This window comes from Pyrgilauda ruficollis, unplaced genomic scaffold (assembly GCF_017590135.1).
Source record: "Pyrgilauda ruficollis isolate IOZ18807 unplaced genomic scaffold, ASM1759013v1 scaffold64, whole genome shotgun sequence".
In the NCBI taxonomy this organism is placed as follows: Eukaryota; Metazoa; Chordata; class Aves; order Passeriformes; family Passeridae; genus Pyrgilauda; species Pyrgilauda ruficollis.
The window spans coordinates 1-126777 of NW_024528155.1; the positions used below are offsets into that span (position 1 = coordinate 1).

Sequence of the window (126777 nt, forward strand, 5' to 3'; positions counted from 1 at the left end):
TTTTGGAACTGGGTGGAGCATCCTTAATCGGGGAACCCTAAATGCAGTCCTGGTCCATGTGCAGTGGTGAGAGCACTGGACATGGAGGGAAGAAGTCACGAGGGCAGATGTTCTCCAGGCAGTGCCAGGAGTGACATGGAAACACAGAGGATTTCAACTGTGTTTCTGGGGGAAGCCTGTGGTGCAAGGAGGGACGACTCCTCTCTCCCTGATAGACTTGAGAGTCGATTATTCTAAGGGGTGGTGATGGATTGAAAGTTGATTGAGAGATGGTGATGGGGTGGAAATCTATGGTGTTATTTCATGCTGTGGAAGAAATTGGGGGGAGGAGGAGAAATGTATTTGGAAGGTTTTCATTCTTAGTGCTGTGTCTATTCCTTTTTAGACATTGTAATTAATAAAGTTTCTTTCCTTTACTCCTAAGTTGGAGCCTGCTTTGCTCTGTTCCTGATCACATCTCACAGAGGCCACTAGGGAAAGTATATTTTCATGGGGGTGCTGACATTGTGCCAACCTCAATCCATGACAGGGTGGCAATTGACAATTATGTCCTCATAGGAAGCAGGTATTCATCTCCACACAGCAATAACAAAAACATGCCAACTGGAAAAAAATCATCCCGAAGTATAAGTAATAAAAGGTTATGAAGCTATTTTCTCGCAACAGCCATTGCTAAAATACTTAATGCATGCTTATTTCACTTTCTGCGACTGCTACTCAAACTTTAAAAATTCACATTTGCACCTAAATACCATAACAGTGTGCTATAAAGCAAATGCATATATTTATTGTGCTGAAGAAAGCCCAAATTGCTTTTTCAGACTCAGCCTTTATATGACCTAACAGAATTATTAACAAATATGTGACACTTATATAAGAACACTATATTTTTCCTCAAAATATGAAGAAAAATATGTCATCATAAGTCATCATTGAATTATCAACGCTATCAAGAGCCCTCACAGCACTCAAATTCACTGCCATTATTTTAGTTATAGGCAAAGGGAGTATTTATATTAAAGGAGTAATGTTACTCCTTTTCCTGCCCCCACCCTTGAAATACATATACAGCAGCACAGCATATATAATAGCAGAACTGAGAAAATACCAATTGTTGTTAATCTAACTTTACAACACAAACTTGTCCTGCAAATATAGAGGACTGTTACCAGTGGTTATTTTTGATGGCCTATGTGACACCTAGCAATGTCCAGAGATTATAAATAACACAGTTTAAGGTCACAATTTCTTCTGAAAATATTACCCAGAAATTCTCTTATAACAATGGAGCTTTCCATATTTATAGTCAAGATTTATGGCAAGAAGTCAATTCATGGCTCTTGTACAAATAAAAGGCTTTTTCCCTAACAGAACACCATCTATCTAGAAAACAATAAAATCTGACCCAGAGAAGTTCACAATTTCAAAATGTTAAATTACTATCAGTGCCACACCACAAAATCAAATTGTTCTCCTACATTACTTCAGTTGTAGGGCCTGCTCATTTTGTTTTTCAAGCTAATAGCAATTTGGAAATTATATTAAACCTGTTCTCCTATTTAAATGTTTGGGTGTGGAGCTTTAACTTCTGAAAGCAAGCAGAATACTTAAGTTAGCTATGAAAGCCTTAAGAAATCATTAATTCATAGTTTATCACCACTAATCTTTTGGTTTTGGCAGACAGAATGTGTTTTAAATTCTCTCCTCAAGAACAAAACAGTATGATGCACAGACCTCATTTGCATCAGATGCTGCATGCATCTCAAACACCAATCATAAGCAGGGTCATTTTAATTTTTTTTTTTTAAACTGGCACTTACACACACAACACCTTCAAAATGTAAAACTGTATTACATTACTTCATTCAAATTCTCCCCCATAAGCTATTGCAAATGCTAATAATTTTCACCACCACCACAGGCAATAGGAAGCCTCAAACACATAACACTTAGAAACATCCTGTTCCTTCAGAACACTCAAGTGACATTCACATTATCCAAAATGAAAACCTATCTACCTTACTCCCACGTCTTGACTGACTGAGCACTTGTTAGCAAGTTGTCAATCGGTTGTCTTGACATTTCTAAAAAAATCAGAACCTGAAGTCAGTTCCCCTGAGGAATCACCAGATGATGCTAAAGAGAACCCATTTTTCCATGCTTTTCTACTGAATTCAGATCTAAATCACATTAATTAAGGAACTTAGAACAAAAATCTAGAGTTCAGAAAATTGAAGAAGTCAATTAAATATACGTGGCCCCAACCAACTGTTGGGTAATATCTGTTAAGGGTAATATCGCTTCCCATGAGGCATCCTGAGTTACAGTGTTACCCACTTCAAGTCATGCCACAGAACGTCATGATTAATGAAAATTAGCTGTAAATGAATGAAATTTAGCTATAATCCTGAAGAACAGCATGGAGGAGATACAGTGCAAAAGTACACCAAATGTACAATTTAGTCTTGCATTGTCACCACCACCAAAAAAAAAAAAAAAAAAAAAAAAAAAAAAAAAAAAATTCCTTTTTTCTTAAACAGTAGCCCTGTGGTCTTTACATCCTCCTTGGTTTCTCTGCCCCTACATTTCTTTCAGTGTCTGTGCTCATTGTTCCCATGCTCCTCACAAGGAGATGTAATTCATCCACAGCTCTTCAGGAAGCTGATATTTTAATACTCTACATGGTAATGAGGAGCTGGACAAATATTTTGCATCACATTTACTATGAAAGAAAACAGAGATACCCATTCTAGAAACCATTTTTGTATGTGACTCATCAGAGAATCTGTTCAAAATTTAAGGATCTGAAGTAGATATTGTGAAACACACTAATAAAATAACCACAACAACAGCAGTACTCTACAGGCATTTTGAAAGAACTCAACATTAAAAAGCACAGTAAGGGCTGACAGTGGGTTAACTCACTCAGCCAATTCCTTGGCATGTACAGACTAGGAATGCTGAGCAGTAAGCAACTACTACAAAAAAAAAATTCAACAGAGAAGACTGCTAATGTGAGCAGAAACTATAAATAAAAATATGGTTAGTAGAACCTTACAAAAATACATGGTTTATATGAAAAGAATTGGCATGGCTTTAGAAAAAGGAAACCTAACTTTTCAGAACCATTTAAGATCTCTCAAAGAGTCAATAAATACAGGGGTGAGAGTGCTGTAGTTGACAAAAATCAGCTTTGGCTTTCCAAAAGAACTCCCAAAAGGTTACTAGGAAACTAAACAGCTATAGGATGAGGAAGGATCCTTATAAATATAAACAGAAATGCACCACCCAAGGTGTAAATCTCCAGCTGGCTTGCTCATACCTGGAATACTATGTGCAAGGGAGAAAGGTGGAAGCCACAGTCAAAATAAATTAAAAGCTAATTCCTCCCCACTGTGGTTTGTAGGCCTGTGGTGTGTCCTTGCTAGCCAGATGTTGCTGATACATGGAATTTACATGGGTTCAAGTGGGATTGGGGAAATTCACATAAAAAAAAAACCCCTACATTTACTGGGGGATATTAGATACAGAACCACATCCAGCTCAAGAAGTTCTTTGAGCTAAAAGTCACTGGAGAAAAAGAGGGCAGCAAAAGGCTAGTGTCACGCATCTGCTTGGTTTTCATCTCTGAGCATCAACTATAGCTTATGACTACTTTTTCTAACAGTGAACACTTACAAATACTATGACTTGCATGATACATATTATTTATTATAACTTACATACAGGAAACTCACCAGGAATAAGCTTCTGAACTCTTGACACTTGAAAGAGACTGCAACTACCATGTTAGCAAAACTACATGCCTTTCTACTCATTTCACCAATGACCACGAACAGATGAACAAGTATAGGTGCTAAGAAGCCTTTTTTCTCTGGAAGTTATGCACAAGCATTTAAGTTCAGGAACTTGCACTCACTTTACTAAAAGTACATACATATATACATAAACATAATATCAGGTTTTGAGGTATTTCTGTAAGACCATAAGTCAGCCTGCTTCAAAAAGACACCTGAATTCACAAGCTGTATTAACCAGTGTTGAATGGATTTCACAATATTTTCTTTTTTTTTACAATAGCTGTAAAGCTATTAGGTAAGGCTAGTTTCTCATTTTCTTTTCACAGAGCACCAAAGACTGCCCAGACGTACTGAGCCTCATGTCCTCGCTGCGTGGCACTGAGGGGACACATTGCTTCCCCTCTGCTTTTCAAAGGGGAGCATACAGAGAAAAGCTGTAGCACCCTCTCTGTGTTGAGCTTCTAGGAATTCCCCACCACATTTACCAATTTCTTGGACAACAGAGTTAATTCATGTCATGTTATTGCTACACAAGAAGTGTGTGCGTGCCTTTAGGAAATGATGGCCTCGGGACAAGAGGAAACAACCAGCACTGAAACTGATGCACACCAAGTTCCACCTGAGCACGAGGAAGAACATCTCTACTGTGTCTGGAACAGATTGTCCAGAGAGGCTATGGAGTCTCCGTTACTGGGGATACCCAAGAACCATCCGGATGCAATCCTTTGCCGCGTGCTTTAGGATGGTCCTGCTTGAGCAGGGAGGCTGGACCTGACGACCCCGCGCGGTCCCTCCCAGCCCAACCCGTGCCGGGACTGTGCGATGCCATAGGCGCTGGAGGGCGCACAGGGCGAGCGAGACCCCGCTCACACCGACCCGCTCTGTTCGGGTGTCCCTGAGGGAGACTCAGTCCCTGCCGAGCCACCGACCCGCCCGGGGCCCCAGCGCCGCCTCACGGCGAGCGGGGCGGGACCCACCGGCCCCGCGGCACCTCCGCGGCCCCACGCCCGCGTCACCTGCAGCGCCCGCACACGGGCCGCCTCTCGCAGCGCTCCACCGGCAGCTCCCACAGCCCCTCGCAGCCCTCGCCCTCCCCGCCCGCGGCCGTGGCCGGGCCCGGATCCGCCCCGCCGCCGCCGCCGCCGCCGCCGCCGCTCCCCTCCATGCTGGCGTGGCGAGACGGCGAGACCGCGAGGCCGCCAACCGCCAGAGGGCGCCATCGAGCAGGAGAGCGCGCGGCCCCAGCTCACGTGAGGAGGCGGCACCGCCCCTTTCCGGGGCACGCCCAATAGGAGGGCGGGAAGCTCCGGCGGAGCCCCGCCCATCGGGGCGGTGCCAATGAGAGCTGCTCGCGCTCCGCAGCGGGGCGCTGTCGGCGCGCGGCTGTCGCGCGGAGCCGCTGGGGCTTCCCGGGCACTGCTGGGAGCGGGCGAGCCCCGGCCCGCCGGGAACGGGGAACGGGGAACGGGGAACGGGCAGCCCCGGCCCGCCCCCACCACTGCCCTCACCGCACGGGTACCAGCACCCGGTGAGCACCGGCCCGCCGGGAACGGGGAACGGGCAGCCCCGGCCCGCCCCCACTACTGCCCTCACCACGCGGGTACCGGCACCCGAGAGACACCGGCAAACAGCCCCGGCCTGGAGCTGACAGCGCCCCGCTCCGCGTAGATAACAGCTCCTGGTGCTACTAGTGACTCTCGGGTGGGAGATTGAATTTTTGATACTGTTTTTTTTTTTTTGAATCACAGACTTCTGGTTGTTAAATAATTATCTGACCGCTTGAATTGATATTTTATTCCAAGTGCTGCAGAGTAAGAGTTCAGGACTTCCCGTGCCCTAGATGCCTCATACCCTGTCCTGGGCTGACACAGCTCCGGGAGAGTTTCTGCAGCACAAGACAAAATGTAAGTTATACTGTGGTCATTAAGGTAGGTATGTTAATAAGCTGAGTCCACTGAGTCCATTGGAGTCCACTATACACTACAATGAAATTCAACTCCAAAGCTGTTGCAGTTTACATTAGAAATCTACTGAAATATAGCAGCCGGTAAACTTCCACACGAGAGATCGTCTCCTGAAATTAGCATCTGCAGATGAGTGGGCCGGTTGTATTATTTCCTGTTTTCTGTTCTGTACCCAAAATAAACTGTATTGTGTTTACGTATTTACAATCATCAGAGCCATTTAATGTAATTCAGGCCTCCTGGTATTAGATTCATGCACAATATTAACATAGTTTTGCTTTTAAGTTGTATATTTTTGTACTATACTTTTGTATTTGTAGCTGAAGGTACATATACGCTAATTTTCTTGTGTAGCCTTTAAAATAAATTTTCCTCACAAGATTAAAAAAATCAGAGATCATTGATTCTGAAGCTGGCTATATACTTATACACTGTAATTTTTTAAAAAATTAAAAAGAACCACCAAAGAAATTTTAAAAACACCAAAGAAACAAACAGAAAGGAAAAAAAAAAATTAGGTAAAAAGAAAAATACCATTATGCAAATTCAAAATTAGAGAGTTATCTATTGCTAGTATTTTAGGCCTGTCCTAATTTAGGACAGGGAGACTAATGTGGGTGGTGGGGAAGGCTGAAACTTTTTTGTTAAGCTGAAAGCCTTATCATGAGGTAAGTTGTTATAACCTATGAACAGCTTATTTAGGCCTATTGTTAGAAGGATCACAGTTGTAGTGGACAGCACAAGGACTATTAATGATTACTTAGTTCCACTTTACTTAGAAGCATCCCCATGCAGGGCTACCAGCAGCAGCCTGGATATGCCTTCACAGCTTTCCACAAGCCTTCAAAGACTTGAGTTTTTTATCTGCTCTGCTAAGTATAATCAGCTTTAAAAGAAAGTAAAACATTGTAAACTGTTCTGGTTGGACCACACAAAAGAAGAAAATAGATCTGCAGATAGATGCCTAAAATAAATGTAACAATAACTTGGCCTGAAGTAATTTTGTTGCCAAGGAAATGGGTAAACCTGGCAGTGAATATGGAGAGGTGCAGAAGCGAGAGGATGCTTTTTTCTGTATGCATACATCTGAAGAACAAAGTGAGTCAGTTGAAACTGAAGGAAAATGGAAACATGAGATCAGGTTAGGATAACCTGACCGTGACTAAAGGCTAGGCTTGAGGACAGAGGGTTCCTGTTAGCAGAACATTGCTGTTCTGGACTACCAGCAACAGTAGAAGAGATTAAAAGCCAGCTGAACCCTAGATTTATTTTTTTTTTAACAGAGCAAGAATTTGCTATATCTGTGTTGTTTCAAAGCATCTTTTCTCACTAAAGGCCAAAAAACTACAAATTTGACACTAAATACTAATTTTTAAAAATTGGAAGCATTCCTTTTTGACCAAAACATCTTGCTTGAATAAAGAGGGATTTAAGAGGAAAACTGACTGAATATTGAAGTCCAAGACAAAAAAAAAAAAAAAAATTGTATTTTATGACAGATCTTGATAATCTTTTGCAGGCTAGTAGGGTATTTATTTTCACACTATTTCTTTAATGCATTAGTAGCTTGAGTGTTTGATGTGCAGACTTGAGTGCAAATTAACATGTCCACCATCATATTAGAAACCTGAGGAATTCACGGCATCTCTTTGAACCAATGTTTACAATTTGTAAATTCACAGACCTAAATTATGGAGTGACTGAGAGCTTCTTTCTTGCATTTAGTACATTTGATGTTCTGCACTGTTCCCTTTTTGGGATAATAAATGGTCACATGTTTAGTGACTCACTGTAGTGTGGAAAGTCCATTAAATTTTGTGGAAAGTACCATTCTTCTGCATGTCCAATCTTTTCTGCATCTTTTATAAACCATTTCTCTTTTATTTTAGGATTTAGCATTTATTTTATTTTAGGGTTAGCCCTTACTGAGTAAGAACAAGCTACGTTTCCTGCTGCTACAAGTCACCAAAAATCCCTTCTTTGCCAAGAAGTTCAAATTTAATATACATTTATTTTAAGAGATGTGAAAAAGCTGTCAGGATTGCAGTTCTCAAAGAAGCATATGCAAATGGCAGGTGTAGTTTCCAGGGAGCTTTAGCCGGTTTAATTCCAAGTCCCATGTTTCTACTGGCTTGTTTGACTCAGAGTTTCAAATACCAGCATAAGTAATTTGAAATCCTGCTGGATGCATTATATTTTTTCTTTGGTTTTCTTTGTAAAAGCTGTGTCCTTGTACAGAGTGTTCCTTCATGGCAGCTGACAACTGTTGAATTCAGGTAGCTGTGGTTCATGTTTCCTGTCCATCCCCATCCTTGTGCCTGCATTCAGGTGATTGATCCAGCGTTCCAGCTGGAGGGGCTGCCTGAGCTGTCTTACTGCGCAGTCACTGGTGTCAGCAAGAGGCACAGTCTGCGTAAGTGCACTGGGAGCTGGGAAGCCATGCTGAGTTAAACTGCTGCCTAAGAGCACCACAGATGAGCCTGGAGAACTGACTGGCACTGGGAAATGTGAGCCAAGGGGAACAAGTTTGAGACAGGTGAACTGGCAGATGCTTATACAAAGGCTGCCATGAAGAAGAAGGCTTTTGCTTGCTGTGTGATTCTGCCTCATGGCCTCACAACAGAAGACAGACAAACGTCTTGGTGTTTGTGCAGCAGAATGGTATCAACAAAGCACCTTCTGAGCTTGCAACATGTGCAAACAGAAGCCCATGTGCAATATGGAAGACTATACTAGATAAGGGGGTTCCAGCTTAATGTTGGTAAACACCACTCAGGGTGGAAATGGAGCTCAGTGCAGGAGAAGGGTGGGGGGGTCTGAACTCAAAACCAGAAACTCTTGAGTTTTGAGGAAGAGCTTGCTTTTTGTTTGACCTAAGCATGTACTGACCTGATTTGTCAGCCCACTTGTTTCCCAACACAGGCCTTTTTGAAGGAAAAAGTATGTTTTTAGGGAGACAAGATAGCTGCCCAGAATAATCCTCTCCAACTTCCCACCAAGGACTGTTGCTGGAGGTACTGTATTTTTCCACATGCACAGAGATACTGCGAGACTTAAGGGCCAAAATTGCCTGTGCCTGTCTCTATTCCAGAAGATTCTGTTCTGTAACAGATTTGCAACACAAAGGATGAGAGTAAAGCACCCGTCTTACTTGTTTGCCTGGGCAGCTAAGGATTACATTCCAGGGAACAAAAAATAGAAAATAAAACAAAACAAACAAAACAGAACACACACCAAAAAAAGGGAAAAAAACCCCACACAGAACAAAAGAAGAAAACAAAAAAAAAAACCAAAAAAAAAAAAAAAAAAAAACAATTACAAAGATTTAAACATCCAGTATTAAAAAACTGATTGCATGGTCAGACCTGTGTAACATTTATGTCATTTATGTACGGTGCATATTGTTATCTCCCAGTCTTTTAACCTGTGGGCTTCAGACATTACTCATTATGTTTAAAGGCTTTGGATTTGTCTGTCATTTATGATCACTGCTTTGTAAATACTAACAGCAAGTGACTTGATAAATGGAGAATTCATTTCAGCTATTTTTGTTACTGCTGGGGGCTTGGAAATGTCCTTTACATAAACTAGAGAAACAGCAGCAGCAATAGAAATATCCAGTCTATCGCTTATTTTTCCTTTGTATTTTTTTCTGTTGACCCAAGAACTAAAATTTGTGCAATCATGTCCAAAATGCTTTGCAGCAGTGATTATGCCTTTATTCTGCTTGATGAAAAGCCTTCTGCAGAGCTTGTTCTTTAGCACCTCTCTTCTACATATTTGCCAAAAAAAAAGAGTACTTTCCATAGCCTCCTTTACTTCCCAGAATCAAAGGATTTGGGGGTTAATAATGTTTATCCATTGAAACTTTCCCCACACCTTGCAGATACCCTATAAGAACATGCAGTTAGGAACTATTTTTGTGTGAGGAAATAGCTCAAAATAACATTCCATCCCAGCTGTCTCATGCCATCTCCTGTGCATACACTTTTATTTTTGGCATAACTACACAGATGAGTTACAGTGAAATAATAAGGGTGTGACTTTACAAGGTAACTACTGCATTTCAAAACCACTGGTTTACGTGTTTTCACATACTGTTAATACCAGGAAGTGTTCTTTCTCATTCTCCCTTGAGGATAATTACTAGCCATTTTGAAAAAAAAAAAATAGTGAAGACAATACTATGAGTAGAACCTTATTTCTTTACTTGATCTTAAAACAGTGAAAACTTTTAGTGAATCTGCATTGAAATTAATTTGAGTGAAGTTATATAAAGGTACTTACATAGTAATATTTTTCTTCCAGGAATATGGGAAGTACTGGGGTAGGACAAATATCAGTACAGACTGGAGCTTTGCTTTTGAAGTCTCACCCAGGTTAGCCTAAGTGGCTTACGTTAGCCTCTCTTTGAAGAGAGAAACCCTAAGGAGGCCAAAGGTTGGTCTGCAGCTGCACACTTGTGCAGTTACCATTCATCACTTGCAAACACATTTTACAGTGTTTACCTCACACAGATAAACTAGCAGAGCCCTAAGCTTCTGGCATAGATACAATTAGGTCAGCAGACATTATAGAAAGGCAGCTTTTGAACATTTTAGTTGCATTTGTTATGATAAAATGTTGCTAATTATACAGGAAGATGGCCACTTCCAAAGGAATTTAATAAAAGCTGTAGTACTTGTATGGCTGTTTGCAGTCTACCTGTGCTGTGAGCTCAGCATTCTACATTTGGTGGGCAGATGCCAATCACTCTGCAAGTATTTGTTCCTGATCAAGTAGTCACTTTTAGTGGTGGATTAACAATTCCTTCTCCTAATGAGGATTGTAAACAAACATGGACATATTGGATTCTCGTAAAACAATGTTCACTTGTTCCAGCTCAGAAACTGGTGAGTGCTGGCAGGGTAGCAGGTGTTAGACGATGCTGCTGCAGGCTGCCTCCAGCCAATTTCCATCAAGCTTAAATGAGCATGTTGCTCAAGCCTGCAAACATTAAAAATGGCAGTACATTTTTAATGCAAAAAATAATTTGCAGGTGCACATAAATTATCAGAGCTGGTGAAGGTCATGATCTTGCCCACTTTCCCACATTCCCCATCTTGCCTGGTGCTAATGTGAGTCCACATGTGCCCATCAGCTACCCTGCATGTTTCTTTCTCTATTTCCTCTCAGATAGACCAGCTGGGTTTACCCTGTGACCAGACAGACATTCATGCTGGCATAAGCATGCTCATGGGAAGAATGAGGAGAAAAACATCCTGCTTTCCTTTTTGATCTCTAGCATCAATGAAAAAGTGAAAGGCCAGTAAAAATGTAAATACTGGGGGGAAAAAAGCTGTTTTTCTGGGCATGTACTGGTGCCTGCAGAGGTTGGCCTTGGTCACCAGTTGCTGCTTTGCTGTGGGCCAGCCCTGTGATGAGTACAGTCATGATATACTGGAAGGGCATATGGCAATATATGCAAGCATTGCCAGCTAAAAATAACTCTTCATGGCAGCTTCACTTGTGGTTTTTTTTCTGTCACCCTTCCTTTTGTGAGCTGCCACTCTTCCTTTCATGTTGCTGTACTGCTGCAGTATTCATCTCGCCTGTGCCACGATGTGCTGTGAAACAACCTGCCAGGCTGCTGCTTGGACCATGCTCCCTGCCAGCACAACACTCACAAGGCTTCGCTGATCTGGAAAATCTCTGTGTACTCAATTCTTTGTTTCACTGTTATGGGTAGGTTGCAAAAGATGCGAAGAGATCGTGGTCTGGAAAAATACACTGAATTATAGTTTGGTTGCCTAATTCAATTCATGAGTCTGATTGCTTTTATGCTTGTAAAAACTAACTGCCTTCTCAGTTCCTTTTGGCTTTGTCTGTTGCAAGTAGATCTCTCATGTTGCATAAGAAAGTCACATGGGATTTCATAAAGTTATTCTATAAGGTCACATGTAACTGTCATCTCCTTTTTGAAACAGCTTAGACTGAACATCCGAGGTAAGTGAAATACATTATGTGACAGATCACTCACATTCATTTGCTTCTTTCACAGAAGCAAACATTTGTAAGGTGTAAACACATTTTCAATCAGTCATTTCATCACTGATTTGAAAGTTTGGTCACTTCTAATGGCTTCATTCCTGACACATAGCTAATAACAGGTAATTCCAATCACTAAACCTGTAGTTGCAGCTCTGTGATCGCAACTCTGATGACTTGGAGCACATTACAGTAAGAGGTTACTGAGACCTTCATGCTAATTTCAAAATTCTTAACTAAAGTCAGATTCAAAAATCAAAGCCTGTGCACTGTATAGAGACAAGTGTAGCTGGTTGTATAATCTTGGTGTGCTGTGTGTGTGGTGTGCTGTGTGCCATTTTGTAACTGTAAAATGCAGTCGAAAATACAAAGAGCAGATGTAAAACAAAACAGGTAAACTTCAGTGATGGAGATTAAAATAGGTAGAAGAGAGATGGTCTTTGAAGTCGTAAAATACTATAGGCAAGGGTCAATATGTCCTCCAGAGCTTTATAGCTTTAGAGCTAAACCATAAAGCTTCTGTTTTCAGGACTGTGCAGTGGAGACTCCGGTACGTTACATGTTTCTTGGATGCTGACAAGCATGTCAGCAGAGAATTCACTTTTATCAGAGAATCAGTGTACTGCTCATGTAGATGTGTCTTGCTACAGGGAGAGAGAAAAGAATGCACTTTTCAGAATACTGACAGAAATTTTTGAGTTTTTATTGAAGTCCTCTAGAAGTCAATGTTCCAATCAGCTGTACCTTTACAGGGCATTTTGAGATGTCAAAACCAACCTCTTTTTCCACTCAATTTAAAAACTTTGCATTCAGCAAGTCATTTCGAAGCCATAAGAAAATTATGACCTGAGTGTGAAGTTTCTTACATTTCTGATTGGAAAGCTGGTCAAATGCCATAATTACAGTAATTTTTAGTGTTTCCTGCTCCATTGTCAGTAATAGTATGGCCTTCCCTAGGTGGTCAAAGGAGACAGGTTCCACTTCTCTGGAAACTGTTGCCTGTTCTTTAACTCCCACAGTAAGTGTAGCTGAATTACTTCTGCACTTAATGAATAGTCAAGTAAAAAGCTTTAAAGGTGTATGAAAAGTCTAAACTGTACCTGCCTTGCAATGTAACATTCAGTTTGTGCTCTTTTTCATCTATCAGAAGGGCATATGCAACCAACAGAGATTATTTATTGGTGCAAAGAATGCACCTCTGAAAAGCAGAAGTACCTCTCTCTTTAAATCCAAGATGTTTTGGTCATTTGGAAAATATGACAATGCAAAGGGGAAATGTCAGGGCAACTTTACTCATGTCCATGAGTTTAGCAATATCTTGCCATTTCTTAGGTTGGGCAGTTTCACAGACTGGATGCATAATTGATTCTATAGGATTTGTTTTTTCTGATTCTGCAAATATGGTCTTCCAGACAAGACTACAGGAAATACAGTAAAAGCCTCAGGTGGCAGCAATAGCACAGGAGATTCAGTCTTCTTGTAAAGAACAAGAAAGTAACAAAATTATTCCATGTAATGTGTGCATTTCAAGTTTCCTCTCTATACTGTGTAAGAAAATTATTGAAAGATGTGAAAGCAAACAGTAAGTCAGAAAAGCTCTCTTTTAAAGCAGCATTCATGCAGCACTATTGTCCTGGATTTATACATCAAACTCTAGACTAGTATTAAATAGTGTATCTGAATATCTGCCGTGCTACTCTAGGACTAGGTTGTAGTTAGATACATGTCACAGTAAAATGTGAGGGGGGCAGTTATGGAAACAAAAATTCATCAATTATGGAAACAAAAGTTCATCCTGTGTAGTAAAAGAGAAGACAGTAGTATATGACATGGAAAGAAAGCTGCATTAATGTTACACATATTTCCAGCAGAAAGAGATTTGAACAAAACTGTGCCTTAGACAGCAAAGTGTACAGCACAGGAGATAATGTTTACCTCTGTGCTAGCAAGGGTGCAGTAAGGGGATTGATTCAGGGTGCTTCCTGGTCCTGGACAGGACCTTTCTTTGATGCTTCCAACTCAAAGGGCAGATCAGTTCTCTTGTTTTGCATCTAACAGTGCAGATGTCCCAAATCTGGTGCTATTAGGTACTGTTTCTTGTCTGTGTCTTACATTCCATGACATACTGCATCTATCTCAGCCATACTGATTTTTATTCTAATGGTTAAGCCTGAATTGTTAAATGGATGCAAATAAACAACTAGGATAATTTTTAGACTAAATGTTAGCAATGGTGCATAATACCATTACTAACATTTACAGTTACTTCTGCATCTTGGGTTCTAGGACTCTGTTTTTGCTTTGGTTCTGATTGTTGTGCTTACTCTTGCATATATTTGCTAATCCTTCATAATGCCAGCAATATCCTTCATGGTATCAGACATTTAAAGAAGTTAAAATTGAAGTTCATGGATTTGTAACCCCTACAAAGAAATGTTTTACATCATAGAAAATACTGTCAGGCAAAACATACTCTTTCTTCCAGCAGCTATGAAATCAGAGGAAATAAAAATAAACTGCTTTATTAATTCTGGGAATCTTATTATTTTGCTGATCAGACTGTTTCCTTCTTAATACCCTGATTTTAATGCTTTGCCACACCCTGATCAAATTCTTTTCCTTAAATTGGACTGATTTTTTTACCCCAAGAAATTTTACATTCTAGCAAAAATTTTGACCAGTGCTAAATAACCCAAATGTGTAGTGCCATGAGTGGCCTTGCACAGTAAATTGTTGTGTGAGTGTCGATATATTTGTGTTACTTCACCATCTGCTTGATAGATAATGTAGTAGGCAAGATCAATTCCTAATATAATTATGTCAGTAGAAACCTTGATGTAATGTTGATATAATGGCCCTGCAATGTAATTCCTAGGGCAAGGACATGGCATCTATTATCTTTCATCTATTATCTTTGCATCTGTCGTTAACATCACTTCAGCCAGTCTACAAAACCCTCTCGCTTTGCAACAAGTCACAACAGGGATTTTCCTAAAAGAATGATGATTTGTCCCTGACACTGTCCTGCTAAGGACAGCAAGCTGTGCAGGGGCTAAATAGCTTGATGGGTTGTGCTTATGCACCTAAATAGGCTGTCCCTATGTGGACATCAAATGTAGTAGTGATTTTACTGTAGATTATTTTAGTCATGAGGCTGCATTGGAGGGATGGGGAAGAGAAAAGGAAAGTGTATTATACAGTACTGTAGATGCCAGCCCAGCAAAATCATTAAAAATATCATAAGGACAAAGGAGACAGGGAATGCATCACTATTATAAGGTAGTTCACTACTTAAGAAACACCCTGGGCATGTGTTTGAATTTTATAGCATTGTCTGGTAAGACAGAGCATGGTCAGTCATGGTGTTGGACAGACACTTCAGGAATGAGCCTATTCTCTGGAGAATCAGAGCCAGCTTTGATATCAGTGGGAGCAGTGAATCCCAAAGGATCTGCTAGCATAATTTTCTTTCCAAGACCAAGACCTGATAGTTAGGTCATGGGTTGGACTTGATTGTTACTACAGGGTGACACTTGATGATCTCAAAGTTCTTTTCCAACCTGATGATTCTTTGACTTCCGTGATAAAAAGTAAATGAAATTTGTGGTGGTTGGACTAGATGATCTCTGAAGGTCCATTACAGCCCTAATTATTCTGTGATTCTGTGAATTAGAAGGCTGGAAACTTAAAATGCTGCAAAATTGTGGGGAAAATGACACAAGGTTTTTAACAAGCTGGATCCAAGGACAAAGGAGACTCAGAGAAGCTATCAATTTTCTTGAATATTGCTGAAGTTTTTAACAAACAGGATGAGAAGGCAATATTGATGTATGATCTGAAGCACAGAGGAATTTAAAGTTCCATGCTGCAACACTGAAGCCCACAGACTATATAAGAACACCTGTGAGATAATATGAAAAGATGGCTCAATGGACTTCCTACTGAGAATGGTAAAAAAAAAATCAGCATTCACTTCAGTGAAGAGTGGGAAATAGGCTGGAAGGAATTTATCTCATGCAGGTTCAGGCCAGCTAAGGTGACATCCTCATGAAAAGAAAAAACAAAACTACAAAAGCAGCAGAAATATGTCTATTCAATGCTAAAAGAAAAGCCACTTAACAGCCAAACAACAGAAATACTGCAATTAATGTGGGGTTTGGCTGCACTGTATTACACAAAGGTGCACATTTCAGAATTTTCTGTAGCTTGAGCTGCATCTGGCACTGATTTTTCTGTTGTTTATCTGTGTGATCATGTACAGCAGAGGTCTTTATTATGGTGCTGCCACCTAAAATTATGAAGCAGAAAAAAAGTAGCAGTGTGTGTCAATTTTGTATGTCCTTCTCAGTTGTAAAATTATGAAAACAGCCTCTATGTGAAAGTGTGTGCTGATATGAGCAAAGGTGATGAATTCATAGGTAGCTTGTAAAGGTTTATCCTCAGATTACCTTGATTTGCACACAGCTTGTTTACTACATCGCAATAGAAATTTTGTTGTGTGATGCATGCACTGCAAAGCCGAAAAGTGCATGAATGAGCAGTGATATTACTGGGGAAATGTATTTACACAACTTTCAGGTGCTCAGCATGTGCATTACGCTGCTTTATGTAGAGGTAGGAAATTGTTAAAACTTTTAATGGCGAGCAGCTAACTGTAAAATTATCTGGTTTGTATCAGTCTACAGACCCCCAGATTTGTCCTGTGCCCATAGCACATTTGTAAAGAGATTGCAAGAAGCAACAATGGGAGCTGCACATGAGCCTGAACAGACATGACAGGCAGGTTATGCGGCTGCCTGCTGCTGCACCTATCAAAAATGCTCTGGAAGGTAGGTTTGTAAAAACTTAGATCTTAATAAGGGCACCTGTAAATAAATTTAGTGTCCAAAGCATTTTAGGCCAAGGGCTCACATATTTCATATTGGTAATAAAAGAGAAGTGACACAGGGACACCCTTCCATCTCTGCTCAGTTAATTTAGTCCTCTCTCTTGGGAGAGGCTCTTAGGGGGCCTTTGGCCAAATATTTGCAATAAACAAGCAATGAAATAATATCTTAGAGGGCACTAGTGAGCTTCTCAAAACACTCCATTGGCAAGTGCCCAGATATATTGAGGGGTAAAGTGTTCCACCAATATTGATGTACTTCTGAATCCATCAATTTCACACACCAAATCAGACATCACTTTTCCAATTTACATAAAAGATTATTATGTTTTTACTTTTCATATATATATATGTTACTTCATATATATATTTTGCTTTTCATATATATAATATCTATAAAAGGGTTTGGAAAATTTCCAGATCCATCTCCCAATTCTTGTAATCAGTGAATAAAACATACACTTTGCCAAAATTAGACAACTTGTCTTAGGAAGAAGGAAGCTATTTGTAGATATTTTTCTTATTAGACTTCTCCAAATGTGATAAAACTGACAGCTGATACATTTAGTTAATGATTTGCATTGGACTTTACTTTTCATTCTCCTTCCTGTTGTCGGACCAGTATATAAAATTGTGCAGCAAATCTACTATTTTTTCCTTCTTTTATGAAACTTTAAATTTCTTCAAATTCAAGTATTTTATTTAGTATAATATTATGCAATGTGGCCTTGTAACAATTACCATTACCCAAATTTAAAATGCTTTTATGGTCCTTGTGAAATAGAACTTCTTAAAAAAGAATGCTGTGATAGCATTGAAATTAGAGGCCTATAAATTAAAAGTCAGAACCAAAACAAGTTTAGAATTAACATGGAAGTCACAGATAATGAAACATGAACAATTCATTTGTTGGGGTTTTTTTCCCCCCAATAAATACTTATATCCTTTGTTAAAAAGTTATTGGGGGTTGTAATGCTTTTGGTTTGAGCCCTGCTTTTCCTTACAGTTTTGTAAGTTATTGAAGATGACAGTTTTAAAACTGCACAAGCAGTACAGAAACAAACACATAATACTCACTGGAACTTTCCTGAGACCAGTTATTTTTATTTAGATGTACACCAATCATTCAATGGAAAATTACATTTGTCACAGTAAATTTTATCTATGGTAAAATCCAAATTGTTGATTTTAACAGTTTTCATATTTTATTTTGTATCTTCTGTTGCTTATTATATAGCACATTAAAATAATTAAATATTGATTTTTCAAGTAGTCACTTGGTGTTAATGCAAAAACTGTAAGGTTGCATCTTAAGAAAGAATCCATTTTATGTTAGATATTATTTCTTATGTAATATGAAAGCACTGTGAATTCTTAGAATGATCAAAATCTTGTAACCCAAAGGTCCATGTGTTATTGTTTGAATTATCTAGCAATGACATAATTAAACATTCGTATCTCTTCATATTTCAAGTAAACATTGCTGATTGCTATGCCTGTTGAAAATGTGCCAAATAGCATGCATTGGTGATGATTCACAGTCTCTTTCTCTTACATAAAAAACCACAAAGATGGATGTACACATTTGCACACATAGATTTGCAATGAGGTAAACAGGACTGGTCAATGTTCACGTGGACCTCAAGAGCAGGAAACTATTTCCTAGATTTAACTGCCACTTTTAGGCTTTCTAGTGCTGGTTGTTTATTTATTTACCTGTTTAATTATTTTCCTCTGGACTAGTATATTTAAACTCAGGGTCTAATTATAGATTATATAAGATTGCTCTCAATTTTATTTCTCTCTCTTCCTGGGGCAAGACTGGAGCTTTCTATGCTTATTAGAAAGAAGAGTAAGCTGCAAATGCAAACCAGAATACATACAATGTCTCTATTTTACCATGTGACTGTATTTGCTACCTCTTTTCTCTGCGCAGTCCCCCAGAAAAAATAGAGATGAAATACTTGATACTAAGTACAAGCAACTATTCCTTGTAGACATTAGATTAATTAGAGCATTATTGTTCATTTAGCAGCATTACACAATGCTCAGAGAGTCACAGTGGTCTTTGCAATGGAAATTCTGCAGTTAACATATAGAAGAAAACACTGGAATTGCAGAAGATAAATGTATTTCTCCCAAAATGTCTTTAAGGACAGTGTCTTTACAACACAGCTGACAGTCTACTCCAAGACGATACAATTTTTTACATGTGAGCTACCTGTATTTACAGAAGAAAGCTTTGCACAGCTGTTTTTCATTTGCCCTACTGGTATTTTAATACTTGTGTGGTTCAAGCAGATTTTGTGGTTTTAAATCACTGCTGAAAACTTGTCAGAATAAACTGCTTACAAAGCCATATACCGATTTCCAGAAGAAAGACTGAAACAGGCCAGTCTGGAGTCTCTATTTGCAAAATTATTTAGTGAATCAAAGCAGCTTCTTGATCGCTATTGTTGTGGCATTTCTGTCATATTTCCTCTTACGTTTGGTTCCTCTCAGGTGTATGCTTCTGGTACAACTGGATCCCTTCTGTTCACACATGCAGGAAAAAAATCCTATTACTTGTTCCATGGGGTTAGAAAAACACTGTAGAAAAAAAAAGCACCTTCTAGGTTTTATATATGTCCTGCCTCACAGTATTCCCCATTGCTTAATCAAGTCTTCCAGGGCTATTGCAATACAAGAAATAAACAATAATAACCAAGGCATTCTAGTACTTTGGGGTGCTGAGCATCCTTAACTTCCACTAGAAACTCGATGAATGTGACAGGATAAAGGCCTAAAGCTTTAAAAAGCTCCTGGTCAGACAGAGATTAAAACAGGCAGGCAGTAGCAAAGTGGTAAATATTGACTCAGCAGTAAATAAAATCAGTACATTGAGGTGGAGTGTACAATATGTGGTGGAAGAAGAGTCACGAGAAAGCAATATCGCTCTTGGGCAGATTAAACAGTGTACACCACAAACCCACATGCTGTTTCAGGAAAGTCATAGTGTTCATAAAACACAGTGACACTTTACACTCTTAACAATCTTTAAACAAGGAAATTGCATTTGTTTTTTTTTTTTTTTTTTTTTTTTAATCTGGTAAAAAATTATTTTCTTTAGTTGCAAAACAGATGAAGTCTGGTCCTAATGAACTGCCACTCTTTAATATGTTTTAAAATGTGCATGTGTAAATTTTATTTTCTGTCCACAACTATGTTAAAAAATCTTATGACTTTTTGTTTATAAAAACCAAAAATGTTTATAAATGTTTATAAAATGGAAGATGCTTCAAGACCATTCCTATAAAAACACAAACACTCTATTACCCTGTAAAGAAAAGTAGATGGCATAAAAGTGTTCAAGTGATGAGAAAGATAGCAATTTTAATAGCTTTTGTCAAGCCTTGTTAGGTGTGTGGTTTGTTCCACTCAAAATCAGTCACTGGAACACCATTTTCTACTCAGCCTATAACAGTCAACAGAGAATCTATCATCAGGCTGAAACATTCTGTTTGTCTCAGCACCATTGTTAAATTTTATGTTTCTACAGCATTATGAATATGCCATTTAATGTTGGAATGAATGTGCATTAACACACAGATGAACACTCCTTCATTTGATTTCTCTTCCCTGCCTGTGGAATAAAAACAGTATAAAGAAGGTAATATTAATCTTGTGAATGCAAGTATGCCTGACAGTTCAGAAACCCTGCATTTGTACATATGACTGTGAACTATATTCATGAAAAGTAGCAATCAGAAAAAGAAACAACTTTTGACTTGCATACCATGAAAACTGCTGGCAAAGAACAAAATACAGGGCTACCTTACAAAATGTCTGTGAGATAAGGAGTGTATGCATTTAAGGATAAAATTGCTAGTTCCACTGCAACTGGAAAGAACAATGGGCTTTTGTGGTTTTCTTTCCCAATACTTAAATGGCCATCTGCTTAAGTCTATGTACAGGTATAAGGAAAAACGAGTCTTCTGTCAAAAGCTCAATCATCCTCATAAGAGGTTAAAACCTAGCCATTAACAACCTTAAAGAGGTAACAAGTTGAAATAATAGCATAAAATCACTTTTTTTTTCCCCCAGGCTAGCCCTTAAGTGTCTCAAGCCATTTTAAAGGCCTAAATATGAATGTCTGTATGCAATAGACTTATGGGGAGATATGCTGATAGTGAATTTGGAAACATACGTATCCAAGCTCTTGATATAAACATGAAAGGAAAAGTAAAGTGATTGCATTATACTTCAGGTAAGATTCTTAGGGACACATATAAAGGGTGTCACCCTTTTAAGCTTGATATGGAAACCATATGCCATCTGAAATACCCCAGAGAGTTCAAAATTTATAAAAGAATATTCTTTATTGGAATAGACTGGCAGTATGACAATTAATTATGTGAATATGGAGTCTACATTTTTATTTACATATAATTTGACATTTCAGAGTAAACAAAAAAAATAGTATTTGTTATTATGCTTAACATGAAAATCAGAGTTTATAAAAAAGAAACAGACTTACTGAACAATTCAGAATTTACATAAAAAGGACAAATAGTTTCCGGTAGATAATACTGCATAATGACTATTTCAACAGCTGTTCATATGAATTTCAAGTAACAGGCTATACATCAGCAGCCTAATCAGTGTTCAGTGCCAGCAAGTGAGCTGTCAGCAGAACTTCTCCAAGGCCAGATGGAGCTTTCCAGATTTACACAAAGAACTGACCCAACCAGACTCATCTTTGCAGTGGTGGAGAAAGCCAGGCTCAATCATTTCCAGGATACTGACTACTGCACCACGGCACAAAAAGTACCCTGTTCACGTAAGACAGATAACGTGAAAACTGACTGATGCATCTGGAAATCATCACTATTTAGCATTTGCAGTAGGGCAGGACTTCTACATGCCAAACAAGATCACTCTCAACCATGCATTGTGTAATCCACCAGTGGATATTTTGCACAGCACCTCCATGCCAGAGCAGCCCTCCTGGCCTTCCCAGCTCTGCTGTGGTGCAGATCTGTATCCTGAGAGCAGCCTGCTGGAAAGTGATGGGTGGACCTGTCAGGGCTCCCCACTACTCTCACTCAAGAGATAAAGTCCAGCTCAACATCCTCAGCTGTCAGGGATCACAGAATATTTTATAAATTCATGGGGAAGGAGAGGATAGTTAATGTACTATCCACCAGTCCTTTCCTGACTTTTTTCAAAAGTAGTTTTAATCTCAGTTATGTGAAATGAATGTAAAACTCTGTATATGAATGGAAATTTTAAAAGTCTGTTAATTGTTAACTGTTAATTTGCAAGCCTGAGGGATCTAGTAATTGTTGATTTTTACTTTAGAATCAACTAGTTATGATACTCTCTGCTGAAACCAAAGAATCACCAAAAGCCAAAGAAAACCTGAATTTAATAAATGAAAATATCTTTACTCATATCTTGTAAAAAAGGATACCAGTCACTATATATCTCCCTCACCAAGTAAAAGGTCATATCAGATCACTGAAGTGAAAGGCAATGTACTGCACTGTACAGGAGATGTGACAGCAACATTAGCTGTTACAAAACATTTTTCACCAAATGAAAATTATATTAAAAAAAAAAAAACAAACAACCAAATATCACTCTAAGCATCAAATATCACTCTAAGGCTACAAATAATGAAACTTGGGGTACTGAAGACATGAATAAAGCAAGCTATTTGGAGAGAAAAGTTTCATAAAGTGGTCTTCTGTTTAGAATCTCACTACTAAATGCCAATACGTATGTATTTATGCATTTCACATTTTCCAAGATTCTATGGTATGTTTTTACTGTTTTACACTTTTAGAAGTCACAAAAGCTCAAGAGGAGAATCAAGTAGTTCTTCAAGTGATTGCCAGTGTGAACACAAAGGGAGAACACCTTATCCTGAGGAGATCAGTAAGGGCTCTTCAGTCTTAACCTCACTAAGGTCCACTTTTGCCTTGTGTATTCACAAACCAAAGGAACCCTGCAGAAAGACCAACGGCAGCAAAGACAAGGTCAAACAGTGTATGAGGTGGCACAGCTATTCCTGGCTGCAGTCATTGGTTTTTTCACATGAAAGGTAAAATATAAACGTAAAATGTATCTTACCTTTCTGTAGCTAATTATTAAGAAATACAGGAAGAATACAACATTTTCTAGTACCACAGACAAACTCTAAACTTGCCACTTAAAATGCCAGCTTCTTTCAAGCTGCCTGTATATCATTGACATAAGTGGCCTCACCACTGTTAATGAGTGACTCATGGATGTTTCTTGTACAGAAAGAACACAAAGTATGTCATTGTAATTCTGCAAGTGAAATAATTTACATATATATATCAATTTTGTACTTCATTACACTGAAGAATATCGTTAATATGGATTTGCTGTGCAGATGTGCAATTTTTAATTTAGAAGAGACTCGTGGGAGTATGATTTAAAATTCTCATTTAGACTTTCCTTGGATACTGTCAGGAAAATATATGCAGGATTTACTAATGAGAAGTGTGTATGCATATACTTTATGGAGCATTTAAGGGCCTCATTGTTATTGAAAAAGTAATACTTTTCTCAATAATCAAAAAGCAGTAAATTGTTCACTTCCAAGCCCTTTTGTACATGCACAAATGCTGCAGTTCTGTCAGGTTTTCAGAACAGCCATGGCCACTGTGTGTTAAAATACTGGGAAACTAGACCTTCCTGATCTTCTAATACAGATACCATTTCATACTGTTCCCTTTAAAGAAACAAAGTCAAGGACTGAGTGAGCATACTCATTAGCAATTGTGAATGACAGGAGTCATCAGATTGTGAGAAGAACTTCAGTTCCTGAAAGATTCAAATGAAGAAGATTTACTGAGGTAAGGGGGGGAACAATGAAAAGGAGTTTATAACGGTACTTTATAATACTGTAAGTTAAACTCAATGCCTATTCTTTTTTTTTTTTTAGTTCTTCTGAGTGAAAGGAAAACCCAAGATCTTTTTAATAGAAGAAAACATGTTTATTTAGAAGGTGTGGAAATATGCAAAATGAACAAAAAATATGTGAAAAAAAATGTTGTAACTGTTAGCTTTCTGAGCTTTTTTTTTACCTTCGAGAAACCATTGAGTTTTAAAATTCTGAGATAAACCAACTTATGTGCTTTTGTCAACAAGACAATGTACAAATACACTTTTAATTGTATTAAACAATTTAAAGCTATTCTTTTTAAATGCCAGTGTTCTACAATGCATTCACTTTGACATTATAATAAAATATACAGTAGATAATTTGTCTGCAGCTGAATTCACAGATGTTGCAGAAGTGAGGAGGGGCATCAATCAAACTGCAGGACACATGGCTGGTGGCTGTCCTTGCCATTCCCCAGGCTAAGAAGTGGAAGAAGCACAGCAGCCGTGTCAGGGATCAGCAGCGAGGTGAGGTGTGAAAGTCCTGCACTACTGCACGTTGCCAACAGCAAATGTCAGAGGAGGAAGGTAGTGCCCTATTCCTGTGGGGATGGGAGCCCTGATGTGGATTTATATATCTGACAGGTCATTACATAGGCTCTCACTCTATCCACAGTGGAGAGAACACAAGTTAATGTCCTTCTATAAAGTAAGCCAAACATACTAATCTGAGTAGTGACAATGGTCAAATTCACTTAGAAAGGAAATGAGAAGTTCTGTATTTTCTTAGCATATCAGTGTGTTAGGATGTTGCAGTTATGTCTTACTATGTTGTAAATAGATGTAGATTAAAAAGCAGTTATCAACTGCAGAGTAAAACTCTTCCTTTCATCATTTTCGTTGGCCTGAGTTTCCCCTCCTTCCTGATTTCTTCACCTTCCCCAGAAAAGGGTCTGGGATTGCTGTCTACTGTTAGCCTGCTCTTTCTTATATTATACTGCAAATCCTATGAACTTTACACCTGTGAATTCAATAATACTTGAAGAACCAATATAGATCTGCAGTACCTCTGACCTCTTCTGTCCAGTGTATTCCAGATCAGTCCTTGTGGAAAGAAGTCCCAGCTGGCTGCAAGCAAAGTCAGAGCAGTTCACAGTGTGAGGTCAGAAGTAGCTGGTTGTGCTGAAAATTGCAGATGAGAGTCTCCTACTGTTTTCAGTGATAATTCTCTTACCTAGAACCCAATGAACAGAATTTTTGTTACCTTAAAAATTCACTAAGGTTGATTTTTGAGATTTTGCAGCTGGCAGAAGAATTAAGATCATTTATCTGTGATCAGCAATCCTTGCAATAGTAAGATCCTACTCATTGACAGGATACTTTTATAAGCTTTTTGATCTTTTGTGAAAGAAAAATGATTAGGGTTACAGGAGTTTATAGCTTTCCTTGGAGGAACATCTGCATACACAGATTGCCAAACCTGATAATTTTTTCTCATATCAGAAGACTTTAAAAATAAGATGTCTTTTTTAATATGCATGAATTATCATCAGCAAATTGTGTTCCATTTTTTCTTGGACGAGCTGGTGGGCAGAAAGAGGATCTAATATTTGATACAGGGATAATGTAAGAATGAAAATTGATGTGGGACCTGTAATTTACAAGAGAAAACACTTGTAATGCTGAAGTTCCCTATGAGAATTTGATGGAAGACTAAAAACTAGTTACAGTGGAAAGAAATACTACAAAGTTCTTTAAGTGCAGCAGAGAGAATGGCCACGCCGCCTCACAGCTGGGAGACACCTCAGCTTGGCGTAGCTTTGGTGCCGAGGAGCTGCTGAAATGGCGAGGTGTCCTGGTGGGACGGGCGCGCAGGGCCGGAGGGCACACTGCCCGCTCTCTGGGGCCCGAGCGGCCCGCACCCACCGCGCTCCTGGGCTGCCAGCCGGCTCCCATGTCCCCTCATTTCATCCGGGCGGTGACAAGCCCCGCTGCATACAGCCACTCTGAGGTGCAAGCAAAAACGTTTTGTTTCCCTGACCTCGGGGACCCAAGACTCCTGTTACCACGTGCTTCCTCTTGTCATTGCCCGGTGGGAGGGCTGCGGCTGAGCCCCTGCCCTTGTGGAAGGGGCTGGCAGAGGATGCGCTCGGGGTCAGCGCTGTCGGCCCGGGCAGGCGGGAGGCGCAGCAGCTCGGCAGGTTTCGAGTCCGCTCCGTCACCACCGCCTAGCTCCGGCGCGGCGGCGGCGTTTTCCAGCGCTGTTTTGACAGCACAGTCGGGTTATTTTAACAGGAAAGTCGAGTTCCCCACGGGGCGGACGGAGTCCTCATCCCGCCCCAGGGACGGCGGCCGGGCCGAGCATGCGCAGCGCCCGCTCCGCCCCCGGGAAGCGCCGCCTCCGCCGCCGCCGGGCGCGGGGGGACGAGCGGCGGTGGCCGAGCGGCCGCGCCCTCCATCATGAACCTGCACCAGGTGCTGACGGGTGCCGTGAACCCCGGGGACAGCTGCTTCTCCGTGGGCAGCCTGCACGACCAGCCCTTCACGGTGAGCGTCTCCCGCCGCGGCCGCGGCGCCTCCGCAGGGCCCGGCGCCGAAAGCGGCTGCGTCAGGCGCGGCGGCCCCGGGCGGCCCGGGCCCGGGCGGGCGCGGAGCCGGCGGGGCGGCGGGCACATGCCGGCAGAGGCGGTCCGGGGCCGCGGAGATGTGGTGGCGGTGATAAAAGATTACATAAACGGCAGCCGGGACGTGCGGCTCGCTCTGGAAGGGAGTTCCAGCGCTGCCTTGCAGTCAGGAAGGTGGCTGAAATCCTCTCCTGCGCATAGCTGAGGAAGACCTGGAATACCCAGCCCTAGTGTTGCTGAGGTTTTCAAAGCCTGTTTGAAGCCCCTGTCTCTTAGAGTGGAGAGAAAACACTTCAGTACGTTGTAAAGGCCAAAGTCTTTATTAGCGTGCGTTTTCCTTCTTTTTGTTTTGTAAACACACTTCTGTTGTGTTCTTCTTCCCATCCTCCCTCCGCCTAGGGCTGAAGAGGAATGAAATCAGATGCAGCAAAGTTTCTCAGGGCACCACGCTGGGGTATTTTTAACCTTACCTTTTATGGCTGCCCCCAGCTTCAGCCTGGTGTGCTCTCCAGTTTGATAAGGGTATGATAGGCGGAAATGCAGGAATGAATTCTTGTTGTTTGCTGTCCTGTCTGATGTACGCAGTTAAATTCATCTAGCTACTTGCGGCTTCACCTGTGGCAGTGGAGCAGAGGTGCTTCCCCAGGGTTAGGCTGGCTCTCTGGAGTCTCTGCAGCGTTGTCCGGCCATGTCCTTGCTTCCTAAAAATAAGTTCATGTTGGGAGATATCTTAAACTACAGCGGTTGAGACTTCAGATACCAAATTGTGCCAGACTCTCTAATTTTACATATCCAGAAATGTCAAAAACCCACCTGTGGTGGGAAGCCGTTTAATAAGAGACAAGGTGGTCTGCTTTACAGAGGAATGCTAGTAAGCTTTCAAAATATGTTGCTATAAGTTTGCCATTTTGATGTCATTCTTTTTTGAGGGAAACAATTTGAGTCATTCGTGTCACTAGACTCACTTTCTACCTGTTATAGCCAAACTTACGTAAAGTTTTGGAGGTCCCCAGTGAATAGTGACTAGGAATCTCTTCTTGAGGAGAATGGAATGATTGGGAAGTGTAATTTTTGATATTCATTACTGTGGTCTCTCTTTTGTTTTCATAGACGTATATTGTAACAATGTTTCCTGGACATAAATGTAAAAACAATATTTCCTATAGCTGCATTCATCTTCCTTTCATTATCCTTTTCCATGAAAGGTTATTAATGGATTTTTTCCCTCATATTTAAAATGGCTAACAGAAATATCCTTGACTGCTTCAGGGCTGTTTTTGTTGTTGTTACTGATTCTGTAATGCTGTGTTAAGTTAACGAGATTGCTTAGAAGGATTAAGAAGTTAAAGGTGCTGAAGCTAATTTCTGCTTTTTTTGAAAGGGATGATGGACTCAAGCTTTAGAAAATCCAATGGGAAAAAATTGAACATAGTTTTCACCTGTCTGAAATTATGATATAAGCATTAATTAGTATAAATACGATTGAATTGTATTTTAGAAAGGGAAAAAAAAAAACCACCAAACATGTCAGACTTCTATGCTTCCAGTTATTGTGGCTGAGAATATAGGAGTTGATATTTCAAGGTTATGTACTGTACAGGAGGGACAAGTTGTCCTTGTCCAACAGGAGAACTTGGTCTGTAATTTTTTTTTCAGATACAGTATGCTTCAGGATATTTTCTCATAGACAGCACTGAATATTCAAAGTGAAGTATTTTAAAATATTAAAGTTCTAAGCTAAAAATATCAAGATTCTTCTCTTAAAAGCTGAAAATTTTGAAGGAAAATTAGTATAAAACTTCCTATATCCACCAAATCATATGCACCTTTTTGAGTGTGTGCTGTTATGTTTTAAGGAGGTATTTCACGTATCTAATGGGAGGCAGGTTTGTTGTTCTGACTTTTTTTTTAAATTTTAGGATGTGAAGTGTAGAGTGGAGCATGAGCTTCCTTGGGGAGAACACTGATAAAGTTTTTAGCTCATCTTTTATTTATGTGTTGAAAAAGGGTCATAAGTATCAAGATACCATAAGAAGCATGCCTGTTGTTTCTCTGCTGAGGGCAGGTGATAGTTATGTGTGGCACACTAAATCAGTGAGAACCTGGCCCTCAGCTGTCAGAAGTTACCTGTTTATTCTTTATGTCCTTCTCCGGATACTGAATTATTTTATTTTCCATGTACTTGTCCACTTTACTTTCTTTTGTTCATGTCAGGTCTGAAATATTTTACTTGAGTAAAAGTTTAAAAGCTCCTGGAGTTTATCACATAGGATTCCTCTGAACTGGTTATTACTGAAGCTCTATTTAAGTTATATAAGTTAAGTGGGTAATCAGCAGTGATGCAATGTTTTTGCTTATTCTGATTCTGTTTTTTTTTTTTTTTAGTCATTAAAAAGCAGGAAAAGTAGCAAAAATATTTTGGAGGGGGGAAGTCTCTGTGAGCAATAGCAACTTTACAAGTGTAAGCTCCAAGACTGACAATGAAAATCACAAAAGAGTTATTGTTTGTAGGCGTAAAAATATGTGAAAGAAAGATTAATTACACAGATTATTTCAATGGAACCAAAATATTTCCTTGACAGATTTCATCTGTGTGTGATTAAACTAATTTTGGACTTGAGACTTGCTATGTACAATTGATAGATCCAGGAGCTAAATATCTGAAGTTGAAAGGCACTTGGAAAATTGGGGTAGGGGCGAGGTTCCATAGCTTGGTCAAGACCACACTGAGTTTTCTAAAGGCACTTGGTTGCAATAGAAAAAGGCTTCCCATTCTGCAAAGTTTTTTTGGTAAATAAAAGGAATTTTTGTGACTCAGTGGTATTGTTACTTACCTGTCTAGAAAATACTTAATATTTGCACTTAGAACTCCCTGGATATATGTATTCCAGAAAATTGAGATATTGTAAGAGTCAGTCAAGAAATTACACTGTTTACACCTCACCTGCTTCTTGGTTGGTGTTTACTAAAGGGAAGGGATTTAGTAGGGAACCTTTTAAAGAGTTCCTTTTTTTTTTTTAAATAATACTTGAGTTAAGCTGTTCTAGACTTCAGAAATGAATTGTGTCTTAACTGAATTAATTTAAAAAAATTCTTTACACATTAATGAAAAGTGCAGTTTCATGATTTGAAGTGCAGTGAAGCACGATTCAAAGGGCATGGCCAATCAATTGGGTATTTATATACACTATAATACAGTTGGAGTATAGTAGTTCAAGTACTTTTGATAAATAAAAACGGTGCATTTTTTTTTCTGAAACGTGATGAAATATAATAGCTTAAAATTTAATTTAGCATCCTAATAAAAGAATTTAATTATTTTAAATAAATGTTTAAGTTAATTACTTAGACTAGTGTAAGTTTTGATGCAAAAGTGGGGATAGGGGGAGACCATAGTAAAATAGAATAAAATAATTCAGCAAGATACTATGTGGCTCCTGGTGACTCTTTTGATTTTGACCATTCTATGCACAGGACAGAAAAATACAGCAAATGAAGCAGTATCATCTGCTTCATAGATTTGTCTTTAGTTTTTATCTTGACTTTTACTGAGTTTTGTGTTGTCCTTCTAGTGTGTGTTCATCCCATATATGCTTGAATGTGTTTATATATATGTATCTTTATAAATATGCATGTGTCTGCTGCATGGTCTGCTGCATTTAGCCACGGATAATAGCTGCCCTTCATGTAAGAGAGGTAGGTTAAATAAAGTTTCTACAAGTTGTCCAAGGTAATGTGTCAGCCCTTACGTAGCTGTAGCAGAAACTACAGCAAAAACTTTGTATGTCAGTATATAGAATAAATATGTCAAGAAGGTTGATTGTAAGGGCAATAAATGTTTTGAAGCTGCTGTACTACATGACAGGTTGAGCCCCCAGTTATTTACTTTCCTTCTGTTGAGAGAAATTTCCCAATAGCAATCTCAGATTATGAGTTCTGTATGTCAGACTTTCGCTTTAAAAAGTAATCAGAATAGTTCATCTAATTGTCTATACCATTTCCCGTGCTTTTAAAGTACTGTTCTAGTGAAAATTTCTGTTAGTCTTCTTCAAAGAAGTATTAATTTAGAACTAAGAGCCAACATTGGATTAAAAGAATGGGCAGAATTTTTGTGAAAACCCACTTCTGCAATACAAAATCACATTTATTTTCACAGGTCTGGAACATCTTTCACTTCCTAATTTCAGGCTTGCTTGCTATGTCAGCAGCAAGATCCACGGTCCTGCAGCTTAAACTAGTTCTATCTTGTTTATTTCTGTAACAGAGGAACAAAGCATTGTTTAATAAACATTCCAAGTACGTGATAATATCACGTTATCTGCTTGTTTTATTGTGCAAAGACAGCTTTCTTGTAAATGTTCTAGGGCATTCTTAAGGTGAAAGGCTTTTATGGCCTGCCAGCGTCGGACACAGAGGCTCTACTTGCTTCAAAAACTTGTCTTAGGGTTTTAATATTATTATTTTTTAAAAATTAATATATATTTAGGAATTCTTTCTCCATTCAACAGTCTGACAGCATTTTGTGCCTTTCCTCTCCCTTCCCCTCCCCTTCCCACAAGGGAATATAGGTAAGTGAATAGATATATGTATATGAAAATATGCATGTGTGTATATGTATACATACAATAAATTCTTATTTTAGAACCACTTGCACTTTGCTTAAGAGAAGACTGGAATTACCTTTTTTCTTGTTTACCATTGCTTACAAAGATGCACTCTTACTAACTCCCATTAAACTGAAGATGAGTGGCATGTGAACTATCATGGGCAAGTCTCACAATAAAAGTTAGAACAAGTGACTGGTAGGCAGAATTCATTCTTGTTGAATCTGAGACCCTCTTAGGGTATGGAAGATATTTCTTACTTCTGAGTACAGTCTTCTATTGTACTATACTAAAATACCTCTGCAGTGAATAAAAAAATCTTAAGTGTAAAATTAGTCTGGCAGTTAATTTTATGCGCACTGCTGCTTAGGAAACTGATTTTCAGCTGAAGTCTGAAAATGAGTGTGTAAGAGGATCTGACATGTCTGCACAGAATCAGTCTAATGGATGAGTTGCAGGGGGGACAACGAAGAACCAAAGGAAGGACACCTTAGGAGGAGTACACAAGCTTCCCTCCTAAGGTGTCTGTTCAGTGTGAGGAATAGTGAGAGCAGTAGAAAACGGAGACAGTTGCCAGAAAACTTAGTCACCTTCTTCTTCAGACACTTTCTCCATTGCAATATAAAACTTCCCTACCCTCTGCATCCCTTGCCTTTTGTCTTTGAAACTGTGGTTCTCCTGCAGGCAAACATTAACTAAACGTCAAAAATAACCTACAAGTCATCATCCTTCTGCTTGGCTCTATATTTGGAAGCTCTTTGAAAAGGCCTTTTTTTCCCCTTTTTATCTCTTTGGGAACAGATCAGTTCTACAGGCTTAGGAGATAGTCAGTGGCTTTGCAGCTTATTGGGCATTGGGAAGCCAGTGTGATAAGGTATGATCTAATCTGTCTGAACAGACTGATGTCTGAAGTGGTTCCTTTTTTTTCCCCAAGTGTCAGTCTTTTCAAGTAGTGTGGAGAAATACCAGAACATAAGGAAACACCAAGTCTAGGGTGCTTTAATACTTTAAGCTACTGTTGTCCATCATATCCTGGGTTAGCAGGAGCTAGCCTGGGTTCTGACTTTTGAGCAGCACAACATTAGAAGGATATAAAGCTGTGAGAGAGCATCCAAAGGGGACAGTGAAGGGTCTGGAAGGAAAGCCATATCAGCAGTGACAGCCTGGCTAAGGGGAGACTGAGGGGAGACCTCGTGACAACCTACGTCTTCCTCATGAGGAAGGTGTACAGGCAGGACTGATACCTTCTCTCTGGCGACCAGTGACAGGACTCCAGGGAATGGCCTGAAGTTGTGTCAGGGCTAGTATAAGCTGGGTATTAGGAAAAGGTTGCGCTTTCCAGAGGCAACTGGAACAGGCTCCTCAGGGAAGTGGTCACACAGCATCGGCCTGAGAAAATTTAAGAAGTGTTTTGACATTGCACTTGGGCATGTGGTTTGATTCTTGTGTAGGGCCAGGAATTGGATGCTGATGATCTTTGTGGGTCCATTCCAGCTCAGGATATTCTATAACAACTATTTTAAATCTTATTTCCTGATGCGTTGATGAATAATGTGTTTCCTCAAGTCTCCAATGTTTGATAGTTACTAACAGGGTTCTTTCAGTGCAAAATGTCAACTCTACTGAGGTCTTAAAACTGATGATTATGATCTCATTGAAATAGTTATTTTATGGATAATGGTATGTGTTACTCACTATAATGGAAGTATGGCGTTTTATATGAGGTTTAACAAGGCCAAGTGCAAAGTGCTGCACCTAGATTGGGACAACCCCTGTTATCAGTCCAGGCTGGGAATGCAGGGCTCGAGAGAAGCCCTGTGAGAGGGACGTGGGGATGCTGGTGGGTGAGAGGCTGGACATGACCTGGCCATGGGCACTCACAGCTCAGAAAGCCAAACGTGTCCTGGGCTGCATCCAAATCAAGGCAAAGGATGGGATTCTGTCCATCTGCTCTGCTGAGACCCCACCTGGAGGCCTGCATGCCAGCACAGGAAAGGCATGGAGCAAGTCTGCAGGAGGGCCATTAATATAATTAGAAAGATGGAGCACCTCTCCATGAGGAAGGGCTGAGAGAAATTCACTCTGGAAAAGAGGAGTAAGGATTACCTTATTGTGGTCTTCCTGTTCCTGAAGGGAGCCTACAAGACAGATTGAGAGAGAGTATTTACAAGAACATGCAGTGACAGCTCAACGGGGAACGGCTCCAGACTGAGAGTAGGTTTAGATTAGATGTCAGAAAGAAATTCCTTACTGTGAGGTTAATGAGGCACTAGAATAGTTGTCCAGAGAAGCTGTGGGTGCCTCATCCCTGGAAGTGTTCAAGGCTGGGTTGAATGGGGTTCTGAGCGACCTGGCCTAGTGAAATATGTTCCTGCCCATTGCAGTGGAGTTTGAACCAGATGATCTTTAAGGTCCCTTCCAATCCAACCCATTCTTTGTATTCTGTCCTATGATTGTGGTGGTGGCACAAGGTGTTTTCAGGCTTGTCTCTGAAGCTAGAAACAGAGAGAACCAGATGGGAGAAGTATACTATGTCTTTGAAGTGCTGATGAAGCAGGGGGCGGGGCACATGCACACAGCAGGTGGGCTTCATACAGCCTTTGACACTTCAGTCTTAAATATATTTATAATAAAGATGTGTCTAGATTTCTATGTTATGTCTTTACATGGAAACACTTCTTTTAGTTTGTTTTTGTTTTCCTTAAAACTGCCTCTACAGAATGCTAAATTCTAAGAAATGGCTTTAGGAAAAATCATATATATGATACTTCTGAATAAGCTTTTTCTGGTGAACTGTGGACTTAACCAGGGAGGTACTAGGTGAGATAATTTTTAACTGAAGAAAAAAGCATTCTGTGGTGAACAGGTCTGAAGTTCATGCCATCACAACATCAAAAAAATTACTTTAGCATTTGAACAAAAATTACTACTCAGTCTCCTCTTTTGAATGACTTTTTGCTTAGATTGCTTTGGAACCTGTAGTTCAGTATGCTAATTAGTAATAAATGCTGCTCTTTTGACAAGAGGAATTACTCTGCCTGAATGTCTTGAAGCTGAAGGGGGAACTGGACAGGAAGGGGCTCAAAAACCTGTTAGAAATAAGTGATCATAAATAAGTATATGGTTATATTTAGTCTGCAGAATTACGGACAGCATTTTCAATTATGAGGTGGTGCCTGGTGTTCTGCTGGTTGCAGTGTGATAACTGAATATTGGCTGGGAGTGGTGAGCACAGTCTTCTCGCTATGACTCTTCTTTGAAGTGTCACTTAATCCTTTGTGGGGAAAAAAAAATCTTTGGATCAAAATCTAAATATTTTTCATTATTTTAAGGTGTGTAATGGTATGACAGTCTCTAGGCCAGTCTTGGTAAAAGTACTCTTGCATGTAAAACACTTGAAAACATGATCATCAGATTTCAAATTTATATATCTATCTTTCAGTTATTCTGCTTTTGTTTTCAAGTCCACAGTTTTTATTTACTATATTAGAAATTAGTAGAGGAGTTGGTTGTAAGGCATGGTCATTTCTGTCAGTGTATAGAAGTCTTCCATCTTCAGTTTCTGTGATGCTATTCTGCTCTTGAAACTTTTAGTCAATTAAAATGGTATATTTTTGATTCTTTAATCATTCTCTTGCTAACAGAACACTAGTTTATGCTCTTAATTTTGTTGCTATAATTCTGACTAACTTTTTAATGAGTGTGCATTCCTTATTCTAAGAATTTCATCCTTGAATGAAAGGATACTTTGTTATGCTAATTGTATGATTTTCCTGACTGTAGTTTCCAGAATTTTCTCCAGTGTTTAATCTTTTCCTGTATCTGTACTAATAAAACTTCCAAGAAGATAAGAAGAAATTTTGACTCAAGCATTGCAAGACTCAGTGAACTGGCTCTGTGAATGTGTTAGCTATATCAGCATACTCAGTGGAAATATAAACTTGAGAGAATAGAATTGCAAATAACAGAAGACTCAACAAGTCTCAGAGGACAGGTTTACTTCTGTATAACTAAGCTTCAAGTTGTTACCCTTCTGATTTTTGCCAGTACAAAGTCCTTACTAAGTGTTTTACTAAAATTTTAGTTCCTCAATTCTATTCCATCTTTACAGAAATTTCAAAAATTAAAAGAAAAGCTCAAGTCCCTGTCTCCAATTTAAGAAATATATTACCTTTTCTTACTTTGCAAGAACTTTGGTTTTTGTACTTTTACTTTTCTTTTAGATGTTTTTGTATCTCCACTTTTTTTTTTTTGTTTTTCTGTCACAAACCACTGTTTGCTTATTATGCTAGTCTTATGATGCACTTGTAAGCCTGGAGAAAGAGCAGTGTGCCACTTCTGTTGCTCGGTTTTAAGTTGCAGACATCTGTATTTTCTCTGCAAAGACCTCTTCTGACTGTATAGTGTTTTACATGGATAGGATACATGGACTGTACTGTTTCATACTTCACTGATATGCTGTAAGTAGATAAAGCTTTACATTATTTTGGAGTGTTTTTTTTTGTTTTCTTTGGGTGTTTTTAATTTTATTATTTTTTTAATATACTGTAGGCATATGCATCAGGATGTGATATTGTGGTACTGGGGACTGACTTCGAAAGATTACAGATAATCCCTGGAGCAAAACATGGAAACGTTCAAGTGGGATGTGTGGACTGTTCAATGCAACAGGGGAAGGTATGTAGAGCAGTGTTTCTAGTAATGTGCCAGCAATGTCATGTTAAGCACCTTCTTAGGAATGTGTATACTTGCAAGTTAAGGCAAATATACTACAATGAATAGTAAAATGACTGATTGCTTTCTGTCTTTACCTGTAAGCAGCACAGTAAATGTAAATAGTAACCAATCATATGATAGATGGTTGTAGAAGATAGGTAGGACTGCGCAGAAGGCTGTGGATTCTGGGCTACATTCAGGGCAAGAATTTGACTAAGAGATTACTAAATTGGAGGCAAAAGTAATGTATTCACTATGGATTTGCACTAGTGGGCATGTCATTGGCATACTTTGACGTGTTAGTGTCTGGCAGGAGATGAGTGCTTCCACAAAAATCACTTTCAGATCATCCAGAAAAATTACATATGTTTCAAGCAATTCATAAAGCCTCTCTTGGATGGGGTTTGCTTTCTTGAATTCTTAGCTTTTGTTTTTTTGTAAGTAGGTCTGCATCAGAATGTTGTGTTTTAGGCCACAGTGGGGTTTAATTCCTTTTAAGAGAGCTTTTTTTTTAAATTTTCCTGTCAGAGTGAAAAATAAATAACCACGTAACTGTTCACTGGGATGTCACATTCCATACCATCCCATTGGGATGTCACAGGGATTAAACTGTTGACCATTTCAATGGGAACTCTGGATAACTATGTGTTCATGTAAGAGGGGTTTTCTGCCTCTTTGAGGCAGAAAAAAAGAAAGGTTGCTTCTTTAAGCTTGTCCATGTGAGTAGATAATGTCAGCTTTCTGCTCATTACTACAAGCCTTATGAACTGATGAGAGCTTTGTTTATACACCATGTCCATCTTGAGACAAGATGGGTTGTATTCCATGTCCATCTTATGTCCATCTTGAGCAAGACCTCTGATGGAAACCAGTTTGTGTGTTTATGTGGGAGCACTGTGCTGATGAAACCCCAGCCACACCCTGTTCCTGCTTTTTAGCATTTGAGTGATAAACTCTTGCAGTGCTAATGAAGGAACACAAATGAAAATGAGAAATGTTCTCTGTATCTCTAGCACCTCATAGCCACAGTCTATCTCAGTTTCTCCACTGGCTGCTGTTAACTAGAAGGGTTTTTTTTTTCAGTTCACTGAGCATTATTTATCTAAATTTGTAAGGTCATATGGATTGCATTATACCAATTTTGTATGCATTTAAGTGAAAAATTGTCCTTGAATTGTAAATGAACACACCTGAATCTATCACACTGTAAGGCTTACTGAGCTTCAGAGTTTTTTCATTTCTTAAGTAGACCTGTGAGGTCATTTTGAGTCTGCAGGTTGGTATTGTTTGCTGTGAGGAAACTGGATGTGTTTCTAAAATGCTGAAGTACTAAGCAGTGGATGGCTAAGAATTTGCTTATTGACCAGACTGATCAATGCATTTTCAGGTCATTCTTAAAAGGGTGGAATTTCTCCTTAGACATTCTTCATCAGTACTGACACACAAATTCCACTTTGGTTTGTCAAAATGTACAGTTCTAATGCTCTCAGTGTGTCTTTATAGGAGAAGTACTCCAGCTCTCTGACCATTTTTCTGTCCCTTCTTTGGACCCAAGATGTCCATGGCTGCCTGGTGCTGGGGACACTGGATGTGGTACTCCAGGTGATGTCTCACTAGGGTCGGGAAATCATCCCCCTCACCCTACTGGCCATCCTTTTTTTGGAGCAGTCCAGGACATGGTTGGCTTTCTGGGATACAGACACATGCTGCCAGCTCACATACAGTTTTTTTGTCCACCAGTACCCCCAAATCTATGTCCACAGGTTTGCTCTCAGTATGTTCATTTCCCTAGTTTGTTCTGATGGTATTGATTCAGACTGACCCAGGTGCAGGACCTCGCCCTTGGACTTTTTGAAGTAGATGTTCACATGGGCGTACCTCTCTGCCTGCCAAGGTCCCTCTGGCTGGCATCCCTTCCCTCCAGCCTGTTGCCTGCCCCACATGGTGTTGTCAGGGAACTTGCTGGAGGTGCTCTCAATCCCACCATTACTCTTTTTGACAGAGTGCAGCTCAGTGAAGATGCGGGGTGAGTGGCTGTAGAAACTAGTAGGAAGTTTTGGGAGTGGCAGTTGCTCTGGACACTACAAATTGAGCATTTTGGAATGCTAATCTTATCTTTTAAACACGCTGAACAATAAAATAGGGAAAAAATGTCTACATTTGAAGAAAAGGAACAAAGGAAAAATCCAATCAATATGAGTTTATGTAAATTCTTGCTGTTGGGTATGGAATGGAATTATTAGAGAATACAACAGTAAGTGAGGTATTAAAAGAGAATTAGAGAGGGCAGATATTAGTCTGCAAAATGCCTGAAGAAACGTTTTCCTTGTAAATGTGACAAAATTATTCTTGGCATTTTTGGGTCAGGCTGATGTTACTAGGATGGAAATTTATTTAACTATCTGTTCTTCTAATGTAGAGGGTTTCTCTTAAAGCTATGGATCTGTGGATTTTAGGATCTTTATGAATCTCTATGTTGGTATAGATCTCAGGTATGACAGTTGAGTTTCCTTTCAAACTTTAGTGATTGATACTGGAATCAAAATATATTTTATAAAGTGAATCTAACTTTCTTATTGTTAAAGGAAAACTATGATTACTTTAAGTCAGAATTTTACAGAAATAGAAGATTGATTATTGCAGCCTATCATATCTGTAGATGTTCTCCTTTTAACTACCATCAGTTCAGAATGCGGGATGTCTGTTGTTCATGACCTATGCAGACTCCTTAATTTTTGTAAATCTGTAATTCAAAATACTTTTTGGCCACATTGTCATTTGACAGTTCTCTCACACTCTGTGTCTGAGGTCTTAACATACATTTGACTTGTTTTTGTTCTTCTCAGCAAGTCTTCTAGGCTTGCTTTTATAGAGATACCTTGAGATCAAATACTATTAATTTTGTCCTAATGCAAGTTTGAGGTGGGTGATAATCCATGAAGAATAAGACTTTCAAACACTGACTTAAAACTGGCCATATTTCAACTTTTTTTCGACTGTTTTATGTTAGCCTTTGGTAGTAGTTTTATTTGCAGTTTTCTGCATTGGGTATTTTCTTTGCATAGTTTGGATCTTTTGAAATAACTTTTTAAAAGATAGCCTGTTCTAATGCTCGGGAAGTTCACAAAAGTGCTCTAATTGTGTACTGGTTCCATGTCTGAGAATATGAAATCTGGAGATTGAGTGTTTACATAGTTTAATATGGGAAGAATATTGCTAATAATCTCATTTTAAAAAATTGTCCAGCTATAGTCTCAGTAGTTTACCATGATTAATGAGTAAATGGAGAATTGTATTTTTATTATTGACAACACTAGCTTAGTGATTTTTGGTAAATGTAATTTTCTCTTTTCAAAAGGAAGTACGAATGTGACCTTCACATTTATCTACAAGCAGGGCTAAAAGTAAAATCAACCATTTTCGTCTTGTTTTTGTTTGTTTAACCTGTTTCTGTGTGTTTATAGACATATAAATGTGTATTAATTTAGATTGCAGCTTCTTATGGAAAGGTGATTTGTATCTTTGAGCCAGTTAGCATCTTGAAGCAGAACAGCAGTCATCATAATGTAAGTATTTCATCAGTCCTTAATTTGAGTAGTTACAAAGCTTGACAGATTTTACTTTAAAGTTGGCTTTAAAGCTGAATCTTTTTTGATGTCTTCTTTTAAAGCTAGAATAAAATTGAAATATAAAGGTGGTCCTTGGGAAGTGAAAAGAATGGGATAAGGACAGAGGCCTGTAATTTGAAATAGTTTTAAGGAAGATTAGCTTTACTATAATGCTTCACATTACTTGCTTATGTAACCCTGCAGTTCATAACCAAAATACACCAGAACCCAGAAGGATATGCACAGCCCCATTCTGCTGTGAGTGTAGCCATTAAAACAGGAATTCCTTTTTGAACCATCCTCTGTAGCCTTTATGTTTTGATTTGTTTTACAGTTCTTACTTTAACTTTTGCTTATGAAATTACATGCCCTTGGCCAAATTGTAATAGTTTCAGAAATCTGTGACTTTTTTAGAATATCTGACTAAATATACTTGAGTGTTATAGTAGTGAATAAGAAAAATTACTCTTTTGGGGCTTACTTTTGGTGACAGTGATTTAGTGATTAACATCCAGAATCTTAATTTCTGAATAATAAATATGATTTAGGGCAGGTTACTTAACCATGCTTCTTACATGGGGAGGCATATGGCTATAATTAGAAGCATTAGATTCTAATTAAAGTCAGTTTGTTGGTATAAGAACTTCGGCAGCAATTGCTCAAGGAGCTTCTTTCTCCCTCTCAGGGGTTTTGTCACCGTTTGTATTAACAAACTGTTTATATGATCATCAAGTGGTTTCTCCTCTTTGTACTAACCAACTCAGTCATAAGATTCTGGGGTGTGCATGTAAACTTGTGGTACATTATGTATTAATTAAATAGCTGGAAATGAACACTTGTGTAATAATTTACGTCACTGGAAAGCAGTGGAAAAAATTACAGTAAGGTGTGAGTTCTCTCTTCTCCTGTGAACACTTCGGATATAACGCTCCTGGTTTTGGTCCATCCACCCCATTTTCCAGTCCATCCTGAATGATTTTCTATACTGGTAAAGAGTACACTTAGTTTGAAACTTGAGTTGGAGTAGTAACTGTCAGCAATAGAGGATGCACTCACCACCCACAATTTGGTTTCAAATGTTTTTAGTTGAAGAAATATTCTGATACTTCATTCTTTCAGTTGACTTTTATGCAATGGTTTCCAGCATATTGTTTGATGTTATTGTAAGATTGTCTCTGTCTTCCATTTACTGAAATGTTCAGGGTCTAAAGAAACCCCAGAAAAACTGCTTTGCAAATACTCTGTGTAGGTCCTTATCTGCAACTGCTTCTTATTGTCTTTTGACAAACTTCTGAAAGACTGAGTTGTCATATTTTAACTTCACATCTAGTCATATTTTAACTTCACATCTATTCTGTGTGATATTTTTGGGGTAGAGCATGACTACTTCTAAGAAAGTCTGTGAATTAAGAAAGAAACCTGTTGGCTCCTAATATTATTTCCAAAAATGGTTTCAGTTTCTTCTATAAATCAAAACATAAAACCTTTTTGGTCTATTACAGAAACAGACAAGATAAATATTTCGTAAACTTAATCCTCAACTTGTTTTAGAGAGTGAAGTAGTGATGCAAAAGAGAAAAATACTTGACTCTCCTGTTGTATTTAAAAAAAAAAAGAGTGGAGGGGAAGTACCACGTGTTATCTTGACCTTTCTGAACTCCTAATTCAGCAATGGTACAGATATCAAACACCAGGTGCCTTTAACTTGTGTAATTTTTGATATCTTTTAAATCTTACTTCCTCCTAAAAAAATCTCAAATTCCAGTAATAATTTTATATACTAATTTTTTTCAAGCTAAACTTTTAAAATAAGAAGTTAAAAACCTCATAAATATGGCCATATTAATGAAAAGCTATTTTGTTTTAACATCAGAATGAATCAATTTTCATTAGATAAGCAGTAACTTATGTTAAACATCTTCATAAAATCTGGACAATGCAGTGAAGATGTACTGTTTACTGAGGAGAATGAAGGGTTTTCATGCTAATGTTTGTAAATACTTAAAATTTCAGGTGTTACATTACCAGTGGCAGAAGAATGCTCAAATCTCACTGGAAGCCATAGTGCATAATCTAACATGGGATCCCACAGGTACGAACAGATTAAGAGAAACACTTTTCTATTTGATACTGCACCTTATTTTTTACTTTATATTTTGTCATTGCTTGTGGACAAGGAAAAGGTTTTTTTCTCTGTCCTAGCATGATAGAGAATACTGAAGTGGAGTGAAAGGTACCTTTTGTCACTTATTACAGGAGAGCTAACATACTAAATGCATCTGTATGGTCTGGCTCAATTATTCTTATCTGAGCAGATAAGAAAACCTGTCTTAAATGGTAAATATTTATTGAGAAAGAGTAATGTCTGCAGTAGACCTGGGCATTTCTTTTAAAGACTAACTAAAATTTGATTATTTTCATAGTTTGAACTGTAGATGCTCAAATCTACAAAAAAAAATCTAGGAAAGGTGAATATGCCAGATTCTTTTCTGCAGTTTCAGCTTCGCAGAACTTCTTTTTTTTTCTCTCTCTCTCTATAAGAGTCTATGTTTGATACTTGTTTGTTGTTACATTTCCATAAATATTTGTTCCAGGTACTCGCCTTCTGACTGGTTCCAATTGTCTTCAACTTTGGTCCAATGTTCCTTTGGAAAACCCTGCTGACAATGACAGTACTGAAAGAGCCCATGTTGGACTTGGAGAGTGGAGATGTATCTGGCAATGCAAGTAAGGAACCCATTTAAAGACAAGTAATTCAGTTTTCTTTACTGATTCATATTTTTGAGATTAAATACTTAGTGTAGTTATGTGAAATGCTATTGCATACTGTTACTTGATAAATATTATTGATGTGAGGTAAACTTTAGTAGTATTTCCCTTGACTATGTGACATTCTTTCCTCTTGTAAGATCAGTTGCAATTGGTTTTGGAGCAATTCTTCAGTTACAGAGAACACTAGTAAAATCCTAAGGGAAGGCTAATATTGAAGCTCTCCAATAGACACTCTTCCTTGTAGAAGAAATAAGGTGAAAGCTGTGTAATTGCTGGCAGGACTGATTCAAAAAACCTTCCTTCTATGTTGTACTCCATTGTTGTTTCCTTCTTACTTCTTTACACATCCACTTTCACTTGTACTTTTTCTAGGTTTATTCTGGGAATTTGGAACAGTCAAGGTTGATACATTCTCTTTACTGTGTCTATGAATTCTCTTCTTGTATTCATGTTGATTTTGGTATTTGCATTTGTATATTGTGCATTCAGAAGAATTTTAGTTTAGTGCTTAAGTTTATAAGACAATTTAACTCGTTCTGCCATAGGTACACTTTTACTAGTACTGTGGGGTGGGTATCGTTCATGTAGAAGCAATGTACCATATAGCCGTCTCCTAAAGAAGTTTCCCGAAGTGGCTGACTGTGCAGAACCACTGAGGTTACTCTTGTGAAACATCTAGAATTCTAGTAGGTAGTTCTATAGGTAGTTTTCTGGATGTACCAGGAAAGCATCCATTTTATGATCCTTCAGTTATTCCTTTTTCTCTGTACTTGAGCATTTATCATTGATGTGTTTAAAAACCCAAGATAATCCAAATGACCACTGAAAAACTTTTCTTCGCATGTGGTGAACTTTCTAGATACGAGGAGTTGAAGACTTGCTCTGTTTTTTGAAACATCTTTGGGTGCTCATCTCTCAGCATAATAAGAGAAGTCAGACTGTAGACAGACTGCCATTGAGTGTAGCTTTAGAGTCTGGGGTTCTGGTAACAGTAGTCAAAATCATATAGAGAGTGCTTTTCTTCTGTCCCTTCTATTAACAGGTTTTGCATTTGTATCATGTATAAAGACTAACAGAAGTCTTCTCATCTCTCCACCTATTTTTCTCTTTTAAACTCTCTTTGTTGGAGATAGAGCGGAGTGTTGCCTTCTTTCAATGAGTAGGTCCTGGAACGGGTCAACAGAACTTGCTTTTTTTGTGTACCTTTTATACCTGTATGTCTCCTGGCATTTGCACTGCAATTAGATTTATAATAGGTTTTTCTTGTCAAGAAGTCTGCAAGAACGTTATTTTGCCCCTGCAAATATCCTATTTTAATGCATTAAGGAAGTATTCCCAAATGTTTTCATATTTGCCCCAGCAGGAGAATTTTGCTTAAACCTGGGTGGACTTCTTTGATACAGGGCTTTTGTAATTGCCTTGCTCTTGTTACTGGACCTAAACGCACCCTGCTTTTATTGACCTTAACTTAATCCCTTTTGAAAGTTGGGCCTCAACAACTTGTTACATGTGTATTAAATTCAAGATGAAGATGTACACTGTATCTGTGCTGTGCAATTAAATATTTCTGTGTTCTTGTTGCTATTAATGGGCTTTGTTACTTAGTCAATAACTGAGTGCTTCAAACCCTGTAAAAGAAGTTCATTTATTAGGACATCCAGTTCAAGTAAAATGCTCCAAAAGTTAACCACATAATTAGGTTTGGGATATTTTGATGTGGCATCTTATAGCAGTGTCACTGTTGGCATAAAAGCTACATTCAGAAACTTTTTAGCTATGTTATTCCTTTTACACTGTTCTTGAGTTGTAATTGTAGGAAATGCGAGCAGCGAAGCTGTCTTTCAGAGAAGTTGGAAGATAATATGGTGCAACAGAGACCATTTTGAGATCCATATCATCGTGAATTGGAAGTAGTGCAGTTTAATCTGTTAGCAACTCCTTTTCTGCTATGATATTTTTGAATATTGCATATTCAGCTACAAGATTTTGGTTTTCTGGATCACTACAGCCTTGTGTTGTACATGAGTGTACATCTTAGTCTTTTGCACTTTGTTAAAACTTTCACACAATAGAATACACACTTGTATTTAAGAATGAAAAGATTTTTACGCATTCAAGGAAGAAAAAAGTTTAGAATTCCATAAAAGCTGTTAAAGTTCTTTTCTCTTTTTAATTGTCTTTGTTCTATAGAACTGCTTCTCAAGTTTGTTTAATGAAATTCTCACCAGATGGGGAGTTTTTTGCTACTGCTGGGAAGGTAAGCATTTTTTTTTCCTTACAGCTTTGTACTAATTCAGATAAGCATTAAAGCAAACCAACAAAAACACATTATAAAAAAAAAAAAAAAGGTTACTTAATGAAAAAAAAAGCTTTTTCTTAATTTTTTGTAGTCTGTCTGTGTCTTTGGTAGAAGGGTAGTTCAAGGCAGGGAGGTGACACGCAAAATATTCAGTGCTTACTGTTCTAAAATACTCATTTTTAATTTGTGCCAAATTATAAGACATAAGAAAAAGAAGAGTTTTGAGGAATGGGGGAAATCTGTGGAAGAGATCATTGCTAGCTCTCCTAGTAGTGAGGAAGTATAATCAAAATACGAAAAAAAATCTAAAAAATCAAAAATAGCTCTTTCATATGTTTTTGTGTAAACATATCTGTGTGCCTTTTCGTGTCCATAGAAGAGGTTCACATTCTCCTCCGTAGGTGTGTGCATATGGTTCATGACAGTGTTTGTGGCCAATTTCACTAGTTTGTTCCGTGTGCTCAACATTGAGCAGTTTGTCAGCAAAAGCAGAACCCCTTGGCAAAATAAGCAAAAAAATTAAAGCAAAATGTCAGTCTTTTGTTTCCTAAGCAAACTAATCTTTTATTTATACTCCAAAACTTGTTGTTCAGGTTTTGTAGGAGAATAATGTCCTTAAAAGTCAAAGCAGAAAAAAAAAAAGTTAAGATCGTGTAGTGGATCCAGTGAACAAATGAGACAAACCCATATGAGAATTTATATTACTTGCTAAGGAATATGAGTGGGAGAAGTAGTTGTTTTTTGCATGAAGTTTCTGGTACCAACTAAAGAACCTAAAGGCTGAAGAGTTACTAGATACAAAACAGCATGCTAGTATGTAAGGTTAATATCAGTTGCTGATATTAGTGAAAACCTGGTTTAAGTGTCTCAGAATCCTGAGCAGTAGTAACCTGACAGAACATGTTTTAGACTGAAGAATAAAAGACAGTTTTGCAATTCACACTAGTCTGTCTTGGATGCATGAGTGAAAAATTAGTGTGTACACATAATAAGTGGTTAGAACAGTGTTTGATTTAGTAATAATGTGGAACTTGGCTGTTTGGGTCAAAGTATCCCTTAATACATGCTTAAAAAACAAAGAGTTGATGGTGATTCAGCCTGCAAATAAATCTTGCTTTTGAAAGGCAGTTGTCATGCACATTTTTTGATTCAGTTATGTGCATCGGGAGCAGATGAGTAATGCACATCTTTATTAGTTGTATGTGGCTTTTTTCCTTTAAAGCTTGCCATTTCAAGTGAGCATGTTTGATCATGCTTAAAAGACTAACTTTTAAGACATTTGCTGTCTTTAAAGAAAAGATAAAGGTGTAACAAATCTGTAAAATTGCCTAGATTTCCTTTTCTAGTGAAACTATACTCCAATTAACAAGCTTTCAGCATACAAAGTAAAATACTGGCTCTCTTCATGCTAGGTTATTATCTGTATAAAAACAAACCAATAAATTCTCATGCGCTATTCTTTTTGTGCTTATTTGAATGTTGTATTTCTTGCTATATGTTCTGTGATGCCTTAAGCTGTCATACAAAGGAGAGCCATTCCAGCCATTTTTCAGAAAAATAAAATTCTTTGGGTGTATGTTTTATGTAAAAAGGCAGTGTTTTGTCATTGTCAACAATATATATATATATATATGTATTCCACCTTGTTTTGGTGGGGAGGAGTTAATGTTTATTTTACAAGTCAAATGTAAATGGTTTAATGATTTCCAATGTTACAATTTGATGGAGTGGTGGAAAAATTAATTAATCTGCAAATAGCTTATATAAGGTTAATATTATTGCAGAGTTTTTGACTCCAATATCTTATGTCCTGATATTTTAGATTATAAATTCCTTCTAAGCTAATTACTGAATTAGTAATTAGTAAGAAAATTAGTAAGTAGGAAAATTAATAACATATTTTTTACCATAAATGCTTAAGTTAGTTACCTGCCTGGAGAACTTTTAAAGCACATCTTTGTTTCTATGTCTTACTCCTTTACTTAACTTTTCGTGAGGGACAATGCTGGTCAGCAGCACCAACCTATCCTCCCCCCCAGCAGGGTCATGTTATGCATACGCAGGTTATTTCGGTATTTTAGTGTCATTCACATTTAATAGTTGATCAACAGCTTGTGAATCTATTATCAGATTAATTTGTCTAGTCCTTGAAGACATCAGTTCATGTGTGTATTTGAAAAAAAGCAGGCTGACCAGTATTGAGTTTGGTTTTTGAGATATCATCTATGACCTTTGTTTGTTTTCCTAACATTTAAATTTATGCAGCGGGTTTGGGTAGTTTTCTGACAAGGCAGAATTAGTTGTATTAACATTTGAATACCATCTCAGGCTAGTGCAAGTTGTGATTTTGTGATAAAAAATTGGAAGCTAATCAGAAGGGCTTATATGAAGTCCAAGTTAGTAATGGCAGGAGTTAGGTGGAAGCTCTGCTCCTGTGTTTTCTTTAAGATCACATTTCGAAGTTCCATTTATGGAGCTGTTCCTCTCTGATAAGAAAAGCATTTTACTTTAAAGAAAAATGAAACCTCAAGAGATGTACCCAAAAGTACTTGAAGTGCATCATATTCTTACACAAGGTAATTTTATTTACTGTCCTTTTTTGTCTTCCCACAGGATGACTGTCTTGTGAAAGTATGGTACAACGCAGAGAGCTGGCGGTCAGCCGTATCACCACCTGGTGCCAGTTCAGAAAACCAAGCAAAAGACCTTGATTTTTCATTTGTTTATTTGGCTCATCCTCGATCAGTAAACGCATTTTCATGGAGAAAGACCAGTAAATTCATGCCACGGTCAGTAGTTCTAATAACTAGTTCATAAATTGACAAAAAATCCCCTAAACAGTACAGTCTGCCTCTCTCTACAATCAACAGTCACACAATTATATGTGTCTGTTTACTTCAATTGTATGTGTGTAAAACCTTTTGTAATGTTTTTGCTCTTGGGAGGATGGCAAGTATCCTCTTACCTGGGAAGGAATTGAAAAGATAGAAGTCTCAGAGACTGACTTAGACATTGAACTAAATACAGAATCAGCTCTTGAAAAGTCATGTCTCTTTGCATTTTTTTTGATTGCACTAAGTGACCATTCATGCATTTAATCCCAGCTTGTTCTGTCCTGATGGAATCAGAGCAAAAGTTCTGTGACTTGAAGTCCTCTTTCACAAGCACTCAAATATTTTCATGTCTTTTTATTTCTTTCTCTGCCTACTAAAAGCTAAATCTCTGTCAGAAATAGTATCTGGAAATTTAATTCAAATAATCCTTTGGAACTGATACCTTTAGTTTGAGGTGTTAGGGTTGTGTTCTGCTGATTCCAAAATGACCTGTACCTGGTTTTCTCCAGTTCTTTCAATCCTAAACTGAAGTAGTGGTAACAGTTTTGTGGCCTGCAACCATCTTTTTGCCATGTTATTCCAAACAGTAAAGAAATTTGCATTCCTTTGTGTTCAGCAAGTTTATGTTGTTTGTTATACCAGCCTTTTAAAACTCTTCATAAATCTATAGTTCTTACTGTGTGTTTCACTTTTGAAAATCCACCTGATCCATGATTCCTAAGGGAGTTTGCTGCTGGACAGTGTGGTCGTAGCTTTCGAGCCTCATGTAGAGCTAAATAGTGAACTTACATGACCTGAAAACCTGATGATCTGCTTATTTTGATGCTGTGTAATATTTAGCAGCTTCTTCACTCCTTAAATTTTCTTTCATTAGTGGTGCTGTCTGCAATGTACTCCTGACTTGCTGTAAGGATAATGTTTGTCGTCTCTGGGCAGAGACTTTGTTACCCAATGACAGTCTGTTGTATGGTGGATACAGCAATTGGAGTGAAGCAGCAAACTTCACAAATAACATCAAGAGAAACACTTCAAGTAAAGAAAAAGTGCAGAGTGCATTGGAGGTAAGAATTGAAATTGAACAGTGAGAATAAACACACATAAAAACTTGTGATTTTAGACAAGTTTGTAATTTGTAACTCAGACATATATCACAAGCTGAAATCCTTTATACCAGAGATATACATAAAATGCTATGAAAGAGTGAATTTCCTTGAAATCTTCCTTGGGCAGGCTAAGCTGATAGCTCTTTTGCTGAGCTTCTCACATTGAAGACACACTGTTCCAAAGTCACAACTGCCTATTTTTGTCTGGTGACTGAAGAAGAGTGCTTTGCAGTATTTAGTTCAAAGGGCTAGGAGCAGTATGGAGCACATATTATATATAGGTTATGTGAAACCCAGGGGTGATGCTGCCTTACGTATGGTAGGGGCTCAGTTGTAACCTCTGAAGTTGTGGGATATTCTCTCTGACTTCTGCAACTGGAAAACCAGTAATATGGAGGGAATAAGAATAGTCTTTCTGCTGTAGTCCTCAGAGCAGACTTCTCATAAGCATTAAGGCAATGTGATTCTTACCAGCTAGTGTTTTCTAACCAGTGTGAATCAGGAAGAAAGTGTAGCATTAATGGACTGCTTCAAAGGTATGTAGAGCGTATGTGAGCATTGTGCTTTTATCTTTCTGGAGTGGTGTATTTAGCATGCTCATAGTGCATTCTGTACCTGAAAAATAGTGCAGCATACATGAAAAATATGGCAGGCTGAAACACACACCTGAAAAAATGAAGTAGTCAAAGAGAGGAGGAAAAAGGAAGCTGGAGAAATTTCCATGTTCTTGTGGGAAATAAGAGGCAACATTAAAAATCAGGAACAAGAATTATGTGATAATTGAGAGAAGACTGTTTGACATGAGCATGCTGTGTAAAGATGGAAAGCACAGCAAGTGAAAAGGAATGCCAAGAGTGTAACACCAACTTTAATACAAATTGTGAAACTCTGTGTACCTTTGGGTGCTTACATAGATGTCTACAGCACAAAAGGATTGAACTGTGTAAGTCAGTCTTAAAAACTGAATATTATTCTTTCCCGTGGAAACAAGTATTTGTATAAAAAAGGAAGACCTTAAAACTCATTGGGGCCTTTTGTGGGGTGTTGAAGTGCTGATCTAATTAGATCCAAAGTATGGATCCTGTTTTTCATGAAATGAGACTACTCAGTCTTACTGCTTTTTTCAGAATCTTGAATAAGCATGATGTGTGTTTATGAAACACGAGTATTTTCCGTGTAAGTATAAAAAGTGTGTGAACATCATCTGTGCACTGAAGTCTGAAGTAGTTACTACATGAAGGTATTTTGTGGGCCTTCATAAATAAATCCAAAGGCACTGGTTTTTCTCTACTGCAGACTCAACACAAGTTTGCAAGAAACTCCACTGATTCTTTAAATTCGCTTTTAAGCTTTAAAATACCATTCATGAGTGCCTAGAAAACCTCTTACAGATTAAATCTGCTTTTTCTTTTTGAAAGGATTTTAAATGATGCCTTATTCTTTGTGCAGTTAAACCTGAGGCACTTCCGACGAGGAAGGAGGAGGTCGGGTGCTGTTGTAGCACATACTGGATATGCTCTGCATCAACAAGATCCTCACGAAGCTCACAGGAACATTCCTCCTCATGCAAATGCCCTTTGCCACTACCATATTGCTGCCAGTATCAATCCAGCCACAGGTAAGAAATGTAATCCTTGCTATGAAGTGAACTCCAGTTGCTGTTAGATTTGTGTTCTCTCTGGAAACTTAGCAGATGTATTTGTTAAGTATTTATATGATCATACAAAATTGCTGGTATGTGGGTTTCATTTTTGCATGAAAGAACTTTCTACAGTAATGAAATTATTTGATTAAATTTCCACTGCAGTAATCCTGTCTTATGTTTTTCATCTTTTAAGTGAGATTGATAGTGTCTAAAATGGAGAAAGCTAAGTATTTGTAAATGGAGTTAAAATTTACTGTGAATTGTGTATGGTACTGGGAACACAGTGATAAAATAAAAAATGTCTGAGTTTCTTAAACTAAGCACCTGACACTTAAATGTTGAAATAACCACACATTCATGTACTTCTGTCTCTGAACCAAACAAAACATGCCTTCACCCTGTATTCCATAAACTTTGATATTGCCTTGCATTGGAACATGTTGATAGAGGTTTAGGAAACTCCCTTATAGCTGCTGGTACTTCTGTCTTTATTGTCTTTGTGTATGCTGAAAATGAAGCGTATGTCTGCTCATTGAAAAACTGACTAGAAATGCAATATGGAATGGCCTTTCATTAAGGTTCTGATGTGGTTTTCTGTGTCTAGACTTAATGAACAAACATAATATGTAATACTTTTCTTAAACTAGTTAAGCTCTGTTTTATTGTATTGTTTTTCTGTTCCTACTTAACCTTGTTTGAAAGGCCAATTTTCAGCTAAGGGCATTTATGATTAGTTCATGTTTCTAGCTATACAGTCTGGTATGATTGGAAGGAACAAGTGATTTCCATTAACACTGCTGTGCTAAACAAAGCTCTAAATGCTTTTTCCTTGATTATTCTTCAGCATTTTGAGTGGTAGTTCATTGGTTCATATTTTAACAGACAGGACTAGAATCACATCCAGTCTATCAGAAGGAAACTTCTTACAGTTTTGTGCTGTACCATCAGTGCTATCATATTTCTACAGGAAAAGTCTCCAGTCATTGCTTGTTATTACCCAATGTCACCCAGGAAAGTTGCTTGAAAGCTTCTTGGAGATTTGTTTATCTCCTCTTATCTTTTTTCCTCTTCAGATTGCACAGTGAGCTACCTAATCTTTTCATGTAGGAAGCACATAGTCTTTGACCATTTTTTTAAACTTACTTTTAAAGCATTTCTTATTTTTATAGAGAATAGCTAATGTTATCATTAACCATGGTTAGCCGTCAACCAAGCCCCAGGCAGTCGCTTGCTCACTCCCTGCAGGACTGGGGAGAGAATCAGAAGGATAGAAACCTCCTGGGGAAAACAAAAGCTGCACACATGACTAAAGAGACACAAGCAATGACTTCAGTGCTTCCTGTGGGCCGCGGGGATCTTCAGCCATCTCCAGGACTGCTGGGCCCTATCACACCTAATGGTCACTTGGGATAACAAACACCATCCCTTCAAACTTTCCCCTTCTTCCTTCCTCCTGCCACTTTAAGCACTGACCATGATGTCATGTGGTCTGGAGTATCCCTTTGGTCCATTTCAGTCACCTGTCCTGGCTGTGTGTTCTCCCAGTGTCCAGTGCAGCCCCAAGTTCTGGCCAGTGCAGCAGTACAAAAACCAGAAAAGGCCTTGGCTCTGTCCTGCCCAGCAACAACAAATACATGTCTATATTATCAACCCTGTGTTCAGCACAAATCCAAAACACAGCCCAGTACCAGATGCTATGAAGAAAGTTAAGTCTACCCCAGCCAAAACCAGCACAACTATGCACACTTTAACTTTGCTTTTGATAGACTTTGCAGTATAAATACGCCAAGCAGCAAACTTACAGAATGAGCATAAAAACAATTTTGAAAAAGATGACAAAAATTAGGTACTTAAAACTTGCCTTTGGCTTTTCTAATCTTAAATTATTTTTATGTTATCTGTATCAATCAATGTCTGTTTTAATATCATTTGGATCACTTGGTCTTGCAACTCAGTAGATTGGAAGTTAACAGGTTGTTCTTTATTGTAGAACCTCTGAAGTAACTTTAACATTTCAAATATTTTTAAATATTTGAAGAAATATGTGTTCTCCCTCACAGTCAAGTCTTTAAGTACCTCAGTCTAACCACATTCTTTAAATAGACCTTTTTGTTTACCCTTTTGAAATGAAATTTAATCCAAAAATCTAATTGTATTTCCTTTCATTTGATTTAAAGCAAATTAGTTTGTGATGTCTTGCTTTAAAATTTGTCGTAACTACAGCATTTTAAAATATCTGATAAAAACTAAAGCCAAAACAGCTTTATCATTCATTCACTTCACATTTTGAAGAATAATGCTTTCATATATACTTATATATAAGAATATATATAATAATAAATACAACATGTATGCAACAAAAATCCTTGCAACCTACTTTCATGCTATAATTTTTCTTTTTTAGTGTCCAGCCGGGATGGAATTCTGTGAAAGGAATAAGCAGTGGTTGCTAGGACAAAACTGTCTCTAGGCAATTGCAGAAAAAGTTACTGAATTCAAAGACTTAGAAGTTTTCTGGAAAGAGAGATTGTGATTGATGAAGCAGATAGAAATTCACTAAGAATAATGTTCAGAGCTGAACATCATTTAGAAGCTGGTAGTTTTAGATGGATATTGGAAAAAAGTGATTTCTTTAGTGACTTTGTTAAATACTCAAAAAACATGTAGATTTATAATCTAATCTGAAAAGTAATCTTTCTAGTTTGCCTTATTCATGTTTAGTGTAGCTTCGTCTTTCAAAGGGTGTCAGTAGAATTTTTTCCTTCAGGTTCTGTCACTTTCCAGATGTATAATGATACTTTTGAGGCTGGCATTGACCTGTGTAAGAAGGTAGACTGTATTTCTTAAATGAACTGTGCTACTTCTGCCCCCTTCTGCTGCTGCATCCCCTACCCACAACAAAGCTGCTAGTTGTCATGGTGCTGCTTTCTTTTACCTGTGGGCTGTCAATTACAATTTTCTTTGGCTAGATTGGACAATTAGTTATTCAAACCTATTGCTGATTTTGATAAAACAACAAATTTTGGGTGAAAAGTATTTTGTCTCCCAGGATGTGGAATTTAAGTAATTCTGCATAAATAGGGAGCAGAAGGAGATGAGACTATACATGGAGACTTCCAGGTGGGAATTACATGCATTTTGAGATTTTAACATGTTGCTGTATCATGCATTTGAGGACATTGCAGTAAATCACCTATTTGCTTTTTAGCTTTGATTAATTTAGATTATGTTACTATGCAGCAGTCTGATCCTTGCTTCTGTCACATACTTCATGATTACTACTTTATTTTTCACAGCAACATGGAACACCAAATGCCATCAAACAGCCATATGAATTAACAGAATGTATCAGAACCAGAACTCCTGGGGTGTTGTGATGGTGTTACAGAGGGCATTGTCTGATCTCTGTACTAATTTTGCTAGCCTGTCATCTTTGTGCTAGCAAAATTTGTACGCCCGTCATCTTTGGTTACAGTGTACATCTAATGCTGCATCCATTGTGGACTAAATGTTGGAAAATTATGCTTATATTATTTGGTCCATACTGAGCCGTAGTAGCAAAAACAAGTAAATTAATTGAGATGCACAGTATTACATCAACATTGCAGGACCCTACTGTTATCCTAATGTAACCATACCAAAGAACCTCTGTGTGGAAGAAGTCTCAAAGCAGATGGTGTTGGTGCAGGGAATGACAAGTGGCAGTATACTTGGATTTATTTTTTTCGTTGTGGAATTTCTGCTTAAAAACCATTTCTCTAAAATTATTTCTTGACCTAACTTACTTCTCAAAAACATCAATCAGTGTCTTTTTCTGGTAGATATTCCTCTACTGCCTTCTATCACATCTCTAAGTCTTGGTGAAAATGAAGAAAAAAGTGGACCTTTTATTGTACACTGGCTAAACAACAAAGAACTTCATTTTACCTTATCTATGGAAGTGTTTTTGCAACAGCTTAAAAGGAGTTTTGAACATCATTCTCCTGAGACTAATACTGAGGATTCTAATCAAATGGATGGCAGATCAGAAGAAGGTAAAAGTCATACAGACATATGTCATATAGAGAAATGGCTTTAAGTTTATAAAGTAATTTGTAATGTTCCCCCGGGGGAAAGTGAGAGATTGGCAACTTGATGTGCAAGGATACAGACAGATTACAGTGGCATTTCAATGCATTTTTTTCTCTTACACTGAAAGTATCTAAGTAACTTTAAAAAATGTATCTGGAAGTTCTGATTTCTCTTTTCATAGTTCTAGAAATTTTGAGTTATATATGCTGAAAACTGTATTATTTAATTAGCCTTGACTGGAGGCCTTCACATGAAAATGTTACTTCAATATTAAGGAAGCAGGAGCAACTTTAGAATTAATTTTTTAAATTTAGATATTCACGTACAGCTGATTTAAATAGCTTTATTCTATAACATAGTACAGTCAATTAATTTGCATATATTCATCCTGGATATTATTATCTTTTGTTCTGTTTATGCATGCAAAACGTTGTATAAAATAGGGAGAAAGAAAAATGCTCCAAATTAGGGTGCAGCATAACCTATTTTGATTTGTTAGACAATGAGCTCTGTTAGAGGATTTATGGTTGTAATCTTCATCCTTTTAAATTAGTTCTCATATGGGTAGCTTATAAAAGGCCTGAAATTAGCTCCAGTGCCTGAATAGCACTGCTTGCTGTACTTCTGGTTTTGAATAATATATATATATATATATATATATACATATATATACCTATGTATATGTGTGTGTGTGTATTCTAGAAGCTGATGAAAATGGAGATGAACAAAAAGGAAACCAAGAGAAGAAGGAACTGGGTGATGAGAAAGCTGCTCCATATTCAACCCTTGTTCCTTTATCTTCTGCTATTTTTGATCATGAAATTGAAGTTCTCCTTTCTGAATGGAGTAAAAATGCTGACATGCTCTTCAGTATACATCCTATGGATGGCTCCCTGCTGGTGTGGCATGTGGACTGGCTGGATGAATACCAGCCTGGCATGTTTCGCCAGGTGCAGGTACTTTATTCCTCCTGCATTTTGTATTGGTGTTCAGTGAGAAGTATGATGGGAACTCTAATATTTAGTCTTTTTTTCTTAAAATTGCAGGTGTCATTTGTCTCAAGAATTCCTGTTGCATTTCCAACAGGTGACGCAAACTCTCTTTGCAGAAGTATAGTGATGTATGCTTGTACCAAAAATGTTGACTTAGCTATTCAACAAGGCAAACAAAAGCCTCCTGGCCTTACACGATCTTCATCTATGCTTATCTCTTCTGGACACAGTAAATCAACCAACAGCTTAAAACTAAGTATCTTCACACCTAATGTTATGATGATTTCCAAACATGCAGATGGGTCACTGAACCAGTGGCTAGTGAGTTTTGCTGAAGAATCTGCTTTTTCAACTGTACTCAGTATTTCACACAAATCCCGATACTGTGGTCACCGTTTTCATCTTAACGACTTGGCTTGCCACTCAGTGTTACCACTGCTGCTTACAACCTCACATCACAATGCTCCAATTTCACCAGATGTTGAGAAAGCCGTACAGGAAAATGAGTCTTTTAAGTCTCAGGAGTCACCAGTAAGGCCTCAGAGTAGAGGCAATGCAAATGTGACATCCCAGGATCCCAACGCTGTTTACAGTGAACTTATTCTATGGAGAGTAGATCCTGTTGGGCCTTTGTCCTTTTCTGGTGGAGTTTCTGAACTTGCTCGGATCAATTCTCTTCATGTTTCAGCTTTTTCTAATGTTGCATGGCTGCCCACACTTATACCCAGCTATTGTCTTGGTGAGTTTCATTTTCTGATTTGTGAAGTATTCTAGAATAAAATTAATATAACCTAATAATGCACTTTAATAGATAATGCAGATATACTTGAATGTACTCAAAAAAATTTTAAGCATGGGTCCTTTATTTCGCAAATTTTCAAGCTGTTGATACTTGGGAATTCTTTGTTCCTGTGTAAAAAGTTTCTATGTTCTGCTGCTTTATTTTATGTATTTGATATTTTAGGAGCTTATGCAGTAAAGTTCTTAGATACTAGTGCATACTTCAGCATGCTGAAAATTTAAAAGCTGAGGGAGATTTAGCTCTAGTTTGCAAATGGAATTCTTATTTCCTTTCATGTACTTTGATTTGGCTGCTAAGCACAGCTTTAAACCTTGTAATTGTTGCTTGTGAATAGAAGTTAAGAGGACTTTTTTTATGCTGTATAGTTTTTTGTCATAACTTCGAAAATGCCTATTGTCAAAAAATTAATAATGAAGCCATATGGTGTTTGAATATTTGAGCACTTTCTTTCTGCTTTTCAGGTGCATACTGTAATTCTCCAAGTGCCTGCTTTGTGGCTAGTGATGGACAGCATTTAAGATTATACCAAGCTGTAATAGATGCCAAGAAACTTCTCAGTGAGCTCTCCAACCCAGAAATTTCTGTAAGTGAAAAGCCATCTCAAGTTTTTTGCATGGTACAACTTCATTCAGTTGCACTAGGCTCAGACCTCGTGACTGACTAAGCTGGTTATTGAGGATTTCACAGATTATTCTGTTTGTAAAAACAGATTAGGTAAAGCTTTTTAGCTGTACTGTATTTCATTTAATCTCAAACTCTGCATATTGAGGCAGGCCAAGGTTTGATTGGGAAATATCTGTGAAGTGCTTACACCACAAGGAATAGTAACTGTGTGGGTGCATTGCCATCCTGAGAAAAAGCTGAGACAACTGTACAGCTTTTGGGGAAAGAACAGTAAATTGCTAGATGTGGGGCTTTCCAGATATTCTTGTCACCTTTCAGCCATCAAAACTAAACAAAGCAGGGATGTTACCTGTGTTCTTTACTGAATCACAACTAGTATATATTTTGTGCTTTAGTTAACATTTGCGTAGTGATGTTGCACCTGTCTAGCAGGTTTTGCCACAGAAATGCATAGGAGTTAACAAGACCACCCTCCTGATTATTTTCAAACAGAAATATGTTGGTGAAGTTTTTAACATCATAAGTCAACAATCTACAGCTCGCCCAGGATGTATCATTGAACTGGATGCCATCACAGAGCTTGTAAGATCTTCTGCTATACTCATTTTGTGTCATAATTAGCTTTCTAAAAAGCCTTAATAATAGAGGCAATACCTGCAGCTCTCCATTAGGTAAATTTGGGGTAAATTAGACTGTTTTTGACATATTCTTGTACTTTTTTTCAACAGTACCTGTAAATGGAAAGAATGTGAGTAATGAAAGTGCATTTTCATGAGGAGTCTTCTGTTGATCTGTTTAATTTACCTGTTATATATAAAACCTGTGTTGGAGAGAAATCTTGAAAAGTATATACCAGGATGTTCACTTCTTGTGTATTTTTACTACCTTAGCATGGCCGGAAAACACAGTTATTCCATGTTTTTCAAGAAGAATTTATTTTAAATAACCAGGAGAAGGAAATGCCTTCAAAGAAGAACAGTTTGTCAGACTCTGGTAAAGAATTTTTTTTTTTCATAGACCATTGAAAACAGTGTTTTATTTTTCATTCCATAGAAAATATAAAAAACTTGTTTAATGGCTTGTATCATTTTAATGTCAAATACCTTAATTTGAGATCTTCAGAAGAATGAAACGAATGAAACTCCTGGATGTTTCACTTCCTTTGAGTTGTGTGCAACCAAATTTTAGATCAAGTAAATCACAATTTTAGATCAAGTTTAAATCACAAGATACCCTTTGTGTCCTGTGTTTAGCAGTCCCTTAACATGAATGGGGAAAGGGTATTAAATATGCCTGTACTTAGAGGGTATGACATAGACAAAACTTACTGTATCCTGTCATGGTGGATCCTGTTCTTTTACATCAGCAAAATATTGCTCCAGGCCGTGCATGGTACAACAATTGGCAAGCCAAACAGTTCCTCCTCACTATAATACTGTGAGTGGTGTGTGGCTTTCTAGATCCTTGGACAGATCTGAACTGCTCTGGAAAAAATTATTTGTTTTCCTTGGTGGAGTGCCTCGGTTATTTGTATATATAGGCATCCCGTTGTTCTGTTCCAATGAAATGTTGTGCGGGGAAAAAGGGGTCAGAGTAAAGTTTGTGATACCAGGTTATCTGCAGTACTAGATGGGAGTCCTGAATGAAAGGAAGCAGAATTGTGGAAAAGTGTCAAAGGAACCTAGGGAAATATTAAATGAACTGGATATACGTAGTGATTATTTGGGCTTGGAACTGGCTGTTTTTGCCTGAGGAAGAGATTTGGAGTAGTGGAGATAATCCTAGCCCTCATTGGAGTTAAAAAAAATGTAATTGAGATGTTGAAAATAAGAAATAAAATAGAGATCATAAAAAGTGGTACTCTACAGCATAATTGTACGTTTCCATCCTGAGTATGATACACAGAAATAATTTTAGAACAAGTAGGGAAATATTTGATCTTAGGCAACTGTATACATCTGTATGTGTTCTGAAAATCTGCAATAGATTGCTGCATGCCGTCCATGTATGGAATGGGGCTAAATGGAACCTTTGAAAAACTGTTAAATTAGAACTGTATCATTTGCATGCATTCTAATTTGAAGTTATTTTCTAGTACTTTCTTATTTCCTGTTTAATAATGCATGAAGGTAGTTACCTCATATTTTAAAAAGAACAAAATCACTTATGTTTTTCTATGTTAAAAGCACAGGGCAAATACAGCTTATTCTTGGTAATGTTTTATGTATACACACACACGTAAAGGGTCAGCAGAAAAGAGTCCCTAAATTAACTATTCCTTCTTGGTCCTAATGGGTTGACTTTTATATGAAGGGAAGCAAATACCTGGGTGAACTCTCCAGAAATGGGCACCTATTGATAGTACAACTTATATCTTCTTTTTGTGTAAAACTAGGGCAAGTAAATTCTAAGGAAGAAGCATTGTATCTCTTTCTTTCTTCTAGGCTATACTGTACTGATAATACATTCTGGGATTTAACTTTAAACATAGCGAAGTCAGGCAAATGTGTTGTCATCTCAGAAAGAAAACACTGGCAGTTCTCACATGAGTGTACCTGTAATTGTAGTGTTTGTTGGTTGTGGTACTGAGAAGGCTAATGTAAGAGTTAGATACAGTTAGACCATTGCATTTCAGTATTAGTTCATGTTGGCTTAATCTGATTATTTGCTAGCCAGCAAAATTTAGTTTTGCTTTCAGGTGAATAGTCCCTAAGATCTTCCTGTTCTCAATTTCACCAGGAAACCAGCAGAATGGATTCTCTGAAAAATTCTACTTAATAGTGATAGAATATACACAAAACCATTCATTACTGCATATGTGGCATTTACATTTGAAGGCAGTTCCTGTCTCAATAGGTAAGCCTTCTTTCTTGCAGTTTTCTTTTTTAAAAAGCCTCTGTCTAGTGAGTATCTGCTGTTTGGTGCAATCTAAAATGTTTCATCTTTTTGAAAAGATTCTACATTTGATTACACGATTTATCACAACCATTCTTTCTTGATTACCTCATCTTCTGATTGCTGAAACTCTTCAGTTCAGCCTGAGTCTTGAATTCAGTATTTTTTGTGCATTCTAAGGCCAGATATGCTTAACTGGCTTTAATACTGTCTAACAGTTAAGATGTTTTGCTTTTTGGAAGTTTTAGTTCGCAATTTTGGAGTTGATGCATACATTTTAAATAGGACCGTAGTCTGAAGCACCTAAGCATCAGTGATGCCATTACAATCCTAAATAATTTTGATGTTCTGTAATCTGCTGGTTCTCTTTCAAATTACCAAACTATCTCTAAAAGTCTTAGGTTTTAAAGAAGGGTAAGATACACTTCGGTAGTTTTTTGTTGACATTCAAAGATTTTAAGAAACATAAATCTGATACTATTTCCCAGAGGAATCAGTTATAATCCATGTTTCTGTCATTTAAACTAAATTAGCATTTCTTATTGTTGCTTTCTAATAAGAGAAAAGGTGTTACTGCAATTAGTTTATAAGTTAATGAGAATAAAAAAGATCTGAATTTTCTGATGTACTTATGTGATGAAGAAATTACTGAGAAAGCTCTGCAGCAAATCTGTTGGAAATTTTCGTGTTCCATTTTCAGCAGTTTTATACTTCAGGTCTTGAGTTTTATTAAAAAAGGGAAGCATTCATATCACATTCTCTGAGAGCCTATGTTTTAAGGAATAAAATACAGCTGTTATTAAAACTTTTCTCAAAAATAACTTTCACCAGTTTGTAAGGTAAGACATGAAGGTCTTAATTTAATTTTCCCTAGCTGCAGGTATTCTATGCTTACTGAAACCTTATTTTTAGTGGATAACGACGTACATATTTCTTTTCAGTTTTTTAGTCTATTTAGTCTATTTAGTCATGCTTTGATTGTTTTATAATCTCTCAAAAGCTCTAGAATCTCCGAAGTATTTAATGTGAGATGTCCTGGTGTTTCTCTTTAAATCTGAATATAAGAACACATTTCATTAGAATGAATGTAAAATTTTAAGTCAGGTTTTTCTGTCTGTTCTGGAACTATTAAAGTGAATAAAATAACTTCTTACATTAAAATAAATCATTGATCTTTTAAAGTTAACAATGCATACCCTTTTTTAGATGAAAAGATAGGTTCAAATCCATCTGAAGAAACAACACAAGCGGAAGAATCATATTCTTCACCGGATCCAGAGAAGATCCAATCGCCTTTCACTCAAAAGTATCAGGCCTGTAGAGCAAACCTTCAGAGCACCAGCTGGCTTACTCTGTCTTCCAAAATGGTGTATAGTCAAGAGTTGAGTATGCCAGAAGGAGTAGAAATAATAAGTGTAAAGCCATCAGCAGGTTTGTCGTCTTTTTAAAAAATACTTTAATAGGGAATCACTGCCTTTCTGACTTTGGTTTTAAAATAGAAACAAAGTAATAGCGAGTTTTGGATTTGTTAGAATTGAGTATGTGTAGGTGAATCCAAAAGGTTTGCTAAAATATACTTCCTGTCACTTAATATCTCAATCCTGGAACTAACACTAAAATAAAGCTCTTACTTAGTAGAATAATTGAAACACAAATTCTGTTATGCAGTCATTTATAACATTTTTTGTATGATCTGTACTTAAATGTTAAGGTTTTCCTCAGCAGTCTTTCTAAAATACAGTTTTAGATTTTTCAGTGAAGAAATATTTGTTTGACAGAATATATATTAATATTCATGTTTAAATAATATTATTTGACTCCTCTTTAGGGCACAATGCAATCAAAGGGTAAAACAGTTGCATGGTATTTTTGATGTATTGTCTTTGTGAGGCCCTGTGCATGGCCTCTTTGTGAGGAAGCAGTGATACTTTTTTTAACTTGGAGTAATAGAATGGTGGCTGAATGAAAATGTTGCTAATTTTGCTTTTTAGTATGTTCTCCAGTAAGAGTGTATTTTTTTTCATTTTAGGACATCTCAGTTCTTCTTCCATATATCCTGTTTGTCGTGCACCTTATCTGCTGGCTACTTCTTGCTCTGATGGAAAAGTTCGATTCTGGAGATGCAGGGTTGTCACTGAATCATCAGCTTCTTCCATGCCACAATATAGCACAGACAGTGACATTAAATATGTATGGGAAGAATGGCCATTACTGATTGAGGATGGACTTCCTAGTAGTAGTGCTATTAATGTTCCAGGGAGGCCAACTGATGTCAGCTGTGCACACACAAACAGATTAGCAGTAGCGTACAAGCAGGCAGCATCTAGAAATGGCCATCTTTCTCAAGATTTTGTGATGCACGTTAGTATTTTTGAGTGTGAATCTACAGGGGGTTCTTCTTGGATTTTAGAACAGACACTTAATTTAGATGAGCTAGGCACCATGTTGGACTCTGGTGTTAATGTTGATAGCGATTTAGTGGCAGATAACCAACAAGATACTTCTCTGTCTCATGGTGGGAGTACTACACCCAACACTAAGCACTTGGTACACTTGGATTGGATGTCTAGGGAAGATGGTTCACATATTCTGACAGTGGGAATTGGATCAAAACTTTATATGTTTGGTCAGATGTCTGGGAAGAGGCAAGAACAAAATGGTAATGAGATTGTAGCAATCTCCCACAGTGGCAGTCCTAAGGCTGCAACCCTTTCTGGGTTTGTTTTACTCCGTTGTGTTGACTTGGTTTCCTCTGTGGAGGGGTCACCTCCTTTTCCTGTATCCTTGTCTTGGGTGCGTGATGGCATTCTGGTAGTTGGAATGGATTGTGAAATGCATGTTTATTCCCAGTGGCAATCTCCTTCTAAGCAGGAGCTAGTTAGTACAGATTCCTACAGTGGAAGTATGCCGTGCCTAACTAGCTTAATGAAACAAAGTCAGTCAGCTGCCTCAGGTCTGCACCCACCAAAGAGAACTTTGACCAGATCTATGACCAGCCTTGCACAGAAACTTAGTGGGAAAAGATCTGCCTCTGATCTGTCTATGGAAATAGAAGATTCTGGTCTGTTTGAAGCAGCTCATACATTATCTCCAACTTTACCTCAGTACCATCCATATCAACTGTTGGAACTCATGGATCTTGGTAAAGTGCGCAGAGCAAAAGCCATTCTGTCCCACTTGGTGAAGTGCATTGCTGGAGAAGTTGTTGCTGTAAATGAGTCTGAGCCTAATCATGACAGGAGGCTCAGATCTCTGACTATCAGTGCTAGTGGAAGTACTGCAAGAGATCCCAAAATGTTCAGCAAAACAGAGACTACAGACTATATAGAAATAGACTCTGTTCCACCATTGCCTCTGTATGCTCTGCTTGCTGCGGATGATGATTCATCTTATTCCTGTTCAGAGAAGTCCAATAATCAGAATAGTCAGAATAAAAAGGATATGCCCAGTGACAGTTATGAACATCTCTTCCAAAATACTGTTTTAAGTACAGATGACCTTGTCACATTTGAAGCAGATGAAGACAGTTCAAAAGTCATTGATCTTTCTCAATACAGCCCAACTTACTTTGGACCAGAACATGCTCAAGTTCTTTCTCGTCACTTGCTTCATTCAAGCTTGCCAGGTCTGACTAGGATGGAGCAAATGTCATTGATGGCCTTGGCAGATACAATTGCTACTACCAGTACTGACATTGGAGAAAGCAGGGACAGAAGTCAGGGTAAGCTGTCTCTTCCAAGTTAAATGTACTACTGAGCTTCACAGCCTTTTCAGGGATTTTTTTCCTATTTCGGAATATTTCTGTAGCTTGTGAGATGATGATGATGCACCTTCATTTCATAGTATAATCGTTTTGAGACCTATTGCTTTGACAAAATTAAAATTTTCTTTTGCCACCTGGTAATGCCACTGTGAATCCAGGAGTGCACATACTATAATTATTTTTAATTCACTTTTGAAGAGAAGGAATGATAAATACTTGTTGTACTGTGTAGAGAAATTGAGAAAGAATTTGGTTTGGTTTTTTTAATATATAACACTTTTTCTGTCTCTTGCATTAAACAGAACAAATAACTTCAGAAGTTTTTATATTTGAAATTATCTTCTTTCTGTTTTTTTGAAGGGAAGAATTATGGACTAAGCTATCATTTACGAATTCAAAGTATTAGTAGTCACAAAATTATATTCCTTCTATTAAGACCCACAATACTTACTTGGATTAATTGCTGTAAAATGTGTGTAAAAATATTTATTTCCAGGTGGAGAAACTCTTGATGAGTGTGGTTTAAAATTTTTATTGGCTGTCCGGCGTCACACCTTTCTGACAACTGCGCTTCCTCCTGTGCATCGAGCCCAGCTGCTTCACCAAGGTAACTGATGTGTTTTCTTAGATGAGTTGAGTTTTAGTCATGTAGCTGCACCTGTGAATGGTGTGCTGTTGATGTGCCTCTGCAGAACAAGTAATTTAATTCATTGGGGTTTTTCAAGAAAATATTGTCCAGCATGAATGAGTGCTAGAGCAGAAAATGTCTTGTTTTGGTTGTGGTAAAGGTCTCGGAACTGATTTTTTTCAAACAAGTTTTTAGTTGGTGGAGGAGAATTTCTGTTTCCCCACATTAAATACCCCAAATTCTCCAAACGAAATTCTACTACCATTTTGTTCCAATAACCTTCTACAGGAATAATGTAGTAGACAATTGTACCTGTTTATGTAGGCGTTTGGTACATATTTGGAAAAAAAAAATTACTACTCAGACTTTAAATATTTCTATATACTTACTGTAATTATACAATCAACTATATAATATAGAGAATTTTTTTTGTATAATTGAACTAGCTCCATCCTGATACTGCATATGACAGAATAAGATGGATTTGATTAGTCATAATCAGATGTAAAGGACTGGCTATGATTACTCCTATCATGACAGTTGTGATAGAATTTTCAATCACATGGCTTGTCACCCCTCAGCTGAATCAGAGGCTGGAATTTCCCAGGACTGCCACAGCAGAGTATTGCAGAGTTAACTTCCTGGTGGAGTAATTTTAGCTGAGATACTTCTGCTAGTCGTGAGCTCAGTAATTGGTGAGAGTGGGAAGTGCCTCCGGGGCACATGCAGAAATGCCTTTCTACAAAGAAGCACCTGACCCTCACTAGAGTTGCAATTATCCCTAGCCAGCTATGTTGTTGTTTAGTAATTGCTTTCTTCCTCGTGAGATTTTTTATTTCAAGTTTTCTTTTGTATCTCTGTCTCCAAAGGTGTTTTTGTTCTGATTATCTGAAACTTGTGCATTTTCTAATCCAAGTCAAAATAGTGAACCTATCTTTCAAAATTTTGAAAAATTTAATCAGTACGCTGCACTTTGTATCATGGCTAATCTTAGTGCCACTTACTATCCATGTGTTTTAGCTTCATAGAGAAACTCTGTTTGTTGCAAAGTTACCTAAGGAGTTTGCAGATGAAAAATTGTTTCCAGTTGTATCACTTTTCTGTAATATTTGAAATGCAGTCCTTACAAATATTTTTAAATTTCTGTTGTGTCACCAGCAATGCACTTAAAAATTCAAAACAAGCAGTTTGACCTTTTTCCCTTCTTCCTTTCCCGTCCCTTTATCTTCAGATTCTGGATTATTTTATTAATGAATATTTTCTGAATTTTCTTTTTTTCTTTTTTTTTTTCTTTCTTTTTTTTTTTTTCTTGAATGTTCATTGTACAGGCTTATCTACTAGTCACTTTGCCTGGGCATTCCATTCCGTAGCAGAGGAAGAGCTCCTGAGTATGCTCCCTGCAGTGCAGAAGGGAGATCCGACATGGTCTGAGCTCAGAGCTATGGGTGTAGGATGGTGGGTTCGAAACATCCACAGCCTGCGGAAGTGCATAGAAAAGGTAAACGTAGCATTCTAAAAAAACCCAACAGGATCTTTCCAAACAGCTGTTCTCCAGTGTTTAAATCTTCTATTTATGTAGTTTTAAGTTTTTAGATAATAAGGTTTTTCTGAGTGTTTCATGCTGTGTTTTTTTGTATCTGTACTTCTCTGTATGAATATGAACTTCTGTATTTAACTAATTTTTTTTAGTACTTTGGACTTCAAATTTTATTGTGAAGTACATTTTTTGCTCTTAGATACTTCATCTTAAAGGTACTGTTGTACAGTGCTTATTGTAGATGCTCAAGGTACAGATGGAATGTATAGTTGTTTTTTATAGCAAAATTGAGAAACAATTTGTGGGAAAAGGTTCTTCTTAGAAACCTGTCGGATGTGGGAACAACTTAGATATTATATGTACATCTGTCTTGCAAATTGATTATATACATGATAAAACAAACATATTATTTTGTGTCGGCTTGGTGATTTTTTTCTTTGCTTGAGGGTTTTGTTGAGTTTTTTATATTACATATTTTAATAATCACAGATGTGGCTATAAGACTAACCTTATTGTCACTTGTTTTAAGCTCTTAGAGAAGCTAAGTGTGTTGAGCTAGAAAATTATATGCACAAGATACTTAGACTACGAAGCACAAAGTGGTAAAATGCATGTCTCTACTTTTACTTTTAAATCTACAATAATAATAATAATCACTTTATGGAACTTAACTGCTTTGCATTAAAAAAATTCCAGGTATTCTGGGCCTGAGTTTAAAATTATCTTGCATGGAACTTGCTGTCCCTTAGCGTTTTTCCTTTCCACCTTCCAGAAGCAATCAATGGTACCAGCCTGTTTTTCAAGACTCCATCTGTCCTATTATTAACAGAGCACCTAGTAAATTAATTTTACTACGATTTTAGAAACTGATTTCTGATATAGGGATTCCCATTTGATCTGCAAAAAGGCTTCTAGAACTGGAAGTGCAGCATGGGTTAAGTGATATCAAACAGGTTGTTGTATCTTCACGTTCTTACATTGGACTCATAATGACAAGGAGGGGTCCTGTATTAAAGAGACTTCAGAGCACTCTGGGGTATGAGATGCCAGAAGCACCAAGAATCTCATTTAAGATTAATTTAAATTGTGGGGTTTTTTTACTTTCGAATTGTCTTCTCAGGTTGCTAAAGCAGCTTTCCAGAGAAACAATGATCCACTTGATGCTGCCATTTTTTACCTTGCAATGAAGAAGAAGGCTGTTATCTGGGGACTATACAGGTATTCAAGCTCTTACATGGAATTTCACACTGTCTGGTATAATTATGGGGGGAAAAGTTGAATGTGATGGTAATCCAAAGGAAGCACAAATATTATCAGTGAAAGCTGAGGTTTGATTTCTAAACTAGTCATTACATTGAATGAGTAGTTTCTAAACTTCTTGTATTTACTGAAGCAATTCAGTTGCTGTTTCTGAAGGTAAGTGCTGCAAGTTTTAGTCTCAAATCTCCTGTAATTTAAATTACTACTTAGTTGTGGCTTACTTCTGAGGAATAGCAGTGTAGTGTGTGAAATGTCATGATTATCTTTCACGTAAGTGTTTGTTGTTAAAAATGTTACCTTCAGATCAGGGGACTGACTCATGTCTTCCTAACTGATGTTTCATAATACAGCATTTGGTGTTGCAAACCTTCTGAAAACTAATTTTCATTGTCACTTAAGAGCACACCTTAAGAAAAAAAGAGGTTTTCTGTATCAGGTTATTGAAAATACTATTAGGTTTTGTATTTATTGAAGTTTCTGATATTTTTAAATAAGTAGCCTTCTCAACTCCCAGTGTGGTGAGGGACTCTGCATTTCCTAATGTGAAGATCTGTTTAAAATTATACTGACATCTGCGGAAATTAAGAACTATAGTGCAACTAATAAAGGTAAAATGTTTTTATCCATTATGTTTGATATGCAGGTCTCAAAAAGATACTAAAATGACACAGTTTTTTGGAAACAACTTTACTGAGGACAGATGGCGTAAAGCAGCCTTAAAGAATGCTTTTTCTTTGCTTGGGAAACAGCGATTTGAACATTCTGCAGCATTTTTCTTGTTGGCAGGACACTTAAAAGATGCAGTGGAGGTAATAAAATTTTTAATGTTTAAGAATGTTACATTGTTCCAAATGTACAAATACTTTGAATGCAGTTTATATTTTGCATTAGTATGATCCCTGAAGCTTCTTACGCTTTCAGTTTTTGCTCTTCTTTCCCACCCCAAATTAATGATAAATACAAAACCTTCATCTTTACATTCCGATTCCTTTTTAGCTGTCATATTACTGATACTGAAAAGTGACATGGGTAATTTCTCTGCTCTAATACTCAGGACCCTACCTACAATTAGCTTCATTTCAGATTTTCTACCCAGTCCTATAGGAAGACAGCATAGTTTTTCATTAGGAAGTTCCAGATGTGGTGTTTTGGCAGAGATGTGGATTAGCTTCTAGAATTCCTTTACAAAAAACAAAGCAAATGCGAATTATTTCCTGGGTCTGTTTGAATTGCAAAATTGTGAGGAAGTTAATCTCTGTGGTAATGAAGGATTTTGTTCTGTAAAGCTTTGTAGCTAAAACAACCAGTATCCAGAGGTAACAGGTGGCATGTGCACATTGGTAATGATCTGTTGAAGCTGGTTGATTTCAAAGATCTGTTGTCATGCCGTACTTAAACTGAAGAAATGCAAATTCAGTCTTGCATGTGATACTTAGCTACACTTCTGCTTAATTCCTGCTCACTTTTTATAGAGTTGGTAGACCTACTTACTTTAATCTGAGCAAATTTATGTCACTTCCTGCCCTGTAATCATTTTAAACTGAGGAGAAATTACAGAGTTTGATCATTTGAATATACTTATTTTTAATTAGGTCTGCCTTGAAAAACTGCATGACATCCAGTTGGCTCTTGTAATATCAAGACTTTATGAATCTGAGTTTGAAGTGTCTAGTACTTACAAATCTGTGCTACAGAAGAGAGTTTTGGGAAGTGTGTCTACTGGAAAAGAGAGCTCAGGAAACATACACTGTGACCCTTTCCTGCGAAGTATGGCATACTGGATTTTGGAAGATTATAGCAAGGCTCTTGACACTTTGATTAAACATTCTGTTGAAGATGAAGGAGGTAAGAATATAGATATTTGGCCTGTTGAGTTGATTTTAAATATTTGTTCGTTTAAGCCACAGTTTCTTGAAGTGTCATCTGAACAACACCGGCTACCACACAGTTTCTCACCATTGTTAGTAAATAGCTTGCTGTAGCAATGTATGTGGACTTTAATAACAAACATGGTGACTGTATTGTTGTTACCCTGTATTCCATGAATGCATACTTTGTCCTTTAAGCGTGTGACTGTCAAGATAGTGGAATGACTCTACAGTCATGCAGCTGTTTTTCCAGAAGCACTCTAAAGATGAAGACAAAAATTTACTTCTTAAATTAATTTGACTCCATCACAGCCTAAGACAAAATTTCTGATTGCCCACTTTACATAAAAGAGTCTGGAAGACGTGGTCTTTTGTAGCTTTTAGGCCTTGGTAACAGCTACTTGACTACAATAATAGACTACCAATAGAAAGATTTTGATACTTGAAATGGTACGAGGAGGCCTATGTGCTGCCTGAAACAGCATGTGAGTCTCCTAGAGCAATTCATTTCTATGTTCACTTGCTGGCTTTATAAGCCTTCTAAGAATTAATAGTATTATTTCCTAAAGGTAGTGTTTTCATTGAAGTTAAACGCTTCAAGTCCTAGGTAGTTAGCTGTTTTCAGTCCTGGTTACTGAGAGAAATTGGAAGGGAATAAAAAGAGGCTAAAATACTAGAATTAGGTAACTAATTCATGAAACTGGTTCTAGTAGAAGTTAAATGCTTCAGGATGATTTTGATCAAATGAGGAATATAGTGTTTGGTTTTTCTATCTTGACAATGGGATCTTGATCCCATCTTTCTGTGTAAAATAATTTTAAAGTGTTGGTAATTCTTCTGTGATCAGTTAATGGCTTGTTTGTGGTGTCTTGCCTTATTTTCTTACCTAGAATGTGCATTTTTATGTAGTTCTCTCTGTTAACTGTCACCAGTTGTGCTATAACTTCTGATAGAGGAGAGAGAAGGGGTTTATTTCAGCTGTTCTGAGACCTTTGAAAGCTGTCTGAATCATGCTATGCTGATTCTCATATCTCTTCAGGATTTTTTTTCTTGTGGACATGAAATGAATAGATGTTGTGTAATTCATTTATTTGTATGTAATACTGCTACCATTATGTATAAGCTTTATAGGTTTCCTAGTTTTATTGTAAGTTGCATTTCTTTTGAGATGAAGACAAAAAATACTGTTCCAATTTTTTAAAATAGACCTTAAGTAAAAGTAAGATATTGTCTTATTGTAATTTAGACGTGGAACATGGAGACTTCAGAAATCTAAAATTAACAGAAAAGTGGTCTTGTTTGACTTCAGTAAAACTGGCTTGACTACAAGAAAAAGAAATGGTAGCTGTTTTAATTTTAAAATACATGCCTGCTGCCCCACTCTGCTTGGTTTTAGTATGTTTGGCAATGTCCTTCCCACTGAGGTATTCATATGGTGAATGTATAAAGGAGGATGCAGTGAAGAAAACAGTAGAATGGATGTATGAAGTAGACAATAGGATTGATACTAAGACTTAAAAGCCTTCTGATGAACTTAGGACTTTGCAGATTGGTTATTTCATAGAGTGGTACATTTTCCTCATGCTGCCATATCTTTTCAGATGAAGGGGATGGCTCATCAAGTTGCAACCCTGCAGTGTTTAACTTCTATAACTACCTAAGAACACATCCCCTCTTGCTGAGACGTCATTTTGGCTCTTCTGATACATCTTCAACACACATCTGCCTAACAGTAGAAAATGGATTCGCTGACAAAATCAACCTAGGTGAAAGACGGCTATTTTTCACCACTGCATATGCTCATCTGAAAGCTGGTTGTCCTATGTTGGCCTTAGAAGTGTTATCAAAGATGCCCAAAGTTGTCAAGAGGTCAAAGTTATTCCATAAATCCCCTAGTTTAGTGGATAGTAGTAAAGATTTCTCACCATTATCTCCAGTTAAAGAGTTTGAAACAAAAGATCAAGCTTCCAGTATTGATTGGTCACAGCCAGTATTCAATGGTCTAGGTTCTTCTTCAGATTGTTCATCAGGAAAACATTCAAGTTCCACTCTGTCCTTTGACTGGAGCCAGCCAAGTGCTCTATTCCAAGATGAGCAATTGCAACTAGAGTCAGACAGTGATGAAAATGAGGAAAGTGAAGATTCTTCCCTGGTAATGAAACAGCTAAAACCTCTGAAGAAAACTGAAAAATTACATGAAACATGTTCTAGCTACACAGAATCTTTTAGTGTAGTTGATGACAAAGATATTCTAAGTCCATCAGAAGATATAATTTCAGCACAGCTGAAGTTTAGGGCATGCCTGAAGATCCTTACTGTGGAGCTTCGTACACTGTCCACTGGCTATGAAGTTGATGGTGGAAAGTTGCGGTATCAGCTTTACCAGTGGCTTGAGAGAGAAGTGGTAGCTCTTCAGAAGACCTGTGATTATGGTGTTGAAGCAGAAGAGATCCAGTCAGGAGTTAGAGGGATGCCAGAGGAAGCTACATTACATGAAAACACTGAAGATTTAGCTGACCAGGAAAAAACTATGCTCCAGAAAGAAGACTTTCAGAAAAGACGCCAATGGCTTCTGAAATACCAGTCTCTCCTCAGAATGTTCCTTAGTTACTGTATACTTCATGGCTCACACGGTGGAGGCTTGGCATCTGTCAGAATGGAATTAATTTTGCTCTTGCAGGAATCTCAGCAGGTATGTGGGGGGACTTAGGTTTTGTTTTCTCTGCTTCAGGTTTGTAGATTTATTTGAAAGTGTTTTGCAATGTTTTTGAAATTTTCCTTGTGTAGCATACACATTTTTTTAAATAAATCTAAATCTGTTTTTGACAGGGTTTTTTTGTACATTGCTTATTTTTTGTTGTTTTATAGAATCCTTTTCACTCTTTCAAAGGTTATTATGATCCCTTAAAGAATGTGTACTATTGCTTTACATATGTGTTTCTTACTTGATTTTAGGAGCAGCCAATACAGATACCTTACAGCCCTCCACCAGAGCAAAACTCCATACCTCTCCTATTTGCTTGCACAGCTAGTGCCAAAACAGTGGTGGCTAATCCATTGCTACATCTTGGCAATTTAACTCATGATATATTACATGCTATAATAAACCTTGATTCACCACCTCATCCAGATACTCAGAACAGCAAGGTATGTATTTTTTTACAGTTGTTTTGTTGTTGTTATCATCTAGTTTGCTGAAGTCACAAATTTTTCTTTCAGACAGCATGACAACTTTGTGCTGTGCCTATCTGTGACAAAGTAAAGCCATGAAACACAATCATTTTCTGTAGTACATACCTTGAGCTTAAAGAAATGTCCAGAGATCATCAGTCGTTGAGGTGTTGAGCATCTGGTTCAACAAGCTGTTGTAGATTGGCCTCTCTCAGAACTGGATATTTGTCCAAGAGGACGTTTTAATGGAAAACATGTTATACTAAAGCATCAGCATAATATTTGTCTTTATGACAGTATGTTCATTACTTCTTTTATGTTAATGGCAGATTCTGCATTTTATTCTTAGATATAAGTAAAATTAAATGTTTAAGTACAAAAACTGAGTGTCAGCAAACTTCAATAAACTCATACTGTTTTTTGTAAAACCGTATGTGTTTGTACAGTAGTTTTTAAAAATTATTTCTGTAAGATTTCTCCTGTATTTAACCTGTGACTGGAAATAAAACTTAGTCTTTCCTGAAGTTTTGTATTGTTAGGTCCCAGATCATATCTGCTTTTACTAAGGATTTCTAGAGAACACTGAAAAGATTGCTTAGTCCTAGTTAGCTTTGTTTTAGAGGGAACAAACAAATAAATACAATAAACTGGTTTTGGTTTAATGGAACTTTTTTCATTAACAGCTTCTCTAAATTTTTAACCTTAGTGTGTTTTGTGATACATTAAGAAAAAAGTGTCAGCTGTGTTAAAAGTACTGATCAGTATGATACTGTGTAAATTGAGTGTGTATCCAAGAGCTGCACTAGAATTTGTCAAAAACTAAGCTGCATTATAGTTTTCCTTGTGAAATCAATTCTTTGTATTCTGAGCCAGCAAACTGCCACTGTTTTAGTGTGTAGTTACGTAGGACTGTTGAATACAGGCTTAATATGCTGCTGTTTAATAATTGAAAACATTTCAGATGGAGCTGATCTGTGATTATGTGTTGGTGGGGTGAGTGAGTTTTCAGTCATCCTTTTTATAGGGTGTGAACTGATTTGTCTGATATGAATTCTGAAGCAAAAGGTGGCATTGTAAATGTATAAGGACTTAGACCTTTCATGACCAATGCTTTTTACACATCTGATACTAACCACAGCTCAGTTTGGGTGTAATGCATTCTGTAAAACTTTGTCTTTCAGATATATGTAATGTATACCTTAGCAGCATCGCTGTCTGCTTGCATCTACCAATGTCTCTGTGATGGCCACAGCTACAGGTAAAGTCTGTGAAAAGTGATTTTTAGACAACTGTCTCCTTGCAGTCATGGTAATGGATAGGGCACCAGAAGGCAGTGATCGCACTTGCCTACATCTAGAAAGTGCTATCACTTGAATAGTTGTAAATGTAACTTTTAAAAATAAATGTTATTTCCTGCTTCTCTGTTTCACAGCTCATTTCAAGCAAATCAGTTCACTGGGACAGTATACCAGACGGTCCTGTTAACTCAACGCCATTCTTTAAGAACAGCAAGCTTAGAAGAAACAGTGACTCCCAACACGTCACCTGCTCAGTGGCCAGGTATCTAGACTTGTTTCTTTCCTCTTAAGGAAAACTGAGTTATCTGGATCCACTGTAAGAGCATGTGGCTGTGACTTTCTAGTAGTGTTTCTAACAGCTGTGTTGAGTTCTTTGATTGAAATGTTGTGATTTTTTTTCTAAACATCTAAATTACTACTTCTGATTATTTACTAAGTCAAATTGGTTTATATTGCTTTCTTTAACTAAAAAATGTTAGTGCTGGATCTAGTAAAGAGAGAGCAGCAAAATAGGAGGTAGGAGGAAGTCATGTCCTGTGCTCTATTTATGCTCCCTGGAGCACCAGGATTCTACTTCTTGAGTCCTAAGGACTGGGAATGCTGTCTTTGTGCTCCAACTAAGAATTATTTTACCTCATGGACAACTTCTGAACTACCTTGAAAGTATTAAAAATGAGACATTTGTAATAAATCATGGCTTTCTGTAGCTGTAAAATTAATGCCAGATTTCAGGTAATACTTAGACTGTGCTGACATCTATGCTGGTTAAACTATACTAGGGAACTACATTAGAGGGAGTGTTACCAATGTAATACATCTAGGTATAGGCTTCAGTTTACAGCACTAACTTTAATGTAAGCATAGCCAGGAAATGTGTATTACTTCTTCTGAGAATTGTTTCTTAAATCAGACAATTTCTTTTTAAAAATCTTCATGGAGAACCTGAAGCAGCCTTTGTATTTCATGCCATGCCATTTTTTCTTTTCTGCTGAGCATAGCTTGTCATCTGTTTTCTTGTTGTTTAGTTAATCGCAGGGTTAAATTTCTGATGAGTTGTGCAAGGAATTGTTAGCAATTGCTCTTATGAATAACATCACCTTGAACTGACTTGTTCTACTTTTTAGTAGATTTACATGCTATGTGTGCAAATTGGAGAGAATGACAAAAAGCAGAATTGTTTGCCATGGCTATGTGCATTTTTACTTGTGTGCACAAAGTGTCACATTGGAGCCATATCTGAAACTACACCCTTTTGTGGGAGCATAAAAACATTACAAGATGTTTAATACTTGGGTGAAAGAACACTTGCCAGACAATGTGTATTGCAAGTTGATGCCCATAATTTTTGATTGGTTTTACCACTGTAAAGTAAGAAGATAGAATTTCAGCTTTCAGGATTGTAATGTGGTTATAATAATTGAAAAGGTGTTATACATTTCCTTAACCCTTAGTCCAAAACAGGAAGCTAAAAAATGAACAAATTGTTAAAAATTAAGGGCTTGCCTCTTTCTCCTGAAGTTTTCAACTTAGGTTTCAATGTGTAGAACTTGGAATTTTTCTACACTAAACATTACTAAGTAACTTGGGTTGCCAGACAAAATACCCATGATAATGTGGAGTATGTTCGCACACACATATGTGTTCTTTCTTAAAGAATATGTTTATTTTACATAAACAGGAATGACGGCTCTAATACGTCTCTTGAATTCTGCTGGCGAGGAAGCCCAGCCAGGTCTCACAGTTCTACTTTGTGAAATTCTAACTGCGGTCTATCTGAGCCTGTTTATCCATGGCCTTGCAACACATTCTAGCAATGAGTTGTATAGAATTATGGCTCATCCACTTAACAACAAAATGTGGTCTGCTATCTTTGGAGGAGGAGCTCATACGCCCAGCAGAGGACAGCAGCAGTTAAAGACAAAAACTGGTCAGTTCTCTTGTTTTATGTACGTTTCTGGGAGTTTTAAGAAAATTATGTGACTAATAAAAGCTTAATTTCTTTAAGTAGCTTGTGTTCAATAAGAATTTATTATGGTTTTGGATTTGCCTAGAAAAACAATGATCTGAAATTATTTGCATAGATACTGTGTAGACGAGAAGAGTGAAGCAGAAGTGAATGTTACTGAAATAAGGTTTCCAAGTAGCACAGCTGCTCTAGCATGAGGGAGTTAAGTTGATCTTAGAGAGTTTCCAGTACTATTACAGCCTAGTTTGTGTATATTTTAAAGCTTTCCAGTTCTCTTCTAACTGGAATATATTCCTCTTTTACAAATACAGTATGTTTTCTCTTTTTGACAGGTAGGCACTTCCCAATGCCTAGCCCACATCAGGTAGTAGTGTTCTCCATGGAATGCGTGGGGTTTTCCAAATCCCTTAGCTCCTTCAGTACTCATAGTCCTACCAAGCCTTCAGGCAAGACACTAGATTTAGTACTAGGCCTCTACATGCAGTTTGCTCTGTGTGGTTTGGTTTTTTTTTGCATATGCAATAGAAAGACAGAAAAACTTCTGTTTGCAAGCCATGATATCAAACTTTAAAGTAAAATTTAGTAATTAAAGAAGCGCATAAATTGGGCCTTCTAAATAAAAGAAAATTGTCAGCATTGTAGTATTATTATGGCTCTTCTTCTGAAATAAATGTTAAATACAAAATTACTTCGACCATGGTTTGAAAATATCAGAAGTGTTTCATATCTTTTTTGGAGAGCTGCTTGTTTCGCTTTTTGAATATAAGCATTATTGTGCATGTGGATTTCTAAGTGTTCATTCCAGACATTACAAGTGAAAGGTGTCTTGTTGATCTTCTAAGAACCCATTAGAAAAGTAAACAATCTTCAAGTTTTAAATTCAGGTAGTGATAAACTATCCTCAGGTCCAGAACAAATTCCTGTAATGCTTTTATTTTTCATATGGTTATGTGATTTTTGATTTCATTTGACTTCTGTAAAACCAACAGCAAAAATGCTACAATTAACTAAGTTTTTGAGAGAAGGTTTTATAAAGACAAATTTACTTAAACTCTGATGACTTTCTAAATCACATCTGAATATATATGTAGAGAGACAAAATATAACTTTATTTTTTTAAAAATATTATTAATATTATATGTATGCTACATATTGAAATGTCTTACCTTCCATTTATGGAAACCTGTAAATGTGGTCTGTTTAAATATCTTCATCAGACTTTTAGAAAAATGTTTTCAGAGTAGAGGTCTTTACCCAAAAGTGAGCTCTTATTCCGATTAGATTTCTCTGTGGTACTGAGTAAACATACTCTCTATCACTTTAGTATGGTAAACTTGTTTGCTGTCACAGAATTGTCAGAAGCCTTTACTGGCTTTTGTTGGCAGTTCTGCTAACTAGGTGTTGTTGACTGTATGCTAAGCTGTGTTAATACTACTGCTACCACTGGTTTAAAAAGCAAACTATTTTTACAAAGAAGCGTATTCTCAAATACATACTAAATGTAGCCTATCGGCTGCATATTTTTCTGAAGGAGGAATGCTGGCTGCCTGATTGCAGGTTTAATAAAACTGTTGCTGGAAGAATCCCAAAGCTCTACCTAAAAATTGAAGGGAAGAAGGAACATTTTTTAACACTAGTTTTTAGGGATAATCATTGAGACAAGGGCCTAGAGTGTTGTGGGATCTCTATATTTGGAGTTACTCAAAAAGTTGAACAAGCTAGGCTATCAATTAAGTCAGCCCTGTTCTGAGCAACAGGTTGGACTGAGTGTCTTTCAAATTATGTAATTCTAGGATTCATTGGTTATTACTTGTTTTTAATGTGTGTTTATGTAGAGCAAATTTGGGAGAAAGGTATTTCTCCAAAGTCCTTTCTCGGTCTTATTGAAAAAAATGGTGGGGGAAGAAAGGGAAAAAAACAGACCTCCAATGAAGCAGAGGGATTAGGATTAAAATAAGCTATATTTTTGTGCCTTTACTCTTTCTGACACCCAGAAGCAAATACTGAGAAGTGACTGGAATGCTTGTTCCAGTCAGCTATGCCATATTCTTCTGTAATATTATTGAGATTTTTTTATATATCTTACCATTTTGTTATGCTTAACGAGACTATTTTCCCTTACATTTACTTTTAGATTTTTGTGAAATGCTTCGACTCTCAAATGGAGGTCAAAAGCTAAAAATTCTGAACACTGATAATTCTAATACAAGACTTTGCATGTCTTCTCTTCTTTGCTTCCCCTCCAATCCTTTAGTACATATTTGAATATGGGTGTTGATCTCCAAGTTTGAAACTTCTTTTAAGAGATCATAACTTCATGTACAGCATTGGTTAGTAAAGTTATGTTATTTCCCTTTCTGCTCTTTGCTTTAGTTGACTTGAGCATGTAGTAGCTTTGATATAAAATTTCACTTAAGTAAATATGATCTTTCTCTTAGGCTCAAATGGTAAAAACAGAAATCGAAACCCCATATCTGGTAGTCTTATAAATCCCTAACCTCTATTAGGAATTATTTTTTATGAAAAACTTGTTTTAGTGCCTCTGTCACATAGCAATCAGAACAAAGGAGTTTGAAAGCTTTTCAGTTTACTATACTTTTCAGCCATGTTTCTTGTTTTTGCAGTTGCAGCAAATGATTTTGGCAAACAGAACTAGCACATGATGTTTTGTTTTCCAAGAGGCAGTTATCATCTGAAAAAGAACCTTGTTGTTGATTATAGTAGAATCTTTTCAGAATCACATTTACCATATTTCGCTTGAAAAGTACCTAAGCAAACTGTTTTATAATTTAAGTCTCTATAGAGGTGGTAAGTTCTTTATCATCCAAAAGGTTCTTGAGGAAAAATTTGACCTTTGTTTTAACAATTAGAAATCCATAATTTCATTTCATATATTCAGTTACTCCATGCTGCAAGAGCAAATGACGGGAAGTTGAAAGCAGTCTGCTTTTTAGTTCTTCCTGGGAAGGTGGAAAGTAATAGATCTTTTCATTATCCTTGCATGTCTTAGGACCCAACAGAAATTAAAGGATTTTCCTTGTCTGAAATAGTCCAATATTCTTGGGAAATAACATACATTTTACTTTTGTCTTATAAGTAAAATGGGATCAAAGATAAATGTTTCAAATAAAAAAACAAAACACGTGTTTTGTTTTTAATTAGAAATATATGAGAAATTTGAAAGTGTGTGTAATCGGTAATTTGAAATCCCAAATGACAGTCAGAACTTTAATGACATTTTTAATGTAGTTAATTTCTTTTACAATGTATAAAAAGAAATCTGCATTAGTAGTGTTTGTCAAACTTAGGTGGATGTTCTTTCATATACCTTACATACTGAATTTTTTCCAATGGCTAACCTTGCAGTATTCTTAAAAATACAAAGAGTGATCCAACAGAAAGGAATAACATACATTTTTAATAAAAAAGTAAAAACTTAATAAAAAAGTTTTTTAAAATAAAGCTTGCCTTTTGAATTCTGCTTAGAAAAACAACCTGCAGGCCTATACTTGCTCATTTCTGTGTCATGCAACCCTTGCTCCTTATTTCATGCCTAGTGAATTTCTTTTAAGTAGTTGCTAAAAATTAGCTAAAAATTCATGGTGATGCATGTGCATGCGCCTTAACTGATAAGTTTTGAATAATGAGATGAAAATGCATTGTACTGCAGTTATTGTGGTTTTGACTTTTAGTACAGGTAAGTGGATTTCAAATACTATCCCTGACAAGAGAAGAAAATTATACAGTATAGAAGTGCGACACATAGTGTTATGATATTCCTGTTTCAAGATGAAAGATGGGATGTTTTCATCTTTTATTAGATTGTATATATAAATTGTGTTGTGGTTTAATCCCAGCCATCAGCCAAGCTCCAGGCAGCCACTCGCCTACTCATTCCCCCACTGGCAGGACCAGGTACGAAATGGGAAGGGTAAAAAAGAAAACTTGTGCATTCAGATCAAGACAATTCAATAGCATAAGCTGTGCACACAGCCAAAGAGAAACAAGGAATGAATTCACTGCTTCCCATAAGCTGGCAGGTGTTCAGCCAGCTCCAGGAGAGCAGTGGTCTATCATGTGCAGTGGTGACTTTGGGAGGAACAAACACCATGCCTCTAAATGTGCTCCCCCTTCTTCCTCCTTTCCTCCACTTTATGTACTGACCTTGGTGTCAGATGGTCTGAAATATCCTTCTGGTCAGCTGGGTCACCTGTCCTGGCTGTGTGTCCTCCCAGCCTCTTAGGCACCCCCAGCTCCCTTGCCAGGGTGGGAGTGCAAAAGCAGAAAAGGTGTTAGCTCTGTGGAAGCTCTGTTCAGCAATAAAAAAACATCTCTGTGTTATCAACCCTGTTTTCAGCACAAATCCAAGACACAACCTCACAATAGCCATTTGTGAAGAAAACTAACTCTATCCCAGCCTCAGCCAGCACAGTAGTTCAGCTGCTTGTGATGATAATGTTTGTCTTCATATGTAGTCAAAAATCTTTCTGAATCCCGGAATAACATTATTCCTGGTCCACAAATGACCAGAAGTAATGAATAAATTCCATTAACTAGTGTGAGTACAGAGAATTTTTCCATTAGAAGAAAACAAATAAAAAATTGTGAGGTATGGAAATCCTGGAAGGCTTTTTTTTTAAAACCATGTATTTAAATCTTAATAGCCCAGAGTTACAATTGTACCGTTGGCTCAGTTTGTGTTATGAGCAAGTAAATCTTACATATGGAAATAAGTGTTTGTAAATTACCACTATTTTTCTTTTGTTCAGAGTGTTAGACCTTCTGTTTTCAAGTGACTGGAATACCCATAAGAGTTTTGAAGGACATAGTCTTTCAGGCACCTATCAAGACTCAGAAAGTCTCCTGTGGATAAAACACTAAAAAAAATAAGGGTATAGGAAATACTTCGTGGTAGTTTACTCCAGGAACAGATAGGTGTGCTGGCTCTTCTTTTGCCATCCTCAGCATAATTAACAGGAGAAGGTAATTTTGGAAGCTTCAGTGGTTCTTAGTTTGTGATGTTCATGTTAGTTCATTCTTGCAACTGGTCTGGCTCAACATGTTGGTGCTTGAGCTCAGTGATAGAGATATCTGTCCCTCAGGTGAGCTCTTTAAGCCTATAGTATTGCTTTCTTGGCTCATGCTTACTACTGCTGTTAAGGCAGCCCATACTGCCCTCTGCTTAAGAAAACGGACTCAGCTAAATTTCCAAGTTTTGTGGGCTCCAAAATGATGTTCAAAAAATCAACTTCCTTTTTATCTTCATCTTTAAGCTTTCTTTGTTTTACCTAAGTCTTGAACCCACTCCTGGGTTTCACTGTAGAAACTGATCTGCGTACACTCCATGTATCTATTTGAAGACAGAATAAAAAAATCTTTAAAAAACCCCAACCATACAACAACAACAACAAAAAAAAAAAAAAAAAAAAAAAAAAAAAAAAAAAAAAAAAAAAAAAAAAAACCATAAGCTCTATCTTCTACAATCAAGTAGGAAATTTATTCAAGTCCCATTTGTTATGAAAGGTGGTCAACAAATCTCCAAATATAATTTCTCCCTTGTTGCTTTCACTTCTGATGTGTTCTGGAGAGTCAGAACACTGACAATTGGTGACAAGTGACAATTGGTATCATTCCTCCTCTACTAATAGAAAGGCTGTATTGGAGTATGATTCCTAACAAGATCCAGAGGTATTTCAGGGTATAAGGGGATACAAATATGTTAAGATATTCCTGAAATCTTGAATGAGCTATTTCCTTCAGTACGGTAATAATCAAGAATGGAAGTAAAACCTTCCATTGACACTTCTTAGTTTGAAAAAAGTCAGTTTTGGGGCAAGAAAGGGGACCTCTCTGCTCCTAGGATTTAGGGTATTACTGCAATTCCCTGTTGAATAAGTTGTATATGAGATTGTATTAGTTAAAATGTTATCTTTTATATTTGCTGAGGAAATGTATTGTCAGGGCATGTGGATTTAGCAGAATTGTACTACTTAGGAAAAAAATACAGATCTCCACTAGAGGGACACATGGAGTTACAAGTTGGAGCAGGAATGGCAAGCTTACGTATTTGCAATGTATATTCTGAAAAACAAGTCTCCTGGCCTGTCTTAAAAGCTAACATAATCAGTATTCAGTAGTTTTTATTCAAGTAATTTAGTTTTGCAAGAATGTTGGCTTGAGTAATAATATTTGTCAGCTTTGTAAGAAGAGATCTTCTCATGCAGTTATGGGTGTATTATTTGTGCAGGGAGTTTTTACATTCTGGAGTTCTAGTTATATGTTAGTTTTATGTATTTGAGAATGAACATTCTCTGTGTTTAGTTGTTACATAAATGCTAAGGTAAATTTCTGAAAACTTGTCATGATGAAAATTTTTACTTTTCATTACAAGTCTGTTTATTAAAAACAATAGGGAGGTAGAGCAGAAGCTTTAAAGCAACATACTCTTATTTTTTTCTCACATAGATGATGGAGAGAAACAGCAAAAACATTACAGGCGTTCATCAAAAACTTCTCCAAAAGAGAGTTCTCAGTTGCCTGCATTGCCATTGGTAGACCAACAATCATCATCTTACAAAGAAAGATTTATCCCTCCTGAACTTAGCATCTGGGATTATTTCATTGCAAAGGTAATTTTTTTGCTGTTTTGACAGTTAATTGTCTTCTATCACTTCTGGATTGGTAGTTTTTCTCTTCTTAGTCATTATTCTAGTACTGATGTGATAGAATCTACTTGTTTTTATTGCTCACTTGTTTTGTTGATAAAATCTACTTGTTTTTATTTAGCTTTTTCTAAACTGGAGCCTATACGTATTTTTGAAACTGCTTTCTTGAAAACTGTTGTTATTTGTTTAATTTATTTTCAGATAATGGTATGAAAAAATCATGTTGATTTTTATAATTACAGCATACAAATATGTAGATAATTACTGGTCAGGTATTTAGGGGAACAAGGAAATGTGAGAAGCATTTATCAGCTATTTCAACTGGGTGAAATGCATGTGGATACCCACTGGAAATCATATTATGTTGCTTTGTTAAGTCCATTGTGGCAGATCTTTCTTTCTAGAAAGTTACATACTTCTGTGGAGTTGTACACACGTTTCTATATCAAGAGTTATCTACTTAAGCAAAATAAACTAGTAAGTTTATTTTGCTTATGTAGATAAGCATATAGTGAGTGTATAGTGGGCACAGTAAGTGTATTTTATGAGCAAGGACAAAAAAGAAAATGCAAATACTGAATAGCACAGTGAGGCAATGATAATGGGCTCATCATAAATATGATCAGGGAGAAGATAGGATTTCTCTGGGCTCTTGGAAGAACTGAAGAGAATACACCCTAGTGGTTTTGCCTTCTCTCTGGCAGGCTCCTGTGTCCCACATCTGGTTTGTATATCTGGCATGAAAATAAAATAAGAATTCAAAAACAGTTAGTGTTTTCATTTTTAGCATGAGAATTTTTCAGTAATGTAAAAAATAGTTTAGGTGTTAACTTATGTATGTAGTGCTTATGGACCATTACGCTTTTCATGAGGTACAAATTCCAAATGTTACTAAACTGAGTAAGATGATATGTCTGCTTTTTATAAAAAAGCTTTAAGCATTGTAATTATTCAATTTTAAAAGGTAATTTAGAATGAGATGTTGACTAGAAGTTATTTACAGAATTTTGTCGAAATTTTTAGCCATTTCTTCCATCACAAAGTAGAGTGGAATATGATTCAGAAGAGAGTCAGGAGAGTGATGAAGATGATGAAGACAATGATGGAGATATGTTTGCATCAAATTCACATAACCAAGAGCATTCTAATTCAAATTCTTACAGGTAAATAACTCTTTAGAATGCAAGATATGTTGCCATGTCTAGACTTGCATTTCTGCTTTTTTATTTTTGAGATAATATACCAGTTAATTGATATTTTCATGTATTACCTAGACTTAGTAGTTAATTTTTCACAAAAATTATTTATTTCATTTTTTGAGAATGTGGTGTAGGGATTTTTTAATTCACAGTACCTATAATATTCTAAAGTATGGTTGTAGTTTTCAGTAGTTTATAATGAAGATTTGAAGCTCTAAATCTAAAACCTAGAATTGAATAAGTGAGAAAATTATTTTCCTGTTAGTAAATTACTTACTAGTGCTTTCTTGTTAGTTGGTCACTGATGAGATTGGCAATGGTTCAGCTGGTACTTCACAATTTGAAGATTTTCTACCCTTTGGCTGGACATGATCTTTCAGGTAATAAGCAGCAGAGTTGTCTCTTCATACCTAATCAGCACATTAAAATCAGCAATGTGTTGAATAATATGCATATGTTGTAGCTTTTAGTTCAAAAGTTCTTAGTTTTCTAGTGATATGGGAATGATATTCTGATACTGTTTATCATACAGCAGGTATATTTATGAAATGACAAATGGTGGGTGGCCAAGATGAATGGGTGAGAAAGAATGCTCAGGTCTCCGCATACTTATGTTTTCTTTGCTTCTTAGTCATGTAAGAATGTTTGCAATATTTATTTCCTGGTGGAAACACTATATTTTTTTTGTAATTGAAGTAACATCATTCCTGCTTCTTGTTTCATAGACTCGTAGAGTGGTTTGGTTTTGGAAAGGATCTTTAAAGGTCATCTAGGTCCAACCCTGCCCACCGATTGCAGACGAGGACATCTTTTACTAGATGGTGTTGCTCAAAGCCTCATCTGACCTGAGCGCCCACTTCTGGGGCATCCGCAGCCTCTCTGGGAACCAGTTCCAGTGTCTCACTGCCCTCATCATAATAATGTCTTTCTTTTGTCTGATCAAAGTCTATTTGCTTGGTGTAAAAACATTACTCCTTCCCCTATCACTGCAGGCCTTGGTAAAGAGTCTCTTTGTTTCTTTCCTGTAAGTCTACTTTAAATATTGAAAGGGTGCTGTATTATGTCCCTGGAGCTTCTCCAATCCAGGCTGAAGAACTGCAGCGATCTCAGCCTCACTCTCTTCACAGGAGAGGTGTTTCAGCCCTCTGATCTGTTTTAGTCACCCTTCTTTGGATGCCTTCTACAGGTCCCTGTCATTTCTGTAGAGGGGTCCTTGTACATGGATATGGCATCCCAGGTAGAGTATCACAAGAACAAATTAGAGGGGCCAAATTCCCTCCCTCACCCTACTGGCTGTTCTTTTGATGCAGCCCATTATGCAGTGGGCTTTCTGGTCTGTGAGCCAAGTCATGCCAAATTTCTCATCCACTGGTATCCCTAAGTTCTCCACAGGGCTGCTCCCAGTCTGTTCATCACTCAGTTTTCCTACTGGTGCAGGTGCACTTATCCTTGCTGAAGCTTGTGAGGGTCACATAGCCCCACTCCTCAGGCCTGCCAAGGTCCCTGCAGGTGGCATCCCTTCCCTCCAAGAACTCAGCTGCACTGCTCACCCTGGTGTTCTCTGCCAGGTGCCTGCAGGTGCCTCTCACTACCCCTGCCTGGGTCATTATCGGAGAGATGGAACATTACCAATCTCAGCATTCATCTCTTGTTACTGATCTCCATTTGGATGTTGAACCATAGAATCATCTTTGGGGGATGTCATTCAGCCAGTTCCTTAGATGTCAAGCAGTCCATCCTTTTTGCTCCAGTGGAGTGGCAGAGATGCTGTGTGGGACATTGTCAGAAGCCTTTACAGAAGTTAAAAGTAGATGACATCAGTTGCTCGTTCCCTGCCCTCCAGCACAGTCAGTTCACAATAAAACGCCACTAATAGATTTGTTTGGCACAATTTGCCCTTTAGGAAGGTACATCAGCTTTCTCTTATCACCTGCCTATCATCTGTATACCTTGATATCTTCCAGGAGGATCAGTTTCATAATGGTTCACTCCATGATATCCTCTCCAATATTGGAGAAATCTGTTCCTTTTTTTAGCAATAATAACCCTAAGCAGTTCATCTTTTTATACTTGCAAATATCGACTTGAGGTTTGAACAAAGCTTACTTGTGGAGGTATTCAAAATAAACTTCAGCCTTCACCTGCTGGAATTATCTTTATCAAAGTTAAGGAAAGGGGAGGGGTTTTATTATTATTTACTTGTCTTTCTAGAGCTTCCAGTTAGCTCCCCGATATGCCATGCAGTTTTGAAAACTTTACAGCGCTGGGAACAAGTTCTTCTCCGACGTCTTGAGCTGTATGGGGGTCCTCCTCAACATTATATTTCAGTTCATGCTTCTGAAGATGCCCTCTCTGCTGGTCCTGCGTTGCTTCGCCACAAAAGTTTACTCGAGCCTACAAACACTCCTTTCAAGTGAGTCTAATTTCTGTTAACACTGACTGTAATATCTTTGATATAAATCAAGTATTAGGTTGTTAGTGCACGTGATAGATTGCAACTTCAATAACTATGTGAAATGAAGGGTACATGTCAGATTTCATGCATTTCTGATTTGAAGCAAGAGCAGGAAAAATGTACCACAGTTTCTAATTTTTTAAAATTCTTTTACTTAATCTTAACATGGATTTTGAGTGTCCCTGGAAAAAGTATGCTTGACAAGAAAATAAAGAATAAAACATCCACCTTGAGATATATGGACTAGTGACAGTGAATTAAATAATTGCCTCACCTTTAGAGTAATTTTATTATATTATTTATACTATATACTTTATATTATATGATATTATACTTTTAGTGTAATTTCATTATATTATTAATTTTATTCTATTTATTATAGAGTAATAAAATTACTTCATAGTCCTATCAGTATTGTTACCTAAATTCAGAGGATAAATACTTATTATTTATAATATTTGCATAGGTATGACTTAACGTAATTGCATGTTCAGACAAAAAAGTGTGCTCAGACTCTCAAAGTGTAATTTTTATATAGATTTCTGCCTTTTTAATGTTGCTGTCACTTGTGGATTTCAGAATACACAAAGTCTGGCTTTTTATTGTAAAATATTTAATCATGGTCACACTTTCAGTAACTCATGTTGATTAAAAGGGAACAGTTTTACATGTATCTGCTCTCTGATATTATTTTTAAACTATGATTTAAAGCAATTCAGAGTTTGATGGATTTTGGCTTGTCATAAGCAGCTACATATAGCAGCTAAATTGGTATGTATAATTTTTGCTTGAGTGTGCCATTTCTAGGGATAAGCATAAACACTTGAATTTTGATCTGTTTCTACAATCCTTCCAATTTTGTTACTAAAAAAATCATGGATGTTTCATAGAAGTTACACAGCTGATGATGTGTTCCTAGCAGGAAGTGTTAGTCATTCATTGTCCATGTGAAAGATCACTCTTTAGGACTTAACAGAAATTATTCATATTGTAAATAATGAGCTGGACTAATAAATAATCTGTATGCTTCTCTTACCATTGTGTAATCTCTTAAAGAGATTTTCTCACTTGTCCCAAGATAGAAGGAGAAGATACTACATACTCTGTTTCTTCTTCCTTTTGCACCTCCTCTCATGTGTGGGTTTTTCAGGAAGAGGGTATTAAAGTGCTTTGAGATTGGTGTTAGTATACTTCTATAGCTCTTTAGTTTTGCTTCAGCATTTCTTCTGACTATAGTTTGATTAGAACATAAAATACTGCACTGTTTTATAAGTATGAGCATGATGTATTTATTGAACTTTGTTCTGTAGATCTAGCAGTCATGTTGCACTGTCTGTGAAGAGGCTCTGGCAGTACTTGGTCAAACAGGAGGAAGTCCAGGAAACTTTTATCAGAAATATTTTTACCAAGAAGCGATGCCTAAATGAGGTTGGTATGGTATATAAAATGCAGAAAATATTGCAGGTCAATCTGTCAACTTTTATTTAAGTTACTTGGTTGGCTTGTTTACTTCTGGTGCATGAAGGGTTAATATACTTGTCAACGACTTCAAATCTACAGTATTTCATACAAAAAGATACTTGTCCATTGTTTCATAAAATACAAAAATAATCAGACTTTGACTGTAAAATGACAAGTAACACAATGTTGCTACAGTCAGTCTCTTCTTTAAGACCAATATAAAAGTTGCCTCAAAAGAAGGACAAAACGGACAGTTTCAAAGATGAAAACCAGTAATCTAATGAGCCAAAGTATTGAAGTTTTAGTTTGTCCCTGCCGTAGTCATCCTGACTTTTATCCACTGCTTATGATCTGCCATGTTATGATTCAATTTTAATAAGTCCTCATGCAGCAATTACTATTTCTGTCCCTGATTATTTGTCACATTGTCCAGATGCAGTTAAATGTTTTTAAATTTTGGTTCTGTAATGAGCTTTTGGATTTTTTCCTCTCACTTTACTTCTTTTTCTTACTTACCACTGCTCCTAATTTTGAAAGAATTGCTGGTGTTACAGAAAAACTGTAGCATAGCAGAAATGGAGGAGAAAGAAGCAGATGTGAACAAACTAAATATGCAGGAGAAAGAATATTCATGACTAGTAAAGCCATGACAGCAGAGTTCTGCATGACCTAAGCTTTGTCCTGTCACAACTAGGATATTAGCTTATTTGGATAATGTTGGCCAATTGTGCTCACCACAGAGTGCAGTTAAAAGGAAAATTTTTCCTTTTTGCCATGAAAAGTGCACCACTTCTGATCGTATCTTATGTTAACACAGCAATGTTATGCTGTATGGAAAGGTACTTTGGAAAATTTTAGATGTGCTTTATATGTTTCAAAGTAGGCTCACAGCCTTATGCAGCGTAATTGGCTTTATTTTCTATCTTGCTGCTGATAAAATGTCAGTGTAGATTGCTTATTTTTCAAGAAGTTTAGCTTTTGGGATGGACAAGATGCTGTTACAGAACACAGTAAGTAAATCAGTGTATTCTGTACTGAAAACAGAGCTTAGAGTTTATTAATAATTCTTACTATATAAAATATGCACCATGTGTGTGCAGACATGCTGTTGTGTTTCAGTTGTCCTGTGTTGGGGTAAACAACAAGGAATTGAGGATTTCCTTGATACCATGCATGTTATATCTTATCTTTTGCTTTGTTTTGTGGTGTTTCTTTCCTTGGTGAAGTCATTAGAGGAGCACAATGAAACCATGAAAAACTCTGTGGTGGAGGAGCCTGTCATCAATAAGGTACACAGTAATAATCCTCAAATTTATTAGACCTAACACAATTATGAATTTTTTTTTTTGGTTGAAATGGTGCTGAGGTCACTTTAAAAAACTCTTTGCTCACATAGCAAACAAACTTAAAAATTGTAAAAAATGCAAGGGATTGAGTTAAACTGTTTCAGAGTTTATCTGAAACTTCATTATCTTAGCTACATCAACCAGGTACAAACAATATCTATTATCAACTCCCGTAGCTTGGCCAAGTGAAGAGCTGAAGTTGACACTTGCCCAAGTGACAAAAATTCAGTAGTAGTATGATAGACAGTACATACAGAACCTTTGATCAGTATGAGCTACAATAGTTGCTTTTAAGTGAAGGTGTTGAGCTGCACTTTGAGCAGTTTGTTGGCATGATACCAGTTTGCTACTGAAAGCTTTCACTGAGCCTTATTTAAAAGACAGTGACAAATCAACCCATATACAGTATTTTTGCAACTGTCTTGAAAGATTGGTGTGACATACTAAAAAGCTAGAGTGTCTATGCCTAGATACTCAAATAAATACTGTATTCCTTTCTTTTACAAAACTAGTGTGAAGACAGAAATGTGAATACTCTGTGGCTTGGGCTACCTTATTAATATTAATTATATGGTAATGCAGTATTAGCAAGTAGGTAATTGGAACTGGCTGGAGAAAAAATAATTTCATGCAGGTTTGTTCATCATGAAACACAAATCATGGTTTTCTGTCTGTTTGCCACTGCAGTTTTGTCCAGTGTTATATACATAAAATCAATGAAGTATCAATTTTGTTTTGACTTCAAGAAGTAGAATATCTTTTTTAGTCTGTAACAACTGTTTTTTTAGACTTTTAAAAGACCTTTTTCAGTTCTTTGACAGAAAAATTGTACTGTTTTTCAAGTAAGATATTATTGTTTAAATCTTATAAAGCACAGAAAATTAAGAATTTGAAGATGAGAGGCTTGAAATTTGGGTTTTTTTAAAATTAAAAATTACATTTGTAACTCAGGTTTGAATTCTTAGATCACCATTATTTTGGCCGTATTATTGTTTTTACTGTAAAACTATTTTGTAACAGTCTGTAACCTATCAATTTAATTCTTTCAGTGCTGAGTTCTTTAATTTTGAAAAGGACTGCTACAGTGCTGGTAAAGTTTAGAGTTTTGTTGTGTGCTGGCATGTACCTGATTTCACTTTTAAAATACAAAATTATAGACAATATTCAAATCCAGCATTAGATCACATGGGAAAAAAAAAGTGATAGCAAAAGGTTTGTGGTTCTGACATGTACAGGATTCCAGATTTATATAATTGCGATAATTGTGATTAGTTGCACTGATGAAGTTCAAATTCATTTTCCTGTTCAGGAGCTTGCCTGCACCTTCTTTTGAACTATTTCATCAATTTCAGTGGCGAAAGGTGTTTGCTAAGAGCAATCATAGACTTAGCAAACTTTTTTTAAGAGCAGAACATCAAAATTCAAAATTTTAATCAGCATGTGTGCTGCATGTAGCCTTGCTGGTTTTCAGCACCCCTGCAAAACATGAAAATGAACGCAGTACTGTGCCTTGTGTGACAAATTACATTTTCTCTGTGCTGTGGTAATCTTAACATGGCAATGGGAAGCTGTATTAGTACACAAAACAGGCTTAGCATAATTGTTACAGGCTATGTTTATTGAATTTTCTTTGAGTTAAAATTAAGGGGAAAAAAATTTTACATGTAACATTGTTGGGTCTCTGTACTTTCAGTAAAAAGTGGTATTGCACAGAAGTTTGCCTTTAACTGTGCTTTGTTTTTTAAATACAGATAGAAACAGATTTGGGATACCCTGGTGGCAAGGCAAGAATAATCCATAAGGAGTCGGACATCATTACTGCTTTTGCTGTCAATAAGGTGAGTGTAAAGGAGGTAGAGTAACCTAATTGCTGTGTTTTCCGCATGATAGGCAGGCACATTGTGACTGGGTGAAATAGGCGTTGCCAGCCATCCTGCTGTTTTTGCAGCTACGACTTTTACCAGCCCCTTCTCTAAAGCACTTCAAAATTACCTTTTCCTGAACAGTTCTATTACAAATTTTCTTGTTTTTTTCTGTTGTGCAGAGAAACGATCAAAGGGAGAGGTGGCTTCTAATTTTTATTTTGGGCTTGTGTGTAGGAGTATTTGTCCTCTCCTGTCAAACAGGAAGTTATATTTTCTCTGTACAGCCATGTAATGCTTCAGAACTGGAGGAGGGGAGCCTGGTTGCAAACCTTATAATATAGTTACCTGTTGCTTATTGTCTGAGAAAAGCAAGGAGATACTTGAGCTGCTTCGGAGGTACAAGATGCAAATAGTGTGTGATACTATCCCAGATGCAAATAAGTTTTGAAAGGGAAATGTCAAGTATAAATGTACATAAATTTGTAGATGTAAATGTTTGGGGTTTGTAAATTAAGTGTATATTTTTGTGAGCAGCCGTGCCATAATCAGAAAAAAATGTTATTTTTTTCAGGCAAATCGGAACTGCATTGCAATAGCATCAAGTCATGATATTCAAGAATTGGATGTTTCTGCCATTTTAGCTACGCAGATCTACACCTGGGTTGATGATGATATGGAAATAGAAAATAAAGGGTATATGTTCTTAGTTTTCAGTATCACACTTGACTTTGCTTAAATCAGAGTAACAAAACATGGTATTTACTGTTGCTGTTCAGAATCTTAATTTGAAATGTTTTCTTCATTTCTAGGGCTGATGATTTCCTAGTTATACATGCTCGTGATGATCTGGTAAATGTTCAGGGAAGCACTCCTTATACTCACAGTAATCCTGGCACACCTATCAATATGCCTTGGCTTGGTAGTACACAAACTGGCAGGGGTGCATCTGTGGTAAGTCTCTTGTCAAAGATTAGCTTTATGTATTCTATCTACTTCTCTCCTTTTATCTGTTCAGTCTTGCTTGTTCTATTTTGCAGTAGAACCTAAATATATAACCTAAATATATATAACCTGTATATAACTAAATATAACCTTTCTGTGCAACCAAGGCAAGCTGGATTTTTTTGATAACAATTCACTTAATAGGTTAAAATACTACACAGAATTTAAGGGACAACTAAACAAGCAAAGCTTTCAGTCAAGTCATGTGTGCTTTCTGTAAAAGCATCATCTAAAAGCAAAGAATCAGGATTTGGGTAAGAAGTTAGACTATAATTTCTTCTTCAATGACTTGAAGCTGAATGGTGTATTTAAAAAGCATATATTTAGCAGGTTTCAGAATATAAATTCATAAGGATTGGGTAGAAATGTTTATAGAATTTTTTTTTGTGGTAGCTTTTATTTTAAGCATAGTCTTCAGCTTCATTTTGAGCTTCAGAAAGAGATCTTGTGTCTGGAATGAAGCTTGGCTGTGAGCAAAAGGCTGTGAGGTTAAATTTAATTCAGATCAGATGATAGTTGTAGCCTGCCCATTGACATTCTTATCTTAGTTCCTGTGGAGCATAGATGCAGATCTGTTGATTAGCTGGCTGAGAGATGCTTATCTGGAGACACGTAAGGGAGCTGAAATGGTCATACAAGACACCAGTATCTCAGAGCTTCTGCACATGGAGTGCAGAAAGCGGAGTTTTCATAAATAACCAAATGTGTTATTACCAAATACCAAGTCTTGAGACTTGGCTCTGTCATGTAACAATTCAAAGCAAGTTTATAACTGGTGGCAAAATCAAGTAACCATATGTTAATTACTATTGTTATTGACTTGCAAATAGCTGATGAATAGGAGGAGTAAATAAGGAATAAGCATTATAAGATTGCTAATGTTTTCCACATATAGGAATGGGTATTGTGCCAGTACCTACACCTCTGCCTTCACTTTAGGAACTACTGATCCTAGGTGGCAGTGTTACAGCTCTGCTATTACAGTCAGGTCTCCTGTGCAAGTATTCTTTGAATGCCTTTGCCACCTTCTCTTCTCACTTTCATTTTTTAAATATATATATATATATATATATATATATGTGTACATACAGAATTTTTCTGTTTCTGTATTTCTCAAGCTTAAGTAATTGTGTAATATATTAATGCAAATGGTATTTACATGGCCTTTTATTTTGCATGCTGTAAAGCTTTCTTCCTAAATATATTTGTCTATGCTTGTGTTGAATGTTTTTGCTGTTAAACTTTGAACCTAAATTTTGTCTGGCATATTTGACTGTGGCTGACAACCCACCACAGAACAGAGCACCACCTACCCAATAGGGAGGGAAGACAGAGGTACCTAATGAAGGACAAAGTAGATGAAGGAAAAAATAGGGAATCTCGGGAGGAAATAATGTTGCTGTGGAAGAACTGAAACCTGGAAGAAAAGCATCTTCACTAAGACCTTTCTTTTGCTACTATTTCCTACTTTGTTCCTTCAGATACTGCTGATTCTTGATGTCATCCTTGCTTTTCCATGATGTGCAGCCCATTTAGTAGTTGTAGCCCACTGTTTGGTACCATTACTGGCTTTTCAATCTCATTGTTTTTGCTTCACTTTCATCAACAAGGGACACTCAGGCAGTTTAGACAGCAAAGTGTTGCAATTATAAGTGCACATACCATTCTGTAAATGTTTGAAGAATTTTAAAATGTATATATAATTTTACCAAACCATTTGGCTATTTCTTTGATATTTAAAGTACTTAGAGAAGAAGAAAAGGAAATACATATTTCAAGATCATATGTTTTGTGTTTAGAAAGTGTTTTGGAATGAACTGAGGGACACTTCAACAGTGGTAAAACTTTGAGAATTGAAAGATCTAAATCTGCTTCCAAAATGTAATTAAGAGGATTGTGGTTATTCCACAGACCCAAACCCAGGGAAATTTTTACAAGAAAGTAAATTATTTCCCTTTTTGAGTATTTTTCCTCATTTTTGTTTGCAAACTGATAATTTAGAGCATATTTCTTTTAAACTCTATTGATCGTATTTAGGAATATAAAGCACATGAAAATTTGTAATTCCTGCCTCCCTCCAGTTGACACCCTGATATGATTGCAGGCCAGGGGAGAATGGCATAATTGAAATACCTCATCACTATCTACTGCCCCTTGACAAAGCAGTGTTAAAATACTGTACAAAATTACAGCAGTTGAAAGTCACAGTTGGATTCGGTGATGTTAAAGGTCTTTTCTGACCTAAGTGTTTCTCTGAAAGTGGTTCAGTGCCAGCTTGCTGTTGGTGGATGGTAAGCAATAAGCTGCTGTGTTGAAGATGAGTGCCCTGGCAGCAAAATTTCATATGTGTTCTCATTTGAAATTAACACCTGCCATAAATATATATTTTCCCTTCTCAAATGTTGAGGTAAATAATAGGTGTATGATCAAACCAAATCCAACAATTCTCTGAGAAAGAGGGTCCTCAAAAAAGTCAGATACTTTTGAGAGCTACTGGAGAGTAAAAGACTGAAAACTTAACTTTAACATACATTAATAGAAAGAAAAGAAGGGAAGAGACAACACAGGCACAGATGTATTTCCTTGATAGAAAAATCCTTACTCTTTTTTTCCTTTTGTGTGTTGAACATGTAATATAAATAGATGGGGGTTAAATGTAATTGTCTGATGTCTCCAATCCTCTTTGCACATTGAGTTCTTCCCAGTGGGAATTAATAAAATAAGAGAAAACAAAAATCTGGATGATATGTCTATCTCAAAGCAAATTTTGGAATTTAGGAACAAACATGCTACTGAAAATTTATTGGATTTGTATTTGCAAAATTATAAATACATTTGAAGAATTTTTTATTTATTTACTTAGTTTATACCAGTTACACAGTATATTGCTTATGCTGGATGGTCATAAAGAGCCACTTTTCAATCAATGGCAATAAGTTAACTAGACTTGAAAATAGATATATTCCTTCCTACTTTCTGTTTCTGTTAAAGTTTGTTTACCTCTTTCTTTACATGCTTCTGCCTTTCTCTTGCTTATCTTACAATATTCAGGAATATTCCAATAAATTTAATGGAATCAGAAAGGAATTGGCAAGAAAAGAGGTAAGACTGCAGTCTAAGGAGTGTTTATATTTGGATCCATACATTTCTGAAGCAAAAGTTTAATATTTATCTAGATGTATAAAGCTGCAAAAGTGCTAACATCTACACTAGTCTTGGAAGACACAAACTTCTATCTGAATCTCTAAACCCAGTACTTGTTTTTGTAGGAATTTTGGCAAGAAACAACTCTCTGCAATCACTAATTATTCTCTAGTTTGATAACTTTTGGTTCAGTAATACTGTTTAATTTTTTTCTATTTTTTGTATGTTGAACAGATGCTCAAGAAAGCTATTAATAATGTCAGAAGAATGGCTTCTCATCCAACACTGCCATATTGTGAGTTCAGATTCTTATAAAAACCAGAAAGGTTATAGAAAGATTATATATTTATTACTCATCTGTTTCTTAGTGTGTTGCTATTTTATACTAGAACAACAATCTGTTATATGTTTTGAAAGTTCTTTATAAGCCATACTTACTGAACCTATTTTTCATTTTAAAAAACATTATGAGGGGATGTAGAATAACCTTTAGAAACAGCAAAAAGTACTGTATTCTCTCTTATTTTTGACTAAAATGAAAGATAGTAGGAAAAAATGTGTTATTATCTCCAAGTAAATAGCTTCATATTTCATGAGCATCTAAATACAAATCTTCATCTAACACGACTTTGAATTGCAGTAGTACGTTCTGCTCCTACACCAAGACAGATACTATGGCTTAATTTTAGCACTGGTTATTTTGAGATAGCATGAATTTTCCTGAAATTATAAAAGCTGCAACACTTGTGAAAGGTCATGTAAATACTTTCTGTTGCAGATCTGACGGGTGCTCAAGATGGAAGTGTAAGAATGTTTGAATGGGGTCATGCACAGCAGATCACGTGTTTTCGATCTGGTGGCAACTCAAGGGTAACTCGAATGCGATTCAATTACCAAGGAAATAAGGTAACTGAGAAAATGCTTCTGTATGCTTTCTCTTCTCTTCTCCCCTCCCCCAATATAATTGCAAATTAGCAGAAACATCACATGCTTCTAGTTTAATGTATTTTCTCAAAATTGTGGATGTTTTCTCTGCAATACTTACTTATATATTTACTATTACTGCATATTTTCTTTCAGTTTGGAATTGTTGATGCTGATGGATATATAAGTTTATATCAGACAAATTGGAAATGTTGTCCACTTACTGGAACTTCACCTAAGCCATATTTGGTAAGCAGAATAATAAACTAGTTTCCATAAATTTGCATTGTGTTCCCTAACTTCTTTCTCCCTTCAGAATAGCTAGAAGGGGGCAAGGATTGTGATGTTAACTTAATCTTGATTAATACTGGTTATGTATTGCTGCCATCCTGTGGTCTGCATGACAGCTTCTTACGCTCTAATAATACTTCTTAAGTGGAGAGTTGAAAATGTAACATGAGATCTGAAATAACTTTAATGTTCATTAAGACTTGTCAATAATTGTCACTTGTCAATTAATGAACAGTTACATAGGTCTGCAGAGTATATTTCCATGAAAAATTAAGAGTCTTACAAGGCATACCAATACCTTTGTATCCTATGTTCTTTAAATTTCTTATGAAACACCTTTTCTTCTCAAGGAAGTTTAATATTGCCTGCTTGCACAAAATAGATTCCTTTTAAATTAATAATTTCTAACTGCAATTTTTCAGACATGGCAATGTCATAACAAAACAGCCAATGACTTTGTTTTCATCAGTTCATCATCTTTGATAGCTACAGCAGGATTTTCTTCTGACAACAGGTAAGATCTATTGTGATAATTCATAAAAGTGAAGTGGTGCCATATTTTCTCTCCTTTTCTTCACTTTGGTTTTTTTTATGATTCTTCTTAAGGAGTTTAAGATACTTCTGCTTGATTTCTTTCTTGGTAGGAGAGGGACAGAAGCAATGTTTGCAGATAAATTAATGTGCCTGTTAAGGGAGGTTTCATGGGGAAGCACAAATATCCTGCTCATGTTCCCTGTGAGGAGGAGAAGTAGAAAGGGAGGTCCTGAGTGATTTGGCCAGGAATCCAGTGAGGGCTGTGTGGGAATGGTTTAAAGCTGTGCCAGGGGAGGTCTGGCATGAGACTGAACATCAAGAAACATTTTATTACCAAGAGGTTCAGACACTGGAGCAGCCTTCCTTGAGGTCAGTCCCTGAAGCCTGTCAGAGTCTGAGGCATTTGGACAGTGCCCTTAATGACATGCTTTAACTTCTGGTCAGCTCTGAAGGTGTCAGATGGGTGATTACATGATCCTTCTATGCCCCTTCCAGCTGAACTATTCTATTCTGTTCTACGCACATGAACCTGTCTTAAATTATTTTTATAGCTCTAGGGAATTTGCATAGCTCTTAATTTCTCATTTTTCTTCATAAGTAAGTATTGATCAAAAAACATGAAAACCCGGTAACATTCCTTTGAATTAGGCTACAAAAGATTGTTAACATAAATGCTTTATGGAAATAGCCAGTTGTAGAATAATTGTGTAGAAGGCATCTTCTTGCAGTGTATGATAAACTTTGGAAGTAATTTGGGTTCTGCTCAGACATCATCATTGAGAATCTATTTACAGTGCTTTATGGCTGAAACAGCCTTTTTAAGGTACAGATGACTTTTCAAGAGTTAAAAATACCTTAGAACATCTGTTGCTGAATTAAACTTTTTTTTTTCCTACAGAAATATTTGTCTTTGGGACACTCTGGTTTCTCCTACAAACAGCTTGGTGCATGGTAAGTAAAATACAACAGACAAAATGTTTGACCATAGTATAAAAAGTGTGTTTGTGAGTCTATCTTTATGGAAGAGTTATTGTGGGAAGTAATTTTAACATTGGCAGTAAAACATCTTTCACTGTTCTGTGTGAGTACACCAGTGGGAGTATAAAACCAGATTCTTGAGAAATTGCTTGGTGTTCTATGTGCACAATTGGTTTCACGGACATGAGCACCTTCCTTTGCATGCCTTCTGTCCTTGTACCACAAATGTACACCATACATTTCTGTTCTTTTTTAAAAGGCTCTGGGCAGCTTCTGCTTCAGAACAGTTAGTCCTCTAAAGTAGGATTTTGGGGGTGCAAAAAGTATTTAGCTCTGTTTCATTAGTTTTATTATTAATGCTTTGTTGCAAGTAATACAAGGAATGCATTTCAATATCTGAAATATGGAATTGAGATCAGAGAGTTGTGAACACCTTGTACATAAAGTATGGTGAATGCCTAAGTGTATGTGAGAGACATATGGAATTTCTAAATGTAAATTCATAGGCCCTTTGAACTGTAAGTACAGCATACCAAGCTGTATGCGTTCTGATAATTGTAATTTTCATTCTGTTTTCCCACTCGTATAGGGGAGCAAACATTTCCAAATAAATGTAAGAAGTAGTAAATTAGCAGTAAAATGACCAGTGAAAACTTGCAAGATATTTGTGCACATAGTTTAGGAAGAATTTCTGATGGCCATATATGACTTAAAAAACCAAATATTACTTAAAACAACAAATCTGTTACTTTAATAGTAGATTATTAAAATAATCTGTTTCTGATCAAGGATTAATAGTTTGTGATTACACAGGGATGGAAAAGAAGGATATAATTTTCTGTTAATACATATTTTAATTGCTTAATTTGAGAATACTGTAGCTTCAGAATGTCTGATGGAAACCTTGGTTTACATGTATATTGGTACTGCAGGAAGTGGGCTGGTTGTGGTCAACTGGATTACAGCATCAAAGTCACTGTTGCTACTGTCTTGAACTATTAGAGGTTGATGGAAAATGCAAGTTAGTACAGTGTTTTATTTTAATTACTTTCCTTTGGTTTTCAGCTTTTATCTGCCATGATAGTGGAGCAACTGTGCTAGCATATGCTCCAAAACACCAGCTGTTGATATCTGGAGGCAGAAAAGGCTTTACCTGTGTAATTGATCTTCGCCTAAAACAGCAGCAACAGTTACTCCAGAGTCATGATTCTCCAGTCAAGGCAATTGCTGTTGATCCTACAGAAGAGTATTTTGTCACAGGATCTGCTGAAGGCAATATAAAGGTATTAATGAGGGGGAGGGAGCAGAGGTATTGTGTACATTGAGAAAAAATCTTGTACAGGTGTGGAACAATCAGATATCCTATGTACTGCATTTGTTCTCAACTCTGACTTTCACATTTATGAATTTAATTATGAAATGTCAGTCTTTACCTCTTCTTAATGCAGTCATTACAGATTGCTACATATTCTACTTTTACAGTTAGTATCAGAAAATAAATGCACAATTCACTGTTGATGATTTTAAGACCATGGTGATTTTCATTATAAGAGACTGATGTTTTGATGCTTTTCCAGGTATGGAGCCTGTCTGCATTTAATCTTCTTCACACTTTCATCAATGAGCATGCTCGACAGTCTCTCTTCAGAAACATTGGGACAGGAGTCATGCAAATTGAAACAGGACCAGCAAATCACATATTCTCCTGTGGTGCTGATGGAACAGTAAAGATGAGAATCTTGCCTGATAGATTTAGCTCTTTAAAGGATGTGTTAAAAAATGATGTGAAGTTTATGATCTAATGTTTTTCTCAGAATAGTGAATAACATTCCCCTTCTGCCATCCTTGAAAATATTTTTCCTGGAACTAACCCACAAAGCAGATGCACAATGATAGCTTGTGATACAAAGATGTTTTGGGTTTTTTCCTTTCTCTCCTTCTGCCCCCAACCCCCTATTTATTAATTACCTGGAGCTTTTAGTCCCTGATCCACTAATGCCTTAAAGATTAAAAGGTCCTTCAGATTTTGATCATTGCCTAAAATAAAAGCTAAATATGACTCCAAATTACATAGTTATAAAGATGTTGCTGAAGTGGTTTACACTTCCTTTTGAGGTAATTACACTCTCACCTGGAGTGTACCATCTGGGCATGACCTCTGCTTATATTCAACACCTTGCCACCTTGTAAAAGCATGTCGGTCCTGATGGAAACCTTAGGTAATGTTTTCTCACTGTGGCAACCATAACTGTCTCTCTTCTCAATTTGTTTAGTCAGCCAACAATAAAAATGTATACCTATGTGCAGAAGAGAAACAAAGTCTCCAGGAATGAATAGTCCTGGTCATGCAGACGTTCATATAACAAGCCACTTTTTCTCTCCATTCCTGAAATCCAGGCTGTTTACCTCTCTAACTTGCCTGATCTCCTTCCTCTCATCTAGAGTATAAGAAACTGAAGGATGTTCTGTAACTTGTCTTCTGTTCTATAGCTTGAATCACTGCCATCAGGATGGCAGACTGACCTTTTAAAAATAAATATATTTTTAACCCTGAACACTCCCTTTAAAAAAATAAAATGTAAATATGAATGGATATCTTCCTAGTGATATAGTCAAGATTATGTGTGAAGCCTTAGACTTGATGGAAAAGATACAGGAAGATACTGCTTTGGGATATGGCACTAGAATTTCTTCAAAGACTATTTATTTAGAAGTCTGTAGAGGAAATAAAAGAAAAACTCAACCTAATTTATTTTTACTTTTTTTTTCCAGTAAGACTTTTATTTAGCCCAAAGATAGTCCATTCTTAGCACTTACATTCTTGTTCGTCTGTTTTTCATAAGTATTTTAAAAAAAGAAAAAGTAGTTCAACAGCAAAGTACTTCTACACTGTTGGTATTTCTTTCTTGATGTTTATGTTTACATCTGGTGTCAGATGAAAGAAAACAAACTGAGAAGGATAGATGTAGAGGGTTTTTTCTTTTGCCAAAATATTAAACTGCATAACTTAAATGTTTGACCAAATTATTAATGCACAAGGCCTTTACTTTTTTTTTTTTTTTATTATTATTCAGCTAAACTATTTCTGTATGTATTTTAGTTTACTTTTCCTTACTTGAGAGTTTGACAAAGGTTTAATTTGTAAATTAGATGTGAGGCTGGATTACTTGAATGCCAATGGTGTACTTTTTGCTAAAAGATATTTTGTGAAATATAGCACCAAGATAGTAACTGTAACATAAACCTGTCAAATTAGGAACTATGGGGATAAATAAAGCATAGCAGAAATGAAGGGCTTGCATAATGAGCTATGTAACATTCTCAGGATGCTTTTATCTTAAGAATATAAAGTTGTTTAAAAAGATTTTGTAAAATGTATTAAGGTCATTTTAAATGTATGTTTCGCAAGTTGCAGTGCAAACACTATGAAGGTTTTTATGCACATAACCTGAATTTTCAAATTGTGCAATAAAAAGAATGTGAATGTTTTGCCATGAAGAAACATGTGACAGCATTTCAAACTGGTACAGCTGTTCAGTGAATCAGTTGTAATTGTTCTTCCTTAACACTTAGAGATTGAAATTGAACGTGATTTCAAAACAGTTTAAGTACAGTGATGGACCAGAAAAGTGACTAAAAGTGACACCACCTTACAAACTAGACTTGCCCAGTGAGTATGAGTTGTCTGCTCAGTGGCTGAGTTTCTCATATTCTTTATTCTTGTGGAAGAAGGAAAACAGTGGGATAAACAGTAGCACACTGCTTTAGAATCAGCTGAAACCGTGACTTTGTAGCTGCTTTATATACATGCGTCAGTTTTATACACCCACTGAACTAACAAAGTTACATGTGCAAAAATCATGGCAGTATTATATAATTATGTCCTTGATGTTTTGTCCTTAAATATTTATATCTCATTAGCTTTAATACTTCAAGCTCAAATCTGTTGTACTGGCAATCACAAAAAGCTGTCTTACCATCTGCAAACTGAGCAGATTTTAAATGCAATTTGCCAAGACATACAATGTTGTAATTTTTCTGAGTAAAGCTGCACTTTGAAAAATCCTGGCAAACTTACGCTTATACCAGAAAAGTACTGACCTTGACCAGGCATTTTCAATAATGTTTATAGTTACCATAAGCTATTCTTGAAACTAAATTATGTAAAATCACAATGTATTTGCCACACCTTTATAATCTTTCCAATAAATCCTGCAGAAACTCAACCTTTTAGAGTTCCATGTTGCTGCTATTTCATTTACAAATCAGTTGTTCACTTGCATATTATTCACTGATGTTTAACTATTGTAAGACAAATTATCAGTAGCTTTCTTGTAATGATGGATTAAAAATGAGTTAAATTCTGTTGTATGTGAGACTTTTAAAGGGACACTCTCAACTTTGAATCTAGTCATTGGAGAAGAACTGAACTCAGAACCCTCTGGCTGTTGCCCTTAACTTCCACTGACTTTTATCTTCCAGCATTTAATGCTTTTTCCCTATTGCTATGCAAGTTACTCAAACTTAAGGGTACTAGTGCCTACAGTAGCCATGTGCACAAGTTGAACATAAAATTTGCTTTTGCCAGTGCTTAATAATACTTTTTGGTCCAGACAAAATAATTTAGCTTGTCGTTGATAATGTCCCTTTTAAATATCATAGAGTGAGAGCTGTGACTTGTGTTTGTCTTATGTAGCAGTACATAATACTGTCAGAGTGTGTCATTCTTGTGTTGCTAACTGATTCTGTTACTTTAGACACATGATCCAACTTCTTCATGATTACTTCAGCAACTTGTGAAAGTTAAAACTCTGGCCATCTAGGTACTTAAACTGGCTTGTTGTGTGACTTTACACCAGAAAATTCTCAGCTGACAGCTGACGTTGCAGGATGTTATGGAGAAAGGTGGAAGAGATGCAGATTTTGTACTGCTCCAAGGTGGTGCATGGTGAGGTCATACATGTTCTACTGCATTTTAGGAACCTCAGAACCAGTTGCAGGAAATAAACTATGGAGATATCCTACACTAGGTACCCCCTTCCTGTTAAGAGCACCCAGTGTTAGATTAGATGCAATAGTTATGAAAAAAGCAACAGTGATTAAGGGGAAATAAGCTTGGAGATTATATATTCTCCAAGGTAATTATTTTCAAATGTTTATTTTTACTAAAAATAGCAAAACCATCGCTAATGGCAGGTTCAGCACACTGATCAAACTACTTTCTATAAAATAAAGATATTGATTTACCAAGTTTTGTAGTGTTTCTTATTCCTTCCATTTCTAGCTCTAAAATATGCATGATTTTAAGTTTGGGGTTTTTTTTAATGTCTTATGGTCTCATGCTTTATCTTTCCTTGTTCTAACTTTTTGGTGTTTGGGAGGGAGACAAGTTGCTGGGGGTTTGTTTTTGTGCGTCATTTTGTTTTTTCTGTATAAGTAACAGAACTGGGCAAAACAAAATTATTTTATAGTGTAATGAGGCTGATGTAGTAATGGCACTTTCTGTTGTCTGCCACAACTTAACTTTTGAATCCCCTTTTCTATTTCATTTAAGCCTGAAAACCTGTGAAGGTCATGGGGAGTTTCATCCACCTCTATGTTGCCACCTCTAGCAGAGGTACAAGTATGAATGCACCTGTTACGCTCTGATTAATGAGAGATGCCCAAATTAAGGAACAAATGAGATGAAATGCCAGTTCAACAATACTGGCTTTATTTGTAGCTTTTAGTGTGCAGGAGAAAGAGTGCCAGCAGAAGATAGTCACCACTTAGAGATACAGTGGTGTCCTCTTGGTCCTTTTTCATCCTGGGCTTCTCAGTGGTGGGGTGGGGGGACCTAATTCCTTCTTCTTTTGGCAAGTTCTATGCAGGAACAGGTGCTGGGTACACAAGATGAAACTGACTGTGAAAATTTTTCACTATGCATTTTAGCAAAGGAATCCATGCTTATTAGCTGCAAGTTATATAGTTCTCTAGTTAGTGTCTATCTTCTATTGGTTAATGACTCCATTGCTTCCTATGCTAATTAGTTCTTTCTCTTCTTTTGAGTCAGTGGATTTCTTGGATCGGAGGGCTGTCAGCTGGTGGTTGCAATCTCCCCACCGGAGTTACCTTTTACCCGGTCAGGGTTATTGTAGCACCGTTGCTGAATTGGATTTATTGGTGTCTTCCTTATCTTGGGAGCTTTGCCTGATGTCCTTGTGGTCTGTGAATTTGGCATTTTTTGTATCACTCTTTACAGTCTGTCCCAGCAGAGAGGTACGGACCGAGTGCTGCTAACCAGATCTTGCCCCTGCCAAGCCTGGAATTAGCACCTTCCTGGCACAAATTCCTCTCCTCTCTGGCTGTAATAGTGTTCAAGACGTGTTCTTTAACTCCTAGCAGCCCCTACGCGAGTCCCACAGTGGGCACTGTAGAGTAGAGCATGCATCTCATCAGGCTCGCGGCAAACTGCTGCCAAATTTTTTACCGCCTCTGCACGCAGCTCGGTAGATGCAAACGATTGTATTGAGGGTTTGGTAGCTGCCGCTGGTGCGAGAGGCGGCGCGGGGCTCCAGCGGCCCCGCCCCGGCCCGGGGCAGGGAGCGCGGGCAGGGAGGCGGGAGCGGCCCCGCCCCGGTCCCGGCGGGAGCCCCGAGTCGCCGCCGCCGCCGCCGCGCCCNNNNCCTGCGCGCCCGCCGCAGCCGCGGCCGAGAGCGGCGCGGGGCGGGCTGGGGCCCGGCGACGACCCCGGCAAAACGCTGGGCTCAGCCCGGGGGGCGGAACGCGGCGCTGGCTCTGGGGCCGGGTCGCTGCCGCCTCGTGTCCCGGCGGGTCCCGGCGCCGCGCTCCGGGTGGGAGCTGCCCGGAACCACGCGGGGAGGGTTGCCTCGCCGGCGATGTGCTTGGGTGAAGGCTGCTCTGCTCTGCCCTGCTCTGCTCTGCTCTTTCTCTGCTAGGAAACTCCTCCTAGGCTAGCTTTTCGCTGTTCTCTGTAATTTCGCTGCTTTCACCCGGAGTGAGCCGTGCCCCGCGTGTGCCGGGCGCGCATGACTGACCTGTAGCTTGGGGCAGAGGCAAGCGTGGTGATGGAGCTGAAGTCTGCACGGTGGTGGTAAAAGAAACTTTTCTGAGACGTGCCAGTTAGGCTTTGAAATACTACTAGCAAAAATCCTGCCTTTCCGGCTGTAGAATTGTATCTTATTTACATACTGCTAATTAAATAAAAGAGATCACAGTTCAGTGTGGATTTAACCTTTTTGGAGACCTGAATGGTCAGACCTTCCACAGCTCTGTTGATCTCTAGAGGTACATGTTTGCAGTCTTACCTGACCACGGGTAAGGCGAAACACGGTCCAGGTGATGCTTCCCCCTCTCGGCACGTGTCTTGTATCATTTACCTTCCTCTGCAAGCTTTTTGCGTAACTGCTGAGTGAAACCACTCACGTTACAAACAGCCTGGTAAAAACTTCTCCCAGCAGTCGTTTTCACGCTCACTGGCTGGGTTGGCTGCTGCCAACTCTGTTTGTCTTTTGTAAGCTCTAAATAGGAAATTTGCATTGAAAGGACATCGACAGTGGAGCGAAAAAAAAAAAAAAAAAAAAAGTCTGGTGCGGTGGAAAGAGGTCCGAGCCCTGTATTTGGCAGACAAAACTTTGTGGACTTGGAACATACTAGCAGGAACAAGGAACTGAAATGTTCTAGTACGCTTGCATTTAGTACTTGAACTAAAACTTTCTAGTACATTTAGTGTCTCTGCTTCACCTGAAAGCAAATTTCACCTGGAACACTATTGAAGTAGAAGTCATGGTGCAGATCTTTGCAGGAGCACAAAATGCCGCAGCTTGAAATGGAAGTCGCTCGCTGTTTGCCCTGACAACAGGAAGCTGCTCATTTCCGTTAAATAGTAACTTGCCCCATCTGACTAAACCTAGATTTCAGTGTACTTCATGGCTCAACTTATCTGCGTTTTCTTTAAATAGTTGCTGCTAGGTAAAGAATAATACTTGCTGCTTGAAAAAGCTGAGTGGATAATCAAATCTCAACTTTGGTCAATTTTGTATTTTGGTACAACAAGGCAAGTCCTCCAAGTGATGGACAGTAAAATGCCCGGTTAGCATTAACACAGATGATGCATCCTTACAGTTTAGTTTTATACAAAACTAATACTGACATACTGAAATAGCAATTTATGGTATGTAAACAGTGGCTGGTTTGAGATAAATTACATCTTAGGATGAATTTTCTTCCAAGTTGCAGATGTTTGTTCTTGAGTTTACCTCATAACAGAGGTTTTGGGCTAGAATTCACCTTTATGTCCTTTGTTAATCCTTTTACATGAACAGTATAAAAATGAGAAGGAAAAAAGTCACCAAATGGTATTTGTCATAATCTTACCATTGTATATATCCTTTAAACTTACCTACTTAATGTAAAAGGTTGGTAGTACCTTTTCATAGTATTTTTCTGTATTTCTTACATTCTAGCAGCTTTTACAATGTTCTAGGTAAATTTGGTTACACCTTCTTACATCCTTAAGATAAATCATAAGGCAAGTAGATGGTACTGTGCTTCTTTTCTTTTTGTCTTTCTTTTCCTACTGCCTTTGTAGGTAGGTTTCTTGTAATTACATGGGGTTTTTTCCTCTTATGCCTCCAATGTCATCAGATCACAAGACCCAGAGTAAATGTTGGGTGTGTTCAAGTGAAAGTTAAGATGACATTTTTCTGTTAAGCATGTGAACAAGAGGTTTCGCACAGCAGTTTTACATTCTCTTTCTCAAGTAATGTTTTGCTCAAACCAGAATTTCCTTTTTTAACCTAGAGATTGACCTCACCCCCAGTGAGAAGCGAGCTCTGTGCTCTGAGGCTGAGGTGTGTAATTTGCAGAGCAGTGGCAGCACTTGGCTGTTTCCTAGCATCTCTGACAAGTCTCAAAGAAGGGGAAGAGTGCAGAATACAGAATTTTTGTTAGAAGCTGTTAATGCTGTTTCAGGTGCTGTTGTCTGGACTGGTTGTTGACACAGTCACTTCCAGCCAAAACATCACTTCTTTCTTCATTTCACTGTGGTGGTTCCTGGAATCTGGAACCTGGAATCCTGATAGTAAGGCAGGTGTGTGAGATGGTGTATTAAACAGAATGCATAGCTTTTAAATTACAGGTGTTAAAGCTGCTCCTTAATTTCAATAAATTTTTATTTGGAAATACAGAAAATGGATAGTAAATGTCTTGGCCCTTGAGCAAATCTTACAGGGATTTAAAAGGTGTTACATGACTTTTTGATGATAATACTCTTAGCTGGCATTGATGAGTTGTATGCTGAGGACAGTGGGATCAGCAAAACTGGACACATTAAAACCCAGCATTTTCTCCCAGTTTATGGAATAATGCAGTGAAGAATGTGGGAGTGCAGTAGAGCTGGCCTATGGAAATCAGGCTGGGTGCAGCTGTGGCTAATGGTAGTTATTTGGATGCAGGTCTGACCCCGAGTGATGGTTGTTAAATCATCTGAAGGAGGTGTGTGTGTGAGCAGTGGGCTGGGCTCTCTGCATTTGCAGTTCAGTAATTGGTCTCAATTTCTGTTCTGTACCTGTGTCAGGAGACCCCAGAATCAACTGGTGGAACTTCCATTTACCAGTTTGATATTTATTACCTGATCAGTTGCAAAATTTTTGTTGTGTGGTGTGTTGAAGCCTTTCTCAGTTAATGGATTAATTTTTGCTGTAGTACTGGAGCATGTCTGAATAGTGTGCCCATGCTAGGGAGGTCTGGAGAGGAATTCAGGAAATGGCAGAGCAAATCCAATTGTTTTAAACAGAACTGGCTTCTATAGTTGACGATCTTACATGCTTGCTTCTTTTAGTGTCTTTGGTACTTATAAACTAAATTTCCAGCTAACCAAATATTTTTACAGACAATATGTTTTTTTCTTGTTGGGTGTTTTGTCTGCAGAAGTTACTGGGGCTCAGTTATATTCAGGGTGAACTGTAAATAACTGAACTGAAGAAAAACATGTAACTGTAGTCCATGTTATTCCTCTACATACTAAATACTTGTAAAAGGAAAGAATATATTAAACTTCAAGGTAATGAGAAGCAGAAAAACAAGCTGCAAACAGAGAAAGCATACACCTGCATGTCATTATCTGTTGAGGTATTTGTCTCTTGAACTTTGAAGTTGGAACACCTCTCTGGTAGTCAAAATAAAATCCACTAGTTACCTGTGACAGATTGTCCTTTCCAGCATACATAAGCCACACAGATAAGTGTTGTAATTTGGTTGTCTTGAAAGGCATTTTAAGTAATGATAAGTGATCCAGTGAGGCCAAAAAAAAGGTGCCTGTTTAGGAATGGGATAATAATTTTATCCAAACACACACTAAATTGAAATTTATCAAACAAAATGTTACCACATTTAAATTACTGATTGTGCAGTATTGGGTGTGTAACCACTGTGATTCCATGAAGAGGAATTTCTCTTTAACTCCTAGCTGAAGTAAGTTGTTTTCAACCCAATTCCCATACTCCAGTGCTGCTCACTTCCAGTTTGATGCATAGTACTGGGCTATCTAAAGAATGTTGGCATTACTGCAGAGTATTATACTTTCCTAAAGAACTTACTTTACCTGCAAGTACAGCTGAAGTTCTGGAAGTTAATTATACAATTCTGAAACAAAGAGTATTAAAAATTTGGCTTCAGGTCATGAGGAGCATTCTCTGTCTGAAGTCTGTTGGGTGTATGTGCTAGCTAGCTCTTCCAGCCTGAATATATTGCTGTTCTCACTCAGTTCTGAAAGAAACAAAAGTGTAATTTCCTGCTTTTGCCAGTTCTACAGAAATCTGAGACATAGCCAGGTCATTACCATCGCTGGAATATTGTTGATGGGATGGGGATAAAATAATCTCAACTGGTTTCTTATGGACATGGGCACTGAAAGTTAAGCTTTATATGGGAAAGTATAAAAGTAAAGGATATGTCTGGGCCCATGAATCTTCTGCTGTGTTCCAATTTTGAAAAGTGATGTTTGCAACAAATCCTTTTTATCCATAAATCGTACACTGTACAGCAGAAGGCTTATCCCCAGCAGCTATAAATAGTGAAATGATCTAAAATATGATTCAGCTTTTTTATTGCAATGTCCGAAGTAAGTAACTGCCTCTTGACTTACTGAAAGCATTCCAGTGTGTGGTGGGCTGACCTTGGCTGGCTGCTAGGCACCCATCAAAGCTGCTCTATCCCTCAGCCTGGTAACTGGAAAGGGGAGCGAAAATAGAACAAAATGTTCAAGGGTTGAGATGAGGACCAGCAGAGATCATCCACCAAACAGTATCACAGGATAATGAGAAGTAAAATAAGTGTTAAAAACACCTTCCTCCAACCCATCCCTCCTTCCCAACTCTACCTTCTCCCCAGCAGTGCAGGAAGATGGGGGATGTAGTTTATGGCCAGTTCATCGTGTGTTTCTGCCACTGTCCATGGAGAGGAGTCCTGCTCCAGCACGGGGTCCCTCCCACAGGAGACAGTTCTCCAGGAACTTCTCCAGCTTGAGTCCATTCCACAGGCAACATTCTACATAAAATGCTGCAGTGTGGGTCACTCTTCCATGGGGTCAGTCCTGTTCCAGTGTGGGTCCCCCAGCGGGTCACAAGTCCTACCAGGTAACCGGCTCCAGCATGGGCTCCTCTCTCCACGGGCTCCCTGCCAGGAGCCTGTTCCAGCACAGGCCTCCCACGGGTTCACAGCCTTCTTGCACACACCCACCTGCTCCAGCCGGGCTTTTCCATGACCTACAGGTGGATCTCTGTATCCCTGTGGACCTCTGTGGCTGCAGGGGCACAGCTGCCTCTCCATGGGCTGCACCACCAGCTGCAGGGGAATCTCTGCTCCAGCACCTGGAGCACCTCCTGCCCTCCTTCACTGACCTTGGGGCCTGCAGAGATGTTTCCCTCACATGTTCTCACTCCTCTCTGAGCACATTTTCATCGGCCCAATAACCTTTTTCTCCTTCTTAAAGAAGTTATCACAGGGGCGTTGCCATCATTCCTGATTAGCCCAGCCTTGGCCAGCGGCGCTTCCATCCTGGAGCTGGCAAGCATTGGCTCTGCCAGACATGGGGGAAGCTGCTGGCAGCTTCTCACAGATGCCACCCCTGTAGCCCCCAATACCAAAACCTGGCCATGCAAAGCCAACATGTAGTGCTATTTTAACAGTTGTGAAGGGCATTTTGGTGCTCCTTTGCCTTGGGGAAAATAGAGGAATTTGCTGCTATGTTAATTGCTATCAATAGAGCATCACCATTTTGTATGAAATACAAAATGCGTTTTAGAGCCATCTCTTGTGTATCATAGTTAACTAGTATGAAATCAGTAGCAAAACCATACCTCCCATCTTTTGCAAAACATCTGGTAGGTGGGGTTTTTTTTAGTGTTTACATACTGTGGGTTCAGAATGTAGAGGAATATTAGTTTGGTGTTAGAAGGTGCCTGTGCCTTTCTGACTCATCTGCTGTAGATGAGTGGTAAGTAAGTGCATACATAAAAAAGCTGGATAAGGTAAGCCTAGTTAAATGGCCTGTAGTTAAGCCCTGATTATTGAGTTGGTTTGGAGTATCCATAATTAGATATGTGTTTGTTTATGATATCCTTCCACTTCTCAGCAGAGGGTTATTTGTTTTGTATATATGCTTAACCCATTTTCCTTACTGTATTAAAGTAATTTTCAGGCTCTGTGGAAGAACCTTTGCCCACCTTCAGCTTATTCAACATCCTTCTTCCTCCATTCAGAACACAAAATCTGTATTTTATCTGCTGCACTTCAAATGAATTTTTTACTTTATGCTTTATATGGTGAAACAAAAATGAATAACTGCTTAGCAATTTTTTAATGGTAGCTTATCCTGATATTTTACTGTCAGTAACTGTTGATATTAAGATTTTGTTTAATCTTGATGTATATAGCACTGTCTTTATGACTGCAGGACTGTTTTATTAAAAAAAAAAAATCTTCTTCTGAGGAAACATTGTTTACCTTTATGTCTTCAGTATGGAGAAAAACATTTTGCTGATGTTGAGCCTGTAGCTTGTAGTGTTTGGGATTCCAGACATAAAATCTGTGTCTCAAGTAGTCTAGAGTTGATCTTATTTATAGTATTGCTAGAGCTTTCAGCTCTGTTATCTTTTTGGCATGACTGGAATGATTTTGTAGGCAGCTAAGTGGGGTTTAGTGGCATGTGAAAATTAATTACGTTTTTTATGAGATTAAAAAGTACAAGTTTTTTGCAAAAGATTCATGAAGGAGGACAAGAGGATAGAGCAAGAGAGACAAATCAGACCATGTTGTGGCAGCCTTGAAGTTTGCTTAGCTGTCCAATAGTTTGCAGGTCAAGTTAGAAGAAGATAGTTTATAAACTTTATGTTTAGATGTATTATTATGGCTAAAATTACAGTGAAACAGGGAATAGGAAAGCTCATCCTGATCCTTAAGGTCCATTGCACCCCTTAACATTCTACGATTCTATCTTCTGTGATTTCCAGTGGTTTCAGAATAATTTAAACACACTGAGGGGAAGTCTTTCTCTGTTTGACTACAGTTTTATTTTCTTGTATACTGAGTTGTATTTGTAGTTACTGTGTATAAATTACAGGATGCTTTAGCCTCCTGTCTGATGAAATAATGAAACAATACAGATCTTTTACTATAAGCAGTACTGTAGGAATCTTAGTAGTTTTGTGTAGCTGCCAGACTGGGTTTTTTTGGTCCTGTACTTGGCAATATCTTGAGGGATGGAATTTCTTCTTGTTTGAAGATCTCATGCTAGGAATTGTTTGCATGATACTCTTGTATTGCCATTTATTTCATATCAAGGTCTTATCTGCTGCTTTTGTGAATTCAATTGATTATTTCCAGGCATTTTTACTTAGTTTGTTTTCTATTAAGTTGTAGTACTTCAGTGTATTAGATCACTCTCATGTTAAAGAAAAAGAAATATTCAAATCTTGTTTTGTTTGGAGCCTTTGAAAATTTATTAGAACTTACAGGTAGAGCTGAATAATAGTAGAAATGTGATTAACATCTGAATTGTAGAAAAATCTGTGTAATCCAAACAATGAATTTGTGTTGTATTGGTCGGCAAAACACCACACTGGTCAGTGATGCAGAAAGTATGCTGATTGCGACCAAATGCTTTTGTGCAGGTTTGCCAGCAGTATTTGCTGTACAAGTGGTTTTGAATATGCAGGTGGATGGTTAAAGTCACTTGAAATGTCAATTTTGTTGTTAATACCAGGAGGATAACTGGGGAATAGATAAGGGGGAATAGTGAATGTGAGGTCAGTGATAGGTAATAAAATACTGTATGCATTTTTATTTATTCCTGTGAGGTGTTCAAATGTAATCTCATGTGATTAGCAGTTTATACATTTCTTCTGCTTCAGGTCTTACATTGGATAGTATAGAGGGCCTGAATTACTACAAAAAGATCCATCTGCTGAAAGCATGTTCCAGGCAACATCAAAAGATTAAAAGCACAGGACATGGTCCTTGCTGTTGACCTCAGCTCATGGACACTGCTGTCCATCTCATCTGGGATCCCTAAACATTGGTTGTTTGCTGGTGTTTTCAGACTGGCTTTGTCCTCTCGTTGTTTATTCTTATCTGTAGTTTTTTAGAAGTTTCTTGGCATTTCAGCATATTCATTTTTCTAAATTACTTGATTTAAAATTTAAGGCCTTAAAAAAAAAAAGAAATCCAAACCCAACACCCAAACTGTATTGGTGTAAAGATCCTCCTTTACATGGGGTACCCAGTTCTACATATCAAGCCAGGTATTTAATTACAATGTTCACAGAACAGGGTATTGAAAAAAAAAAAAAATCTGAGTGTTTGGGTCCACCTGATGGGGATTCAGCATTTGAGACCTATAAAACCTCTGAGTGCCTAAAACCAGAGCATGTGCTGCTGTTCTGTACACAGGAAGCCATGTCACAAAACCCTACTTTCTGCTCAAGCACAAGAATTTTTATGCATGTGACTGAGGTTGGGGAAGGAGAGTGTGGGGTTACAGTGGACTTTAAACTTTAGGTTTAAATTTATAGGAAAGCAGACCTCTCTACTAACCAGGCTTAAATGTAGCATGCAGCATTTAATAATCCCTAAGTTTCACAACTGTATGTAGAGAAATAGTACAGAACTCCACAGCTAAAAAGGCAGTTTTGATCTATTTCAACTTTGTCTTAAAACAATCTTGCTTAAAAAGTGAAGAGCTACAGCACAAATCTGAAAGGTGGTGTTCCAAGTCTTGATGGCAGTAAATGCCTTAATGGAGAATATAAATTCAGAACTTGATCAAATCAAATACTGGAATAAGGATTAGAAGAACCTTGAGAAGCTTAAATGAACTCCTTGAGGTGAAGAACAAAAGACTGAAGAGAAAAAAAAAAAGTGTTTAAAGCTTTATTTTTTCTTAGTATGGACAACTTAGTAACACCGTAATAAAATAAGCTGAAGTTAATAAAACTTTTAACAGTGCCATACAGAAGAGAGGTCTTCATCAAAACCTCTTCATAGAAGAGGAGTAGTTTAGATACTCAGCATGACCGTGTGAAACTGTGTGATCATGCAGCTTTTTTTCTGTGCTCAGTCAGCTAAGGGCTTGCTCTGTGACAGGGTAGAATCAGTGAACTGAAACTTTTTTGGGTTTTTTTTTAAGTCTTGTTTTGTTTTGTTTTCATTTGTTTATTGGGGTTTTTTTTTGGTTTTGGCTTTTTTTGTGGGTATGAGCTGAGAACACCGCAGTAGAAATGAAATGCATGGAAGGCTTGCTGGCTCTAGGGCACTTCTGAGCGTGCACTTGGGCTGAGAACAGCTGTCAGACCCATCTGTGCCATTACAAGAAGCTCACAGCTGGGGCACAGCTGGCTTGGTCTCTGGCCTGGCGCTGCAGAAGAGCCGCAGAAGAGCCTGAAGTCCCGCGCTGGCCGTGGGCGTCCTGGGGCGGCCTGCAGGGAGCCAGGCACTCCGCACGGGTGCCTTGCAAAGCGTGTCCCCAGAGTGGGGCTTTCTCCCGAGAAACCCTCTGCCCCGGAAACCATCCGCCTTCAGCAGCGGTGTGGAACCCGACAGGGGTGTTCGTGTCCCCTGTGGTGGGTGGGTGACCTTGTGGGGCTGTGCTGGCTGCAGAGGCAGGTGAAGGTGGTCACTTGCTGTCACGCTGGCAGTGTGAAGAGCTGCGAGCATCGCCTGATTTCTTCTGCTCGGGTAAATCCCTCTGAAGTTCCCTCAAGGGCAACGCTACTGGGCCTGACTAATTTGGAGGCAATTTGTTAAGGTGCTTAGTGTTGCTGCAGTGTAACCCTGAAAATAACATGCCTTAAGCAAGACCATATTGTAATTATGGTGGTCAGGAGTGAGTGCTGCTTGTGGAAAGCTATGCATCCTGCTAGCAGAGGCCCTTCCATGGTCAGAGCTGGGAAATCCTGTTCTATGGATCCCCCATCCCACTCTCAAAACCCTCATTATTGAAAGAAAGTCCTATAGAAACAGTAACTTGCTCCAAAATAAAACATGCAAAAAACTCTTACATCCTGCTAGACTTCTCAGTTGAAAAGCACATTATAACATTATCTGCTCTGTTCTCCATCAGTGGCCGCAGAGCAAGCTGTGGAAATCTGGAAGCCTGCAGCAGAGCACAGCACTTAGGTGACTGTATCCCAAAGGTTGTGCTCCTGTGTCTGAAAATTTTGGCTGATACAGTAGGGTTTGGAATGGGAAATAGCTGTCTGTGCAAATGCTGTTATTGTGCAGCAATTGTTCTGTAATACTCAGTGTGTGGCAACTTACAGCAAAACTAATTCCTATTTTGGATCTGAATCTTGAAACTTTCAATGTAAGATTACTTCAAGGGAATAAAAGGCAGTCAAGTGCTTCAAAACCATAACATCTTTTTCACCCTCGCTTTAAATTATTTCAACTTGTGTTATTTATGCATAATTTATTTTTTATCTATAAACAGATGTTGACAGAGTGGTTCTGTTACTTAAAATGGGAATCCTCACGAGATTCACAAATCCATGTAGTTTAGAAAAAATGTTACAGCAACAATATTTTTACAGTCTAGTCTAACTGCTGAGAGAAGATGGGACGATTAACTAATGACGTTACTCTAACATAAGCTAGTGAAATAAGAAGATGAAATTCAAAAACTGTGGAAAGACTGCAGTCAATAACTTGCCTGCTCCCTTAATACCCTCTTTTGAGTGCTCTAAAGGATGTAAATGGATTAGTTTTACACCCATTCTTCTTGTAGTACCTCTGGCACTACACACGTACATATGAATGTTTACTCTGACTAGCAAATTTTGCAGTTCCTCTTTTTTATGTCCTTCTTTGCAGAGCTTGTACTTAGTTCTTCTTTCCCAGGCTCTTCTCCTCTTGAAAACCCCCTGGAGATACTTGAGTAGTGTCAGGTAAAGGTAGTCCAAGGTGTCCCAGTAAAAAATAATCATCACTAAAGGAAAATAGGTTCCTCTTTGAGTACATGAGCTCTCTTATTGACAGTGGAGATGTGTAAGTCAATTAGTGCTGGTGACTGTAAAGCTGGTTGTGTGGTCCAGGGTAAATATGCTCCAGATATTGTTGTCTGTTTTGACACCAAGCTGAAAAGAATCTGTTAGAGGAAACTTTCCTCTGTGATATTTTAAATTCCTTTTGCTTTACATGATTGGAAGAGTTCATATTTCTGTATTGGAATAAAGCTTCCTTCCAAACTGTCAAAGAGAAGAATGTAATTTCTTTTGTGTTTTGCCATTATTCAGGTGAGGAACTTTCAGTAACTGGTAGTATTATACGAGATAGTTTTGTTACATAACATCAGGTTTTTTTACACAGTTTAGGAGGTAATTCATACCAAGCTAAACTTTGTTATACACTGGAATGTTTCTCAGGCATCTACTTGTAATGCTTATTTATTGATGTGATTCATTAAGTGCCATGTGCTTTAAAAGTTGTTTTTCTGCCTACGATTCATATCTCTCCTTTTTTTTTTCCCAGAGTGACAAATCCAGACAGGTTTCTCTAAATTTTTCTGTAACAGCTGCATGTACTTACATGTGCATCAAGTAAGTGTACTAGGTCTGCACAGTGTTCTCCTCTGTATGAATAACATACAGAAACTACTATGATGAAAACTTTTTTGTGCTTGGGACCAGAAGCTAAATTTCTTCTCAAAGCCTAATTTTTTCCCTTGTTCTTTCAATGTATTACTCTTGGACTGCAGAAAGTAGCTCAAAATATTCAGACCTACATTTTTATTCATAGATCTTTAAATATTTTTTAAGCAAACTTTAAGCTTGTATTAACTTGGAAAATGCCTGATGTAATTTCAGCATGCTGGTATTCTCCTTATTTCCTTGACTAGATGGTCCCGTTTTCTCAGAATCAGAGAATGGCCTGAATTAGAAAGGACCTTCAAAGCTAGATTAGGCCTAACCCTGGCCCCCATAGTCATCAAGGACATGTTTCACTAGGCTGTGTTGCTCAAAGCCCCTCCGGCCTGGATTTAAACACTTACATGAATGAGGCATCCATGACTTCTCTGGGCAGTGTGTTCCAGAGCCTCACCCTTGTGGTAAAATATTTCTTCTCTACACCTAGTATAAAACTAGCCCATTTCAGTTGAAAACCCCTTGTGTGGTCACTATGGACTCTCTTTCTTTTAATCCCCCTTTAAGTATTGAAACCTCAGAAAAGTTTTCTCCAGAGCCTTTTCTTCTCTGGGCAGAACACCCCCACCTCTCATCCTGTCTTCACAGGAGAGGTGCTCCAGTCCTTGGATCATCTTTGTGGCCTCCTCTGGCCTCTTCATCAGGTTCACATCCTTCTTGTGCTGGAGGTCCTTGAGCTGGATGCGGCACTCCAGGTGGGAGTAGAAGGGCAGGGTCACCTCCCCGGACCTTCTAGCCACATTGCTTTTGGTACTTTTTGATGCCTTTCTGGGCTGCAAGGGCACATCTCAGCTTATATCCAATTTTCCTTATTTTTGGTTTGGGTTCTGTTGCATGCACTTGGCCATATTTACAGCTCACAACTCTGTCAATAATCTGTGCAGCTAGAACATTACAGATAGGCAATGGCTGGTTCTAGAAAGGAAGAAGGAAAGGCCCTATAATGAAAGCCACAAATTATTCTTCTTTTAGTCTGTATTCTTTTCAGAGATAGTTTGCCTAATGTTATGAAAAACAATGCATGGCCTTAATCCTCTAGGAAAGACTAGTAGGGTGAGAACAGTGGATGTAGTTGTGTATCTGTGCCAGGTAACAGCCTCAGTGGTTTTGATTCCATCCCAGTGCATCCCAGTAAGAAATTGCAAGGATTTTTTATCATATTTGTGATTTTTCCCTGCTTAGAATGACGTGCAACTGAAAGAGTCTCATTTCCAAAAAGAGATGTTCTTAGCTAACGCGGTGCAAGATAGCGTTTGCATGAAGTGTAATTAATGTGACATTTTGCTATGAAGCTTTCAGATAATTCTGGTATCATTAAAGTGTTCAGTAATTTCTGGGGGGAAAAAATGAAATCTACATCATATTTCTAGATGTTTTACTTAGAAATGTGTCATCTACAGAGATAATTTAAAAAAAATAATTTAGTGCAGGTTACTGCATCTTTAGAGGAACTGGGCTTTTCTCTGCTTACATTCAGAAAATATATCATTGGATTATTTCTGTATTTTTAAGAGTATTACTTATTTTGGTGTTTTGTGGGGTTTTTTCCCTTAAAATTTCCATTTAAGTGTAAAGAGCATGCACCTCTTCTGTCTTTGTGTGTCAGCCCTCCCCTGTTTTGTTTGTCAGCCATGGGAAGCGAGCACTTTCAGCCCTTACATGCTTGCTTGGGTAGCATATGTAGATTGGGAACCTGTTTTTCAGAGGTAAAGTTATGGAAATTTGTTGCTCTGCTGGCAACTTATTTGTTGTAGCTTAGAATGAAATTCTAGCACTATCTCAGAATAGCATTAAAGTACCTCCTTGTGTTAACTACAACCAGTATCTAGTACCAGATAGCTGTAAGGAAGTGTCCCTTGTCTGAAATTTTACAGAGTGTCCTTCGGATAACATCTTTTTTTGGTTTGTTTCAAAAGCATTGAATTTTGCTAGCATTACTTGTCAGTAAAGATGACGAGTTACACCGCATTCCAGGATGTGCAGCTGGGTTAGCCCACTTGCAAAACAGTGAATGTATTTGTTTTAGAGACTGTGCAAGACTAGTCCCTCAGTGGCTGATAGTTCTTCCCTTATTGGGGAGCTTGAAGCCAGGAATCTGGAGCTGTTGAGAGACTGCTTCAGATAGTGCATGTTAAAACCAGCAGAAGCCTTTTCAGTCGCAGACTGAAACCAACTCTCATGCTGCAGTCATCAGCTGCTTTCATTCAGATTCTTCTCTTCCACTGTTTTTCAAATAAGTACTGTAGAAAACCCCCACACTTTTCGAGCCTCTTTCCTGAAAGAAATTAAATACATAATATTTTATGCCTGTTAAAATAATTTTTAACATAGCAGAAGTTAAGACGTGTCTGTGACTTTACTAAATGATTCTTTATTTTGAGTAGGAAAATGAATTTAAAGAAACTTAACTTAAAAATTATATTCATAATATCTAATTAATCAGAACCACACTCATTATGGGCAATTTTCCTGGTTTTGCTGACTGTACAATTTCAATGTTTCTGGACCTAAATTTCACTGCTATTCTTCAATTAATACTGAATGCTATTCACTTTGACTCGTAGAAAATCTTTTCTGGTGTTTCATCTCTTATAACCTAGGGACAATCACTAAATATTTTTTGCTAATGTTTATGCTGCTAGTGTGAAATCACTTGATGGAATTTTTACCTTTAATTATTAAGACATCTCCTAATTATTTTTGATATTATAAGGTTTGTAAGAAAGAGCTTTATAACTTTTGTCCTCGTCCTGTGTGCACTCATACCAATTTCTTTAGGCCAAAGGTGGCAGATGTGCTTTGGGAATAATAGCTGGAAAAAGCCTGCCTTCTGAATCACATGTGTCCACGTAGCAGCATTTGCATCTCATGTTGTGGTCAAACCTAATTTCATCCCTGCACAGGCGCTTTCACTCTTTACAGAGGTAGCTGGGGGATTTGCTCCAGTGTTGGAGGCTTCCAATACAGTTTTACTTGTCTTGTGGCTGGTCTATTCTCACATGCTTTCATATCATCTTGTGAGTTAAAATAACTCTTTCCATGACCTGCTATTCAGACCCTGGATATTTCTATAGGCTGAGGTCTTGTCTGATGAGCATGCTGGTTGAAAGAGGAAATATATCAAACTCTTCTGCCTGCTGTGCACTCCCTTCCCTTGACTGCTACATTCCTCCTTTGCAATTCCCCTGGTTTGAATCCTGCTGTCCTGAGCAGTGCAGGCAAGTACATGATTTTCTTTGCATACACACACATCTATCATAAATAACATCTCTAGGTGGAGTCTCTGCTGGAATCACTGCTCATGGTATTTCTTTTCTGTTCTTGCTGGAGAGAGACAGGTGGACTCCTCTGCCAAGCGTTTTCATGCTGCCACAGGCATAGATACACACTGGCATTAACGGTTGTATTGTGGCAGCATTTCTGGTACAGCTTGGAAAGAAGGTTGGGCTCATTGATCTTTAAAACCTGAATGATTTAAAGGTTCTAAGAATAGTCATCAACAAGCAGGCTCACGTGGCTGCATTACTAGCAGATTCATATGCACATTATTAGCAGACATGCGGCAAGACATGTTTTTCTTCATGCTTAGCACTGACAGCTGCTTTGAGCAGTGTTCGTGATGGTGTAGCAGATGCTTTTGGGGTGTAAGGTCCTGGGAGGACCTGGTGAAGTCCTGCTACACAATTAAAGCTGTGAAGTGGTAATAGAAGCACAAGTGTTTGGTTCCTTCACTTTCTGCATGTGCGAAACTGTACAATTCCTTAGCTAACATTGTCAGGATTCAGCCATTTGAGCTTTTAAGAGCCAGGGTGGAAAATCTCTGGTCACTTGAAGTTATCCCTGTTTCAGGTAAAGGTTAAGCACTGTTCTCAGCACACACTGCTGAGGTAGCTGCTCATCTAGAGTTGGCCTGAGGATGAAGAAAGCCCAGTTTAATAAGATAAATACCCAGAAGGAGAGAAGCTCAGTGATGTCTGTTTGTATTAGACATGCAGCATTTCAAGCACCAGTAGGTGTTAAGATTATGGGTATGCGAGCCTCAAAGGAAGCTGTGGGGTGAATATTGTGCTGGGAGCATTTTGGGAGTGGTTTTGGAGTTATCTTGTCCACCATGAGAATTCTGTGTCATGCAATGAAAGCGGTGGTTGATGAAATGGGATCAGCCACCAATGCTGACAGACAAGTCTGATGCAATGACATCCATGCTGGGGACATGATCATGGTAACCTGAATTTGGGTCTTGAGATGGTCAAAATCTGTCAGGTTGGGTGAAAGGTGGGTAGAGAGAAACAAATGTGGTGCACCTAGAAGAAGGGTTTGAGAGCTAGTCCCTGTTACCAAGTGTGCGTAATGCCTGACTGAAGGCAATGGCAACTTGGGCTGAGAAACAGGGCACACAACAGAAGTATTTTTTAAAAGTGTGTTGTGTGGGTGTTGTTTCAAATGCAGGACCCTCTGTGTAATCAAGCAGCACAGGATTATGCATGGCAGATACACACCAGTGGAAAGGTAGCTGCAGTAAAGGGATGCATAACTGAAGGAAATACAGTGAGCTAATACATTTTCAGTCTCAGAAAAGGAACAAGATGACTAGAACAATTTTTTGACCTACGTGGTCTCTAAATGGTTAAAGGATTGTGATCCATTGCTTTGGGTACAGGATAAAAAGCAAGGCATCCTTAAGCCCACACATTTTATGACTTCAGTGAGTTTCTGTAAAAGAGTTGAAACTGCTTTATTGCTTAGCCACATACCAAGTGTCTGTATCATCCTTTGTATGCAGATGATGTCTTGTGTGTCTCACTATTGTTGTCTTATCTTTTTTGGAGCAGTGACAGATTGGTTGATTTGTCATGATCTTGTGGCACAGGTCTTTTTCCTTTTGTTTCCAGTGGATGATATCCTCTCTGCTGAAGGATTCAAGTCAGTTGGCACTGATTTCACACCCCTTATGCTGCCAAAAATGTCATGCTGTCCTGTTCCCATGCTTGTATTGTTTCCTTCCTTGTGTCAGCAGAAACGTTCATGTTCATCAGAATGAGGAACTCAATCATGAGATCAGTTAACCTTTTTTATTTTCCCCCCAGCAGTCTTTTTTTGTGAATTAATTATTCAATCTGATGTGCAGCTAAACAAATGCTTTTGCTACCACAGGGAGCTCTCAGGCTGGGTGAAAGGAAGGGACAGAGAGGGTATAGCATGTCTGAGGGTTGGGAATTGTGCAACCACAATTCCCATTTGGAGGCAATGCTTAAAAGTTTGTGTTCATGAAAGTCTCTCAGTCTGAATTCGTGCTTAGGTACACTGGTTTGTATCCCATTTCACTGAAACCCTGCCCTGATTTGTTCCTTTTTTCCCATGTGTTTTGTCTTTCTCTGTTCAGGACACTTCTCAGCTTTGTGGGAGATGCCTCACAAATGCTCACATTCTTTTGAGCCAAGTTTTATTTCTGAAGTTTTGTTTAGATACATTGAAAGACTCAGGCTTACCCAAATTGTAGGAAAAGGCTTCTTTTATTCTGACATTTCCCCTTCCAGTACTCCATGCTATAATTTTTCCTTTAGCAACTCTGCTGTCTAATTAGGTATTAATAGTCACCTGTTGTTCACTATATATACATATATATTTTGTATATGTCTGAATTGGAAAAGATAATAGGGTGTTTTCATGTCACCTCCTTTTGAGGTAGCCATTTCTGAATAATGTGTCCATTTCTTTACCCTCTCTTTAAAATGCATTCCTTTACCTGAAGTGCTGCTGTAAACAAAGAGGCAGTAGTAGGTTGTCAGATCACTTATTCACTTCTCCCATTCCCCTTACTGTTTGCTATTTTGAAGTTTTCCTAAATTACAGATGTAAATTATTCAGCCTTAAATCCATATTATCATCATCTGCGTATGAGAATTGTATTATAATTTTGTAGTGTGTTTGGATTCTGAGATATTTTTAGGAAGGGTGTTTGATCCTCTCTATGTAAGTTTTTGAAGTTTGGGGTTTTTTGATCATTCAGTACTTGATAGAGCTTAGCTTTGTTTCTCAAGCGTTAGGTTGTGTACCTGAATAAACTGCCTTTCACGAAGGCTTATGATCCGTAACGTGTATGTTGGGCCACTGCAGTGTGTGGCATTCATTGTGCCACTTGTCACAGTGAAGGGAGAGATTTACCCTGCAGTGCAGGGGAATGTGACCCAGCAGTGCCTAAGTACAATGGATGTATGGAAAACAAAAGATGCAGTATCCTGAGGGATTTTCCATTAATCTTAGCCGTTTACATAGCTGTGTCTAATGATTAATTTTGTAGTTTACTCTTATGAACGTGTCTCTCAGGGTCAGCAGTGGCAGATTTGCATTGCAGGATGCATATGAGAAGGGCCAATGTAGCATCTGCGAGCCACATGTGTGTGCATTGGCTATTGTGCGTTAGAAAACCCTTTGCTCTGTAAACATCTCACTAAGCACATGTGTAGCTCACATACATGTGCATGTCAAAGTATTTTTGCGTTTCTACTAGCAAACATACAGAGTTTTAAAAAATGTTCTTCCTTAGCAGTTGTTTAATAGTTTCTTTTCAGCTTTTCAGTACAAGTGGAAAGTCAGTCAGTACATGTGAAGGGAGGACTGAGATTGTTCAATATACTTGAAATATTAACTAAGGGAGGAAAGCTGGTAGTCTTAAATCCTGATCTTCAGTCTCCTTTTCAAAATCCATGAGAAAGCTAAAATGATAGTATTTCTTCAGTTGATTAGACTGAATACTGAGTTTTACTGAATACTGAGTTTTTGCTCTCGTTCTTTGCTTCTGTAAAATCCACAATACAGAAGGTGATTTAAAATAGTTGTGACAGAGATATTTCAACAGAACAGGACAATTCACAGAAGGCAAGATTCTGTGGTTTCCTTCCCTGTAACAGTTGTATTTAATTATCTGCTGAACCAGAGTGGTGAAGACGTAGATGTATGATTTTACTGTATAGGATTTTTCCCAACTTCTTCAAGAGAGGCTTGAAGAGTAGATTGTTTAGGGATTTATTTTTTCTGTTGGCATAAATGAACAAAAATAGATATTTTGATTGACTTGTAAATTAATATAACTTTTTTTCTAATTTCATGTTTACTTGTACAATATAAGCAGATAACTCCTATTTTTATGTCCGTTAACTACTGTAAATTAAAACAAATTATTAAGTGGTAGTCCATAAGTATTTCAAATAACTTTCTTCTAGTATTACAACATTTAAGGTGACTCCAGTACTCTTCCAGAAGGTCACTTTGCTTTGAATTTTCCCTACAAGAGGTGCTGGAGTCACAGTAGCAAGGATAGAGCTGTGCCCTTGAGGAGTTCCCCTTCATTTTCTGTACTATCTGTGAAAGAAGCTAAGCCAGAATTTAGCAAGTACTGCATCCCTTAGTTAATGTTATGGCCAGTTGTACTCATCCATATATTCAGGAAAGGAAGCAGTGCTGTTGCTTATAGAGACTGTCTTCCTGTGTTTGCCTCCAACTGCATCTCACCACCACATCTTTGGACTCCTGCCAAAAAGGATGTGGTTTTTGCTTCTTCTGCTCTGCATTTGGACACAGATTGAACAATGTCCATTTTGTTGCAGCTGTATCGTGATGAGCATCCCTTCTCATGTTTTCAATGTAGTGGAGTATGTGATGTCATCAGCTGACATAGTATCTCATGCCATGTTCCGCATAAAATGATGCAAGGCATCAGAAGGCCCTGACAAAAGCTGGGATTGATGTTCTGAGAATGCTAAATTCTTTCTGGATGCTGCAAGGCAAGACAAAATTGACAAATCTGGATTTGGATTATGTGGAAGCTGCTCTCCTCAGCACACTTGGGTGGTTAAGGCACAGCATTTCTGTGTACCTCTGCACAGCAGCGCCAGTCAGTGTTGTGAGGAGCTGCCCATGAGAAATCACCTAGAAGATATGGAGCTTTTGCAATAAGATAACAACAGCTTTTCTGTTTTTTGCTAAAAAGTAATGGCTTTTCAGTTTCTGAGCCTATGGATTCCTAGCAAAACTGGGTGCCTTCCCTTCTTAGTCCGAGGTATGAGTTTCTACTGAGCATTTCTGCCTGATCTTCAAAAATACTCAGAAGTCCTCAGAATGCTGGGACAACTTCCCAGTGCTTCCCCTTATCAGCCGGATGGTTTCAGCCTTGTTAATTGAGGTTTTTCAGCCCCATGAGGTGTGCTTGCCAGTTTTAAACTCAGGGGTAGCCAACACATGCCACCCCATGTCTTCCTGTCAGGCCTCAGCTGTCAGGCCTCAATACTAATTCCTTAGTATTTTCTTGTGACAGGGATAGTGTTTCATGGGGCACCTTAGACAGGCATTGATGTCTTTTGCTGAGGAGTCTTTCAAGGCTGCAGCCCTGAGCAACCTGTTTCCTCTGGAGCAGAAGAAAGATGTGAGCATGAAGGAGCACTCACCTGAAGGAGATGTGAAGGCTGTTTATTGATAGCTACTGATAATTCCAGATGCATTCCATATCTGTATTCACTGTCCTCTGTCGTTCTGCCTCAAGACCTGTCAGCTGATTCTGATATTTAAAGGTTGTAAAGAAACCAAGGGTACAGCAGCATGATCCAGCTACTTGTGTCCTCCTAGAGGGAGGAGATGTGAGCACGTCTGCCCCTGCAGTTCCAGTCATGCTTAGTCAAAATGTGAGTAGACAGTATCTCTGTCAACCAAGATATTGGATACTGATAACATAAACATTTAGGAATATAGCAGAGTGGCATTTGAAAGCACTTTGTTTTGTGGGTGAAGCGTGCATGTCTTGGGACTATTTCTGAACAGCTAACCAGGTAGGCAGTTGTTTAATACAGCTGTCTGGTTTATGCAGACCAGAATGATAGCACAGGCTTGTGATGGGATGCTTAATATATTCAAGCGTTTGGCCTAAAACTGAATTACTTTATTTTTGTAATGAAACTGGTCCCCAAAAACTTTGTAATCACTAAAACATATATTAAAATAGGAATACGTATTTCATTTTAAGAGAGTATCAGGTATCACAAATACAGTTAAACAGGAATCTTAACAGATGTTAACTGTTAATGGTTTTTGTCACTACCTGGACTTTTATCTTTCATGATATTGCTCACCCTTTTTCCTTTCCTGGAGGTGTATCAGAAGCTGTGATCAACAGCTTCTCTCCGGTTTGGTGCAGAAGCAGATACTGTTTATTTGTTGGGGTTGGTAGTTCTGCTGAGATGCAAAAGAAACAGTTTCATTTGTCTTGTTTAGTCAAAATAACATTTATATCTAGTTTGAGCTTTAGTATAAACCACCTGTGAATAATTAACTTACCTGTGCAGCCAATTTTAGAGCAGACATTTGCAGTTACAGTGTTTTTACTCTATGAAACCAGTAGTAGGTGATATGAAAAATCCATAGCTTTATACATGAGAGTTTTGCCATTAAAAAATTGGGGAGGAAAAAACTGCTGTCTTACTCACCAAGGGATTTTTGCACACAGCCCTGGATGTTTGCAGCTGTCAGCACCCTCAAAAGGAGCTGACCAGTTTACATGGGATTCAGATTACATGGGTTGGGCAAGGACTCCCTGATGATCAGTAGAAGCTGACATGCATGAAGTCCTAGTTCCCGTCTGGAGAAAGGCATGTCCTTCATATGGAAAGATAGTACCTGTGTCCTCCAAAAAATTTGTATCTTGGACCTCTGAAACAAGACCTTTCTGTGAATGGAGACTGTTAATACATTAATTTGGAGTAAATATTATCTGTGAGATTTTTTTATTTCTTTATATAATAATGTTAGAAATAGCTTCAAGGTGATAAAAAATTTTTCTTGTTTCAAGCCTCCACCAATGTTACGCATTTCTAACCCTGTTCAGTTTTGATTTCATTTAGAAACCAATTGGTAAGAAGGCATAAGTAGATTTGAGTTGAAGATCAGATACAATGAGCATAAATCTCTGTGGTCATCAAATATGTTACTTTCTTTCAGATCTTTGTTGCACAAACATGATTAACTGAGTGGTTTCTGGTTTTTGTTGGTCCTGTGTACAGTTCCTAGTTCTGCGAAGAATTTTACAGCTGCATTTAAGAGAAAGAGTTGGCATTCGTGTGCAACACTCTTCAAAGGATAAATGTTCATAGTTACATCCACATTTCAAAGGATCTGGAAGAAATAGATAGACAGTGCATACTCCAAGGTGCTCCATGTGTGTGTGGTCAGCTCTGCAGAACCCGTGTTGCCCAGAGTCATACAGGGGCCGCTGACATTTGTTACATCTTATGACTTTAAAATGCAACATTTCATTATGAGTGGGCTTGCATGCATCTTAAAAACTAGACAAATAAAAAAATGCATCAAGTTCACAAATCTAAGACAAAGCAACAGTGTTTGTCATCAGTCATCACAAAATACTAGTTTTGAGTAGTAATTTTTTTTAATGACATTCTTTTTCTTGACTTTTCTTGACTTTCAATTTAGACAGATTTTTTTATTTGTCTTAAATACTTGCATATCTTAGTGTAATAGTTAATTTTTTCCCAGTATTTTCCCATTCATTCACTATTAGATGTTTGTATTTCACCTATTTCTGATAAATATTGGAATAATATCAGAAACCCACTATGACAAAGTGGAATTTTTGTTTCTTTCTTGCAGTCATTAGGGCCAAAACTGCTCTTGTTTTTATTTTGTCATGCCTGTGATTTTTGCAGAGAAGTTTTCACTTCTTGATCCCTGATCCCCATTGTTTGATGGACTGATATACTGACTTCTAGATTTCCAGGTATCTACATATGGAGTCTGCTGTGTTTAAATTCCACAGAAATTTTGAGAATAAATGAGATTATTTGTGCAACGACTGTTGAAGAGCTGTCAAGAGTTGGTCACAAGCTTGAAGGTCAGTCTGCATTTACAGTATAAACTGTGGAGTAAAAACCACAGAAGATTATGAAAGCAAACTGTCAGGAAATGGGGAAACATGATGGCCTTAGTATTATGTTGCCCAAACATGCTCACTGTTTACTGTCAGGTAAGTTCCTGCTGGCTTTCTCCTGATGTTAAAAACAAGCTATATTATGTAGATGTTGAAATTATCTGTTTTGGGAAGGCATTGCATTAGCTTTGAGTCAAATATATTTGTAGCCTGGCCTCATAATGCCACATTTCAGCTCTGCTTTTCTATTCATCATCTGGACTTGCTACTGTTTTCTACACAGAGACAACTGCACTGAGATCAAGTAAGAGTGTTTGGTTATAAAAATCAGTTCATATAAATTGAATGAAACAGCTGTATAGCCAAGTGAGCATATGAGCTTTGTGCTAAATAGATACTATTTTAGTGCTTTTAGTTAATGTGTTCCTTAGTACTATTCTCTTAGTTTCACAGTTAAGACAAGTGTGTCATGTCTGGTATTTGGTAATGGAGATTTGCTATTTCACTTACAGAGATGAAGAATTTGATAGCTCTACATTGGTTTAAAATACAGGTCAAAATTTTGGGGAAAATCTTACTTGCTTAGATAGCATTGTTTTGAGTAAAGGGAATGTTTTAAGTGGTGGAAGTCCCTGCTTCGTCTTTTTTCATAAGAAACGTAAATGCATTTGCCATACATTTAGGATTAAATGCTCTAAGGCAGCCAGGAAATAGAAAAGATAGATTTAGTAATTTTTGTTTTTATACCCTTCTAAAAGCATGATAGGAAATTGTCTCTACCCAACACTGATTAGACTAGAATATCCTAATTTTCTGATGGCATCTCTGTTACTATAAATTAGCTGCATAGGAAAAAATATTGAAGGGGGATGCCCCAGATAACTGCTGTTTTACAGTGGACACAGAAACAACAACTATTACCTAATTTTAGGTATACCGTCCTTTTGCCACCATTTGAGTTGCTCTTACTTGTCAAAAGAAAAACATCTTTTGAATATATGAATTCTCACAAAATTTATGAGACACTGTCTTTTCGTGGAGGTAAGACAAAGAAAAGCTTTATACTTGGGAATGTTTTTCAGACCTAGCTGAGGTTGCATGTGCAATCTTTATACGTGGCATTCCTGGTTTATGAT

At 37.7% G+C, this 126777-nt stretch overlaps 1 protein-coding gene and 2 long non-coding RNA genes across 10 annotated transcripts; all 3 read left to right on the forward strand.

The window, feature by feature from the left end:
- The first annotated feature begins 5197 nt into the window (after positions 1–5197).
- Positions 5198–11074, forward strand: LOC121362560. The gene is made up of 3 exons (XR_005956526.1): positions 5198–5501; positions 5603–5704; positions 10940–11074. It is a non-coding gene; the product is annotated as an uncharacterized LOC121362560 (long non-coding RNA).
- A 5401-nt stretch (positions 11075–16475) lies between these two features.
- LOC121362561 lies at positions 16476–24443 on the forward strand. The gene is made up of 4 exons (XR_005956527.1): positions 16476–16620; positions 22504–22761; positions 23427–23542; positions 23632–24443. It is a non-coding gene; the product is annotated as an uncharacterized LOC121362561 (long non-coding RNA).
- Positions 24444–25938: 1495 nt separating this feature from the next.
- DMXL1 (Dmx like 1) lies at positions 25939–101764 on the forward strand. 8 transcript variants are annotated; one of them, XM_041484198.1, is made up of 46 exons: positions 25939–26117; positions 35350–35475; positions 39003–39080; positions 41136–41214; positions 41717–41849; positions 44085–44151; positions 46807–46982; positions 47902–48088; positions 49580–49748; positions 53597–53809; positions 54549–54802; positions 54893–55577; positions 56102–56223; positions 56757–56846; positions 57155–57257; positions 59004–59120; positions 60366–60590; positions 61189–62880; positions 63419–63529; positions 64879–65048; positions 66208–66305; positions 66991–67156; positions 67940–68192; positions 69817–70907; positions 71171–71362; positions 72568–72644; positions 72819–72946; positions 74363–74611; positions 74983–75096; positions 81116–81279; positions 82339–82478; positions 82809–82894; positions 84726–84927; positions 86280–86397; positions 87657–87719; positions 89528–89614; positions 90213–90334; positions 90451–90592; positions 93695–93745; positions 94022–94082; positions 94566–94693; positions 94868–94960; positions 95425–95516; positions 96435–96487; positions 97580–97797; positions 98092–101764. In XM_041484198.1, exons 1-46 carry the CDS (start codon positions 26031–26033, stop codon positions 98314–98316), a joined length of 9297 nt encoding a protein of 3098 aa, XP_041340132.1. In that variant the 5' UTR covers positions 25939–26030; the 3' UTR covers positions 98317–101764. The 8 variants fall into 8 exon arrangements, with proteins under 8 accessions (XP_041340132.1, XP_041340133.1, XP_041340135.1 ...); XM_041484199.1 differs by lacking the exon at positions 93695–93745; XM_041484201.1 differs by lacking the exon at positions 74983–75096.
- Positions 101765–126777: the final 25013 nt, after the last annotated feature.

Coding starts and splice junctions, on each gene's coding strand:
- DMXL1 (XM_041484198.1), top strand. CDS start 26,031: ATGAACCTGCACCAGGTGCTGACGGGTGCCGTGAACCCCGGGGACAGC. Junction 67,157..67,939: donor ACTTAAAAGATGCAGTGGAG/GTAATAAAATTT, acceptor ATTTTTAATTAG/GTCTGCCTTGAAAAACTGCA. Junction 82,895..84,725: donor GGCTGGACATGATCTTTCAG/GTAATAAGCAGC, acceptor TTGTCTTTCTAG/AGCTTCCAGTTAGCTCCCCG.